The sequence below is a fragment of the Cyanistes caeruleus genome, chromosome 2 (genome assembly GCF_971803275.1).
Source record: "Cyanistes caeruleus chromosome 2, bCyaCae1.hap1.1, whole genome shotgun sequence".
Lineage (NCBI taxonomy): Eukaryota > Metazoa > Chordata > Aves > Passeriformes > Paridae > Cyanistes > Cyanistes caeruleus.
In genome coordinates, this window is record NC_141702.1 from 39,073,401 (window position 1) to 39,217,579 (window position 144,179).

At 37.0% G+C, this 144,179-nt stretch overlaps 1 protein-coding gene across 4 annotated transcripts; it reads left to right on the top strand.

Annotated features, from left to right (window-relative positions):
* The first annotated feature begins 5,141 nt into the window (after positions 1 to 5,141).
* On the top strand, positions 5,142 to 111,083 carry FUT9 (fucosyltransferase 9). 4 transcript variants are annotated; one of them, XM_086876564.1, is made up of 4 exons: positions 6,541 to 6,713; positions 78,398 to 78,491; positions 80,781 to 80,938; positions 101,904 to 111,083. In XM_086876564.1, the coding sequence occupies exons 3-4, from the start codon at positions 80,923 to 80,925 to the stop codon at positions 102,989 to 102,991; spliced, it is 1,104 nt and encodes a 367-aa protein (XP_086732690.1). In that variant the 5' UTR covers positions 6,541 to 6,713; positions 78,398 to 78,491; positions 80,781 to 80,922; the 3' UTR covers positions 102,992 to 111,083. The 4 variants fall into 4 exon arrangements, with proteins under 4 accessions (XP_086732689.1, XP_086732687.1, XP_086732690.1 ...); XM_086876563.1 differs by lacking the exons at positions 6,541 to 6,713; positions 80,781 to 80,938 and adding an exon at positions 5,142 to 5,433; XM_086876562.1 differs by lacking the exon at positions 80,781 to 80,938 and having other exon boundaries at positions 6,571 to 6,713.
* The last annotated feature ends 33,096 nt before the right edge of the window (positions 111,084 to 144,179 follow it).

Sequence of the window (144,179 nt, forward strand, 5' to 3'; positions counted from 1 at the left end):
TCTGGAGTTTGTCAATGATCAAAATACATTAATTACTGTATAGATTTTATTGGAATGGATATTGGTGGAAAAAAATCACTGTCCAACTTGTTCTTCAATCTTACACACTCAAAAAAAGTGGGAACTTTTCCAAATGTACTTTTTTGTAAGTTTCAATCTGTTATATGCAAGTAGATTTTGTCTCTATTGTTTCTCTAATGATTCATAAAGTATACAATTGATTTTATGTACTTAGCTTCAACCAACATAAACAATTCAAGATATTTTCCTACTTTCTCTGCAGATTGGCAAACAATATTTAAACAATAATTTATCATTATCTGTTATGAAAATCTTTGACCTTATATACTTGAAGTGGAGGTTTCCTAAGCTCCAAGTATTCTTTTTCACCACATCTCCTGCATCTCCTGTGGTCAGCACAAAGGCAGCCTTTCAAATCCCTCTGTGGGCTACTAACTTCGGCTTGTCTACATGCACAAACTTTTCACAGCTGCTTCCCACTCCATTGCATATTTTGCCAACATCAAAGGAATCAGAGGCTTTCCATATGTCCCAGCTGTCTAGCCCACATGATTATAGGATTTGGAGCTGATGCATTGTTATTACTAGCTACTAGCTGGAGCCATACTGGTGGACCATGATCCTATTGTCCTACATACTGTAAAACGTAAGAACAAATGATGGTTTGTGATTCCAAACACCTTGTAGTCCTTCCAGACAAATGAGAGAAACCAGGAATCTAAAAGAACAGTGCCAAAGAAAGAGTCGAGTCTATAATTAATCTTTAATATTTGTAACTGATACTGAAGGAAAACACTCTGAGAGAACAGAGGATTAGCCCTCACATAGGCATGAAGACTTTTAAAGTTTAATATGTCCCTTCAAGGACACTGTAAAACGAGTTACTACACAGGTAGATGTTTGTACTTCTCTCTGCCAGTCTGGTCTCTATATACGGATCAGCCTGTTCTAGTGGAAAATGGCCCTGCCCAGCACAGGGAGGACTGCAACTGATCTGTAAGGTCCCTCCAAGCCCAAATCATTATATAATTGACTTTATGTTTCAAATAGAAAACATGTCCATTTTTCTAAATGTAGGCTCTGCCCAACCAGGCTGGGCTCTCACATGAAAAGGCTGTATTTCTATTCCCCTCAGTGTTAGCAGTAAAGATGGCCAGACCAGCTGGGGCCTTATTTTCTTCCAGTAATGCACTTAGTAACAGTTTCTATATTCTGCTGCCAGTTCCAACTGGAAATTCAACTATGCCTGCATTGCAGACTTCTGTGGGCATAGCCCTATGAACCAGGGGTATGAAAATGTCTTACAGAAGCTCCTGTTACAAGCATGCTTGCATTTAAAAAAGAAAAGCTAAACAAAGCAACCCACAAAAAACCAGAGATTTTAGCTGTTTAAATTTTTTCAGCTGCTTAGCTTGTTTAATTCAGAGGTAATCAAATAAAGTATGCAATACTTTAACTTTCACAAGAGAAGCTGCATCCTTGTTTAGAAGAGTTACTGCTATGGCACACTGCTGTAGGAATAACTAGATGATTCCTAGTGAAGACATGGCCCTTAGTGAGCAATTCTGTTGAATTTGTTGATGACACACAGAACAGACAGAGTTTGCAGTGTAGTTGTATTGACTTGGTAGCACTGGGTAATTTTCAAAGAAATTGTTAGATTATTTGTTTCCAAAAACAACAGATTTAACACTGAACTAATATCGAAACAAATCTGTTGAAGTTTCTGTGCTCTCTTTTTCCTGTATTAAGCTTCCTTTTAGTGTACCACTACTGATATATATATATATATATATATATATATATATATATGAAGTATCAACAATATAATACTGGTGCACAAGATAAGAGTCGTAAGAGTCAAGGCAGGAAAGAGGCAGGAGAAATCTATAATTAGATTTTTCTCAGTGCATCCATCTTCATTTATCCAAGAGGCCAAAGTCATTATTATTTACTCAGGAATCTCCTTGGAGAGTAGAACTGTAAAGATTTACTGTGTATTATGAGAATCTCTAAGTATATTGAAGTTCCTTAGTTCAGTTATTTGTCCCTTTTACACTTGATTAAAATGGGAAGAAAGTTATACCAGTGTCTATATGTTTGGTTTCTGATTATATCTTCCCTCTCCTAAGTTGTTCCTGTAACAGGAAAGGGGTAACTATTTCATTTTTCTCTCACACTTTTCCACCAGGTGATATAAGCTTTCCTGTGAAGTTCTTTGTGTTTGGTAAGAGAAGATGACCAAATTTATTAAGAAATTCATAACAGAAAGTCCTGACTAGAATAGTTGCAGTTTTCACAGCCATTCTTTGAGCTCAGTGGAGTTTGAGGCTTAGATGCCCTGTAAAGATAGTGGTACCCCAGACCAGTCTGGATCCAAGAATTAAGTCCTTGCTTTGTCTTGGCCTGCTAGAGCAAAACAGTTTTACAGGATCAGTCCTATGAGTCATAGTGCAAAGGCATTTGATTTTAAATTTTAAATCTAGTTACCCTGTATAACTTGAAACTGCTGTTTAACAAACAACTTTATTTAACAAAAATGGCACTATACAAATTCACACAAAAAAACCCAAACCCAAACTCCAAAGTACCCTACTTCTCAACAGTTGCTTATTCTTACTCAATCTTTGTTTACCTTTGATAAAATATATAGGGCAAACAAAATTTTTTTGTGAATAAAAGAAAGCTATAATATAGCCTATTATCTACATTTCCATCTAGAAAATGTTTTAATAAGTGATTTATTTAATTTTCTCTAAAATAAGAACATTAACAGAGTATAAATTGCCTAAAAAGAGAGACCACTCAGATATCAGAGTGTTCTGAGAGTATACAATTCTTTCTCATATTCAAATATTAATATATTTTGTGTTGTTTAGCTTAATCAAACCCAAAGCCTCAGCCTGGGTTCATTCAGTTCTCTGTACAACACAGTTGTAGTGTACAACACAGTTCTTGTCCCAGTCTAGAATCCTACACCTTGTCCACAACTTTCCAAACTGCATCAAGTCCCTGTGCTCATCAGGGTCATTAAGGCTGATTGCATAGTCCCAGATACTGGCATTAGGCAGCCCAGCTGCAGACAGAGGACCAAGTCTATGGCAAGCCATAACTAATGAATGTCAAGAACAGCAAGCCAAAGGATGATAGATTTTTAAATGATGCACTTAACCCCCAAGCCAACAATCAATAACAAATAGTTAAATGCACATGGGACTCCTGCAAGCATGGGTTCTGGGTCCTTTGAAATAAATGTGGACAAAAAGAGGAGCCCTACCAATCCTTGCAAACACTGATGGGACTAACATGATGGAAGCAACATCAGTGGAAGAGCATACATTTAGGTACAGCACGTAAGAATTTCAGTAAGCTCTTAAATATGCTTTCTTTAAAAAATCTCTTGTAAATATTCAGATAATGTTAGATAAAAAAGAAATCTTTTTTTTCACATGATTTTGATAAATATCTGTTTTTGCAGTTGGGGAACTGATTGAGAATGGAACTGTTTCTTTTGTTTTATTTTTGTAATATTGTTCTGGGGTTTTTTTGACCCTGACAGTATCATGCTTTTTTACGATTAAAAGATCTATTAATATCCACATTTTCCATTATGTGGATAAAACCTATTACTGCACTCTCAGAAAATATTTTGGAACCTTCAGACAGAAGACAGCACGAGCGTATTTCCAGTCTAAGGTGGCAAGCTCAGCAGCCAACATCTGCAAAGGCAATTTATATAGCAACAGTATAATCACAAAGGGCTTACATTTTATCTTCAGTGAGAAAAAAAAAGTATTTACTGCAATTACAAAGGTTTTATAGAAGAGATGAAACCTCATATCTAAGAATAAACCAGTTCACTACAATGACTTTGAAATGTAAAGGTTAACATTTGTATTCTTCATAAACAAAATTCTGCTGTAATTTAAAAACAGCTAAATCCTTGTACATAAACATAAATCCTTGCACAAATATATAAAGAGAATGCAAGAATCTGAAACAAGCCCTGTAATTTCCTGAAGAACTGACCAATTTTCAACAAAATCATTCGGGTGAAAAAAAAAATCTGTGGGCATATACAAGCTTGCTTTAATGCAAACTAAATTTGTAGTCAAAGATTGGAGAGCTAAAGCCATTCATCTGAAGAAAACGGTTCATTTCCTATTCTGAATCTCAGTGAAAAAAATGTTTACATTCAGTCTCTCATTTCTCAGGAATGACTCTAACTACCAGGCTACTATTACATTGTCCCCACTGAAGTCATTCATCAGCAACTAGAGAGCAAGTGAGAAACAAACAAAAAAAAATTAACTGTATTAAAAACTACATGAAATATACTAAACTCTTATATTAACTATGTTTTAAAAAAAAAGCAAATTTCTTTGCCACTCATGCTAGATAAGATGATGTCATTATCTATACTGAGCCCAAATCTTTCCCACTGCCCAATTTCCCTTCTCTGACTACATCTATTTCTCTTAATAGCCTAGATCCTGTGTTGGAGAAGGCAAAGAGGAGGGGGGGAGGGACAAACGAAGGCAAAACAGCAAAAATCTGCAAGTTAGAGGGGTTCTTAGATCTAACCCCAGGACTGAGACCAGAGAAGAAAAAATCACTGAAAGATTAATTTGTTAAGTTTCTTTGCAGGCAGCAATGGTTCAAAATGAAACATTAAGTTCTTCTCCTACTGACATTAGTGATGCCCAGAGCTGGACCTGTAATTTCCCTCCCCTTTCTTTTTGTATTTGGTAGCTTGGTTGAGCCTACAGTGACACAAGACATCTTTTACCCAGGGGCTGTAACCTGCCTTCTAGTACATCTGTTTTTTTACCAACAGCTACAGGGAAAAAGACACAGGTCCCTAACCTTCTCTCAATAATCTTATTGAAAAGATGCATATTTTAGTACCTTTTCCTGTTCCCTGGTAGTAATTTTTCTTGTTCCCAGGGAGTTCTCACTAGAATAGCTGCACCCAGAAATACCGTCACGCCAACAGCAAGCTCACAGCGGTTTAAACCAATTCCCATCGTGGCTATAGAAATATTTGTATTGTCTACAGTGAATTTTGGGTCAGGCCTCTCTTTCTGAATAAACCTGCCAGAAGACCAGACCTACTCTATGGAGTGACTCTAGCCCTTACAGCAAATCAGCAGTTTGTGGAGCTACGTGGAAATCTACCCAATCTCTCTCTTTCCCGGCTTCACAAGTGGGAGCTGTTGATACCTGCACGGCTCCTGGTACGAGGCAGAGCAGAAGAGCGCAGTAAGTTAATCCACAAGCCATTCAGAAACGTCTAGGACAGAGACAGTGGCACCGGGGAATCATATGTCTGCACTGAACGTCTAGTAAATTGTTTACTTGGAGGGTTGATGAGAAACGTGCAAATGAACCTCTGAAGCAACTGCTTGTCAGGTAAGGATACTAATGTGCTCTAATAAAAAGCAGTATGTTCTCATCATTGCAGCATCTTTTCCCCAAACGTACTTGCAGCAGTTTATCAACATTATATAATGCAGGGACAGCACAGGGCAAGGATAAAGAGTTGATAGCCAGCTTTTGGTGTGCTTGTTTATTTGACTCACTTGATTCATAGGTCTCCTCTTTACACAATGTACTTTGAGCTGTATTTTCTTTTATTTTTAATGATCAGTATTACTCTTGATCCTAAATAAACATCCAAGAAACCCTGTAGGTTTCAGGAGCAGGCTTGAAAGACTGCTTTTAAGAACTAATCCAGTGTATGGTTTGTTCCTCATACACTCAGTAATTATTGTATTCTATGTTTTCCTCTTGTTTACCCCCTTTTCTCCCTACCACAGAACCGTTTTTATCCCTCCTGCCGTGTGGGGATAAAAAAAAAAAAAAACCCCACAAAAAAAACACCCCAAAAAAACAAACAAACAAAAATAATAAAAGAAAGAGCAGCATAGGGAAGCTCTAGCAGTGCGTTTTCTTCACGAATTGTGGGGGGAGTGAGGGAACGGGACTGGGGACCTCCTGCCCTTCAGAGGAGCAGGTCGCCCTTCCCGGGGGCAGGGGGAGGGGGGAGAAGAGGGAAGGGAGAATGGTGTGAATGCCCCGCGGGGGCAGCATGACGCCTGCCGTGGCCCCGGGTAGCTCCGGGGACACCCTGTGGCGGGGAGCGCGGGGATGGGAACCGCGGGGGGACTGCGCCTCCGCGGCCGGGGGAGCGGAGGGGCTGAGGAATGGCGGGATGGATGGATGAGGGATGAAGGATAACGGGAAGAGGGATGGAGGGCTGAGGGACGGATGGATGGAAGAATGCGGGATGCAAGGTTGAGGGATGGAGGGAGAACGGGTAGAAGGATGAGAAAATAAAGGATGAGGGACGGAGGGATGGAAGCGCCGAAGGACAGAGGGCTGCCAGAGCGAGCGCCCGTGCTTCCCAGCTGCTCCCCCTGCGCTGCGCGCCCCCGCGCCGCTCCCGGTCCCCCCCCTCCCTGCTCCGCCGCTGCGCGTGCCCGCGCCCGGGGCTGACTCTCCCTCGCATCCTCCTCCGGCGGCGGCGACGGCGGCAGCGCCGGGGATGGGCAGCGAGAGCGCGCCCAGGAGCAGCCCGGGCCCCGCCGCTCGCCACTGCTCCCGCGCCCGCTGCTGCTCCTGCCCCGCAGCCCCCCGCGCACCGGGGGCAGCGCCGCCGCCGCGCCATCCGCAGCCCCCGCCTCGGACGGGTGAGTCACCGGGCCCTGCGCCCTCGCCCCGAAAAGCACCTGCCCTGCGTCTCCCCCCATTCCCGCTCCCGCGCCTGCCATCCCGGAGCGGCCCCGGGGACGAGCGCTAGGAGAGCGGGGGGCCGCGGGGGAGGCTCCGCGCCGCCCCCCTGCCCCCGCCCGGGGGAACGGAGGGGAACGGGGGGTCCTGGCCCGCTCTCCCGCCCCTCCGCCCCCGAGGAAGGTCCGCGGGGCAGCAGGGATGTCCCCGCGGCTCCGCCGGGGTGCGAGGGAAGGGGCTCCCGCCCTGCTGCCCCTCCCGGGCACCGCTGCCCGTTCCCACGGGGATCTCGCACAAGCGCTCACGGACACCCCGACAGCGCCGCTCCCCCCCTGGCCCAGGAGACCCCCGAGTCCCCCGCGCAGCACCCCCGGGCGCCCGGGGCGGCTCGGTGAGGGGGCAGCGCTTTAACTTTTGCAAGGGACCATTTGGAGGTGGGGAGGAAGGACCCAGCCCGGCAGAGCTGGCGGCTTCCCCGGAGCAGCCCCGGAAGGAGGCGGCGGAGGGTCCCGGTGCCCTCCCGGAGCCGCCGGGTGACGCGGAGCGCGGCCCTTCCCGCGGGGATCGGGGGCGGCTTCGGGCAGGGCTCGGCGCTCAAATGGACTTTTCTAATACTCCCTCCACCGACATAATTAAATAAATAAAGTGGCTGGGGGGCGGGGGCTAGAAGTCTGTGCTTGCTCTGCTTTCGCTGTCCAGAGCCGCGAGTGCAAACGACGGGATGCTGTCTCTGAAAAGGGTTTTCTGGTTTTTATGTGTCATGATGCACACGGCTGGTGGTAGCTAGTATAGTAACTATCTGTATCCCAATAGTTCCCTGTAGAAGGGTTGTTATGGCAGCAGCGCTCCCTTGCTCCTTTTATTTTTTTATCCCTGGCACAGGGCAATGTTAAAGACCTGGAAACTGCCTTAATTTAAAAGGAAAAAAAAAAAAGAAAAAAAAGAAAAGAAAAAATAATATAAATATAAATAAAGCAGCCTCTTGCCTCTTTGCCAAATAGACAAGTACAAATATAAGATTCACACTCAGTCTTCACTCCCTTCTCCAGAAGCTGGTGCTGTGATAACGCTAATGACTGGAGGAGGATGGGGAAAAATGTCTTTTCCCCCACACCTACTTCCTGCTTTTTGCTAAATTTTGTTGGAATTTTTCCTTGATTGTGGCTTGTGCTTTTTCATGTGTTTCACTGATACTTTTTCATAGTGATGTTTCTTACTTCCAGAGGATTTCTTAGTCCTGTGTTACACTGGGTAAAGGGATTCAAGTGATCTTACATATAAGTCAAGCACATCATTTGCAAAATCTCGTGATTCTGTATATTTTGCTTTTCTGTACAAGTCACAGGATGATATTTTTCTCCTTGTAATACTGAGAGGAATCTCTATGAGACTCATTTGACTGGTTTCAGTACATCTTACCTGCCACAGCTGGTGGCAGTTTGAAATAATAAGATTTAAAGGTTATTATGGAAGTTTCTCTATCACCTCTAATGGTCAGCCTATTTTCAGTCAAAACACATATAGTTCTAAGGGAAACACTCTGATTCTGATTTCAGTTTAGTCAGTTTTTTGAACACGGTGTTTAAACCCTGAAACCATCGAGGAGGATGGATGTTAAAAAAACACATAAAATTGGTAGTGGGCTATACTACTCTGACATTTTTACTCTGCACTTTTGTAGACACCATTTGTTGTCTTCGACCAGAGTTTGTTTGGGTAGAGATTGAGCAGTAAATGATAAGGACAGAGGATTTTGTCCTGGCAGCTCCTGCATTTTTATTTCTGCCAGAATATTTGAAGACTGATGTTGATATTGTAGAATGAACTGTTATTGAATTGTGATACCTTGTTTCCAATTGTACATTTTTAAATGTTTGGCTTATCAGCAGGAAAGCAACAGAAAAGTGTAAATGTTTATTTAAGGATGAAAAAAAACGCTGTCCCAGGGTGATTCATGTGTAGAAACAGGCTAGATTCAGGTTAAATAAGTGAACTAAAATAATGTAGTGTAAGTGATCCGTAACTAATTTTCACTGCTTATAATGGAAACAGGCACTCTTATCTTCGAGTTGGAATTTAGAGATGCTGGAAGATAGATGAAGAACAGCAAAATACATATATTTAATGACATATAAAACTCTTGAATAAACATCAGGTATTTCTGAGGGAATGCAAGCACATTTCTTAGTATAACTTTGGCCATGATTCTGATCCCAGCTAAATCAGTATGAGATTCTCCTCAGGCACTGCTGTGAGCAGAATCAAAGACAACCCTGCTATCTGTTTTTGAGGAATGGGGGCATGAAAAGATCATTTGTATTTTCCCCCTTTATTATAGCTGGAAGGGTTTATTTTGTATCTCGTATGGAATTTTCCACACTTTACCCTTCTAAGCAGTAGTCAGGCCTACAATTCTTACCTGCCCAGATAGCTGAGCTGAGATAATTCTTCTGAGAAAGAATAATACATGTTTTTCCTAGGGGCAGCTTTATTGTCACCAAATAATTGTCGTGTTTTTTGGAAAAAGGTTTGACTTTGAATGATATTTTCATATCTGGTACCACTAAAATTTCATATTAGGGAGTGGGAATAACATGTTTCTTGAAATGGCGTTATTTGTTATAAGGGTCTGATATGAAAGGACTAGATTAATTTAATCAAGATGGAAGGTAGATGTTTCTATCTTTAGTGATTAAAAATATCATTAGTGATTTAAAAATAACCTTAAGTCGTTATGAAGAAAAGATAAATTTGGACACTCTGAAAAAGGTTACAAATAAAGTTATTTGATGCAAATGAACCAACAGATTGCACATATTTAACACCAGACAGAGGTAAAAACAAAAAGAAACAAAAAAAGGAACCTGGAAAAAACAAGTCATCATGGGAAAAAAGCACAGTATAAATCCTGAAAGACTTGCAAAAATTGCCCAAGAGACTCCAACATTAACTGTTTGACTCCCTTATGGGAGTAATCATTCCGTAAACATTAATAGCATGAGTGTATGCTAAGACAGGAGATGGATAATTCAACTAAGTACCACAAGAATTCAGAGTGATTGTTACTGAAATCAGATTAGAAATGTATGGGCTTTCTTCAGTTAGAAGGAAGTCCTGACTTCACCAAAAATGTGTTGGAGGCTTGCTATCTATTTTTCAGGGCCAAAATGTCAACCTGAGAATAATGTTTCAAGTGACTTTTGAAAAACGTGGTATGTTATAGTTAGTCTGGTTTTAATGTGTGTGATATTCTATTAAAGCGGTGTTACCTTTGCCAAGCTCAAGTTATTAATTAGTTATTAGTAACCATTTTCCCTTTCTTTTCACATTTTTTTTAAATGTCAGCTTTACAGTAATGGCAAGAAATACAAAACAGTCTTCCTGCAAGACTGCACTCATGAGCTGAATAATTCAAAGCCTGTACTGTCATAGTACAATCAAATTTTTAATATGATGCTGTCAAAGTCATAAGAAAAGAAAATCAAATGTGACATCATAGAAGACAATGTATACAGCTGACATGACATCCAAATGTTTTAATTTCCTCACTTTATATTTTAGTGGTTAATGAAGATAGACTTTTCTTTCTTTCCTCTGAGGAAACTCCTAATACAACATATTAAATCTTCAGAAAAAAACTACATTATTTTCATAAAAACATATGTACGCTTTGTGAAGATAATTCCTGAACATAAAGGAGATGCAATAGTTTAAGAGATAATGGAAAGCCTTCACTGGGAAACAGAATGGAGATAATTTGTGGCTGATGAGAAAAAAAATTATTGTCAGACAAATTTTCTAGAGTATGGTAGGTATTATCTCAACAAAGGACATTTTATTAACTGTTCCTAACTATGGATGAACTTCTGTCTAAAGAAAGAGACAAAGTCATCCTTGCCCTCAAAAAATATAACAATTTCTTTCCGCAGAAATAAACGTTTTTCTGCTGTTTTTCTTCCTAAATTAAGTATATTTAATTCCAATGAAGTACCAAAATTTGCAGAATTGGAAAATGAAACTGTTTTCATCCAGCCTTTGTGGAGCACAGGAAGCAACAATGCAGTGTGGTGACCCCAGAATGGTCTGCCATTTCAGCCTGGTTTGACTGGCTTCTTGACATGGAGAAAATGTTTGCCCACTGAGATCTTCCAGGTGGCTAAGGACCGATTTGCTTCAAGTGATCAGTGTACTGAGGAAATTTGTCTGGAATGGGATTTTAGTTGATAACCTAAATCTCTGAATCAGACAATCTCTGTCTTCTTCAAAGCAACCAGTCCTGGTTGTGACTCCCTGGGGACCTGAGTGGATCCTGCAAGGAGCTCAGCATCAGCTCAGCATCAGTGCTCTCAGAAGTGCCAAGTGCCTGCTCAGGATCCTCTAAGAAATGGAGTGAAATATCAGTTCATTTCACACAGGCCACAAACCAGCTTTCAAATCTCAATGATTTTCCGTCACTACTGCATGTTGGCTGTATTTGAATCAGTGAACTAGAGGTGAAAGGCTCCAAAAATGTGATTACCAGTCCCTTGAGACATTTAGTTCTTCAAGGATATCTTACTGGAAATACTTATTTGTATTTCAGAAACTGGGGCAGAGAGAAATGAATTAACAACACACAAATAATTTTATTTTGTTCTAAAAGGTGTTTTCAAAGATTTTTGCTTTGTTCTGTTTTGTTTTGTTTTTATTTTGTAGAGAGACTGTAAATTCCAGATATTTGATTCTGGAATACATATATAATCTGTGAGTGAACAACTTCATAGATATGTATTTATTTACCACATAATTCTGCATTTTTGATGTGTCAGTAGAAAATCATTTAACCAAACACTCCCATACCTAGCTAAATTCAAACATTCTAATACTAATGTTTGGAATGTTGGGTTTTTCCCCCATATCTGCCACTAAAAGATCAAATAAATACATAAATGTAAAAGCAAGTCTAGACTAAATAAACATCTGTTATTTATCATGGATTTTTATGTAAAGTGGCTTATTTTGTCTAATTTAAGCCTAGCACTCTTCTGGGAAAAAAAATCAGCTTAAAACTATTGTAATCATTTTATGCTACACTCCAAAACTACTATGTAAATAATGCTACTGAATTAAGGAAAGCCACCAACGCTGAAAATTAATATTTAAATAATAATCCATCTGTTCATAGGTCTATTGTCTTTTCTATGGATGTCTTCTTCCTCTTAGTTTATCCAGGACAGCTACTACAGGAATTTCAAACTGAAATAGTTTGTTAGAGCTGAAATTGCAGAAAAGCCTGTTTTCCCATTCCAGTGTTAGAATAGAGGTGAGAGGCAGGGATCCATAAAGTATAAACTTTGAAGGTCACAATAATATAAAATATATGCTTCCTTCAATTTTTTTTTTCTCATTGAGGTAATGAGTATGGACTTTTTAAAATATGGAATACTGGGGGAGAGGAGCAATTCGTAAAGAGTCTTTATTTTTAAAATTAAGCAGCATTAACTCCCTGTATATTCAAAGACTTTCTTCAAATGAATCACCACATCTTGTGAAGTCAGGTACCAGCAGCAGTACCCAGAGCAGATTACTAACCAAGGACAGATGGACGCAGGTGGCAAGGAGACCATGCCAGACACCACAGGGTGAGGCAGACTCACAAAGCAACAAAACCAGTTTTCTCTGTTCATCAGCACAACATTTCAAATTTCAAATATCTCCTTTTGAAATAAAAGACACAGAAGTCCTAAAGAAAACAGTTTCTTCACCAAAATGTTTTCGATAGAATAAAAGGTATGGTATGTGTATTATAATACACGTACTAGCATATCAAAAACAATTTAAATATTTCTTTTTTTGTGGTTTTTCTTTCAAACTAAACCCAGCAAAATTATTTCGATTTTGGGAAGCAAAATGAGTGGAACTCATATTCTATCAGGATAGGATTTTAATAAAGTTTCTTCTGTGGCTTAAAAGAGGGAAGGAACACCTTCCTTAAAATGAAGGTTATGGTGAATGAAGGCATCAACCCTAAAATGATTAGTGTAGATGCAGAGCACAGGGAGTGTGTGTAGTCCAATAAATAAACTGATTGTGTACATCAAGTTACTCATGTGACAAGTGCTTCGAATTTATTGAGTCCTTATTGAGAATTGAGTCCTTGCTGTTTGGCAAAGCAGTGAAAGTGTTGTCTTAGAGGGAGAGGGTAGAACTTTTGGTAGAAATTGATCTGGAATTCTCCATCAACATTATTTTTTCAGTGGAAATATTTGGAATGCTTTGAAATTAGAATTGGCATAAGTATGGGTCAGTAATAGAAGACCACTAATTTAAGATGAAAAACAGAAAAACATAAAGTTTTGCAATTTAGAATTTGAAATGGGAAATATTTTACAGCCACTACTGCCGAGTATTGCATTTAAATGGAATGAGAGGACACCCAACTACACTTCGAAAGCAATCAAATTATTGCCTATATGTTATGTTTGGAATAAAATTTATCAGCCAAGGCTATCAACCTAGGCAATACTGATTTTATGATTTATTTAAGCTGGCAATAGAAGATTTTAATAAACTAGCTGCTTAAGACTGTTATTCAGCAGTTCTAAATACCCGTAGTTTAAAGGCCAATGTTTAAGCATAATGAAATAAGATTGGTCTGACACAAATGCTAATTAGTTTCTTGCAACTACCAGACTTAAAAAAGAGTTTTTAAGCAACCTCATTTACAAGAATGGAGAAAGAAAATGCAGTAGTATCCAACAAATGGCTTTGGAGAACATAACAAGCTTGCTAATTCTAGAGCTTGCAATAATTAGGAGACTTTCCAGTGAGAATGTTTGCCACAAACAACATTCACCTCAACCAGCTATGCTGAGACAGCTGATGTCCTACATTCAGTATGAGGACTGGTATTAGAGTTGGAATGTGGGAGACCAGGGAAGGGATTGAACTTCACTGCTTGGATGGTGTCCATGGCTTCCTTACAGATGCTTACCAGCCACCCTTTCTGGGCAGCATGCCTGGTGAGCAAAGGAACGACCAGCTGCCTCCCCAGCAGAGCTTCCTGGGGAGCACAGACAGAATTCCCAATTGTTTGACCTCACTGGGCCTCAATACTGTGTACATATCTTCCTGACCTACTGGACCTCCACCACTGGCCTGCATGCCCACCTGCAGCAAGCTGGCAGTATCTGAGATTCAAACTGAAGAATATATACCAGAAAAGTGATGAGAAAATTTAAAATGGCATTTTAAATATTTTGGCAGTTAAAATGAGTATAGTTAGAAGTGTATTTCCTTAAGGCCCCATTGAGATGGAAAGTCTCCTTTCCACAGACATCCTAGGGAAGGCAAGTGCAAAGAGATGAGAGCATCAGTATTTTTAAAGCAATCATAAGCAAAAAAAAGAAATAACAACAATAATTACATCTGGTTTATAGATCTTTCCAGACAATAGACATTTAAGCCTTGCATGGCAAGTGGTACCAATATTCAATGGGAAGGAACCCCAAACTGCTTGCACTGGAGTGAAACACAGCAACACTGCTATGAAACTCAAGGCTGAGAATTTTTACACACTCGATAAAATCCAGCATGAGCTTGAAAATAATTTCATTTCCTGCAATCAATGAAATAAATAGGAAGATGGCTGCTATATGTGTGTAGGTGAAAACTACAGTATGAATGAATCAACTCAATTCAACAAAAGGACAGAAGTAGAGTCTGTTAAGTTATCAATGAAGCACTCAGCCATTTGAAAACATGATTTTATTTATGGAAATTTTGCAGTTTAACCAGTTCTCCAAAAGAACAAAAACATAAATTGAATGTTTAAGAAGTGGACCTTTTTTCAGTCAGTAATTCTGTTTTAGGTCAATTTAGTGGTAGATAAATTTAAAGATTGCTTATGATAAAACCAAACCAATTTGTTACTTCTTTATAATGGAAAAGACACTGCAGCGGAAAGGTATTACAGAAGTGAAATCTTACAAATATATCTCTTTTAAAACAATTTTTCTTGAAATTTGCATAATTCCAAGGGGTTTTTCTTGTGTGTGTGTGTAAAAATACCAAGTTGTCTTTCATTCTTCCCAGAAAAAAAAATTCATGCACCTGTAGATCTACAGGAATTATATCATGTCCTGCTAGAAGTAACTGGGAAAACCTGCAGCTTTCTGTCTTAAAGTGTATAACAGCTGTAGTTTAATCTGATGAATAGAATCACTGTGTCTTGATCATATAACTAGTCTGGAGATATATATATATATATATATATATATATATATATATATATATATATGTGTGTGTGTGTGTGTGTGTGTGTGTGTATGTACATACAAATATATGCATATATATAATTCTTTAGTGTATATATATGCACATATGTATATATATATATATATATATATACACACACTTAGAAAGGAATATGCAGATATATAAAAGTATATATATATATATATATATATATATATACATGAACACAAATATATACTTCTGTTCTTCCTGGTTTGCAATAGTTGATCTCCTCAGGTAACCTACCTGCTTAAAATCCTCTTCCCTGAAACTCATCAGTTTGGGGTTTTTTTGTGTTGTTTTTGGTTTTTTTTTCCCAATACAGCAATTTTCTGTGGTGGATTTATTAAGTGATTTATTTTTCTTGAACTTTTTTGGATTGGCCTTATTTGTAATTCTTTTTGTTGATGTTACTATGCAGATATTTGTTCCTTTCAGTGGGTTGTTATAGAATAAGCAATTTTGATGTTTGTACCCTGTCTTTGTCAGTGCTTAATGCTGTATAATAGTTATGGATTATATGTGGTTTTCAGGTAAGTAGAAAAAAGGAACTCCAGAATTATTCTTCTCCGGAGGTCAGAGAAGCACAGCTACAAATGGAAGCCAAGGCTCTAAATTTCCAATCCCCAGCTCCAGCCATGCCTCCTCGTATAGTAATGAATTAGTTTAGCACAGAGTTTCCACAAAATATGGGCAACAATTTTGATGCCATGAAGGGGAGATAATGTGTGGAAATCATAGGCTATTTCACCAGCAATGAGTAAAAGCTAGTATATACTTGAGAAGATAGTCTCTGATCAGTCCAAATAGCTATCTACTGGTATGTATACATTTGAATGTATACAAAATTATCTATGTATATATGTATATTTTTTTAAGCTTTCTACAAACAATTGTTTCAAAATAATATTTTCCTCCTAATTCATTACCACCTGTTTTCCTTTCTAGTTTGTTTCTTAGTCATTACTTAACATTTCCTTAACTTCTTTGGAACTTTCTTCCTGCAGTTTTTCCTCATATTTGTTTTATTTCACTTTTTAATTTCCATCTTGTCCTTTGTATCATTTCGCAAATTATTCCTTCTTACTTAATTATTGAAAAGCTATTTTATTTGCCCTAGGGAGAAAAAAAAATGGGAGAAATTTGAAGCTTTCACTAAAAATTATCTGTGATGAATGTGGGCAAAATCTACATAGAGATTTATATCTCTGTAAAGGTTTTTAGGCAGCAGAAAGTGTGACTTGGATGTTTTTGTTTGTATTAGCAACAAATTCAGCACAATACGAACAGAGCAGTAGATCAAAGCATCTGCTGTGGAGGTCCTTATATTAAAGCATGATCAATGTGTTTTTACTACAAACTAGATCCAGTTTGTTTTCCCAGACAAAATGTAATTACCCTGAAAGTAGTTTGAGGCTATTCGAAGGACTAATTAGTTCAGATCCTTTTGTCCCCACTGCAGGTTACAGTACATTTGGTACAGGCTGTAATCAGAGCTTCCCGTTTACTTTGCTTCCAGAGAAATCTAATCCATACACACCAAGGCTGCTTCCAAACCTAACCAAGGTATGGCAATTGGGATTCTCTGCAAACCAATGCCGTGTCCGAGTCAAACTGCAGTCTCCTTGGTTCCCAACAGCAAACCCCACCACCTTGTCCTGAAATTGCACATTCCTAACTCAGTCCTTAGCCTTGAAATTTTTATTTGCTTCCGTCCCCCGAAGAACCCTAAGTCTTCTGAAGAGTGAACAAGTCTGAGAATTGTAAATATGTCATTGTTCTGACTCATGGACCAAGTACTGCAATTAGTTACTCATTCCTTGGGCAGCTGTGTCAGACGCTAGGCTAAAGAGTCATTCACCACTATTGTATGGGCAAATAAATACTTATTTCTCTCATTCTGATCATGGTTCCTGCAGGTGTGGCCAATGTTTTATCTCAATACAATCTCTGGGAGTAGTAGGTTGCAGTGCCACAGCTACAGCAGGGAATCAGCAGAATTGAGCTCAGACAATCAATATTTTGGCTAGCAAATCTAATCACGATACTAGTAGGAGAACACCAGCACATCTCTTATCCTTTTATTTTTAAAGAAAAAATTATTCCATTTCTTTTCCCCACCCCCTTCCAGTTTCTAAAAATAAGTTTACTTTGCTAACAAAATCTGAAGTCTGAAGAGATAGATGCATCTCTTTTTAATCTTGTACAGGGTGCTTAACTTCTGTCTGGGTAAAATTTAAAACAGACTTTGTGATTAACACTCTCCTCTGTATCAAAGTTCCTTTTCAGTGCCATGACATTACATAGTTCTCTGGGTTTCCCCCTACCCAGTCTGTACTTCCTACCTTCCTGAAGGATGCCCATCCACCTCATACACTCCAACATGGGGAGAAGACGCCAAAAGTGAAGTAGTGAATTGGTCTGCTTTTAGCACCTTAACACTTTTTTGGATGCAACCATCTAGCGTTTCAATATCTGACAGATAGTTTGTTTATAAAGACTTTCTCTACCCTGAGTGAGGCTTCCTGCACAAAGCACAGGACATAGATGGCTAAGAGGGACAACCAGAGAAATCATCAAGCAGAAGAAAGAATGGCTTTGAGAAAACATAGCGGGACAGTAATACATATAAAACGCACACTTTTAAGGTATCTCCTTTCAGCACTGGGGTGGTCTCTAGTATCCCCTGAAAATAAACATAAGACCAATCCAAGGCCTTTTCTCCAAAATTATTAGAACATGCTGATAATTGATGCCCAAATATCCAGTAATTAGAGCACTTACCACTGAGGTGGATGACCTTTTAAACACAGAAACACACTCCTGAGTTAAGAAAAAATTTCACTCATAGGCACTTTCAGGTCAGAAATCTGCCCTAGCTACTCACTGAATGGTTATTTTGGGATGAAGTTAGTGACTTTCTCCCCTGGAAACCTTGCCAATTTGGATAATTGATTAAATAGCTAATGGAGCAGGAACTTAAACCTGACCCCCTTTCTTCACAGAAGAGCAGAGTAACATTGGTCTGTGGAGTGAATTACTTGCTATTTGGCTGAATAAATATTTAAAAGCAAACTGAGTAGTTCCAAGAGGGGAAAATTAAAAAGTTGTCTTGTCAAATAACAAATGCTTTCTGGTTAATGGGAACCTCCTGGGAGGCAGATAATCTTAAGTCTTATGCTCTCTGTAGATCAGATGAAGTGGGCTTGTCAGTTTCCCGAGAGGGAATTTAATTTTCTGCAGTTTCAGAAAGTCTTGCTTCTATTTATTTTTCTTTTTCATATTTTTTTTTCCCCATGCATGTGGCAAATGCTCTGGTAAGCGTGTTCTCAAGTAAACACAGTGGTTCTCTCTGTGGGGTGACACTGTGAGACTGCTACCTCTTGAAAACATGTTTGGGGTCCAAGAGCCTTGGCAGGGTCAGGGCTAGAGAGAGGTGGTGTGTGACCACCATGAGCTTGAACTGTGCTGCAGTTGTGTGGAGGCTGGGAAGTGGTGGTGGTGTCTGAATGAATGCTCAACTTGGTACCGTGCAAAGTGGCAGCTTGACAGAGTTGGTAGTCCATTTTAGGGCATCAAAAAACAATACTTAGAAATACAGGAAGGTGCTAATAAAGCAAACATTTCATAAATCTAACATTTTAGAGCAAGATCTTAGTATCCAATTTGGGGAACTAAAGCTCTTTCTCACCGAGGAGATGCAGTGTAGTGAGTGATAATACAGCTTTCTGTCATTACTTCACAACTTTGTCTCCATTTATTGGCAGAAGGTATTCAAGTTGCAAAAGCATAAAATAAATTAATGTTCAAAGGAGTAGAAAAATTTTTTAATTCAGGGAATTAGCCTTCAGATGAAAGATAATATCACTTCCCATAAATAGTCAATTTTGACAGACTATTTACTCAAAAAGATCTTTACTAGTCTTGTATTTCCAGTTGCTCTTCTTATTGAAGACTTTTAAGTCTTCATGGGTCTGTGTCCTTGAAAGCATCTCTGAATTAACTTGATCATTCAACTTAATCTAGTATAGCTTTTACATTTTATTTTACGCAGGTTTCTGTAGCATTAAACTAATTTGCAGATGTCTTTAAAAAAAATAATTTATTCAAGTTCAGCTAGGCATTCATACTTCCTAATGCTCCTTGAACAATGTTCAAATCATAGATATGATTCAAGAGAAAATTCTAATGTTTGTGGTAAATCTTCCCTCATATGGAAAATGGAAACTCTTGACATTTATTATTCCCTGTTTAGAATGAAACCTTTATGAAGCAGGATTAAGTTGACAAGAGCATTAGAATTTCCCAGATATTTATATTTTCAAGGTCTGAAAAAGTATCTGCAATCTGTTGGTGGTAGGCAGGCAGTAAGCTACCTTCACCTATTAGCCTTCTACAACCTCCTCTAACCAAAAGCAATGTGTTTTCATGCCAAAAGTAAAATAAAAATAAATAAATAAATAAAATCTGTTTAAGTTTTAACAGGTTGGAAAATGTTATTTTTCTGATTATAATGTGTAGCTTCATTGTTATGTGTGTAATTCTTTTTGGATGAGTATCGTGCAACTCTTGGATAGACCAATTTTGACTTGTGCTCTTCCTGGACTTACAGTCCAGTGACTAGAATATATCTATTCCACAATATATTAATATTTCAAATTATTCTTGGGTTTATGTCTGTCTGTGAGTTCTGCAAAGTCTATCTTTTCTTTCTGAAGCACACATATGCCAGAATGGTTTTTGTTTCCTGCTATAGCCAAATCCTCACCTATGGATTGGGTGCACATAATATGTGTGGGAAAGCCAACTTTAAATATTTGCATTTCGAAATCCTTGAGTTTTCTTTAAAGTCAATGAGTTGAGATAGAGGTGTGCCTCTGACAGCTAAGTATTTAATTAATTTGAAAGACAGCCTAACCTTCCATGTGAAGCCACCTAAATTTTAAGTTTATTTTAATTCCCATTTTTTTTCTCCTTTTTGTTGCAAGTAATCTGCACCCTTCTTTCTCATCTTCTGTACCTTCCCATCTTTTCTAGCAGTATTTTATCACTCAGAGTCACGATCTTACTTGTAATATTATATATAATTGACCCGAAGTTATGAGCCTGGAGGGGTTTAAAATGCACCCATGTGTTTTCCCTCCAGTAACTTTAGACCAAGAAGTCAGCTAACCTTCAAGAGTTCTTCTGTAGTTAGGAGAGAGAAAGCCATCCCAAGAGAGCAATTCACTGCACTTTCTGGATCTTTCTCTTAGAGCCTCTCCCTCTGTAAGGGAGAGATTCTATATAGCACTACAGAGGGGCTTCAGTGAGTACCATGGGGAATATGTACCATGGAGAATATGTACCATGGAGACTTCTCTTTAAAATATGACAGCATTATTTAAGACTGTCAATTATATTTCTACAAGACCTCCCATTTCCAGTGTGGCTGATGTGGGTTATGTGTAGAGGGTAGGAAGGGAGCCAGGTGAGCTTGCTGTGCTACCCCTGCAGTCGGGAAAGCGGATGACTGTGGCACACAGATATTTAAGCTGCCAGCTCAGAAGCCATTGTGGAGCAGCACAGCTGTGTTCATGCAGCCCTGCACACTGAGCAAAGAAACACTGCTGAAACCAGCCTAATTCACTGGCAGAATACAAAAATTCATATGAATTTTTTTACTAGCAAACAGATTAGAAAAGCCCACATATTTAGCAAGTTTCTTCCAGATTACCACATTCCTTCATTTTCTAACTTGGTTTTGGACAGACCATCACAAACCTTCAGAGACATCTTAGAGACCTCTCATAGAAGCCTTTTGCTGCTACTGAGTACACACTCTCCTGAGAAACATTGCAATCATTCCTTCTCCCTCCAATTTCTACATGTATGCACATCTATATCAAAGAACATGTTAAGCAGAAAAAAAGTGAGAACATCATGATATTCAGTTCTGGAGGAGTAATTCAACTTAACTAAATTACATAACATCCCTTAATTTTAATAATAATAATAAATTTAATAATAACCTTAATTCAAGCTGAATGCTAGTAGACAAGTGCATGTCACTAATTACTTCTAAACCAAAAGGATACACAACCTAAATTTTTCAATAAATGCTCACAGTGCCCTTCCAAATAAGATTTTGTAAAGCTTTTTATGATGTATCAATACTTCTTTTAGAACTGCAAGACTATGGAGGATAAAATTGCAATTTTTCTGAAAGCCTGAGAAGCAAATCTGGCTTTCTGTACAGTTATTATCATTTTACCAGCAGAATAGATGTCATTTAAGTTAGAACTAGTTAGAACTAGTATTAGTGCTACATAGGGTTTTGAAATAGTATTTTGACTGGATAAAATCAAATTTGTGTTTGCTGAGAAAAATATCTTTACATTAGAATAGAGACTGGTCTCCATTTTGGTTTATTACTCTTTGTCAGAAGTATAATTGTGTTGTTTCACCTAAAAGTATTTCTAGGTTGGGAAATCACAATCTCTGTGTAAGGAAATCCTAAACCAATAAACACAGGGCTCAGCTAATTTTCTGACTGTCATTCTCAGCAGAGATGAGCTGGGAGCTGACCTGCTCTGAGGGAATTACTGCTGCTCCTCCCTGAGAGCTGTCTCAGTATGAGCATTTGAACTTCTTCTACTTCCCTAAGCTTCCTTTGCACCAGGAGGAAAGGATGGAAGCAGCAGGTTTGAGATCCAGCTTTGTCTTCTTGGAACAGAAAGTTGACTTTAATTCTTTCACATACACATTGGTTTCTTATCAGGCTTCTGATTTAAGAGTAACAAAACTGGTTTTATAGCAGCAATATCTTTACATTTGGTCTACCCTAAAAATTCACTGCATAGTTTCCTACCACTCATGGGCACATGAAAGGGCTGATGATACTTTATCTCATTATTCTGTGATATATGCTATGATTTTTTTCCTCTTAATGCTCCAACTTAGAAAATTATAGCATTGCATGAAAATCTCAAATGCCATTAGATGGGGGGGGGGAAGAGAGAAAAAAAGAGAGAACACTAGAAATATACAGATAGTATACTTTTTATGCAAAATCCTTTCCAGCTGCTAAACATATTATTGTCTTCTCAGTTCTGTTAGCAAACAGATACTATTTAAAGTATTTAGGTTACACTAGATGTTTTAGCCTGAAACAAATTATGAGCATCTAGTAATGTGAGAAATTGAACATCTGAATCAGAGAAATTATAACTTTAAAGTGACAGGATGAGGATAGGTAGAAGTTAATCAAGGTAATCATCTCTGTAACCAGAGGATGATGAAGTATGATGTGTTTCTGAATCCTTACTTTCTAGATATCATGAATGTAGACAATATATTCAAAAGCCATGCCATAAGAAAAAAACCCAAACAAATGGAACCAAATCAAAAAAGTAAAGTATGTTTTAAAAGCATTAATGGGTCTTTCTTTTTGATTCACATAATTTTTGGGCACACCTCATAGTCTCATATGGTTTGAGCTACCATTTTTGAGCTCTTTTTTCAGTTCTGTAAAAGAAATCTATACTACTGGGGTAATTCAGGTGAAGCCTGGAGAGTGATAATGAGTTTGAGTGACTCCACTGAAGCTGGATAAAACCGTGCTTACAAAATGAGGTGTAATTTTTTTCTACTTTGCACATACTCTATGTAATTTGACAAATTTTTTAGTAATTTTATTTTTCTTGACCCTTTTCAGAACTATGAAATTGTGCAGAAATGAAGACAATTTTTAGGCTTATAGACATTTTACTTCTTTTAAGCAAAAGAAGGAGAGTAGGAATAAAATCAGTCCACTTCTACACGGACTAGTTTTCATAGGCAACATTTTAAGAAATTATATTTTTGATATATAATTTGAACTATCTTAACTTTGGTGAATCCTAATCCAAATTTATCTCCCATACTTGCATGATCATATACTTAAGCAGGTAGTACTATTGACATCAGTGTGCCTACTCGCCAATAGGAATTTAAATCAGGGTGAGTAATCCACATGGAAATATCTAATGCTATGATTATAGTCTTTCACAAAGTAGTAGTCCCTGTGACTCTTCGTTTTTCTTCGAAACTGAAGAGAAGCCTTATACTTGAACCTTTGTTAGACTGTGTTTTTTGGTTATGGGGTAGGGCGTGGGGAATTGGTGATGATGACTCATTATGATTTGATGCCATGAGCTGCAGCTTTCCCAGAGCAGCTGCTTTTTCTGATAAACATAATGCTTTACATTAGGCCTTTGATTTTCTGCATATTTTACTTGCTCATTAGGTCTTGCTCTTTATATATTACTGCTTCATTCATCTCACCTATTCTACTGTATGTTCCAAGATGGTCAAGTATTTTCATCTGTGTTTTCTATTTTCTCTAGCAGAAATTGCTGAAGGTTTTATAAGCATGAGTGAATGCAGGTTTAAATAATACCTCAGGAAAACAGTGGGAGAAAGGTGTGACTGTAGCAAAAATATCTGGGTGGGGAGCAGAATACTAGGGGTGTACACTTTTCTACTGCAGTTTTGAGAGCTAAATCAGTTGTATGAAGAGCTGAAGGTCTGCTGCACCACAAGCACATGCCACATCTTGGAAACCATTCCTCTATCACTTTCCCTCAGAAAATACTCAGGTCCTTGGCTGTGTGCTGCCAACATTCATTCTGAGCCCTCCATATGGACAGAGAAGGCATTGTTTAATATCTTCTGTATCTGATGATTAACCACCTCCACACGAGAGGTTCTTGTTTGAGTTTTGCCAAAGAAAAAACGTAGTAGTAATTCTATCACTTACACTTCATGTTTGCTAAGTAATTTCTTTTATCATCAATCACAAAAGATTGTATCTGAATTTTAGCTTTATGTATTTTTTATGTTTTAGGAACTGGTAACTCCACAAGCATCTGGATTTTCTTCATGTATTATCAACATTGTTCTGTAACAGATTAAATATATTATTTACTTTATAGTTTTAGAAATTAATGCGTTTTCCTTGGTAATACTCACAAACAATAATAATTTTCATTTTGAATTTTAACTCCTGACTACATTCTAGACCATGGTATTCTAAAGAATTATAATATCAGTGATTTAATGGCCTTATGAAATACAGCATTTTGATTCTAAAATTTTCAGGAAAGATTTTGGCTTGCTTTAGGTTATTGAATTTTAGGTCACACTGTGTTTGATTTTGGTTGGCTGTTTGGTTTTTCTTTCTTACAGTCCCATTAAAAAGGGGTCTAGTTCACAGATGTTTTTCCTTTTTTTTTTGTTTTTGTTTTTGGCGAATGGATTTTGGAAATTGGAACCCTCAATTCAATTTATTTAATGGAATACTTAACTACTTTGTAGATCACAATGTATTTTCTACATGACTTAGGGATCAAAGTCCTCTTGTCCTATGTGGATAAATATTTATTTCTAGATAGATTTCTTTTGGTACAAGGCTGAGAAAGTCCTTTAAGAATTTTGAGCATTGGTTTGCCACCATTAAGAGGCAGCTCTTATGTCACTGGATGAGACTGAGAAGACTAATACTGGAGCACAGATTTCAGAGAACATTCAGTTTGGATGTATATTTTGGAAAGTTTTATCACCTGGATTGCTAGCTGAGGTTTGCAGTTAACATAATTTCCCTATAGACTCTGGCATGTAGTATTAAAGGAAATGTTATTTTGCTTCGTGCTCTTCCTGTTGTTTCAGATTAGTAGTCTTCCATTTAGGGAGCCTCACAAACCTAGAACAGGTACCAGGCCTCCAGGAACACCTTCACATCACCACTCCCACTGCTCTGTATGACCCAGTTGCCTTGTGAAAGGTCACAGCATCACAGATGTGTTGGAGCATCCAGAGAAATAAGCAATCCTTAAGTGTTCTAAGGATTTGCTACTCCCTGCTGCTGTGAAGCTGGAAATGCTGGGCTCCAGCAGCCAGCGCAGCTCCCTGGTACCCTCCAGGCTCTTCTGCAAACTCTCATCAGCTGGGGAACTGTCACAGGGAAATTACCACAAGGATAAAGGGAAACATTTTAACCTCACAGTACTACACTAACACCGTGGAAGTCTTCCAAAATAGTCTTGGAAGGTCTGGAAAAATAGATCTCCTTCTTCACAGAAACCGCAGAACAAACCCTGTTTTCAAAGGAAATTAAGGGAGTTCTGTGACACCTGTCCTCTGTGAAATCCTGAACATACACTGCTCACGCCTGCTGAATAAAATTGTTTTCGAAACTCTTTTCTTGTTAAGGAAGTCTAATTAAGGAAATTTTTCCCCCCAAATAAAAGAAACCTCATCCCAAAATATTCCACCATTGGCATTTTCCATACTCGTTTAGAAAAGATGTTTAAAAGACCTCAAGTGTTGTGTTCAATGTAATTTGATTTCTGTCTATTATGGCCCCTGTAGTGTATCAGTCCATTCTCCAGAACTTCCCAGTTCTTGGTAAAAGCAATAAATTTGAGTCCCTGGAAATGAACTTTATTTTTATGACTGTGTCAAGATGAATAATTTTTTATTTTTATGACTGTGTCAAGATGAGTAAATTGGATTTAAAAAAGTAGGTTTTCTTTATATAGATTCGTAGTGATGTTAAATGAAACTAAATTATGCTGATTATACACATATTTATTTTAAATAATGTGAAACTGCATGCATATCATTAGATTTTTAATGCTAATTTTAGAAAATTGCTTCAGTTTGGTCAGCATAATCTATTTTTTATTGGCACTTCAAATTTGTTCTGGTTTTGATTCTTACTATCTCTTTACAGCACCAATCATTTTTATTTATTTAAGAAAGTAATTAAACACAGTTCAGCCTATATTTTTGGAGGCAGTATAAAAAGCTCTTGCTGTGATACTAAATGTGAGACATCATCTTTCTGGGTGATTTCACTAATGATTAAGAATTTATTTTTTTGCTCCACATTTAGAACTTTATTATCTATACAAATGACGTTATTTAAAAAAACCCAAGCCAGTTTCTTAACGAGTTCCTTTGCAGTGGAGAAAACTTACTCTGCTGTTGACACGTGCTGTTTTCCTAAAGACATTTAACCTCCATTGATTGATACAGAAGAAGAGTAAATAGAGTTTCAGTGTTTAAAAGAATTAACATTTTCTTACTCTTTATCTGAGATTTGGGGGAGTAAATATATGTTAGCTTTGCTTTTTTTCAAGTCACAGGATTCAATATTCAAGTACTGAATAAAAGCTAATTTAAGATGTAACTTTTCAGATCTCTGTAGTTAACCCTGGACTCTTCAGCTCCTAGTTGAATGATTATGAACATGCCTGCATTGCAATTTCCTCAAGGAGGGAGCCTTTCCCTGTGAACCCAGCCTTATGAGGTTTTGGGTCAGATTTTGTAGTTTTTAACAAGATTGAAAGAAATCTTTGAAATTAACTTTGTTAATGAATGATAACTTTATGTCCATGAGGATTTGTCTCTTTATGATTAAATATTTTTATCTATAGAAAGAAATTACAGTGAACCTATCATTCAGAGTGGGTGATTTAATGATTTTCCCACGTTGTCTTAAGATGTAGCAAATAAAGCTTTCTTTAAAGATTAGAAATAACAGCAGCAGGTATCAAAGTGAAAATGTTCATGCAGAGGAGGGTCTTAAAGGATATAGTTAAAGACAGAAAAATTAAATAAAACCATTTTATGCTGAGCAAAGACAGAGAAGGAAAAAGAAATGTTGAAGACTGCAACAACCACTGCAGAAAAATTGTTCAAAACACAATGGTTGCATTACAAAAATATTTCTTAATGTATTTCCAGTTAGAGAAATAGAAATTTCCATTAAAATTAGCAAGAAAAGGAAGCATACCTGTAAAAATTAAAGATTTTAATATAAGTTCTGTGGGACTGGTGATTTACTAAGGCAGGTACAAAATGCATGGTTTGTGTAGCCTGGTGTTTGAATTATCGAGGTGAAAATTTCCCCCAAATTCCATCCAAAGCCTCCTTATGAAGATAGTCACATTAAATACTTGAAAAGACTGAGCTGAACTTTGCTAAAAACAAAAAAAGGACTGGTGTGACTGGCAGCAAAAGTGGTCATGTCCAAATCCATGACATTTATGGCAGCATCAATCAGGCTGCCTCAACCTACAAGGAAAATCACTTTCCCTATGCCCTTTCCACTTCTGAGAACAGGATCGTAACCTGGATGATAATCCCATTCTTTTCCCCCCAGACATGAATGAGATGACATTTATTTGAAATATTTAAAAATGAATGATTGCTAGCTGCCTTGCTTTGCATGTATTCCTTATTTCTCTTTTTCAAAGGGAGAACTTGAATTAGTTTTATGCTAAAAGTGGGTTGTTCATCTTTAAGAAAACATGGAAGTGGTCACTTTCAGGTGATAGGATTACATATGATTTCTGCTTAGATACCCCTCTTTCATATCTGTAGATATGGACTACAGACAGTTTAAAATTAAATCTGTTCTCTTGGTATGCGGAGAGTTTGGTTAGCTAAATACTCCACACCAAATCTGTGGGTACCTGCAGTGTATGGAGTCCAGTCATTGGCCTCAAAAGACCTTCCAAATTCAGGAATCCCAACTATTTTCATTGCTTCAGAAAATTTAATAAATATTGCCTCTTCAAATATTTTCAAAGAAATCTGTTTATGCTCTGGTATAGGGATTATCTTCTTCACGCAGCAGGTGTACTGAAAGTTGTAAATTCTTGTGTCCTGCTCATGAGCATGAGGAAAATGTTAGAGTGGCTGAAGAAAGCAGAGCCAGAGGGAAATGTCCAAATCAGGGATTGTATTTGACTCCATGAGTTTTTATCCTTGAGGTCCTTGCAACAGCACATAAATCTATATGACTAAAGGTGTTCAAAATTCATGAATTATAAAAACAATCTCCTCTTGCCCTATTTAAAGCCAAATGACAGGTGGAGAATTGTTTCTTTTAAATCCTAAATGAGCAGCCAAATTAGCTCGAGGTGGAGGGTATATTTGGCTATTGAATTAAGTAAAATAGTGATTTCTAACTTTTAAATTATTAGCAAAAGCACAAATCCTTTCATCCTCATTAAAGTCTTGGTGGTCTTCTTTCTATCAGAACTGCATAATGTATCTTCTGCAGTTATGACATTTTCAGTCTTCCTTGTTCTGTATATTTTTTAATGACATAATCTTAAAAACAGAGGAAATATCACATAATCTCTCTGGGCCCTCATCTTCATTATCTCCTACCTTTAAAGGGTCAATGCTGCAGCCTGTAACCGGTCTTTCAGCTTGGGAAATCTGAGGAGCTGTTACAGCATTCAGTTTTGTTCTGTTTTGCTGCCCTTAGTTGTCACTAGGTAAAGCTTTTCCCATTCCTGAGAAGCGCAGAGCCTCCTGTGAATCGTTCCCTTATAACAGCGCCCTTTGTCTAAGGTCTTCTCACTCAGCAGAATCAGCAGTATAATAAAAATGTCAGTTTAAGTTTTAGTAGGAAATGCTTGACTTTTTTAACAAAAGAGGAGCACTCAATGTTGAAGCAGTCAAGAAAGAAAATGTCTTTTCATGACCACTGGAATTAGAGGGCAGGGACAGTGAGGGAGAGCAAAGGGTGGGAAACTGGCTTTCTTCCAAAATGAGAAAAAGCTACATTTAAGGACATAATTGAATGATTTGGCAATACTTTGAAGAAGTAATACAGCATATCCTTTACAAATGAATAAAACCTAAGTGTATAATAATCCTATGTGAAAATTGCATAAATGTTTGAAGTATCAATGGATGAATTTACAAATATTTTTAATGGAGAAAACAAACGACAGTAAATCTGAGTTTAAAACTACAAGGCCAATTATCTTCAATGAAGTAGCATTAGAAAAAAGAAATGAGGAAACTTAAAAAAAAATTAACATCTTGTCAGCACACTGACTTCGCTGCTTGCTTAATAGAAAAGTCTGCTATCAGTTTTATTTCCTTTGAGGATAGTGAAGAAGCTATTACAGTGTAAAATCCCTCGTGCCTATGAGAAAAGAGCTGAAAATAGATTGAAAAATGTGGGGGAAAAGCAGGCATAATCAAAACTAGTTACTCTGCAGGAACATTTCATTTTTTTATGTCCCAGCTAATGATGCATTTTGCACATTTTTCTGTTTACCTAAAGAAGACGCTTATAGTATTTTATGTAAGCACAGAGAGGAAAGAAACTGAATTATAGGTGGTTTGAAGACAACATCAATAATTGTTGCATAAGGCATACTTAAGCAAAGATATCCAAACCCAATAAAAAGGGGCATTCTAATAAATATTAATAGTGTCTAATTAACAGAGAATCATTGTTGAATCTGTGACATAACGCAAAGGCTAAATATTGTTTTGTGTGCCTAGAAACGTGTGGGAGGCAAGAAAAATAAGAGCTGTTCATCACAGAGGCACAGTGAAACTTGTCAATAACAACCTCGCAAAGGGCACAACTTTCATCATCTTTGTATCCAATGGCTGCATAATGTGGGATGATTAATGTAAGCCTTGTCTCCTGGGGACAGGGGTTTGTGCTTACGATAGGTAGAAGTGACTGTCAAGTGACTGGTATTATTTATCTTGTTCTAAGACATGGTTTTTCTTTCCCTTTCCATAAGCAGGCCTGGCATGGCTGTGTGTTCCCAAATATTGAAAGCCTGCAAGATGACTGGATTGGAGAACAGCAAGATCAAAACACACATTTCAAGGGGTGGTCAGCACCAAAATAGGAGTTTGCCTCTGTGTTTCCCAGGAGGCAGAGATGCCTCTGTTACTGATTAGGGCTTTTTACAGTAAGAATAAGATTGGAGTGTTGAAGGGCTATTTAGGGAATTATCAGGGAATAATAAGGAATAATAATAAGGAATAATAATTAGGAATAATAAGTGGAAGGATTTGAGATGTCATGGAAAAACACATATGCCCAGAACCCCAAACTCATTGCTCCCAACTAAGCCTAAGTAAGGGCTTTCTACATGAGGAAGTCAAACATAACAGCTGGCTTAATATCGATTTTCTGTATTATTGCCTTGGCTGCTTCCTTTGGCTGCTTTCTCCATCTTTTGTATTATAATGTATTTTCACTGCATAGTTCACAATGCAGCAGAAAACAAAGCACAGAGGAATGTATGGCATAAAAATTGATTGAAGAGATGTTGGAAGTGAAAAATGGAACTAGTCAAACTAGCATAAATGCAAGAATAAGTAGGGAAATTTAGCCAGAGTTGATCTCTGTCTTATCAACTGCTATTGAATAAAAAACTTACTTTGATTGGAAGTGGCTAAGAAACCACCACAATCCCTCAGAGAAGTTCCACTTTGTTTGCTCTTTTCCAAAGAAGAAAGTACGAATATACCACAAATTATTTCCACTTTTTAACTTTTAATATTGCTTTGCAAGTGCTCATATGTTTCAAGTTAACACATGGTGGCGTTCTGCTTTAGTCTGCTGTAGCATTATGGCAGCACACTCTTTTGGTTACCAAGTACACTGTGAGCTGAATACGTCATCTTTGACCCAAATTACAGTTGCACAATTTCTCTGAGCAAATGGAAACACTCCTGTATGTAATAGATTCATAGAACTGTGTAGGTTGGAAAACCTCTAGGATCATCAAGTGCAGCCATGAACCCAGCACTGCCAAGTCCAACTCTAAATCGTGTCTCTAAATGCCACATTTGCATGTCTTTCAAATACCTCCAGAGACTGACTCTACCACTTCCCCAGGAAGCCTGTTCTAATGCATAACAACCCTCTCCATGAATAAATTTTTCATGATACCCAGTCTAAGCTTCCCCTGGCACAACGTGCTGGTTGGACCTGATTCCCTGGTCGTCCCCCAAATCCCACACGATGTCACTGAAGATCATCTTTTTGTGAAGAGAACCTCCTCAAATAAACCAAGAAAAGTACATAATTAGTCTAAAACATGTAAACAGATCAAAAAACTGTTTTACAAGCAAATACATACTCCAAAATGCCCAGAAGTTTTATTTTTCCATACTTTATAGAAGTCATCCCCAATTCACTTGAAATGGAAGCAATCATATCTTATACAGAATATTATAAGATATATCCCTACTCATAAATATCTCTGTCTACATTTTGGTGATTAGCACATCATTTTAAGTTAATAAGTTATACATTTGTTTTACTATAGTGTAAAGATCAACAAAAACTAACACAAAAAATGGCATCTTTATCACTTAATTTTCAGTATCTTCTCCAGCAGAATGTTCCCAAAGATCCAGTTTTGCTGCTGCAAGGACAGGGAAGCTTCCATGTATTTTAATAGCTTAAGATTTCACTTTTAGAAGAATCTGAATTCCATGTTCCGTAGGTGACAAGAGGAAGGATATGTACTCTTCAAAACCTGGAGAAGCTATTGTTTGAGATAAAATGAAAAATCCTAACACTTGCCAACAATCTTTTTCTCTTTCCTTTTGCAAGATGAATTTTCTGACAGATTCATCTGCACTGCTTGCCTAATAATAGCAATTGTCTGTGTAATTGGGAGCATAAAAAGAGGTGGGTAAGCCTTTGAGGAAAGCCAGCTAGGCATGCAAATACTGCTTGTAATTGGTACATAAATTTAGATGGTCTAGTTGCATATGTATTTCCTACTTAATGACAATATTTAGAAACTTCATACTTGTTTTGCTTCCTAACTTTCAAGGCCTTAATCAGTGATCCTTCATTGCATTTGTTTTTACATAACTTTTATAAGATCCTAGACCCAGAACTGGTTGTTAGAAATTATACATATTTAATCCATCTGCCTTTTGCACAAAAAATAATAATGAATAAGCAGAACAATATGTCTATATAGAGTGATACTTGGCAGGTAATTCACTGTTTTCCTTGTGTTGTTTCAAATTTAGGTTTGAGATGCTCAGATTGAGCTTTGTCTGAGCTGTCTTCTGCACAAAGTGGCTTTGAGGATAGACTTGACCACTTATAGACAAAGCATCATTATTATTTTTCAAAATACAGGTTCAAGGTTACTTCCTTTCATAGTTTTCCTTCACCCATAGCACAAAACAAGCCTAAGTGGTTCAAATACTCAGATTTCAAGTTTCTTCAAGATTTTCTTTCCATCAATATAATATATTTTATTAGTTTACATTGAACTCATCAGCATCTTCCAAAAACAGCTAATTTTTTATTCTGACGCTAACTTAACTTTATTCTTACTTCCTGGAATCCCACATCCTTCTGTTCCATCCTTCCATTTAATTAATTAATTAATTAATTAATTAATTCTTCCCTGTCCTTTTTATCTGTCTCTTCCCTGCTCTTTCATATTTCTTCTAATTTCTCAGATCATCTTCATATTGACTTCCTAATTCTGTCAGTACTATTTCCAGTTTATACAGGTCATTGAATTGGCAAGCCCCAGACCAGAAATGACAGTGAAACCTAAAATATTGATGACTGGTAACATCCTTACAAGGTAAAAGATGATAGCACTATTTCTGAGGCAGTGACTGCAGGTTCTGGCTCCATTTCTGGGCTGCACAGGTAAAGCACTTCCTGTAGTATTTTACAAGGAAAAGCAATGCTTTGGTGAAGCTGAACCCAAAAAAGATATACCTGTCTGCTAGCCATCAATCTAAATTTGTGTTCACACCTTTTCTTGTTGAAACCAAAGCCCATACATACGACAGAAGATTTGCAGAAACAATACTAAATGGGGATGATGATGTGCTGATGACCACCTTTATTACCATTCTTTACAGATAGCAGCAGTAATACATATTTAGTCCCCATTTTTATTACATATTTAGTCCCCATTGTTATAATTCTTGACAATGATTGTCCCACTCAGTTTGTGTGCAGGTTTTAAATTGAGACATTATCAGTTGATGAGTACATGTTCCACTAACATCCCAGTTATATTCACTGTCTCCACATGCAACCATGAATATAATTGTATGCATGAATACTGGCATCGACATTAAATTGTGTAGAAACTGGATAGCTTAGAAAAATAACAGACTGCCTGTTGTTTTATTTTACTACTTTTCACAGTTACTGTCATTCTAGGAGTTCGGACTCTGCTAGGGTTCACAGGAGGTTTTTTTTAAGCATACTGTGGCTGAGCCATTCTATGTGGTTACCACTTGACTTAAAAAATACTTCCATGATACTCAATTGTGGCACAGATTTTAATTTTCTGAATAAATAATATAAATCTATAATGCCTTTTAGGAAGACAGAATCTCATTTTAATATTGAGAAACGTATAGGAGAAAGTAAGAAGACATAAACAAGACTAGTAAGGCAACTCTTTACTCATAAACTTAATAACAAAATTTGTCATCATTAGTAATAGTTGACTGAGTTCTTGCAGGGGCTTTTATGCAGCAAGAGGTAATGAGTCAGGTCCAAAGTTAAAGCCCAGTTCTCAGCTGCACTGAGAAGAAACCTGGAACCTCAATTAACAGAAAAGTTTTTTTATGATCAAATTAAGTGTATGATAGCTTCTTAAAAGAATTTATTGATTGAATTACCAGTGGCTGTCACATTTCAATTTAAGTATTTTTTTTTATCTACCATTTTTACTATGATGTATTTGTAAAAATTCACCACAAGCCCTCTTATTCTCATCTTTATTATGCCTCTTAATGTTTCTTAAAAAAGAAATAACCTCCTTCAGATCATCAGGGCTTTTTACATAATTTTTCTGACTGAGTAAATTTTACCTAAATGGGAGGAATGAAAATTTCTGCTTATGAAAACTTATCATGGAGAATTTTATTTCCTGAGATATAAATATTTTCTGATAGAAACGGGAAAAAAGTCATTAATTGTTTTTTTTAACTGGGACAAATATGATAGCAAATTTTTGATGAAAGAATCTATCTCAAAATTGATAGACAAATAAACATGTGAAATTTAGATGGTGTCAGATGTTATATAAACATTACAAAGGATGCTATCACAGGAAGATTTTGAAGGTGCATGTTATAAAACACACCCAATGCAGATAGATTTTTCTGGGATTAGTCCTCTGAGACGCATGCTGTTACATGAGTCTATATAAATAAGCTGAGAAACAGGAGACAACTGAAACAAGCCTGTTTTCATTCATTCAACTGAGAATGCAGTTAAGCATAAAGGAAGATCAGAGAAGAGGATACCTGGGTAAGGAGAGGAACACCAATAGATTTCCTTTTTTTTTTTTTCTCTTTTTTGAAAGTAGAGTAGATTTGACTTTTCCTCTTATGTATTTTTCTAAGTAGCCATTTTTGCATTTGCTCCATGGCAGCAAATTCTGTAGCACTGAAGTTTTCAACACCTCTGTTCAATCATAGTGCCCGCAGCAACATTATTTAATTAAACCATGGGACCCATCTGCTATACTGTAGGAAATGATAGGTCCTTCACTGTCATCATTTGATTTACTTGTAACTTACTGATGAGATGAGAAAAACTTCAATCTTAGAGAAAAACATTTTCCAACATAAAAATGTATTTCATGGTACAAGAAGGTGTGCAAAGGAGTGTTAATTTGCCTTTATATATCTCATTGATTGTATTTTTTTAAACAGGGGACATAAAAAGAGAATACTTTTTTTTTCTGTAATATAACACAAAAAGGTTTGTTTTTATATCCTTTCAGAAGAGCAGATATTTCAGAGAGTTCTGACAAACTATAATAAATATCTGTTAAAATAAAGGGAGAACACAGAATAAAAAAAAAATAAATTAATCTCTTATGGTAGTCATAATTTTTTCCTGAAAAATAGTTGTAAAAACCTGATCGATCTATTACCTTCTTCTTTGCATTTTAAGGATAATTGCAAGTTGCAAAGAAAAAAAAATTCAAAACAAAACAAAACCATGAGAAGTTGTTTGCCATCTGAAAAAGAAGGCAAATTAGAGCAATATGTATTAATGAACACAGATCCACTCATTGCTGCATGTAGGTAGTCTTTTTGCTGAATTTGCTAACATCTGCTGGAAACTTTCATTTTCCATTTCACTAATATGCAAATGGTGATCCTTATGGCCATTCCAGATGTTTTAGCCTGGGTACACGGTCCTGACTGCTGTAAAGCTCCAGAAGTTATGCCATACCTTCAGGACTCTTTATGATACTGATTGTTACCAGGAAAGACATTGTTATTGCTATGAGAAACATTATATGGTCTGAAACACAAAATACATAGTAATGGCAGTAATACAACTTGAGCATAAAAATACCATAAAGCATGAAGTAAGAATTTTATGATGAAATTTTACAATTTATAGACTACAAATAAAATAAAAATAAAACTGAAATCAATATCTCTTTTATACTTCCCTTTTACAAATTTGCTTGCAGCTCACTACAGATATCATTAATTTTTAAGCAATTCTACACTGTGTTGAAAACTTAGAAAAGGTATTTCTTTTGAAAGTTTTCTGCAGTATATCAAAATAAACCAGATGGCAAATCCTTTCTTTTCCTTTCCACCAATTTTTTTCACCAGCTATCTGATTTTTTAGTCCCAAAACACAGGCCATCAGAAACCCCTTTTTGCTAAAAGTCGATCCTGGCCACCCTTGCAGGTCACAGCAAGAGTGATGTGGCAAAAGAAACAATCTTTGTGGTAGTAGCCAAGTGAGCTGTGGGGGAATTCAAACTCTTCCAGCTGACAAACAACTGCTGTAGTTTACAGAGGGTTATTTCCAGCCTCACCAGCTACTGAATTGGATTCTGAGTTGTACTGCGTGTTTTTGTGAGCAGGACCCAGGGTATCTAAACTGAAGTCCCAGAATGAAAAGAGTGATTGACAATTTTGTTCTTCTGGCAAAGGGAAACCTTTCCAAGGACGGTAAATCTTATTAAATAGAAAACAGCGTTTTTGCTGGGGCCAGTCTGAGATTGAGAAATCGACTCATCCAGGAGGCAAGGTCCAGAACAAGTTGAGTGCCATCCTCCTTTCCAAGTGCAAATTAGATTTTCTTAACCTTTCCTTCTGCAACATAAACATTTAGACAAACAGTCAGACAAGACATTATATGTTGTAAAACAAAACATTACACAGTAGACACATCTTCCCCTGGGGAGAAGAATGAAAGAATAAACATGTAACAAGCATTAGTCACATTGGTTAATGCACTACTGGAAAGCACTCAAATATTCATTGTGAGTATGCTATAAAGAGATATTTGAAGTATAATAAGTGTGCTATATAACTTGTCAGATAATTTACTGCACTCTGGATCAGACTGAGTTAGAATAAATTTTAGGAGTAGTTCCATGTTCAGTTGAGGAAAGCATCTAAATCTTGTCAAAAAATAATTTTGCATTTGTCTTCCTAACTGCCAGTATGAAAAGCATTCCTGTTTTTTTTTTTTTTAATGCAATTCTTTAGCAGCACCTATAATTGGTAAATTGTCAAAGGCCATCTAGATGGAGAAACTGTAGAGAAATATCCTGAATAAGAAGATACTGTCCTCCCCATCACCATCATCTGACTGTTTCCTAGCAACCTTTCAGTATCATCTCAGTTTATTTCCATTTCCACAGGGACTGAGACAGCAGCAGTTAACAACTACAGCATGTAGATACAGCCTAGGAACAGAGAGCAGACAGTGGAAGCTGAACAGAAGGAAATCAAAGTTGCTGCTGTGCTTAGCAGAAAGTTTTTAGAAATACTTGTCTGTCTTTTCTAACTTTGAATATTCCATGATTCCATTATTCTATACATAGTTGAAACTTCAATCTCTGGTTTAAAGTTTATATTTACCGTCAGTCACTTGCAGTCTATCATTTATAGGCACTATTTTTTAGAACAGAATAAACATTTCAGTTGGAAACACAAATTAGTTCTTCACACATATGAACTAGAGAGAGTAAAAAAAAAAAATAAAAATCCCACTATCCTGAGTTGTCCACACTAAGACAATTGATGGTCTCAGATATGGAATATTGAAGACAAGCATATTGAAAAGTCATCAGCAATCAGAGATACACTCTGTGGTCTATAACTGTGCTCTGCTGCCAGAATTCAATTTTCTGACATAATGATAAAGTTTGTGATGAAAATAACAGGTTTGCAGTAGATTCTAAATAGAAAAAGTTTGGAAAGTGTTTTGATTTTTTTTTTTTTGGGGGGGGGGAATGTAGAAATTGTTATTCATTTGTTTGCCTATTTATTTTGCTTACATGGAATATTTCTCTGTTTCTCATCACATCTTAGCCCTCGGCATGGGATTTTCAAACTAGAAATGGAGGTCAGTTCTGTCACAATTCCTTCTTTAGGCCAGTCAGTGGTGAAAGGTGAAGCATATCACATCTCACCAAGAGCGAATCCAAACTGTTTTCTTCTTTTCCTATCATTTGCTCATATTTTGTCATCTTGAATGGAACTTAACTTCTAACAGGTTCCACTGCAGTCAATGCAAGTTGTTCAGTATCCTACTGTCATGTTGTGCAGGAATAACTGAGACCATGAGCTGTGGCTAGAACAGGACAGCTGTTCTGTGTGGACAGGTCCTAAGCATGCAGCTAGGCGTGCTTTTCTGAGCATTCCTGCACGCTCTGCAGCGTGCTGGGAATACACAGCTACTCTTTTGACTTCAGAGTTTAGGGGCCCACCTCTGTTTCCTAGGTCAGAATTGCAGAATTGTACATGGGGTCTCCAATACCCATTAGATTCATTTAGTCTTTACTGAGTGTTTGAAGAGACCTGGCAGAGTTGCCATTGATGAGGAAGAATCTGGATGAATCATGCAGCTGCAGTGCTTCTTTTCACTTCTGAGTTCCATTAGCTGTGTGTTCAGTTAATTACTCTAAATTGTGGTGCTAATGGTGCTATAGTGGTGGCACAGGAGTTTGTACAGGCTAGGCCCTAACTTTTCCCAGGCAGTGGAAAAGAAAGAGTAGATAGCAAGCACAGTCAGCCAGGTAAGATGCACACATGAATAAGACAACTTGAAAGTGGAGGCGTATGGGAGGAATCGATTCATTAAAACATTTGCAAATGCATTATAGGAATTTCAACAGATATGTGTAATGACTCTTACAGAGTAAATTATTTACTCTTTTACAGAGAGTAAATTATGCAAAGCTCTGCCAGACTGTGTCTAACCTTACACAGACTTCAGTGGTTCCAGGATTTAATCAAGTCATCTCAAGCAGCACAAATTTAACGCTTCTCTTTGAAAAGCAGCAAATCAAACTTTGAGTAGGTAAAATGTTATACCTCTCACTTGAAATTAATGAATTGAGGCACAGATTTTAGACTTAATTTTACCTTTCCATTAGAGTTAAATCACTATTTATCTGTATATGTTATTTATATCAAAGATGCAATTCATAGAGTGAGGTTTTGTACAAAACTGTAGGCTAAAGTAAACAACCTTTGACTTCTCTTGCAACTTGGTCAATTCTGGTTTTATTTCTCACTTTGGCTTTGCAGCAAACTTTGAACAGCTTCTTGTACAGAGACACTGAATCCTTTAGATGGGAAAGGACCTCTTGAGAACACACAGTCCAATTCCCTTGCTCAGCTTCCCTTTACCATAGCTGTTATCACATTCTATCCACTGCTCCAAGCACTGCAAGTACATCATCCACGGGTGTCTCCTCTGAGCATTCTTCCATTGTAAAGGCTTGTGACTCAGTCACAGGCAGCCATTGACTCCATATAGAAGCTAATGCAGTACAGAGCCTTTCCAGAGAGCCAGGAGGGAATGGTGCTGGAACAGGCTGACAGCTGCTGTCCCCTGGGTAAAAGCAGGCAGCATTAACTGCATCGGATGGACAAACCACTGTACCATTTCTCAGTGGGTGTGCAAGGTGGTGTGAGGCAAGGAGAGCTCTGGGTACAGAGCTGAAGTCTGGGAGCCAGCAGGGGCTATAGGAACTTCTTGGTGCCCAGCTCAGGGCCCAGAAGGGTGGTGATGGCAACAGGCCCTGATGACAGATTGATGAACCAGTCAAAAACTGGGTAACAATTCATGGCCAAGGACAAGCCAGGAAATTGAAGTAATTGTTCAGAAACAGGGCTGGAGACCCTGCAGCACCTCTGGAGGGTGCTAAATTTGGATCCTGGGCTGTTGATAGTTTTAGGGCAAGGACAGTCAGGTCCACAATTTTTTCACAGCCCTGCGAAGGTTTCTTTTTAGTACCCAGTCTACTTTAGGATGTGTTGTGAATAAAAAATTATAAATGACTACTGAAAGTAAAAAAGCATTCACTCAAACTGAAAACAATTGAGCAATACTATTCCATTTTTGTTAACTAAAATAAACAGCTGAGAAAGCATAAGTTGTAAGAAAATGGTTTGTGCTGGCAAAGTAAGTGATGTCACTGAAACTACAAGGTGACCTCATTAGCAACATGATATTGTAGAAGCTTTGCACAATAATTGCTTAAACAGTCCCAATATTATTTAGAAAGTTCAAACATACCTCATTTGAAGTCCACTGGATTTTTCTCTGATCCTGTATTCCCTAGGAAGCTAAGTTATTTGTTGATTTGTTAAGGAGAACAAAGATCAAAATGCAAGAACTGAAGTGTATGTAATTGAGATTCAAATGGAGAGGCATTAACCCACTCACTAAATTTTAGTGCAGACACTTAAATTATACTAAAGATAAAACTTTTTCAGTTGGAGCTTTTCCCTGCCAAAAAGTACATTTTAATGAAAAAAACTTCCTTGTGATTTTTTGTTTTAATATCTCATTTTAAAAGAGCAATAAAAATTACTTTTAGAATAACCCAATGCTTGTTTACTTAAGATAATAATCTGAGACTGTATTTTAAGTACTACTGTAGACATTATGATACATTATTGCAGCTTTTCTAGCATGCCACATAAGAGCAGGAGCTTCAAAGGAGTAAAGGGATGGAGGAATTTCAAGACCAGGGAAAAAAATGAGAATCATTATGTTTTTTAGGCTGAGCATTGGGAAAGTTCAGCACATTCTGACTTTCAGCTAGAGTCAAGAAATTTATTGTAAGTGATATGCCATTAATCTTTGAAAGTAATTTCTCCTTTACTGGAGTTTTATTCTACCACCTCCTTTTTATACTATCAGTTCCTCTGAGTAATTGAGATTGTTAAACTGCCACTTAAAAATTAATTTCTCTTGCTAATAAAGGGAGCATCTCTGGTCTCCAAAAGAATAAACTGTACTTGAATTGATTCAGCCCAGAAGTATTGCCTTCTGGTGCTATATTCTTCCAGTGCTGTTTTGTTGGTTTTTTTGTGAGCAAATAATAAGAAAAGTATTTGAGCTTTTAAAAATAAAAGTGTTCTCATCTGTTTGATTTCTGCAATATATAATTAACTCAAATCCTATTTTGAGTAATTTCCTTTCTTCATTCTTCACTGTTTGCAGGTTGGTATCCCTTTAAATTGCTTGTGAGCCCCATAATGATGTCACTCCACAATAATAATTAATTGTCGGCTTAAGTATGCTGTGCCATATGTATCATTCATCTCTGTATTTTCATCTGCAATTCCATAGGTCATACTTTTAAATATCCCATGAGGAAAAAGAAAGAACAAATGCAAACTCATGGTATGGTGCAATCAAAAGCTTCCCTGTTTCTATCATGTATTCATTATCCTTCCATCCCCCTTCCTTTTCTGTTTCCATTTTCAAATCTACTCTTTGTGCTCTTATGTGTCCTTTTTCTCCCTTTTCTCTTCATATGTTCATATTCTTTGTTCATTTGCTTCCTCTCTCTCCAGAGTATCTAGTGGGAATATTTACTAGCAGTAGAATTCAGACTTCCCCAGCTAATTATTTTATTAATTTTTATTTAATTATTTTGCTATAAGCTTGGCAGACATACATGGAAATACTCTTGTCCATGATCACACAAGTGATCAGAACAAGTGGTCATGCTTCATTGTAGCAGATCTAGCTGGTGTTTTTAAAGTATCAATCTCCTGTTTATTTGAGGAAAACCAAATTGCACCTAAAGAGAAACTTAGGATTCTGACAGTTCAGACCCAACTTAAAGTACTCTTGTGTGTTAACAGAGATTTATTTTGAGTTTTTATTCTATTTATGGATTGATTGCATCTTGTAGGTCATTTCCTTATCTTTAGTAAAGGATAAAACAACTGTATATTCTGCAGGTTGCAACTGTGTTTGGCTGGTCAAAAAATCCTGTGGTCTCAAATCTGGCTATAAGGCTTCCATGAGAACCATATGGGTGTTGAGACAGGCACTAAACCAAGATAATATGCAGGATTTTAAGAAATGTATTTTTTTTAATTAAATAAACCAATATATTAGTCAACAATTTAAGTTGTAGGTATCTAGAGATGGGATATTTGCTTTATTTTACTTTATTTGTGACTCTTTAACACACTGATCCCAACATGAATTTTAAACACATGGATTACAAAGCCAGTGTTGGATAATGACATTCTTAATTTTAAAAGCCAGCGGTTAAAGGGTAATTAAAGCAAAAATGTTGTTGACCTTAATCTCCAGTGTATAGTACAGTATTTTCAATCTTGAGTAAGCACGAAATTCAGCCAAAGGAACTGTCCTGAAATAGCTTGCTATCTGCAATACTTTGACCTTCAAAATATTTAAGCCTATCTTAAAGATGATATGAGAGCCTAGAACCTGAACTGCAATCATTCTTCCTTCAGAGACTAAACTGTGTTATTTGATGTGATCACCTTTCAGAAAGCAAGCCCACTTCTCTTCTGTTATCCTCGATTCTCTACTCAGCTTCTGCAGTTCAAGTACAGTAACAGAAAAAGAAGACAAAAAGCCCAAGTCAGTAGTGACACCTCTATAGAGTAGCCCACTAACACCACCATTTACATTTTAGTGTGGGTAACAGGAGACATTGGGATTGCTGCCCTAAAGAAAAATATTTTGAAGATAAGAATACAAAACTGCAAAGCATATAAGCACACTGAGATTTTTTTTTTTTGTCATTTTTTGCCCTGTTTTATCTCCCTTATCAAGATTACAAATTGCAACATCCATGGCAGGTAAACAGGATTCAACAATAAGAATTATAATTTATTGGGAATGCATGAAAAACCATGACTTTCTGCAAAGATATGAAGAGCTTCCCCCAAACTACAGACAAGCTCTAATAAAAATACTTCTTTCCAGCTTTGCTTGCAAGCTGCTAGAGTTTCCTTGTCATTCGCCATTCTAGAAGAACCACTCCTAAAAAATTACTTCTTCTGGCCAAACCTATGGAAAATGGAATAGAATCAGAAGGAAAAAATTCAAGTGGGAGTGATTAGTGAGGTCTCCTGACTCTGGTGACATATTTCAAGAAATGGTAATCCTTTTTTATTTGCTCCAGAATTTTTCTGCCTTAGTAGCAGAAGCAAATGTGTATTATCTTCTTGGTCATGACACCCTGTGGCTTAGCATATCATTTGAAATTGAAATGTGTGGCTTCTATGTGAGTGTCATAGGTTGTGAACAGTGGCAAGTCAGAGGGCAATGCCCTTTCACTTTTGTTATCAGCTAGCAGTAGCCCAATACCTATAGGAAGAGAGCAACATCTTGAAAAGCCTCTGTTGATCAGTTAGAGCCTTGACTCCATACTGGTAAAATGAAATTAAAATAAGGCTCACCCACCTGTTGCAATGGCTCATTACTAATACAGAGAAGTCAGCAACAGCAGTAAATCAGTTCACCCTTCCCAGGAATGATAAGCAGAAGGTATTGGACATCTAAGACCAAAATTACCCAGAAAAGGAGAAGTGGTGTGTGTCTCACTTGTACAAAACTGTAAAACAGACAGCTCAAGTAGTAAGACTAACAGAGAAATGTGGAGAAAGAAGCAGCTTTCAGACAGACATCCTTTGTCACCAGTGGGTTTCCTGTATCCTTGAGCATCTCAGCTGAACTGCTATTTTGGAGAGTACTGTTGCCAACTGCTTCCATGAGCTATCATAACACATATGTATATTAATTGCCAAAGGTGTTAAATAAATCTTTCTTCATCTTGGTTTTCTTACACATGACAGCCTACACAGAATGCATTTTTCGTTTTGTTATAGCCTGCTATACTTCAAGTGAAATAATATACTGGATTTATGCCATTGACTTACACCCTGTGAATCCTACTTATGCCAGTAGATTTATGCGTTGCTGACAGTAGGGGCAGACCATAATCATATATTTTCCCTTTCCATTTTAGTGGAGAAAAATTAATGTATCTGATTAAAATATCTTCACAGACTGACAGGGAGAAGAGCAGTATCTGTATGAGGGAGATTCTCATTGTGTTTGAAAATTACCTGAGGGGTTTCAGATGGTCTTTTAATTAATTTATAATAACTTCTGAGTATAAATGACAATACAAAATCAAATCATTGAAACAAAATGACCGAATGACATTTGAATTTTATTCAGTAATTCAACAGGCCTACTGAACTGGGATTGCCTCATCATATGGCAAAGATTCAAGAAATTTCCAACATAAAATAAATGACAGGGTTGGCCCTTTGCACATTAGAGTACTCAAGAGATTTATCTATTGGACCATATGTATTACTACAGGCCTAATTCTAAAGAATGTGTTCTTGTACTTGTTTCATCATCGCCTGTACGTTTGAAAGATGATTCCCCAAATTACCATCTTGAATACATTTGCTGGCAGGGCTTTACACCCATTTTGGACACACTGAAGGTGTCTTCACAGTGGTACCAGTGTAATTATACTCTTAAAGCAAATAGCGAAACTGTTACATGTGCAAATTTATTTTAAAATTAGATTTCTGGCAAGTACATGAGAAAGGATTCAGAGTATGTTAAAATATCTGAAAATAATTGCCACTAAGTTTAATCAGTTATGTGAAATGTGAAGTCAACCCAAGGTCACCTTAAAAAGGAAAAGAACGATTTCAGCAGCCATTGCACAGAACCAGATGGCATGACTAGGAGGTTAAAAACAAGAAAGGACAGAGCTTCTTCAAAGCTGTGTAAATTTGTTAATGTATGAAACTATAATCATGTAAATGAAAGATTCACTGAGTATTTACAAATTAAACTCACTAATTTTATAATTGATGAAGAATTGAATGGAGATAAGAAGGTTAAGACACATACAATATTTTCCTATTCATATGAATAAAGGGTTCATATATTTTCTTTAAAGATTTTTATATTTTTCATAGACATCTCCTGCTCTTCAGGCTCCCCCTACTCATTTCGGAGTGTAAAGATCAGGCAGGCTGCATGTCTGCTCCTGACAGCCTCTATACAGAGATCTTCAAGGTTATTTCTATTTTATGTCTCTTTATCCTACATTTTAATAGAGATTGGAAAATAGTCATCTAATGATTAGGCATGTATAATTTATCCTAGTCTATCAAGTTCACCCTTCAGACTATCAGTTCCCCCTGAGTTCATCCCACCATCTCACATCTGTACTCGAGATGATAACTTTACATACCTTTAAACTATTTTTGACTTTGCTGTTGCTTAAGACCCTTATCTTTCATGTACCAAAGGCCATTGCATTTGTAATTTAGCTACTACTGTATTAATTAATGAATAGGTCATAGTTGTAAGCAGCTAAAAGCCAAATGCTCATCAGAGACCTCTAATATTGTACTGGACTTGAAGCCAAGTACTGCTTTGGAAGCAAGCATAGCGGTACTAGATAAATTGGCACTTCTTGAATAAAGCATGACCAGCAGAACCATGGTTCTTAACTATTTCATCTGTTTATAATCAGATGTAGGAGGACAATTTTCAAGGAAGACTCTATGATAAATGTGAAGTCCAATGTCAGTAAAAAGCAGGACAGCATGGTCCTTCTGGACCTCACATCCCCAAGCATAAACGGGGACTTGGAGTAACCTTCTGCTCCTTAAGATAAGTAAAATTGGCATAAATAGAGCTCAGAAACTAGTTGGAATGCGGCTGCATGGTTAGTGTGTGTGTGAATGTGTGGGTGAAGGAGGAAAATATCTAAATACCTACAACAGGAATTTACAGAAAATGGCTTCTCCAGGGGAAAAGGCTTGGTCACTATTACAGGGATGAGATTAAAGTGGCTTGTCATTTAAGAGTCCTGTGCTATGATTAGCATTGTTACTCTGTTTATTAGCACCATTTACATTCCCTGATAGGGTGATATTCCTTTTTAATACTGGCATCTTAAAAAACAGGCATCTTAACCCAAGAAAGGCTCCTTCCATAACAGTTTAGGTACCCTGTGAGCAATTAGCTATTATAAAGATTTAAAATCACAGGATCAAGGATAGAAGAGTCCTCAGAACATTTGTCATCCAACTCACTGTTTCCCAGAGCTTTACCCAGCTGGACCTGGAAAACCTCCAAGGATGGAGACAGCACAACTTCTCCACACAACCCATTCCAGAATATTTCATATAGAAATGTTTCTATTTCTATTTAGTCTGAACATTTAGTGTTTCAGGCTATGCCCACTGTCTCTCACCCTTCCCTTGTTCACAACAGTGTGGGCCAGCTCCACTTTCTCAATGACCACTAGAAGGTAATACTGGGCTGCTGTTCAGTATCCCCTAAGCTGCCTCTTCTGCTGAACTCCCTCAACCTCTCCTCAGAGGACAATTGCTCCTGCTCACTGAGCATCTTGGTTGCTCTTGCTTTGCTTTCTCCAAGTTATTTATGCCTTCCCTGGACTTCAGAGGTTGGGGGATGAGGATTGGCTCCTCCAGGTCACAGACAAAATTGTTGAAGAGAAGGGGTCCCCATTCAGACTTTGTGATGATTACTTGTTGCTATCCTTCATTCAGTGTGGCTGCCAGGCCCTCAGTCTAACCCTCCAGTCACCTTTCTATCTTTAAATTTTCCACTCAGTCATAATGTCCTTGTTTGCATACAATAACATTGTGAGAGAGTCAAAAGCCTTGCTAAACCCCATGCATTAGCATGGACGTCCACTGCTCTATCCTTGCCCACAGATCCTTCCACTTTACTGTAGAAGGCATTAAGGTCAGTCACATGGTTTACTACCTGCCTCCATGGGCTAGAAGTTTACAAGCATTAGTGACCAGATTAGATGTTTTTATACTGCAAAAATAAGATTTAAAAATCCTACAGTTAGTCTTTCATAGTGCTAGGAATTTTTTATTTATTGTGTCCATTGTAAACACAGAACTTTTTCCATCACCAACTGTTTGAACACTGTCTGTGAGTTCTTACAGCAAATTAAAGAGGTCTCAAGTGACAAAATCATGGTATTGCTGTCAAAAAAGAAGGGCTTCTGACAGACAGGATGATAACTGCAGTATCAGGTATCCTGCTGTTTTAGGTTGGCTCCTCAGTACAGCTCAACTTGGCAGAGCTAACACTGATGCAAAAGCTGATCAGTTATGGTTAGATTTTTTTCTCAAGTTTACTATTTATCTCCCATTAGAACAATTGATAAATCTTTCATTGCCTTTTGTGGCAATAGGTTATGCCATGAGAACAATCCATAAAATCCAGCTTGTCTCATTTGGTTTTCAAATGCCGGAGTGGCTTACACTGGGAATTGGGTTGCTCTGAAAGAAGAGAGAAAAATTTGCTTAGGAAAAAAATGTTCAGAATCTAGAAACTAATTTCCAGATCTAGAATACTTCATTTGCCCTAGTCAAATAGGACTTTCACAATACTTTTGAGGAACATAAAAGTACAGAAAATTAGATAGTGCATTTATCTGAGGAGTTTGTAAGAATATTTCAAGCTCAGACTTGATTTGTAGCACTTAATAATAAAAAAAAAAATCCCAACAAAAAAAAAACCAACCAACCAACCAACCACACTTTTAAATGTAAAGTGTATCCCAAATAAAAAAAAAATAGATCAATTTTTCATTTCTAACAATGTTACATACAGATATTGCCACTGCAGTAGGTATTATGGTCAAGAAAACATTGTGTGTTTTGGGACTCTTCTTTCCTCCTGGGTACCTCTCTTTCAGCAGCCCATTAGATAGCTCAGCTGGAAAGGAAGCCCCTCCAGACTATACAACTTTAATATAGTTTATTTTCTTCATATCCAGCCACCTTTAAGTGCTGTCCCATTTGCCAATCTGCAGGGGCTGCTTTCCATATTAGGACATATAATTGCAAGATCCACCATCATCTTTATAAGATTGTTTGAGATTCTTTTAAGTCATTTGCACATACACAGCTAAGTGGTTAGTAAGACTCAAAACCTTATACTGTCTTCTCTATACATGAACGGCTTGTAGTTGCCAGTTTCAAGAAGGAGTCTGAAAACCCAACTTCTAGCTTTTTCTCAGAATGAATCACGGAACTCAAAGCCCCCCTCAGAGGCAAATACTCAAGAAGGCAATCTATCCATGGGGAGGAAGTAGAGAGACTGACCTATAACATAATAATAAGCTCAGAGTATGCACTAGGAGAGCGCTAATGGATGCCATGTTATTTATAGCTACAACAAAGCTCACTGCCTACATTTTATAGATAGGCACATTCCAAGTGGAAATGGGAGACCTGTGTCTACTAGCGAGAGAAAATAGCCATTGGGTCACTTTGTGAAGGAAAGTAGTAGATTTTCTGTCCATCATGCAACATTTTAAAATCAATAATGGGTTTCTTTCCAGAGATGTACTGTATTAAACCATAAATTATTGGATTGCATGTGGATGTCTTTGGGTGGGGTGTTACCTCCTGCGTCACATTATGGATCAGACTAAATGAATGCAGTGTTCTCTTCTGGCCTGAAAAACCATGAAGTGATCAATGGCTGTTTCAGGGCTACATCCATAGGAAAAATGCAATTATTACTCATGGCTGAAAGGAAAAGGAGGCACCATGTGACCTGATAGGCCTAATCAGTCAATATCAACCTATGGAGATTCCTGATACTCCTAAGGCAAAAAAGTAATCAAATATATCTCAGCTGTGCTTTCTGCTTTTTAAAAACTCAGTTATTTATCATTTTTGCTCTCCTGCATAGAACATAATGGGTTCTGTTGAGATGTCATTTCATTTCATGAAAAGATGCAAGTACTCAAATGAGAGTGATGTTCTAATGTATATAAACAATGGGTGTCCTTCCTTCCTGTAATTTTCATCACTGCTCTATTTTAGCTCTTTTCTGACCTGAATACCTACTTTCCATCTGAATACCATTTCTCATGTTTTCTCCCTGCTTCCCCCGCCCAGCTTTGGACTAATGAATCATTTACACCTCTGCATTTATTTATGATTAAGGAAAGGGTGGCTGAAAAAATAGAAAAAAAAAAAGACTGATGATTGAATGACATAGCTCAGCAAGAATGAAAGTGCATTAGAAATTCATTATTCTTTGTTTCCTAAATATTTTGTATATATTGTGACACCGATAAGTACTTTTTTTTGTAAAGAATTAAATTAAGAACTAGTGCCTTGTTCAGACAGAAAAAATCTGGAAACACCATAATCTGACATTGTATATTATCACAGAGTCATAGAATTGCAGAATGGTTAGGGCTGGAAGGCACTTTTGGAGATCATCCGGTCCAAACCATCTGCTAAAGTAGGTTGCACAGAATCCTGTCCAGACAGGTTTTCAATAACTCTAGAGAAGGAGACTTTACAACTTCTTTCAGCAACTCCGTCAACCTCAAAATAAAGAAGTTTTTTGTCATATTCAGATGGAAGTTCCTGTGTCTCAATTTGTGTCTATTGTCCCTTGACCTGTCACTGTCATGAAAATGTGCTATCTTAATTCTTTTGTGCTATTCATTATGTGCTATCTTAATTAATTTAGCTCTAAATTAACCTTAGGATTTCTGTGCAGTCTACCTAGAAGGTCACTAGAATACTAATGATATCTTTTTTCTTCTTTAGCTATTCTCTGTACAGTAGGCTATGCAGTGAGAAATGATTGAACTTTTCTTGAGACATTTACTACAAAACATTTTTTCTTGTCAGAAATATGTATTACATGGGGTTCAAGGAAAGTACGTGTTTTAAAAATATGAATAAATTCTGGATACTACTTCTGAGAAACCTTCATTTTGTTTTCATGATGAAAATCAATTTCTCCTATTGACTGCAGAGCACTGTGACAGGATGCTAGTGGAAGATGGATTATGAATAGATAGGTACAGATATATAGATATGGATATATAAATAGTTCCATGATCCTGAGATAAAAGGAGACAGGAGGCTGGAAGGAATATCTCAGAGCTTTCAGTGACATCATGTTGTTGAATGGGGAAGAATCTTCCTGTCCCAATCTCATTCAAATATTTTGTTTCAAAAATTGAGTGCCTGGGCTAAGTCTCTAAGTTGATGCCTTTTCATGTTTTGTACCTTACCTTCTCAAACAGCTGAGTAAAAGGATCTTGTACCTGCATGGGAATTATGTGAAAGGGATTAGTTTCTTATCATGATGTAAAGTTATAGCAATCCCACTATCTTAAAAGAACTGACAATTCAGCCACGATTTATAGAAGTGCAGGTAAAATGCTGCAGCCTTATTTTGTGTCATCATATAAGCAATATGTAGATTAAATGATTCTTAATAGTATGCTTTGCTATAGTACAAGATGACAGGTTTTCTTCTAAGGATTACAAAGCATTGTATCACTCTGTGCTGCTACTGTCTATGTAGAGTGATATGCCTTTAAACTGCCATAGGAAGATGTAGCTCATCTTTTTTACACCAAAAGAATTGATAAAACTCCATGAAAACTTGAACAGCATCATTTTGCCTTCATTTAATTGTAAATTCCACAATATGTACTGAAAAAAAAAAAAGCTACATAAAATTGTTGTCTTTGTTCTGGTTGATTATGAACCCGGATAGTTCAAATTCTGAAGGACTAAATTAAAATAAATAAGCTCAAAAATATTATATGATGAATTATTCTGAATTTCCTCTTAGTTTTGTTGGCAATTGTAAAGATATTTAGCATCTGTAATAATGATTTGGGAAGAAAAATAGAATCAAAGAGATGTCTTCTGCAAGTTGTTGCTATCAAGTATATCAAGAAATTTTCAACCTGAAATTTGTGCAACTTGATGAATGTGTAATAAAAATAAAAAAAATTCCTCTTGGAAGAAAGAAAAATTAAGAAAACATCTTCACAGATAAGAATAATTAGTAGTAGGGAAATATTTTAAAAGTTGTGCAACCAAAACGCACACATGGTTCAATAATTTGAATTTATTTTGATACCCAGTTTTAAAAAGCACTTCAGATGTGTTCATATCTCTAGAAGTAGTACCTAAAGCCTAATTAAAAAACACTGTCTCACTAGGAGCAAGAGCACTAACATCAGCAGGGGCATCAGCTTAAACCTTATAATTTATTATATCTAAAATGTTTATTATACATAAAAGCTTAATAAAATATAGTTATATAATTTTATATATAGATGTAAAAGCTTAAAACTTACAACTCAAGCATCATTTTAAACCTTAAAAGCCTTATAAGCTTAAAGTGCTTTCAGTCCTGAGTGCATGGTTGTGAAGACACTGGTACTCAAAGAAGAAAACGGCATATGCATCCTAGTGCTGTAGGGCAGCCATCTGCAGAGGCTCCCTGCTCCAACAAGCAAGCTCTGGAATGGGAAACATCAGAGAGGCAGCATCCATGTTAGCCAAGTGCCCGAGTAACCATCACTGCAAATCAGGAAAGGAAAAACACCTTGGGGTATTCTCTGCTATTTAAAGCGTCATAGTAAGGCCGTTAAATAAAGGAGAGGTGAGTCACATTGACGTTTGATGACTTGCCACAGATTTCTCTATAACTTCTGTCAAAAACTGAGCTGAGGCCTTTCTCAGTACTGACCTTACTTCAGTCAAAATGAGCATAACAATTCTTCTCACCTCATTCAGATGCTTTGTTGCCAGTGCCTTTGTACTCAGGGATTCAGAGTGATTGTACTGAAAGGTCGAGCTGGTCTTCTCATGCCCTTTTCTATTGAGCAGAAATATTTACATTTTGCTGAACTTCTGAAAATTATAGCCCTGAAAATGAAGGGAAGACTGGAATGTAGGACACTAAGGCTATATCAGCATTGGTAAAACAAGCAAGTTATCATCATCTTACACAGGTTAGTTTTTAGCATGTTCCCTGCCTTCATTTTCCCTGGAGCTAAGAAATCTTGAAACATAGCTTGGAGTCTGGCAAAACACACAGAGTTAATTCAGCCAGCAGTATTGATAAATCTGCCCTACTTCAGGAGAAGTAGGTTTGTCCATGGCCATGTGGCATAAGTCATCCTCGGGGTCTGGCTTGGGTTTTGATCTCTAAGTGTGACTTTAAATTTGTTACCATCAGCCGTCTTTATTTTTGTTGTTTTGATTTTTCAATCACCAATTAGAAAATTCTAAGCATTACTGATCAGTCATGGCTCATAATTTTGAAAAATGAGACAAAATACATGAAGTCTTGACTAATGTTATTTTAGGACTTCACATTTACACCCAACAGTCAGAAGCTGGCTTTCAAAGTTGTTGCAAGACTACCATATCCTAATGTAAGACTTTGGTAAAGCCACAGATGTATGCTTACATGTGCACTGCCAAATATTATTGTAACAAAAGAAATACTAGTCCAGTCCATAAGCTGCTTTCATTAATCTTCTATACTAAATTTAAAGTTCATTCCTCTAGACATCCCTGGTGCAAGTAGTGTGCAAGGACAGTATATTTATCTACCAGTACTAGCAACAGACAGCATCCAAAACAAAGTAGTCCATTCAGCACAGCTCAGCATAGCAGAACACAGCACAGAAACAGAATCTTATGAACCTTCACGAACCTTCATGAACCTTTATCTCTGATACTTCCCAACCCAAATATTGTGGAATTTATATAGGGCTCAAGACCTCAGAAAATATCCCAAAATGGAGAATTCTGGACCCTATCACATTCAAACTCAAATCACATCCTCATATTAAAATGTCCTGCTACCTACCAGGACACATACTTTGGTTTCATATTTATGTCTTTTATCAGTACACACATTTAGACAGAGTATATCTTGAGCATAAAAGACTTCAGTTCAGCAATTGAAATTCTTAAACAAATTTATTATTTTAACACTGCTAGAAATTTACCATGTCTACTAAAGCAAATGAAGATTTGCCCTAGAGTATCCTAAAAGCAATTCTGTAGGCTGTATCAGTTAGCAATTGGGGAAAATGAGAATTCAACTTACACATCAGAAAAAGCCAAAGATTTCAATGAGACTGAGATGAAATAATAAATAATGCATTTTAATGCATCAATCATGGCAGTACCTTAATTCACATCATATTCATACAACTAGAGCATTCCACAGCCTCAGAAGTATTAAGCTCAAAGTTTTACAGATGTTGAACTTATATTATACTTATTTAAAACTTAAATTCTATTTCTTTCTCAGGCAGCTAGTTTATTTGAAATTTACTGGTAGTATTTCAGGAGAAAGTTGTGGCTGATAATTATATGCTGAAATGGATTATTTTAATAAGATAATTATTTGTCAAAATAAATATTACAAAATGCAGCGTCAATTAATCCAGATCAGTTACCCTTATAGCTATTGGCTCTGAACTGGAAAAGAACTTCAATAACAGTAAAAAGAACAGCACTGAATATAGAATACACAGCACACACACACACACACACACACACACACTGCGATTTAATTTTAAAGGATGAGTGGTTTCTCTCTGTTGGTTACCCCTTGGCATGTTCAACTAATGCACTTCCCTCTCCACCTGACCCTTTCACTGTTCAAGCTTTTTCTCCTGATGCAGGATGAAAACTGAAAGGCTTTTTGAATAGTTAAGTGAGCCTATTTGAAAACAAGTCTAAAATAATTCCCAATAATACGCATTACAAAGGAACTCTATTTCTTTTAAGTTAGAAACATATTTTGTATTCTAAGCCAAATAGAAATAATTTTTGATATTTCATCCAACACAGAGAATTTAGTAGGCATTTAGCTTAGTGGGTATTAGGCACTTAACCCAAAGAACTTTAATTTTATCCAAAATCAAACTGTCTAAAGGGAAGGTCTTCCTCTCCCCTCACCTTTGCTACCATGTGTATACCAGTGCAAAGTGGAAAAAAAAGGACATAAACCAGCACGGTTTTGATGTTTTTATACCACCTTAGCAGACTTGTGACTGGTTACATGAGGTATAGTGAGAACGATCCTGAGATAACGAGACTGGCATTATATCTTGTGTCATACAATAAAAAGGGAATAAAAAACATGACCTGCCATCATTACTACCATTGCCACTTAGAAATATTATGAAAAGTCTTGTGGTTTTATGTTTTTGTGTTTTGAGGTTTAAACAAGTCTCTGTGAGATCTGGAGAAAATACCTGAGAAAATCACATATATAATTACAAAAAAAAAAAATTTAAAAAAAAAAGAGTTCCTAGAATCTTTCCCTAAGCCCTACAGCACTGCTTAAAAAGAGGCAAGAGATTGCCTAGCAGAGCTTCTAGAAATCTGCTATAGAACATTAATTCCTGCTTCATCTGAGAGTGCTTTAAATTACAAAGGTTTTTTTTGCAACTTTGCTCTTACAAATGAGTAACCTGAATAAGTAAGGACCACAAATGTGAATAAAGTAAAAGTACAGATGTGAATTGAAGATGAAGGATTGGCCCCTTATTTAATGAACACTAAGTTAGATGGAGCCACAAAAAATAAAAGATCTTTTAGGAGTCAATGCAGCAACAGATCGATGACACACAGCAGCAAAATAGAGATGTTAAAAGGTGAAAACGTATCTTTTGCAGTTGTATTGCAAAAGCAATATAGACAGGAATTACCCACATGCAAATTGGCCAAGAGGCTGATATTAAATTCATAAACCAGCTTAAATTGAACCTCTTTCTGGATATACCTTTACTTGTTTTTACTATACTCATTATCGAGACACTTGAGAAAATTTACACCCAATAATTAAGTGCTCAGTAAATTGCTCAGTCCCTGTGCCATGTTATGGTCCAGAATTTGACTTAAAGAGGAAATAGAATTTTGGAGCATTTAAAAAAATGAAAATTTGCTCTTGAATTATTTAACAGTGTTATTTCAGTTAATAGGTCTTACTTGCTGGAGCCAAAGTTTTGGGGAAGGTGCACAGAAGGGCTGGGACAGAGACCAGGCATTCCCTCCACACCTGGGATTCGCTGAGCAGGTGAATAAATTCATCCTCATTAAAGCAGAGTTGATTGCAGAGTCTGGATGGGTATGAAAATTCTTGTTTGCCTTTACAAACTCAGGTTTTTGACCTGAAAGAACACAGGACTGTGACCTTTATTCTTTTAGGCAATAGAATTGGCCTAGATAGTCTTTTCTTTGTGTACTTTTTAGGTTACCATCCTCCTGTAGGAAAAAGAAAGAAACTAAACTATTTGAAATTAAATATTACAATTGTAAAGAATCCATACACTGAAAACTACCCATACATGCCAGAATAACCACACTGCAATATTTGTGTATTCTTGTAATGCTTTGCTTTTGAATAAGAGTGCTCAAATCAAACATTATTTCAGGCACTATTTCGTCTTCTTTCTATAGGCAGTCACTTGTCCCTGTTCTTAGGGGACAATTTTATTCCATTGCCAGTAAACTATTTCTGTGAAAAACCTCAATAATCGGTCTGCTAGTGAAGCACAGCTCCAAGTCACTACATAGGGCTGTAGAGAGTATCTATATGACAGCACACTTTAACTACAGAGAGCAATATGTTTGGAAGTAAACTGTATATTCTCCAGGAGCTATTTTCCTTGACACAGCTTTCTTCTTAAAACATGAAAATTAAATAATGCTGTGTCTTTGAACTGTTTCTTTCTGATTTTGTCATACAGATTAAAAATCTACAAGTGCTTGTCACTGTATTTATTGTTACTCCTTCAATTCTAATTCCTCTTTGTCATTCCCAAGGTTTGGGCTCTTTTTCACTGCCGTTAGGATTATGCTTATGTGTACACTGTCCACTTTAATAGCCAATCCTTCAGGTGCAGATTGTACTGGTATTTCTGTTGGCACACTCTGCAGGCTCCTCAACTACTTTGAGGTGGTTATTTTACCCTCAAGTTCTTCTCATTTCTTTCATGACCCTTTCTTTCCTTTATGATCTCCTTTTACATCATTCTAAAACACCTACAGGGCTCCCACTCTTTCCTTGGAATCCCTTTTGATAAGCTTATTTTTCTGTAATGTCTGCAAGAATCTCATCAGTCATTTATCTACTTAAATATGTGTATCTGTTTTTCTAGATAGCATAATAAATAATCTTGACTTGGATGTATCCTTCCAAACATTAACATAGTTGTGATAAAAAATGATCCTGTTATCCAGGGAACTTCTCTACTTTTACTGTAATGTTCTTCTGCGTTCATTCCTCAGTCTTATATTCCTTATGTTATATGTAGCATAATTTGGTATATTTTCTTTGGGTAAAGATCTTTGTGGCTGAGCACAAATATTTGATCATTATTGATAATCAAATTACAATGCTAATGAAGTTTTTGCAATTGGAAACAAACATATTTTAGCTTGCAAAGGCAAAAGCACATTTTCACTTATTTGAGTCCCTCTAACTATAAATATCATGCTAAGGATATATTTCAAAATACTTTTCACTCATTAAATAGTTTAATTTTTTAAAATATAATTTATAATGATAATATATAATATATTTATAATATATTATATATAATTTATAATGTATAATATATAACATCTAATAATTTAATTTTAAACATATAAAAAATTAAATAATTTAATTTAAAAAAAGGTATTGAGTACTTGGAGAAAGTCTAGAGAATAGATAGCAAAGAAAAAAAAGCAGCTATGTTCAGGTTTTGAACTATACACAAAAGAATTCTCAAATACTATATTAATAGATTGATAATCAGATAGGGATTTACTCCTAAAGAAAAATGTTTTCTTCTAATGGTGTAATAAATGTACACACTGACAGTCACTGAAACACAGGCATGATAACAAAGGGAGGATTGCTTGAAAGTGTGATCAATATAAATCACAAAAATGTTGTTCAATATCAAATGTACTTTGAAAAGTGAAAGATAGCACCATTCTAAACAGTGGGGAAAAAAAGGAACTAAGAAAAATACATGACATAATTACAAGGTAACCTAGAAGAATTGCAGGTATAGTAGCATTTTATCTGGGAAATGGCATGTGATCTTACAAATGAAGACATAAATTATGGCACTTCAGAGGCCACAAGGAGAATGTTAGCATCTAACTCCAAGAAGACAATTCTAAATCTAAAAGCGCTTTTGAAGTACTGCTTCATCTCATGGAGAATTTTCCCTTTTGGGATCACAAAATTCTAATCAAAATGTCTATGCCTGCACAAACTCCAAAATGTGTCAGGAATACAATTTCAAGGAGTAATTTTCATTTTAGTAAAGTATGTGTTGGGTCACACAATAAATGTGTTGTTCCTTACTCTTTGCCTACTTTCTGTTAGCGTGGATCATCACTAGGGAGTCTCTACCAAAATCTCTTATTTGGAAAGGCAGGACGTGCCCCCTCCTCCCCTGCATTGCCAAAAGTCCATGTTATCCCTAGTGACTTTGAGGCAAGAAACCTATGGAAAGAAAGGGGAACTGAGATGTTTTGGACTGTCACATCAGCAGCAGCCCCTGTCAGAATATCAGAAGCCCGTGCACAAACTGAAAGTGAAGAATCTATTGAGAGCCTGGGATAATTTGTGTATGACAGTACACACTGATGTCTCATCTTCCTCTTCTTTAAAGATGTTCATAGAATATTAATGAATGAAAAAAGGAAAAGATGACAGTTAGAGATCTTAAAAACAAGAGCTGAACAGCATATATGATTAAGGTCTTCTGTGCAGGGCAGTTGTTTGCAAATGTCTCTGTGGAGCTGTATTGTGTTTCTCCACCCTGAGCTGTAAATTTCTCATTATTCTGAGAATTTTATGTTTAAAAAGGCTCATGGCATATTATCCCGCACCCTCTCATGTTCTTTTTTAAAACAAAACTATATTTCTGTTGTCTCATGCTGTTCTTTTTTAAGACCAAATTATATTCCTGTTGTGAAATTTCAGTATCAAATGGCCCAAACAGAGTACCTGTATTGGGCAGTATTTCTTTCAGATATGTCACTTTATTTTTGTTGAAGAATGATCCCAAATTCTCCTGAGGAGCAGGGCTAATACAAGACCATCAGACATAAGTGTTTATGTTACACCCATGGCAGTAGGGCATGACCACCTGTTCTAGGAAACTGGCACAAAGATTCAAATCTTTTTGCCTTAACATCAAACGTGGAAGAAGAGACATCCCATTTTAAAATTACATCAGGTCACTATTCTAGAAACCACCAGTCTGAGACAAATCACACATGGTGACTTATGCAGACCAATAAAATCTGTGTTTCTCTAACTTGGTTTATTTCAATGTTTTCAACAGAAAGCATACAGTATTTCTGTAATATTTTATATGTGACACACAAGTACTTAAAGTCCTCATAAAAAGTATATTTTTCTTTACACTCCCTAGAAAAAAAATAAGTTCTTCCTATACTGATTAAATCTTATTAAATTTTTATATTTTGCTGTCAAAATATCTTCATTATTTGTGATATTTATGCACATTATCCTTAATTGCTTAATGGATTTTTTTTTTTTAAATCCCAAGGTATATAGTTGGGAAATTTCTCAACTTTAAAAAAATAGATGTCAGCATCTTTAATTCTTTAATGTGATACAAAAGTAATTTCAGTCTCAGAGAAGTGATACCTTTTGTCATTTTACAGTCCAGGAGATTACTCTTCTGCTATAATTTTATATTTATATTTATATTTATATTTATATTTATATTTATATTTATATTTATATTTATATTTATATTTATATTTATATTTATATCTCCTGATAAAACATATATACCCTTGTATTTGAATATAATTCCAGAATCACAGTTTTAGTGTGGCATCTGAAGATAGTTTGATATCTGGCTTTTTGTGTAACTTTCAAAGAATTAGCTTGTTCTTTGAATGAAACTAAGTAGTGCTCTGATTTGTGTACTTTTATGATTCCAAGGGGATGCATTCCCCAATTAGAAATTTTTAACATCTTCCACAGACAATTTAATTTGCACGTTTCTCATTACTTTAGGATAGTCACAGTAGTTTCTTAATTATGCACACTGTGGTTAAAGCATGCAGTTGTTAATGGAGACAGTGTTTAAAAAGAGATCAGTTCTGATATCAAAATAGATTGAAGGGAATAGTGGAGATTTTCCAGCTCTGAAAGCAAAAACAGAAAGAAGGAAAATACAACAGCAATGATAGTGTATGTATATATATATATATGTAACATTTATTTTTATGGTATAACATTGCCTTTCTCCTCCTTGTCTTGAACGTGGCCACCACAACAGCTGCTCTTTGCTGATGATGTTTAAGTGCACAGCTCTTTCATCTATTTACACTCCTGATATCTAAGGGACAGTGAGGACTGCCACCCTCCCATACTGAATTTTTTGCCATCCTTCTTTCAATAGATTGTGTGCTTCTGCCCCATGCTATTAAGTCTCATGAGATGTTACAGATTCCATGAGGTCCACTTTTAAGAGTAACAAATGGAAAGTCATGGATTGGAATAAAAAGGGAGACAAAGATGTTACAAGGAAGGGGAAGGAAGAAGGGAGTTAGAGAATAATTAGGGAAGAAATATGTGGTTCAAACATAGAAACAACTTGGAGAACTTCCAAAAGGTAGAAGAAGGAAGGAAGACAGAAAGAAAATGTTCACAATGTAAAAGGAAAATTTATAGACAAAAAAAATAATTTTAAACCTTGTTTATTAGTGGTACGGATACTTGTGACCCAGCACAAACATAAATGGAAACATGCATCCACTCCAAGTTAACACAGTTCATAAAAAATTTATAAGCTTTGTTATAATAATAATGTATGTTAATATAGACAATGTGCACAGATTTTAAAAGTAAATTTTCCAGGTATAACATAAGTGCCTTTCATATGAAATATAATATTTTTTCAACAGAGAATATAACCAGGAAAAAGAATCCGTAGTCTAGGTATAAAATTGGTAACTTTGACAAAGGTAATTATAGGACAAATTTGATCTCTTTCTATTATAAATAATTTTTGAATGGAAAATCAAGCAAGAAAAAGTTAACATTTATAATTTCTGTAGTATGTAGTTTCTTTATCTCCAAATCTTTACTTAAACTGGAAAAGACTACCTTGCTTGCTGCAGCGCTGGGCTTTTTGTATTAAATAAATTAGATTCAAAAGGAAGCCCAAGGATAGTGTTGTTGTATTGTCAGTCACTTGAGCATTATTAGCTTGCTTTTTAAAATGTTTTGGTAGCACATCCAGAATTCTGCATTCCTTGATTAAATAATAAATTAAATTAATGGAATTAATCTTGTTCTGGGGTTCAATCCACTAAAAAATTTTTGTGTTTTTCTTTTTTCTTTCTGCTAAGACTTTCTGTTTGGGGATTTTTATAGATCTTATAAATTATACAGATAAACAAAAAGAGCTCTACATGAACACAATGTGTAGTTCATTTTTCCTTGGTTGAGCACTGAATCACTATATTTTATTTGTTAGTGTTATGGGACATTGGTGAATATACTCATCTTTATACATGGAGAATGTGAAGAAGCAAACACTTAAGTCACTGTAACTGTGAGCAGAAACTGACTTATTCTTTTTCTTTTCCTTTAAGTAGATGATACTGAAGTATTTATGAAGTCTGTGGCACATTTAAACTGATTTGGGTATTAAACCTAGCGCTCCAGTAAATTTGTTAGCTCCAGTCCTCTCTGATTTCAGTTCAATGTAGTACTCTCATTTAAAGCCTTCAGTAGATTACAGTTGCCTAGACCATCCAAGATCACCCAACTGAGCTGGCAGTGTCATTCAGTAAGAATCCAAGAGAAATTCAGGTAGGAATGGACCTTGTGACACTTCTAGTCCAATGTCCTGCTCAAAGCAGTCTTAGATCTAAGGTCAGACCAGGTGCTCAGGTTTGTGTGCAGCTGAGTCTTGTAAACTTCCAAGGACAGAGACTATTTGACACATCTGAGCAGCTTGGCTGTCTTCAGAATGAAAAATTTTCTCTATTTTTTTTATATCCACCATGTCTTGTTCTCTCTCCATGCACCATTAGAGAGGATCACGGCTTAGTTTTCTCAGGGACCACCTTGTAGGTTTGAAGAGCTGGTAAGTGTCCCCAAAATCACCTCTTCTCCAAGCTCAAAAGGACCAGTCCCTCAGCTCCTCCCCGCAGGGCATGCTCCAGCCCCCCCAAGATGCTTGCTGGTTCTTCACTGAATTGACTCCAGTTTATCAGTCTTGTACTGGGGCACCCAGTACCTTGTCACAGGGTCTAGGTGTCATCTGAGCACTGAAGAGTGGGGGTTAATAATTCCCCTTGATCCATCTGGATCCCCAGATGCTGCTAGCCTTTCCTGCCAGGGCACAGTGATGGCTCACATTCTGCTTCCTGTCTGCCAAGATCTTCAGTTCCTTTTCAGCAGACCTGTTCCCCAGTCATGAGAAGGGGTCTTCTTCCCATGTACAGAACTTTACATTTGTTGTTGAATTTTGCAACCTTTCTTCTGGCCCATTCCTCCAGCCTGCTTAAATCACTGAATCATGGCCCTGGCCATTAGCCCTTACCTACTTACTTGGTCACCAAGGTAAAAAAAATTCCTACCAAAAACACTTGTCACCAAGAAACATCTTATTAATCTAAAGAAAAAAGCCTATGCAAGATGGTCATTCACAAGTCAACCTAGCAGTGAGGACTGGAGAGCTCATGAAAGCTAAGCCATTCTTAGTCCAAATTAACATAATTTTTTTGTTGAAATGGTCATTTTTGGTGCCCTCATATGATCTTCACTGCTTATTTAGTGCAACTTTAGCTTTTTTTTTCATCTGAATAGGGCTTCTTTAGAAGAATCTAAACCACATTCCTTGAAAGCAGTATCAAGTTTGTTTAAATCTTCAAGTAATACCTTTTTAACTCTTTCCTGGTATACTAAATCCCACTCAGAGTTTTTTAAGTGGCAGAAGTCCTGGAGCCAAGATTATCTTTACAAGACAGGTACATTCATAGACATGCTGTGCTTTGTTTCTTCACTAGAGTATACAGGTATTTTTGTGTCATCAAAAAGAAAAAAACAGTAAACACATCCCTCCTGGTTTTCTTCCCCTCCAGATGTACCAATCAAACTCTGTAATTTCTGTGATAAACTCAGGAGTGCCCTTTTGGAGGGTGGGATTAAAACCTTTCCATCAATTCACACACCAGATAATTTCTTCAGTATTTCATTTATATATTTATTATCTATTATATATATATATTATTTATATATATATATAAAGAAGAATATATTTAATTTTAGGTCAGCAAAAGGGCTTCTTTCCAACTGGATGGCAGTGTGTCTGTAGTCACTAGGGTGAGAGGTCATTCATCTGTCCTCATACAATGGCAGATGAGTCAGTCACAACTAAGAGTGAGAGAGGTTCAATACTTTCCACAGCCCTGTGCACTAAATTTATGCTGAATGAATATCTTGAATATATCCTGACCAACAAGCTACTTAGCACAATAGGCATGCATGATTCTTACATTTTCTTTGCCCAGTGTGATAGAGACAACCACAGAAAAAGTGAAAAGAGATTTAGGCTGAGAACAGTCACTATAGCAGTCAGCACAGCCAATTCTTTCTCCCAGCTCTGACTTAACCTTAATATGCTACTGAATTTGAAAGTAAAAATCTAGTTGTGTTTTCTCTATCACCTGAATTCAATTACTATTTTGTCTATTTTTATTGTTTTCAAATGTTAGTCAGCCTACTGAGCTCTTTTACCAGATCATCTTGGAATGAGATCACTAGGCTACCAATCCCCAAAACCCCCTATTATTCCAGTAACATTTCCCTGTGTGACTATAAAGCATGCCCACATCCATTGCTGTCTTTCATCCTCAGTCACTGATTAGCTATAGATTTCTTTTACCTTTTTGATCATTCTCATAAATCAATGCCTCCAGGACTCTTCATCACTTTGTTTCCATTTCACGGTCTCACTCTCTTCTCATCAATGCCCTGAAGCCTTCCTGTCCAGGACTGTGGCCTCCCATAACTGTTACAGACAGATATTGTATTTTTTTTTTTTTCTCTATGATGATGTCTTTACAGAAACAGTCTATGTTTTTTTACTTTAGATAAGTTTATTATTGTCTTAGTATGAAAAGAGAAAACTCTAAAGAAATACCAAGTTGGCACATATTTCCTTAGTCCTCTAGAAACCCTGGTAGCTTGTATTCTCTTCGCTATGGATCACAACCTTGTTGTTTTCTTTTCAAAGTAAACACTTTATTTGCTTTATTTGTTTGTTGGCTGATCAAACATGTTAATAGCAACAGGAGCACATTGCAACAGTAAGCAAAGTTACACAGACTGAGAGCTGAGAGAGCAGAGTTGACTTTGCTATGAGCATTCTAACCTGAATCTCGCAATAGCTCTAAACCAGACTCCAGAGGCCCAAGATAAACATCTAATGCTAGCTCACAAAACTCAAACGAACTGAAAAAGGAACCTGAGACTTCTTTCCATTAAGGTTTGGAGGAGTTACTGGATTTTTCCATATTCTTTCATTTCATAGATTTGCAATTAATTTTTTTTATTAAATTGAATTAAAAAAATAAAAGTTCAAGTGAAAAATTTCAAGGATGTCCATCATCTTTAGATGATCCAACTTCATGTAAATCTTCTCTGTGATCAAAAAAAGACTGTCAAGGATCTGAATAGAAATCAAAACAGCTAGTTCCTTATTTTGTTCAGAACACCATTCCTCTCAAGATGAATCTCCTGATCCTCACCACAATGTATTTCAAAATCTACTTGCACTTTGTTAACTTTTTCTTTATGTTTAGAAGATCCTGAATAGGAAAGTCTGAGACTGTTCCTGCTGCAACTTTGAGCAGATGACAGAAAGTGTACCTCATTAGTTCATAGTGTCAACAGGACATTCTCAGGTGTTCAAATGAATACAGTAAGGCTAAATTTTATGCAGTACCTCACAAAATGAAATAGAAATTCCATGTGTTATCTTTGGGACAAGCTCCACACCTCGCAGTCACCCGAGTTCCTCTCAGGCAGGACAGTTTCTCACAAAGCCACAAGGGACCTCTATGCAGTTTATGGGGAGTTCAACTGCATATGCTTTTAATTGTTTGAAATCACAGCCTTAACATTGCTCTTTTTTTAATTCATAGAATTAAATTTTAGTGAATTAATTTTAGTGAAAAATTTTAAAAATATTAAATATCCTTTACATCAGTTAACATTTTTTTTCCTTATGCTTGGTGCTCTATTTTTATCTTGTCCTTTTTTTTCCTCACTGCTTCATGTTTTATAGCACATCAGACAATAATGGTCATATGCCTCATACCTGACTATTTCTATGCTCAAATTTGCTGGAATATTTACTGGAAACTTTCCAAAATCACAGGGGCAACAAATAATCTTCATAAAACAGAACAGATGGCAGGCACCTTTGTCTTCATTATGGCATTGTTGCTTCAGAAATTTACAGGTCCAGATGCTAGAAAAAAGATGGGGCTTTGTTCACTGAGACCAATATCTGCTGCTTGTTTCACACTGTGTTAAAATTATGGTAAATATGTCATCTTTTTATGACCCAGTACCTTGGGTTTATATGTGCAATTGCCTGTGGGCCTTTGTTTTCCTACTTCCTTTTAATAAGAAAATTGTGGGCTCAAATGTAATCTCAGAATTTTAGCAGTCAAAAAAAATCCCATCCTGTTCATTCTGTTGTTAGCTGATGAACTGGTACTGAGTTCATATCCATCAAGCTGGGCTAAGTGGTGAGAACTGAGCAGGAGTTGTCACCAGTCAGTCACCTTGAGGTCTCAGCTCCCTCAAGGCAGGATAGATACAATGGTGGAACTGAAAAAGAATGGAAGATTATATGATTCCTGGGATCTAGTTTACACAGTTTACATAGTTACAGTTGTTTACTGTAAACAGTTACACTAGTTTACATATTTTTAGGAACATATATTTTACTTCAGAAAAGTTGCGTCAAAGAGTCCCTGTCTACAAAAAACTAGAGTAGCCGAGTGAAAGCATATAAGAATCCCTCCAAAGTTGCTATTGCCCTGTTCTTAAAATACAACGTTCAAATACTGACCTACTGTAGAGAGACTTGGAAATCCGATGAAGTCACTTCTTTAACCTTCTGACTGAAGATATAGATAGCTGTAGATAAACTTACCAGGAGGAAGATAAATAATTACAGGCGATGATAAAGAGCAGAGGAGTTGCCTCAGAGGCTCAAAAAGATATAAAGTAACACGATGATGTCAAGTCAATGTTATCTGAAAGCAAAATAGGAAAAGTTCCTTAGTCTACTTGGTGCACAATGAATGCACATTCTTTGGAAAGTTATGCAACACTTGAATTTAGTTCAGCCTATTCCTTTATTTGAATCACACTTCCCTACAAATTTTAATTCATATAAATCAATTCTTCACACACAAAAAATTGATTGAAAAAATAAGAAATTGTTACTTGGATTGGAAAGCCAGAACACTGAGCTGGAAAGTGTCAGAGTCAAGGTTTGTCACTATCAGTCTACCCTGGTGTGAATGTGTGTTTTGTATCTTTAATTGCATGATCCCATACTGGTTTTCCCAAAGCACCTTGCCTCACTGATGAAAAAAGTTTGAAAATTCTCAGTGAATGGCAAAAATAAAGGCTCAGCTATTCAAAAGGCACTGTTATACCAAGGGACAGATGAAGACATTTTGGCCAATAGAATAAAACTGATAAAAAGGGAGCTTATTTTCACTTTAGAGAGGTGAAGCAGGTGAACATATAGGGTTGGCATGAAAGTGTCTAAATACTGGTAATTTTTTGACACGGAAGTTGATTGGAGGTATCCTGTTTTCTTACACATTTTTTGGGATATTTAAGTATTTAAATGCCAACAAACTTTAAAAGCATCGAGCTGTTTGACTTCTACTTATGTTAATAGTAGCTGCCCAGCTGAATTCTTCAGCAACAGCATGTTTTCCTCCATATCATACTTTGTAATAGAGATTGTAATGCACAGTTGGAAACAAATGATAACACAGCCCAGTTCCACAGATAAATTATAAAGTAAGTAAGTGTCTTTAGTTGTATTTAATTGCTAGTCTGTAGAGCTACTGGAGTTATGCTAATTTCAGTACCAGGAAGATAGCAACAGAAGGATAAGAATATTGTGGATGATCAGGTAGTTCCAATGTGTAGAGCATAGCTGGAAGATCGTCAGGGACAGGAAACCACACTTCTCCCACTCAGCCTCAGTCTACAGTATTTCTCTCTGATTATAATTTAGTCCTTACAATTATTCACCATCTGGAAGACTCGTTAGTTGACCAAAACCAGGAGAAAAGAGGCAAGACCTGAGGAAGAATGTCAAGTACTTAGCTCACATACTCCAGAAGAAAAATCACATAAATCAAAAGCAATCAGTACCATTACTCAGGATTTTTGACCATGTTCTGAAGACAAAAAAAGAGAAGTAAAACAGTGGCCTAAAAGTCAACCCAAATGCTCAAGGCCATGTTATTTATGATAGCCAGAGTAAAATGCATGAAGACCATCTCTCTTTCTAGGTAAATAAACAAGTTGAGAATAAACAAAGACAAGATTAATCCACCTTCGATTGTTATAGGCATTCCATAAACTAGTGACTTCTAAGCTATTATATGCCATGCCATCCAATAAAGCTCACTTCTATCTGTAGCTAATCTGCATCTTAAATTCCACTATAGACAGGCCTGGTCAAATTGATTAATGAATACTTGACATAAAATACTTCGCCTTCTTTCTACAAAGCAAAACTCCCAATCAGGAAGTCAGTTTTAAAGGTATTTACATTACTTTTCCACCTAGCAAACCATTATGGTATGAATGCAAAAAGTAGATCTAAATGAAAGGAAGAAAAATCTTCAGAGGAAAGACAGTCGTGTGATAAGGTTCATTCAAATAATTTTAAATATAAAGTGCATAAGTCTCATTGGGTTGCCTGAGCCTTAAAACTCTGTCAGAGAAACAGAAACTTTTTCTCTGCATGTCACTCCATTACTTATTTTATGTCCAGTTATTTCAGCTCTTTCAGGCTTTGAAAAATAGCTATTTTATGCTTTAAATTAAATTATCTGGGCAAATTTTTTGTGCAGTTCATAGGCACCTAATCTGCAAGAAGACAATTTTATTTCTGCCTTTCTAGTCTCATTCTAAGATTTCTTATGTTTATGTGTTTAAATAAGTCTCACTTGTTATGAATTTCTACCTGACCTGTTGGTTTGGCATTATTTTCCTGAAAAAAGTTTTACCTGATTTATTCATTCTGTGGGGGTTTTTTTCCCCAAAAGCAACATAGCTAACTTCAGTTTTATTTTGATAAATTGATAAATAAGCTTGAACAAAAAATTTAATTATAGAAGTATGAAGAACAGAGCACTTAACAAAAGCAATTACAGAAAAATTACTAAAACAGAAAAGAAATTTGACCTAGGTATGTCATGTTTTTATAGAAGCTTGAAGTTCAAAGCAGCTGAGCTTTGATCTTGCAAAGGCATGCTCAGAGGTTTGTTTTAACTCACTAAAATCAAGGGGTCTCTTTGCAATGCAAAAGAGCAAGCAGGTGCATCCATCATTCTAGTACCATAGCATAAATGTGCCAATAATCAAAAGTGTGCATGAAAGCCCACAGTCTCACTGCTTAACAGGTTTTAGAGACAGCAATGGAAATTATGTTAATCTGAGCTCCATATTGTTCTTGACTTATATTGTATTTGTTAAAGATTAAAAACAAACAACAAAAAAGAGCCTGAGGAAAAAGAAAGATTATGGTACTAAAGAGAAGGAATATGGTACTGGGGAGACAATCACCTTCGTGATGTGCTTCCACACAAGATTTGCTCACCACAATATGGATTTTGATTTTTTTCATTTTTTGAACCATTGTCATTACACAGAAGTTTATGCAAAACTAATTTAAATCAGGCAAAACTTTTACTCTTGCAAGCTTTGCATCACTGAGAAAAAATTAACAGATCCACTTCCAAGAAAAGGAGCCTTTTATATTAATATTTATATTTTATATTAAGAACTTTGGGGAAAATAGGGTTGTCACAGGGTTGATTGCCACCATGCTTAGTCTCTGCAGTGATTTTTTTCCATCTGATCAATTCTCAGTAGCATATTTGTAGCAGTTAATTTAGTAGGCAAGACAAAATATTTTCTCACTCAAGTCTGTGGGAAAATACACACTGATGTTAGTGAAATTAGGCTTTGTTTTGGTTTTTAACTTTCCCTTAACTTCTGGCCCAAGTGTAAAGGGATAATCTTGGTTTATGAAGATAATGAGACTCGAGTAGTGTGACTACAAAGCGGTCCAAACTAGCATTCCATGCATCTGCCACACACTTTAGATGGTTAATTTGCAGTTTAAGAGTATACCATGAAGACTGGTGAGTTTATGAAGACTGGTGAGTTTAAAGCTCACTACAACTAACTATAAACTAACATATTAACTATAAACAACTGAAGATAGTATCTATAACAAACTACATTTTTTTAAAATGTATTTCATTATTATGTTTAAAACCAAACATTCTGTCTCTGAAAGAGTTGGTAGACACAGAGAAGTGCTGTTTATTGGTGGAATTGCAATCCTGAATCACAGAGATGTTTACTTCTAGTTCTTGTAACTGATGTCTTCTTAATTTTGCAATTTTAAAAGTGAGTTGATGACTTTTTAAAAACATTTTAACTTAAATGTAAAGTGGTTTAAATATTTATTTGATTCTTTTCACTATTCCTTTTCCCATCCTCTATTATCAGATGAAAATAAAATACCAATGCAGTTATTAGCCCAAAAGATTGGGCAAAGAGCTCTCTGGTGTGGGATTCTTTTGATGGTTTAGTTTTTGTTTTAATTGTGGATAATCTCCCTTACCCATTCTATTCCTGTATTTGAATTTGGCTTCCTGTATAAGGCAATAGTGTCTTTGGCAATGCAGTAGTGTCAGAAGGACAGCTTCACAGGTTCTTTTTCAGTTTTCATAGGAGTTGTATATTCTAATTCCTGTGCAGAGAAAAAAATACCATTTTTGCAATGCAACTATTTGATTAGATAAATGTTCAATTCTGCACCAGCTGTAATGCTCTTTTGGTGGCATAAATCACTCCTATGTGAAGGACACACCAACAAAAGGACAAAAATGAGCTGGTTAGAATTGCCCATTTGCAACATTAAGGACATTTCACTTCAGAGAAAAATTCTATACAAATGGATTTAAATAGTTTATAATTCTCTGGAAGAGAAGTCTTCTGCATATAAAATCTATGCTACATCACTTAATCTTCTTAAGTGGATAAGGGGGAAATGCAGCAAAAAGTCACTTATCTTGTGCTAGTTCTAGTATTGCAAACTCATGTGTGTCAGTTTTAGGAATAGTGACTGGAAAGAATGAGCAGGGAATAGCTCCAAGGTATTTAGCTTGCCCTAATACATATAGATGGAAATTCTAGGGTCAACACAGGTCAGGCTTGTACTAACTAACTAGAACTGCAGAAATACAGTAAAAATATGAAGTTCAGATATATTCCCAAGACAGGAGTTCTCAGATAGTAAAATATTTTTACCCTGAATCTCAGCTTGTCTTCACTCTGTGTATTCTTTCCCACTAAGGACCTGTAACCTTGGATACTTGCCAGCCTGCTAGTAAAAAACTTGATCATGCAATCCTTATTCAAACAAATCTGTTGTTGGTTTTTATTAAGCCTGTTCTGCTCTCTCATATTTACCTACACATAGCTACAATGTCTCCAAAGGACACTGGATACAGACATATATTCTAGGGAAAATATAAGTCTCGATTTGGGAATTGATCATGAACTTTTCAATCAAGCAGAACTTTTTTTTTTTTTTTTTTTTTTTTAAGCTATTGGCCAAGCATATTAAAGTTGTCGAAGGTAATGTTCACTTTTTTTAGACTGACGTACCAAAAATTTTGTTCTCAGATTTAGGTGTGAGGAATCATGTGCATGTGTCTTAGTCTTGTCTCTTTCAAATCAAAAATGGGGCATTTGAATCCAAATTGCTTCAGTACCATATTCTCTAAATAAATACCCAAAGAAGATCATTATCTTAAAATTATTCCTGTGAAATGCTTTTGCATGTACTTAAGTCTTTACATGTGAGTAACAGCTCAGTAGAATTATCAACACACATTAATGTAAATTACATTTATAGCTCCTTTAGAAAGTTGGTACAATAAGGAATACTAACATTGTTAGAATATTTTCAATTTTGGAGAAACAGAGAGTGATTCTAGTTTAATGCAAAATGTTAGGCTTATATTACAAATTATATTAAATTATATTAAATTGTATTAAAGACTACTTTGTGTCTTGAAGTAGGTCAACAAAGAAAGTATAAAATGCCCTTTTGTGAGTCGAATAGATTTATATCTTAGCTAGTTAGATAAGAGCGTAAGAAATAGTTCAAGAAAATTATATTCTCAACCAAGAGAAATATCAAAAAATCACTTCTAGGGAAAAAAAAAACTTCACTAGGATCAGATTAAATTAGGACAATGAAAAAGAGGCAGAAAATTGACAAAAAAAGTAAAATTAAGATAACCCATGGATAACAAGCATCCCCCCCCTCCCCCCAAGGTACAGTGAATGCCATTTCATCTAGAAAGATAAAGGAAGTTATCTGATGTTTTTAAAGTAACAGAGAAGAACTTGTGGTGGAAATGGCTTTCTCAACTCTTTTGATGAACAAAGTGGATTGACTGTCAATCAACTTAACGATGCAGGAAGAGAAACTACTTGAGCCTGAAGCAGCAGATTTGTATTATAAAAAGACTAGATGTTCGCTTTAATAATTTTTTTAATTACTTAATTTTATATATGAGCTGAATTTATAGTGAGGAAAAGGAGGTAAAATGTTAAATAGTTGGGAAACATTTTCATTTTTAATAAAGACAATTATGTAGTATTTTGTACCTTTTTTATAATAGAACACCAGTAAATCTTAATCCATTTTTCAGTTATATTTAGATACTTACTGGTATTTTTGTGCATATGTGAAGCAAGAAATGATCAACAAGCAGCACTTTAATGCAGGAAGGCTTTGAGGTCTCAAGGGAAGTTCTGCTCTAGAAAGTATCATGCTGCCTGATTCCCATGAGGATGACTTACCTAGTAATCAATAACAAATAGGCTTTCTTGGATGAAGTTGGAGAAAGTTTAAAAAGGCTTGCAAGATTTGCAAAGATGTCTACCAAAGAGAAGAGGGCTTTCCCATCAGATCAGAAGCAGCTTGTTATTTGGAACCAAAATAGCCATGCTGGTTGTATATATGAGTTGGCAGATAAGGGGAAAAAGGTTGTACTAATCCAGAGAGGAACTCTGGAAAATCGCACTTCAATTATTAAGCATCATATATCTTTGTGTCCATGACCATCCAAACAGTGTGTCTGTGCTCAGTGCTAAGGGCAGGAGTAATTCTTCTTAGCTGAAGTGTGAGCATTCAGAAAGTTCAAATGGAAAAAATAATAATTTCTGAGCCTAAATTCAAGGTAGCATCCAAGCCTCACAGCTGAAGCTTCTGTTTCGAAGATGAGTTTTTTAAGGCAACTATAACTGTAACTATAACTGTTCTGGCTTTATGCCTCCTCAACACAGGAAGAATTTGCTTCTTATCTTTTCAATTATCTCCAGCTCAAACATATTTACTGAGTACCTACAACTGAGCATATTGGCAAGATACCTCTAGAAGACTCTTCCTTAGGTGAGTTTTGTAACAACAAAGCTCTGCACTGCTGAAATGTGGAAAAAACACAAGCCTTTTGGCCTCCATTTCTTTCATATTCTTGACTAACAAAATGCAACAGGAGCAAAAATAGAAGTTGTTTCACCATCTTTCCACAATGAGTCTGTTGGTTTGTTGGCTAGGTCACTCTTCTTAAAATACTTGCTCATACTTGGATTTGATATTCTCGAAGGTCTTTTCCAACCTTTAACAATTCTGAGTCCTGTACTCTACAGTCATGTATCCTTTACATCCTAGGAAGGAGAGGTCACTTTATTGGGTATCCAAAGTCAGGGGCTGGGCTTCAGGACCTATATTCCAGTTTAAGACAGTGTCACACTATCTGAAGATGCCTAGTTGTAAGAAAAAAAATGAATTATAGATTGACTCTGCTCTGGACTGGTTTAAACATCAAATTGCCTCAGCTGCTGATGTGTGCAAATCCCTCTTGTACACATTTAGATGTCCCATTCATTTGAGGAAACAGGGGCACCTGATTTTATATTTCAAACCCAACTCCAAGTGCTCCCCTTCTCAGTAGCACAGTGCACTCTTCAGTGCAAGCATTACACTTGGCTCCAAGTGTGGAAGTTTTAGGCATTGTAGCATTAAACTGTATCTGCCTGAATACTTTTCCAGTTCTTAAGACAAGTGACTCTGAGCACTGTATTCTCCCATTCTCCAATTTCCTTTCACTAGAAAAAAGTTACAAAAATTGCCACAAGATTTGGATTATCAGAAAAGCCATAAAAAAAGTGGCCACTCTGCTGCCTGCATAAATGAATAGAAGATGCATATGAGTTCAGAGAAGAGGAAATTACTCCTAACACCTGTGCAAGATGTATTTCAAAGAGTTTTTAGGATGATTTCACCTTGGAGATTAATGTTAAAAGTGAAATGAGTGGTTGAAGGATGGAAATATGATTTGTGAGTGTTATGCAGGATGGAATCTTTCAGCTCAGGAAAGAATTGTAGTATGCCAGGGTAATCTTAGAGCTATTTTGCACTCAGGTATAACACTTGTAATTTGATGGAGAAAAAATGATGGAAAAATGGGTAAGGAAATTATTTAACTTAGGAGCGATGCAATTATTGAGACATAATTCAAACAAACAGCATCACTGTTATTGGCTATGCCTTTTGCCTTCTACTTGTGGAGTATAAATGAATTTCATAAACCTCCCTCCTCACCTGTGTTTTAAGAGCTGAGACCTGTAGAAAAGGTCTCTTCTTTAAAAGGTTCAAAGGTACAGCACCTTCATTGTGATAGCCACACTGCAAAAGGAGAAAGAGAAAAAAGTGTTGGCTTCTATGGCAGACATCCATTTGAGTTTCAGCATCTCAAAGGCTAAGTGCAGAGTTAGTTGTCTACTCAGAAAGACAATAAATAATGCAATTAGATTTAAAGATTTCAGATTATTCATTCAGAGTATTCAGCAAGCACCAAGCAAACAGGAATCAGCCTGGAAAGACTGAAGACCATGCTGAAAAATATTTGCTATATGGAATAATTGTAAAGTACACTGAAAAGAAAGGGAATAAAATGATCAGCAATAAGAACACTGACTCAGTGTGTGGACTTAGGAATACTCTGTTTTTCTTACCCAGGTGTTCCATCCCTTCTCACCATTAGACTGGACTGCCATGAGGGAGTGCTTGCAGATTTTTCAGATAATCCAAACACTTAAAAAACAGTGATGCCCTACCTTGCAAGAGAAAATTTTCAGTACCTCCTTTTCCATTGCCTTTATTGCCATGATAAGGCCATGTGGTTCCTTCAGATGAGCTTACATGTGTTTTCTTTTATTGTTGCTAAAGCCCTCATCTGCTCTCAGGTTTTTAACCAGGCTCCCTGCCGCACTCCTCTGCTCATATAAAATACAGCTGCCAAAATAGCCATGTCAGTTGATGTGACAGGCTTGCTTCTGTTCTGAAGCTCTGCCTCCTTCTCCTGTTTCTTACTACATCAGAGTCAGCCTTTATGTTTTTGCCATTGTACTCACCTTGGAACATGTCCATCTTTATTCCAGCTGCTGTGGTAGCAAACACCTTTCAAGTTCCCTCTAGGTTGCCCTTTAATGCTACAGTAGTTGATCTTGACATTAACAAGAAAAGAAAACTTTAAAAAGACCAGAGAAAGAGAGAGCACTCTGGTATGAATTCACTAGCAAATAGTATGGCTGATATAGATCAGACACTTTAAGTTTTCTGAAGCCATTGAGACCTGCATACGTAAATGCATGATCTTCCTTCCTCTATTTTTTTCTTATCATTCTTCTCCTCTTTTGTTGCCATCATTTATCGTATCTTGGCTCAGGCAGAACATTTCTTGGGGCAAGTTTTCCACCCACAAGGGAATGCTCATAATGCAAACACAATGAAATTTTTGTTTTGATGGAGCCCTCCAGGAGCTTGACAAAGGATATGTTAATTCTATAATATTTTATAAACTACAACTAAGTATTACATCAACCAATTAAACTGCATTTTATAAAAAAGTGGGTTCTGTGGTCATATAGTTTTGCAAAATATCAAAAAAGTTTGAGCTACCTGATGACCCAAATCAACACAGTCTGAGATAGGCTCTGCCCATCATCTATTAAGCAAGACATCACTCCTAACACAAACATGCAAGTCAAATTCAACTGAATAATAAAATGTATTGTATACAAGAAAAGTACTTCAGATTTTCAGTTTGAGCAAAAATGACAATTTTCTCTTTATATATATATATATATATATATATATATATATATATATATATCATAGTTTAGAGCCATCAGGAAATAACAACTTCCATTTCCAGTCTTAACTTTACTATCTTCCACGTGTTTTATAGTACAGCTATCATTTACATCCATTTAAATATTTCTCAGATAATGTAATGCACTCTAATACTATCTTTTCTATTCATAGTAGCTAACATTTTTTTAAAAAGTATTTAAAACAGCAAAAAAAAATTTAAAGCTGAAAACCCAGTCTTGTAGATGCAGGAACCTTACATCTAATTATTCCATCTATGATCTCTAAGCACATTGAGCTTGCTCACTCAGTCCCCAAGCTCACATTTGCAGGAGGAAATTCAAAAACAGCTGAACAAATGCATATGTTAAGCAACCTGACCTTGACTCTGTACTGTGTACATTATGCTAGTGATGTCTTTGTAAACTGTTGTTTCAGCTGAGTTAATGAGTACAATTCCTAGACAAGATCAGACTGAGAGCTCAGGAGAATGCAGGTGACTCAGAGCTAATGCAATATCAGATGGAGCAAAAAAAAAAAAGAACAATGACACAACTCACTTTTGATTTCCCTGAGGGGCTAAACAGAAATACTGAAAAAAATAGTCTATTGAAGAGAGGGAGTGGGAAAAAACGCCTTTAGTAAGTGTAGGGAGTTAAGAGGTTTTGCGCTGCAATTAATTTTCAATATTTTGTGTAAAAAAACTTCTCAGAACATCCAGGAGAGTCTCTCTCTGGGAAATCTCACTGTAGCAAGTAGCTGTTAATTCAATTTTAAATGAGTATGCGTTCCTGAAGTACAACTTTGGCCTTTTAAGAACACATCTAGTGAATGCTTTAAGCCAAGTGCTCCTCAGCTGCTTGAAGGTAAGGGTGTGTGGCATGGTGTTTATCCCTGGAGCTGTACAACAAGGCCTGCTGTGTGTTTGGAGCAGGCCTAGCTGTATCCTCAGCACACCAGACAGTTTCAGTGCAAGCTACAACACTTGGCTGAAATCCTTACCCTACACACCAGCAAGGTGGGAATATTCAAAAGGCTTTGACCCAGCTTTGAAGAAGAATTTTGCATACCCCAGAGAAAACCAGAGGCTGATGAAGAGGCATTTTACTGAGCAAGTCAGTGATAGTGAACTAAGAAAAATCTTTTAGTGTATGAACCAAAATAAAAATCAAATTCTTTTCACATTTATTAGATTTAAAAAGCAAGAAAATCTTTTATTTAGGTCTGGAAATACTCAAACTACAACTGAAATATTTAATGGAGTTGAGATAGCTAGGAGAGGTGCAGGGGAAAGCTATGATTACAAAATAAGAAACTTCATGTTTTGTGTGTTTGGGTGGTTACCCTGAAGGTCAGACTGTAGAGTTGTGACAAACACGTGGGATAGCTAGACAGAAGGACTTCAAAGAAGAATAAACATATTGTGCCTTTTTGATATTCTAATTGCATTTCTTCCTTCTGCTTCTTCAAATCACATCTGACACTTATATAGTTATATTAATCTGATAAATTGCAAATGCATTTCAGGGTTGTAAATGCATTTGGCACATTAAAAATATAATCATATTAGTCAAAAATATCTGCATCTTGTCCTTCTAAGGGCATTCAAAATTTTTTTACCAGTAAGTCATAAATGGGGGGGGGGGGGGGGGGGAAGTATTAGTTTGCACTCTTACTTTGCTCAAAACATTATTTAACATACTTGCTACATGGCTTAGCTCTGTTGTTTTCACTTGTCATGCCCAGTGGCTGTGATGACCATAGCTGTCATTCAATAACATGAAACTGTACTTTTTGCATCCCTCTATTATTTTCTGTGAATTTAAGACCAGTCATACTGACAAATGTTTAATTCTCCTCAAGCCTGATAGAAGAGATTACAATTCTGTCCTGAAAAGGCAGTTTTCCTTCATCACAGTACAACTTACATATTTTTGCATGGTACTAATACAATTTTAAGTTACAAAGATTAAATTATTGTTTAAAATAATAAATACAATAAATAAGCAAATAACTAAACAGCAATCTTTATTTCATATTTTCTAATTATTTTATTGTGTTGTTTCCTTTACCACAACAGTTTCACAAACCATTTTTGGATCTATGTTTATTGTGGACAGATTTTGTTTTCCTGGGTTTTTTGTTTTGTTTTGTTTTATTTGTTTGATTCATTTCATGTTTGTAAAGGCATGATGGAAAATATATCTTGAGCTGGCACTTGCAGTATTCAAATAAAAAGCTCTTCACTGTCTGCAACATCCTAGGTAGTGACACTGCCCTTTAGATTTTTATTTTGAAAGAAGGTAAAGAAGACATGTACACACAAGAGTTCTATATACACTCTTTTGCACCCTGTTTATAACAGTTCAGGATCTATAATTCAACTTAGTATATAGTCAAGGTATAGAATGTTTCTGATATCATTGCATTTTATGCTACTCTTCATGAGAGTACCTCTATGCAAACACCACAGAGCAGGATTAAATGTAGATGGGAAAGTGTACTAATCCCCTAGTTTTGTTGTGGTGTTACATATTTTGTGTGAATTTTATCCACACAAAATAAAATCATCTTTTATAACCAGAAAAGATACATGGGCCCTCTCCTAGTTTATGATGACAAATAAATCAGGTGGGAAGTTCCACTTGCTTAGCTGAATCACATATTTAAAGAAATTTAAGAGCTTTGTCAGCACACCCCAATAAAAAGTAACAATGTACAATGTAAAGCCAATAATTACAAGAAAAAGTTTTCATTAAAAAGACCATTAACCTCTTTCTGTTGGAAATTATGTAGGAAATTTTTGAAGATATTTGTTGGCAATTACTTGTTGATTCAAAATTGCAGTATTTGTTCATCATAAGTATTACTCTGTAATTTCTCTGAACAATTCATCAGCATCAATTAGAGTGCATTTGGTATCTATATAGCCTTTTTCTTGTAACTACTGCTCGAGAGGTTTGCTTAATATTCTCTCTGGGGTACCCAGATCCAGCAGCTGTGTGGGCCAGACCTGTGCTTCAGGAAGTCATCAGCTGCAAAACAAATCTTGTCTGCTGCTCAAGAGTGTATTCACCAGCTCATTCAGAAGCAGAAAGTTGTGGGGTTTTTCCATTCTCCAGGACCTGCATGCTAAGCCTGAAGACAATGAGTTCCATGCTGATTTGGGGGAGTTTTAAACCATTAATTTGAAGGAAATATATTTTACCCAGAACACACTCTTTACTCATCTTTCTGTTGAACTGGCAGGTACAAGCGATGGAGACAGAGTTGAAGATCATTGTTCTCTACTGCTTTTGAGAGTAACTTGAGCATTAATTACATTTAGAAGACCTGAGAAGGACTTTACATTTGTTGCTCAATACATTTCAGTCAGGGTAGTTGTTAGATACAGGGCTATAAAAAGTAAAGATTTTTGTACGATAAAGTAGCTGGGTAAAAATATCAGAGCTTGGTAATAGCTAAAGAATGTTAATCATTCATCACACTCTGCAATCCTATCTGTATTCTCTCAGAAGATATAAATACTAAACTATTAAGGCCCACAATTTCTCAGTAAGTTGACTCTCATTATTTCCATTTTATAGAAAAACTGCAGGGCACAAAAATTAAATACTTTGGTTAAGGTCACAGAGTAAGTCTGCTGAAGACGTGCAAATAGATTCAAACTGCTGATTCCCATTTTGTCATTTTAACTGAATAACAGGTTTTTTTCTGCAACATTTCTCTCACTCATTAAACATCTCTTGCATAGTTTAAATTAGGAGCATCATTAAATAGTGAAGTTAATTACCTTCTCTCCTTTTTAAAACTATTTGCTGATTTCTATATTGATAGATTCAAGCAGGTTTTCTCATATGTTTATAATGGTAAAATATCTAAACACAAATATGAAAATAATCTTGCTGCTTTTCCATGTTTTCATGCCAATAACACCCACAGCAACTTTATTAAGACAAAGATTATCAAATATAGAGGTTTAATTGGATTCTGTTTTCAAATATATCAAAGCCCTAAAAGACTAGTATTTACACTCTCCTTTATTTCTTCTTTATAGGTAAGCTTGATGTTATGAAAATTAAGTCAGTGTTTGAACCAACAAAATTTCTGCATTTTTTTCTGGTGAAATGGGAGGGTAGTTTTTCACAGTATGTTATAAAATTCTTTCTAAAATCTCATTTTCAAAAGCAAGTACAAGGCATGGAGAGGGCAGAATTTGAAGTTAGGAATGTTATTTGTTTGATATAATACCCAGAATCTTTAGTAAATTCCTCCTGGTGTATTATTTGAATTTTTAGGTCCTGACATAAAAGTAAAACATTTGACCTACAGGCATTTATGGAAATATTTCATATCTAGCCTAGAGAGCCAAAGTCTCATTGAAGAGGACTTAGGCAACGGCTTCATATTAAGTTCAAATGTTTAGGCACCTGTGGGAAATTCCACCCTCTCAGCTGCTGTGTAGGCTTTCTGTCTCTGGAGACCTCTTCATCCAAATTGTTGGTGAAGTCTCCAGCATAAAAATCCACACATTGGCTCCTTGGCTCTGAGGAAACCATAGACCTTGCTACTGTGACTGAGATACCAAAAGCCTGGGGACATCTCATTACTCTCCTACGATTCTCAAATCAAAACGTGTTCTCCCTATAGTATGTCTCACCCCTTCATGATTTTTTGGAACATTACTGAACTTCAGTTAATTTTATAAGTCAGCATGGAGAGTGGGAGAGGAAGGATAGCTAACTGATGTGTAGCTGAAAGCTCTGACTTATGATGTCACAAGATATCCTTAAAATGTGTTTTGTCTCATTTTAAAACAGATATTTACCCATTCTGCAATCTGTCACATGAAGCTGCTGTATTCTAGGATGCATCACAGATGGAAGATTTTGTCTCCACAGCCACAATGCTCTGGTGAGAATCACATTCTATTACAGTAGTCAAGTATTTAAGTCTCACCTGTGATGCACAAATACCTTAATTTCTGAATTCCTCCTTACAGCTTAGCTGTTTCTTTCCTGGAAGATAATAACCCAAATCAAACACAGAAGGTATTTGGATTTGATTCTCCTATTTCCTTGAACAGCATTTAAGACATGCTCCTTATATTCCCCCACCTGCCAATCCAGAAAGAACTGTCCCTACTTCATCCACTTGACTCCAAAAGAGGATTTATAACTCTACATCCCTAGAGGAAATAAGAAAAAAGCATCTACTCTCCATAAAAGACAGCTATTTTGTGAATTACTTACTGAGTAGTCTCCCTCCTTTACTATGAAAATAGATTATGCAACCAATTTAGAAAATATGCCTAACTTTTAGAAGATGAAGTCCCAATTAAAATGTCTAGGTTAGTTTTGAAAATATTGATGGATTTTTAATGCATATAGATGTCAGGTGATTTTAAAAAGCATGACCTTATTCCTTTCACTAAGTTGCCAGTGCATTTCACCAAGCTTACCATTTTGACTTGGCACTTTGTAGAATTCTGAAACATATAGCTGAAGCTTAAATTACACTTGTTCTCAAAACCATTAGAATGTACTAAGCAAGGAATTTAATGTGGCCATTATTATTAGACTCGCATAGTAAGAGTTAACTTTTTTTTTTTTGTGTAGAAGAATTAATTTCATTTAGATTCTTTATATTTATTAAATTGCTAGTCCAAAGTTAAGTGATTTTTTTATGCTAAATGTAAAACAGTTATAAAATACTTTGTGAGAAGCTTTAAAAAGCTAATTTTGTATATGTCTTTGCAGAGAAATGGAAACACTTGCTGGCACTTAATATTTAATCTTCTCATTGTCATAACACCTTTTTTTAGCTCTTTTTTTTCTTAGCTCCAGCAGAGAATGGATTATGAAAGAAAATAGAAATAAGAGTCTTCATTCATCCTTATTATTCTTATACCTAAGTTTATAAAACAATATTGTGAGCTTACTGAAAGCATATTAAAGTTATAATAGAGAAAAAAAATATGCGATCACTTTGGTAATTCATATGTCATTAAAAAGATAGCTCTTAATTTGAAACCATGTTTTGGGGAAATAATTCAAATATTTAGTTTGAATTTAGTAGTTGAGAGAAGAAAACAGAAGAAGGAATTTGGGATAACTTTTGCCTCAGAGACAATGGAGTCCACCACAACCAAAAACTTTTAAACTTTTAAACCTGAAAAATAACCTTTGTGAATGAGTTTTAATAGCAACATGCTACAATGGCATAACTACGCTAATAATGCAGTAAGAAAGAAATTAACATGGGACAGAATTCCATAAATACTTTTTTTTCTTTTTTCTGTTGTGTAACTGCTGAACTCTAGTGTTCTTACTGATTTCTTTGGGTTTACATCCATGCCAGCTTAAAAAGCATTTGAAATCTCTGAAAGTAATGAATAGATGAACAGAGATTGCTAATTCTACTCTACTATCAAGTCTCTAAACATACAGTATACAAAGGGAGAGAAAATGTAATAATAATAATAGCTCTATTGCATATCAGCTTGGGGTATATTTGCCTAGTTTGCTTTTCCTCTGTGCCCATCACTTTTATCCTTCTTCATATCACCTTGAGACTAAAAACTGCTTTTTCCATGCTTTGAAGTCATACTAGAATAGGAACTGTATTTTCTCAACTTAAAAAAACTTGGTGTCAGTAAAAGAAAGTGCATTACAATCTTTCAAACAGGAAATCCTTTGCACACAAGACCCATGCAGTGTATTACTATTACCTGTACATGCCTCCTGTGAGCAAAGTTCTGATCCCATTGCCCTTTTGTGTAAAGTAGTAGAAGTGCTAACGAATTGTGATTCATGAGGATTGCCACAAGCTCTATGCTGTGTAAGATCTTCGCTGCATAGTGGATCTGGCCATACTCAAGTGAGCCACCTCTGCTCCATGTTTCTTTTCAGGGCATCAGTGCAGTCCAGCCCCTCCACCCCACCCCAAAACGATGCTGAAAGGTTGGATACATCAGCTCAGGAAAATCACAGCTGGTGCTCCCATGATATCTGAACAAAAATTATTTGTTTTGGTCTTATTTGGAAAGCAAACACATTGAGGCTATGACCTGGTGATCTGGACCTACTAGAGATGCAAATCAGAGTTTCTTCTGCAATTACGACACCCTACTTTGTGCACTTGGCATGATGCTGAGATTAGGAAGCAATCTGATAGATCACTTTTTGATTTTTGCTTTTCCAGTCTGCTGAATCTCATCTGCGCTGATTTGCAAGCCCAAAGCTGTCACAGATCCCAATTACTCACTTAAAAGAGGATTCAGTCAGTACAAGAGAAACAGTTACATGACATTAGTTACACGATAATTTCTGTATCTACTTTCAGAATGCTGTACAAAGAAGGTGAGTCTCTTTAACTCCATTTTCTGTTTGAGGAAACTAAATCAAGGCATAAGATTTGACTTGCCAGTGTGACCATCAGCTCTTTCAACATTCAAGCAGACCAGGTAAAATGTCATCAACACTCAAGCTTATAGTAGGTTGCTCTCATTTCTATTTTCTGTCAGAAGCGCCAAAACAGCTTCTCTTTTATGGCAGTCTAAAGTATAGTTGTATATCTAAAAGAATTAAATGATATATTTAAAGTGTAAAGAAGTTTACAGTGAAATAAACCTCTTCCTTTTGGTGTAGAGGGAGATTTTATTTATGTAACAAAAATTTTTCATTTATAGCAAGATTTAATACCAGACCAGTCATTATGCTTTCCGCAGTTTTTTAAAAAAACAGGTGTGTTTACAGGTAACATATCAGGATTTCCAAACCCAGGCAATTGCTGTAACAGTCAGCAATCCTTTGAGAGCACTCCAGAAAAGTGATACCTTGATTAAGTAGTAAGATTGACAATCTGAGGAAAAAACTGTGGAAGGGACTAGAATGTGAATGGGAGCTCCATGTGCATTTGGGAAGACTTGTTGCAGACCAGTGTCCTTTTCAGAACAGACAGCTTTGAAGGTCCAGGATGAAGTTTTCACCCAAGAACAGATTCTAGATCTGAGAGCTATGTAAGGATCCTAATTTTATTTTTCTTTTTTTATAATAACAGAATAAGGGGACACTTTTTGCTATTTATAGCATAAGTAGCTCTGAAACCTTTTTTTAGACTTCTATATATATTTCCACAGCAGAAAAAATGTTTTGTGTATTTTTTGCACAAAATAAGTGTATTCTTCATATTTCACATTTCAGGAGTGAGGACAGTGCTGGAAAACCACAGTCATTGTTTTCTTCACCAAATGTGCAGACAGCAATGTGTATACCATTCCCAAGTTTTTGTTTCACTAGTGTTCTCACTGGTAGAGAAGTCAAGAGAGGATAGGAGTGTAAAATTAATGAATCATTTAGGAGAAAAACATAAAAAATAAAACAAAATCTGCACAAAATACTTCTCCACACATGAAAACTGACATAGCCCTAACATGCAGTAAAAGAAGACACGAGCATCTAATAATTGGCAAATTTCTCTGAATTAGAGCAGTCATTCTGTAACAGTAATAGAGTTAGAGCTGTTCAGACCATATTCATTCCACATCTCTGATGAGTTCCAAATCACAGAGAGTATCACTCAAATATTTTTCTGCTCTGGGTCTACTCAATTTCTAAAACAGTTTCTAATGAAGCATTGCAGCCAAGTGTATCCAGCCCAACTTTTGCTCCTGACACAAAATAGTCTACAGTCATGGTTCAGACCCATGTGACATCAAAAGAAGAAAAAAAATTAGAAAAGGTAAAAAAGAGCATTTGTTCAAGACTATTTCAAATCTTGAGCTCTCTGCCTTGAAAGACCCAGCAGCAAGTCCATTATACTCTATTGGAAATAGCAGTGAAATTTAGGAGCTGTTTTCCTACAATGTCCTAATAGGGTTTTTTGCAAACATTACTGTATTTTTGTTCTTGGGGTAGAGCACATTACTTTTTCAAGCCTTGCAGTACAATTGTGATTCCTAGAAATGTATCTCCTTGGGAAAATGGAAGCTCCCCGAGCTCCTGAAGAACTCAGGAACCTCAGGCTTCCTGGATTTAGGTTTACCATGAAATTGAATCAAAAAACAACGGTGAAAAAATGTTTAATGACTTTATGGTGTGGGATTTTTTTGTGTGTGTGTGATTTCCTATGCATCTATGCAAGCATACAGGAAAGATACTAAAAGGCAGAAATTACATCGGTTATGTTCTTTCTTTAGCATCCTACAATATTATAGGGTCCCAAGAGTGAGGTGCACTGAAGTCTGGCAGTTCTCATCCATGTTTAGCTCAGCTCCTCAGCAGCTGTCTAATCCAGAGCAGTTCACAGCATAGGTGTACTTTCCTGCCATGTTTAGGTGTTCGGATCTATGTTCTATATTGTGTCTGGGAAGCTGAACAAGCTAGGATTATTCAGAGATGTTGTTCAGCTGTTTGATTGCAGTAATACTACTTCCCTCATCACAGACATTTTGATTGGAAATCTGCAATGAGAGTCACAAAGGACAATGTTGATGTAATTAGGATGCTAAAATGACAGTGACAGAATGTTAGTTCTGTCTAGAGCTGTGGGAATGACATTCAAATAGTGGGTTTCATACTCTGTATTTACCATGGAAATACACCTTCAGACTTATGATGCATGATAGCAAACATCTGCCAACCTTATTACAGAGGAAGCAGGGCTTATTATTCAGTGAGTAACAACAGCTTTCAAAGCAAAAGGCAAAGTGCTGATCATTGAAGACCAAGAAAGTCCATATTTGTGCTTCCTCTATCTTTTTGTCCTTAGAAAAAAGTCTATCTGTCTATCTATCTATCTATCTATCTATCTATCTATCTATCTATCTATCTATCTATCCTCTCCTCTCCTCTCCGCTCCTATCCTATCCTATCCTATCCTATCCTATCCTATCCTATCCTATCCTATCCTATGAGATTTTTTTCATTAAAGTTAAAGGGGGAGGGCTAAGAATTGCCTTCACTGTATCATTTATTTATTAAGCTTCTCTTGCTTTGCTTTATCTAAGTGATTTTATTTCCTGGCAGCTACAGAAGGAATTACTTTAGTGTGTTGTACTCATTTTGATAGTAGCTATATTCTATATCATTCTGTGTTTTGGTTTTTTTTTTTTATTACGCTGCTTTTTGTGGCACCACAACTTGACCAGTTTGGAGTATAGATATCTTGATAGCTTAGTGGTCATATTTGTACTGTGGCAAATCAAAAGGGAAAGTTTGAGAACAGTGATTCCCAATTACATACACATCAAAAGCTTACAAATATGTATATAAAAATATTAAAAGTGAGGTCCAGTATGGAACCTCACTAAAGATCAGAACAGGACTAGGTAGATGTTGGGCCAGATGCAGGGTCTGGATCAGGCATGATGAGGAACATGGGAAAAAGCAGCTTGGTTCAGAGCATCATCACTGGTCACACTGCTGTCACCTGCAGCCAGAGTCTTTCAGATCTGAGAAGCAGGACAGTGAGGAAACTGGGTTTGGGAGCAGACAGAGCTGAACACAGACAGAAGAACATAATGCCTCTTATTTCAAATGAGGTATTTGCATGGCAATCTACACAAAGCCTTCAATCACAGGTCCAGAAAGTGTGTGCAAAATAAGGTGTTATAACCAAATTAATGAGATTTTTAATTCATGGTCATTTACTGGGTAACAATTACATCTGAAAGTGTCAGTGATTAGATCCTGCAGTAATTTTTAATTTGGAGTGTCTGGTGCTGGGGTAATGTTGGGGGTTAGGTGTCCTTTTTTTTAGTTCTGTCTTGCCCGTGGAATTTTTATCCATTAGTTGCAGGGACAACCTAAATATGGATACTTGGTGAGTGCTTGAGAGAAGACAGAGTTTGGCCGGGCCCAGAGGGGGAAGTGGGCAGGAAAAAGGAGGGTGGGGACAGTTTTGGCTGGCTTTCTTCAGCTTCGGAGAAGGACACTTTGGGTGCAGAGCTGCTGCGGTGGGGAGAAGGGAATTTTGCCATCACCCAGACGGAGCTGCTGCTTCTTCTCCTTCTCCCCTCTTCGTTGGTGGCCTCGCACCCCCTGTCCTGCCGGGATGTGTGGCAGTGCCAGGCACCTCCATGGAGCTGCTGATCCACCTCAGCCACCAGCCCAGGATCTCAGCTCATCCCTGCTGATACACCTCAGCCACCAGCCCAGGATCTCAGCTCATCCCTGCTGATCCACCTCAGCCACCAGCCCAGGATCTCAGCTCATCCCTGCTGATCCACCTCAGCCACCAGCCCAGGATCTCAGCTCATCCCTGCTGATACACCTTATCCACCAGCCCAGGATCTCATCTCATTCCTCTGCTGATCCACCTCAGCCACCAGCCCAGGATCTCAGCTCATCCCTGCTGTTCCAAGTGTTCCTCAGAGCCCTGCAGGAGCACCGGGACTGACTGCCTGAGGGGTTTGTGAAAACAAAGCCTCTCCCCCATCCCGTCTCAGCCGAGAAAGCTGTCCTGGGGTCCCTGGTTCTGTGTTCTTGTTATTGCTGTAGTTATTGTTTGTTTGTTTACCTGGCTATACTAGTAAAGAACTGTTATTCCTATCCCCAGATCTTTACCTGAAAACCCCTTGATTTCAGAATTATAATAATTTGGAGGGAGGGGGGTCTACATTTTTTCATTCCAAGGGAGGCTCCTGCCATCCCTAGCAGACACCTGTCTTCTAAACCGAAACAGGTAACAAGGTCTAACTCTAGAAATGAATGAGTAGAGTGAGGCTGGTATGAAATGCAGGTAAGATTAAGAGACTACATCAAATGTCAGGGATGTAAGGCACCCTGCACCTTGTCTCCATGAAAGTAACTTTAGCACCCTTAGCATAAGCACTTGTAGGCATGAAAATTAATTCTGCGTAATAAAAACATAGCAAAGCTACAATTCTTTAATTCTGTTCAATAATACAGAATAAGTAGCACAGTAAGACACATATCAATTATGTCTTTAATGGAAAAATAACTATCAAGAAACTGCCTCTGTTCTGCCATGTTTACTCTGGATGAATTTGGAGATCCTGTCTCTTCTGCATATTCTCGAAGTCTTAATGTTTCCAGCTCTTTAATATTCCTTGTCTGACCACTGAAAATGTCCCCCCTTTCTTAGAGGAACAATACACAAAGGAAAGAAAATGAAATGCTTCCAAGTCTTTTTCTCCCTTTTCTCATAGATCTTTATTCCACCGATTTCCATGTATGAAATAATTGTTGTTGGATTAATGTGCTGGGCCCTATCAAGAGCACTCAGAGTTCTGCTAAAGTGTCTTAAAATATGGAAATGCACAGTAAATAAGAAAACTCTAACTGATGACAAAGGATAGGAAAAGAGGAATTGGCAGTGTTATTTGGATACTTCAGTGAAGTGGTTTGTATGTTGCTGGAGCTGACAGATTTCCCTAGCTGTTCTAGCTCTGAGAAATTGAAAGGTTCTGACATTGCTCCAAAAAGGAATAAAGATGAAAACAGGGTCAGAAGAATTATGAAAAGGGAACAGTAGAAAAAAAATAAAGGAGAGGCAGTTAAGAGAGCAGGTCAATCTATTAGTAGGACCATGACAGCTGAGGTTACAGCCATAAGGAGACTCAGAAGCATCGCACATGTGCGAGTTCAGGTACAAACTCTTTAAGGCCGGTCCTCTGAGGTGCCCTTACCTGAAATCTTAGGGGACACTGGGAAGCTTGGGGGATGCTGAAACTCCTGCAGGCACTTTCTGCTAGAGCAACAGTTGTTGGATTGTCTCTTGCTAGGAAATACTAATTACTCATGCTATGTCTGTATCAAGGTGAGATACATTTCTTCCCCTCTTACTTTCTTTTAGAACGTAATTCAGTCCTACAGCTCATGAGAAGGATGTGATGTTGTTGTCATATCCCATCCTGGCAGCATGTGATGATGTGTATCTCTCCACCAGGCTTGACAGCAGAAGAAATCTTCCAGCCATTTAGTGAACCTTAGTGATAGCTGGGATGATTTTTTTTTTTGTCATCTGCTAATTTTTGTGATATTGAAATATTACCTTTTTGTTCGGAGAAAAATTGAAATCTTTCAAACTAATCTCTCCCTAATGAGTTACTACTGACATTAAAGCATCTTTGGGCTTCCCTGAAAATTTGTTTCAAAAAAGACAAAAAACATCCCTGAGAAAATGTTAGCAAACTCAACTTTCCCAAGGTAGATTTTTGTGCTGACAAACTGATAGAGGGGAAAAAAAAAATTAAACATTTTGTGGTCGAGTTCTTTGAATTTTCATAGATCAAAATATATTTTTATGCGCATAAAAAAAATAATTTGAGACGCAGTTTATGAAGAGAGAATAGGGAACAAAGGACACAATTTATCTTGTCCAATGAAAATAAGAAAGTGATTTCCACCATAGCTTATACCTTCTGTCCAGTAAATCTGAGTTTGTCTCCCACTGGGAGAGAATAGGTTATACTCTGCAGGATTTTGGAAAATAAGTTTTAAAAATTTACTCTTCTGTTCAAATAATTATAGCATTGGAAAGATTTCTATTGTTCTTAAATTTTGTGAATCAATATATTCCAAAGGTAAATTCTGATCCACATTTTTCTGCACACTGTTATTTTTATAGTTTTTTATATATTTTTTATATATTTTTTATATATTTTATAGTTTTCCTCATATGTGGCAGGAAAATAAAACAGTGATGTAAAATCTAAAAGAGAAAATAAATCTAGCTAGAATAATCATATTATCAACACATCAGCACTGCAAAACTCTGTCGTGCTTCCTTGCATAAAATGACAATTTAAAGTATCTTTCCAGAAGTGTCATGGAGATTATTGCATTTTATTCTCTATTTAGGATTAAAAAAAAATCTTAGACAACCTATTTGAAGACTCCTAGTGAAGTACTTACAGTTCAGTTCAACATTATATGCCAGTTTCAGAGAGGTTGAAGTGTAATTTATTTCATTTTACTTTCATCAGCAAGTCAAGTTCATCCATCCAAAACCAGCTTTTCTGGATGCACACATTTCATTTGTTATCATTTTAAGTAGCACGGAGTGCAGTCAAATTCCAATCTGTCAATCACACACAAGTACTTTTAAGCAACCTTTTACTTTCTATTTAAATGCTTACACCATAAACATTGAATAAATGCTTGCTTGGCATTCAAACAAGCAGCTTCAAACAGAAAAACTGCCTTTAAACTGTACAGAATTTTCTAACTATTTGACGGGTATCTGAAAATTCTATTTTCCAGTTAATATTAAATTATTTGGAATCTATAAAAAAGTATTCTGCACATGTAGTTACACCTCTAAAAATCCAAAGTAACTCAGTTCTTAAAAATACTTCTCTGATCTTTGTAGCCTCCCTCTTCATTTGTTGTACCAAATTCTACTTACATTTAAGTCTTCCCTTTTGGCATTGCAGAGCATAATTTCAGAACAATAAATAACAAAACCAGATGCTAAGGTGTTGAACATGACATAGGAACCTGAATAACTCAAAAAATAAACAGAAGATATATAGAAAACCCCTGTAAAAGGCTTTATTTTAACATTTTCTTAGAATTTATTATTTTTTTAAACATGCTCATAAATATTAGACATCTGTATTGACAACTAAAATGAATCCACTAGAAACAGCTGTTTGAAAACAATTATGTTTGTCTTATTCATAACTCAAAACCTTAAAGAACAGAAGACTTGATAGAAACTGGCTGGTCATAAAAAAGAAGTTGATAACAATTACTGATGCTGAAAATGCAAAAAGAGACAGAATACAAATGAAACTTAAATTGAAATTTAAGAATAGTTTCTCTTTAAAGCTGTCTATTCATATCAGCTGTATCAATAAACATGCTTTTTTGCTTAATGGTGAGCAAATTCATTTGATTCCCCCATGACATATTTAATCAGAATTCTAGTCTGAGCAACTGCCTTCTCTTCCTTGCTATACTTTTTCCAGAAATCTACAGGCAGATTTCCCATCTCCAGTAATTTATATAGAGGTTTCATGCATCTCATGCTGTAAATTATGCTCAGGATTGTGGGATTCAGCCTGCTGCTGTGTTTCTTGCTGAAATAATTGTTTCAGACCAATATGTTCTTTCATATCCTCTGTGACAAAAGAGTTAAGGCACATAAGAAAGAAAAATATTTTATTTCTCACATAATAATATTACCTGTCCCTACTTTCTGTTTCCTTTTCCCATTCACACCTCCCTGGCTCAGTGCCCCAGTGAATCCAATGCTCCCTCCTTCTATTTGCCAGCATTTCCCTCCTTTCTAGTGCCAGGATGGCAGTACTAGTGAGTCTGTTGCCTTCTGCACCCACTGTCTGTCACACTGTGTGTCATAAGGACAATACAACAGTAGCACTTCCCATTGGGACACAGCTTCCACCCAGGGCCAGCAGCTTGGGCAGTGGTGCCTAAATTAAATTCATAAATTTGTTGTGCAGGTGTGTGAGGGTGTGTGTTTGCATACTACATATGTAGAGAGGTGAGGGTATGGATACAAAGAAATAGAAAGCATAATTGATAAATTACATTTCAGGGAATCTAAGGAATTCAGTGTGCTACGAATGCCACATAAATAGTGTGAGCGTGTATATATATGTATAAAAGTATACATAGAAGTATGTATTTATAAAATGTTGCAGGTGTGAAAACTGAGAAACAGTTCAAAAAGGTGATTAAATCTTTCCTGAAGTTAAAGAATGTGTGTGGCACTATATGTGTCTGTATAAGGGAGGGTGTTTATTATTTGCACCTTGTTCCGACTTTTAGATTCCCTGTGTTCTGACTTACATCTGTCCTGCTGTCTCCTGAGATGCCTTAGGATTTTTATTTCTAAGTTAACTTTAAGAAACACAAAGTAATAGCTTTTGAGCTCTCTTTTTTCTCTTCTTACATGTTGCTGCAATCCACTAAAAGAACAAAACCCAAACCATACTGAAATTAATAGGTTTTCCAGTGTTTCTGTGAGCAAGATTTCATCTCTGATACTTTTGTCTTTCATCAAATCCAGCTTTGCTGGCAGAATTTCAACTGTAGTTCTGCAAAAGGGTTGTGTTTTTTCTTATTTTAAAGAGGAAGAGGTCATTGACTTTAATTGATTAAATCTTCCATTTCCTGTACTAATTTGCCTCACTCAAGAAGATATGGATATGTTTTCATAGATTTGAAACAAAGATACTTAAAAAAGATATCTGATCTGAATGAATGTGATATGACTACCTTCTGGTGAAGTTTGTTTGAAGTAAAATATTCTATCCCACAGATTAAACTGTTTTGATGCAAATAGTTGTCAAATACTTGTTCAGATTTTCATGATATTGTGAAATTTGCTTATATTTCCTGGACTTGATTTCCACCCCTCTTTTACTTCGCATAAAGCAATTTCAGTAATAATTTTTCTGCCTGTGCTGTGATTAAAACTTTATGCTTACAAAAGTCCAAGAGATTCTTTAGGGAAAGGCATTTCAAAATTGAACGTATTGTTATTACTAGGGCAGCATTTATTTTGTTTCTGTGATACTCTTGATTGGTAGATTTGAAAGTATTTTATTAAAGGAAAGTAGTCTCAGACTATAGGTATCTATGAGAAAGAAAGTGATTAGTGCCCAACTCAAATTAATTTCTATTCAACTAAACTCAGGTTAAACTGATAAAAGAGCCAGGAAGTTCTCTACCACTTTGTTCTATGTCCTGTGTATGAGACTTGTCAGGGCATCTGCAGGCTCTCATTGCCCTGGTAAAACAATGCTGTCCAGCAGACCAATGTGCTTGTCAGTGAAATAAAGATTTCCTAACATTATTATTATTTCTTTTGATTAGATTTCCTTTAGGAGGACTTACAATAGACATATATTCTAGCAGAAATTCTATTCAATTTGACTGGGAAGAAATCTTGTGGTACTTTAACAATTGTTTTGTGTGACATTTGACCACAACTGACCACAGAGATCAAAAGCTGCCCTCAACAACCAGCACGTGCTGGCCATTAGAAAGTCTGGTTGCTATCCCAAAAGCTTCATTAGGGTTCCTGGAGCACCTACCTAATGCAGGCAATCTTTTGGGCACCTACAAGTTCAAGACACCACAAACAGTGAAGGAGGCTGCACAGGACAGAACTGGGATGTGTCTTCCTCTATCCCTCACCAAGATACATCCAGTGCTCTAAAGGACTGGGTCCTTCTTGGGATTCAGAGAGTCCTCCCTTGAGAGCAGGGATCTAGTCCCTTCCTTTTATGAAGAAGTTAGGAAATTACACCTTTTGAAACACAGACAGAAAATTATTCACCCAAAATAAAGACCAGCTTTTGTGGTCTTTCCAGCAATGGAGATTTAACCCCCCTCTTTCATCTTCTCTTTACAGGGTTGTAAAGTGCATGGGAAGGGAAGCTGACTACCTTCCACTGCTGCAGATGTGCCCCTGGGGCACAATAGACAGGAGAAAGGAAGAGGTCAAGAGAAAATAGTATTGTCTTGATTAGCAACTAGGCTTCCAATGAGGAGAAAAAAATTGCTCACCTCTATTCCTAAAGCTCTTCACACATTGCAAAATCAACAGACATCTTCTAGGAGCTAGAAAACCTTTAAGGAAATTGAAATATCGAGGTCTGAATCACTTCAGGCTGAAGAAAGACTCATATCTAATAGGTCATAGCTTCGCTTTCTGCATAAAGAGACTTCATCCTATGCCTGTTTCCTTTAAATTCAAGCAAACAAAACACAGCTGTTACCAGTGCATTTAAGATGGAGCCTGCTCTTGTAGGCACATCTATATCCTTAGGGCTGAGAGCTGGGGTAATAGCTAGTTTATCGATTTTGAGTGGCCCTTCCTCGTGAAGAATGAGCCCCTTCTGGGGATGTGCTGGCACCAGGCAGCTAAGAGCACAGGAGTCTGAAAAGTAGAGGGTCAGAGAGAGTTTAAGCATGACCAGCACTAAATGACAAATGAACAAAGGTTTTCAGGGTTGCAGCAGCCTTGATTCCTACCACCAGAACCTGTTTCTGGTTTGGGGCTTCTTAGGGCTTGGAATAGCCTAATCAACTAGGGATTTAGGTTCCTCTTAACATTTCATCAAATTAGTCCTACCCACATTTGCTAAAGGGAATTAACTGCATGGATTCTCAGTCTATTTGAAAAGGCAACTGCTTGACATCACTTTTTTTTTACACCAATGTCCTTAAAGCAAAGGAATGCAGAATTAAGTGCTGCTGACCTCATATCTAGACCCCTTTTTAAGTCTTTAGCAGTTTATTTCCCTTGCTCTTTTTCTTTCTGCCTGTGTTTCCTCCTACCTATCTCTTCAGACTATCTTTGGAAAGTTACTTTCTGAGTAAGATTGCTATATAAAGACTTTCTTGCATTGTAGGAGCAAAGGAAATCTCCTTCTTTCCACTTTTTAAGTGCCTAGTTTTAATAGGCAGTTGTTCCAGAGAAAGACTATGGGCTGCAGACCTTAAGATGGGAAACAGAGTATTTGGAAAATTGTATTTCTAGGATACAGTAAATAATTGTACATTGAATTGTTACTGTAGTGGCAAAAAATTAATTCATTATGGAATTTTTTTCTCTATTAAGAGTAGAATAATGCATGACATTAAAATCCAGTAACTGAACATTAGAATCAAGTGCAAATTGAATATTAGAATTAAACTTAGACTGCAAAAATTTAACTTCTCTTTTTAAGATGCTTAAAGAGAAGACAATAAGCTAAGAAACAGCAAATAGCTTGAGCCTTTTCAAACGAAATATGATCTCTGGACTAACGGCTGGTCTGCTTTGTACAATGTTTTGTCAACAGCCTGTGCAGAATATTCTTCATTGCCATGTTCTAACCTTGGGTTGCTCTCAGAGACATCAGTGTCTATGTTAACCTGGACAGTAAGTAGTGAAAAGAAAACATCACCTTAAAACATGTCAGTGTTTGCAACTACTGGAGGATTTTTTCAGACAATTGTTCCTTCAACCCATTCCTCTTGTGTATTTGCTATTTCTTCACTGAAGGACTTCAGTTTTTTCAGAAAAAGCCTCTTCAGTGACTTTGTTAAGCTTTGTATTTCTCAGCTTCTCAGCTGTTCCAGCTGTCTGCTCTTCCTTTTGTTATGCATACAAAGAGACACTCCACGAAATTAATGACTGCTTTCTCTCAACTGCAATTTTGTTTTCTCAGAAGAGTGTACAGTTTGAGAGGTTGAGGAATTGTTAGTTTTGCAGGTTTTTGTACTATACACTATCTAAAATATATATTGTTTTTAAAATATTCTTGTTTTATCACACTTTAGTTTTTAGGTAATTAAGCTTTTGTTTCTGTTTGCGTGCATGCATACATTTAAACTTATTAGAAAAGTTTCTGAATTTACTTTTTGTGAATTTCCTTTTTGCTCTTTCTCCCTGTGTTTGAGTAAAAAGGCACTTGTATCAGACCTTAAGTCTTCTGTTCTTGTTTTCAGTGTCCAAATTTTGCAGCATAGTATAATCTTTATAGTGAATTACTAATCCTGCTCCAGCAAGACAAGTTTTTTATTCAAGAGCATTTTTTAATAATCACCTTCTATCCTATACTTAACAGCTTATTCTTTTGAAATATTTTGGTACTACCAACACAAGTAATCTTGAGAACATAGCTGTTGGTGCAATGAAAATGATTGGTGCTGTTTTTCCATGCTTCCAATTAGTGCTGGTGTCCTTACAGACACAAGTGTGTACAATCCATCACTTACTTGAATTGCACTTTTCCCAGATGGAAAATAAGCAGCCATTGTTTTTGGCACTCAGTATATTAGAATATGAAGGATTTATATTCTCTATGCACAGAAGCTAACCTGAAGCTTTTGATGGGCTTTTAAGAAAGCTGGATCAGTGAGGAGTTCTGCTCAAGGCATTAAGACAACTAGAAGAACCTGGATGAGGACTCTTGGCTATCCTGAATCCTCTTGACCAACACTTCGTTTCTTCTTGGCTCAAAAAAGGCAAGAAACCCAATTCTGTTGATTGTATTTGTAAAACAAATGCCCATCCTTCCATTCTGTGATGGGAAAAAAGTCTAATTTGCAAAGAATATGGACATAGTTTTAAAACATAACCCTATAAATTATCACCTCTCTTCTCTGTTAATGTAGTAGTAAATGGCATTCTCCAATTCAGCCACAGAGTAGATTGCAATTGATTTGAGCATTTCTGTAGCTTTCTTTTCTCTCTAGGACAGTTGTCTCACTGGCAACTAGTATCCGTAGCACAGAATATTTTTCAAATTAAAAGAAGAACATTGACCTGCATCCTAAAAAAAACCAGTTATATCAGGACAGATCACATACCTAGAGGTATAACAAGTCTCTTAAGGAAAAGGTGCTAAGGCAAGCAGAGAAGTGATATGTTAAGCAGAGATCAGATTATGGGGAATTTATGGTATTTCTTAAAGGCCTCTCAGGCTTTCTTTCCTGGCTGCAGAGCTATCTCACAAGTTGTGTTGCCACTGGCAAAATCCTCAGATCTATGAAGCTGCATCTGCAGAAAAAGGCAGCATTAAATCTCAATTAAATTTTTCAAGCTTGCTTATGCAGCAAGATACAGCAGCGTAACTACTGCACCTAGCCTCTAATCATATCTGCACAAACAGCTGCTGCTTAGAGCTCCAGAAGTCTTGCTTTGCCATAGAACTAATATGCCCTAGAGTAAGTGTTCAATATTATAAGTAGGCATCCTATGCTTTTTCCTGATTCTGATTAATCTTCTTCGCAGGAGGAGGTGTTTCTTCACTATGCAAGGAAAATACACGTTAGGAAATCAGTCAGAAGCAACTGTGATTTTTTGATGGGGAGTTAAACTTATGTGCACAGGAATGCCTATGGCTATTCTCCTGCCACTTCGTGCTCCCTCTCTGTTTGGCTTCGCTCACGTCATTTTCAGAGCCCCTGTGTGTTAATCAGGGCTTTCAGGTGGGCGGGTGGCCATCAGAAATACACAGCTTGTGCAGGTACGTTATTCATATTTCAGCTGGCTGGCTGCAGTTTCACAAGCTGGTCACAAAGCTGCTGAAGAGCTCTTTCTGCAATCCTGGCAGAATCAGAGAGAACAGCAGTTTGCTGTTCCCAAACCACATGGAAAGAAGGGAGGAAGAGACCACTTGCTTTGGGAGCACTTTTCTTTGATCAGCTTCATTTTGTGCAGAGCCTTTTCAGGGCTTTTGAAAGAGGCATGGACTGGCTTGTGCTGCATAACTAGGATGAGCTTTATACTCAAGAAGATAAAAAGCTCTTTCCTGACAAGGCAGATAAAATTTGCTACTAAGCTACAGTGTTGAAGAACTCCATTTTCTATACCTAGCACAGTATGGAAAGCCACCACCCCTTTTGCAGATTGCTGTCGGTCATAAGCTAGCTGTGATGTGGACAAGCAAACGTGGAAGTTAAGGTAAAAAAAGGTTCTGTCTGCATGTTACCAAGGCTGGCAAATCTGCTGAGGTTCTGATCACTTTGCATGCCATTTGTTTTCCAGTTGTACCAAGGGAAGGAAAGGGTACCTCCTGTACCCTCTGAGACAAACTTAAAAGCTCATGATTAGAAAGTAACGCTGCTGCCATGTGGAGCGTCCTGAAACTAACTCCAGATTGTCTGGAAAAGTTTCTTGCCAATAGGACTGTATTTTTTTTTTCATATGTGGCAGTGCTGGTGAATACAGGGTCACTCCAGTATGGACAGCAGTGCTTTAGCCATTTTCCCCTGCTGTTCTGAGAGACTCTGTGTCCCTGGCTAATGTCTTTTGCTGTACAGTTGGATCACAGTAAGAAACCACTGAGCTGTTGCATAAGCAGCAGGAGAGTGACAGTGTGTGACTGCTATGGAGAGAAGGAGAGGATAGATGACAATCAGGGGGAAGGCTCGGGGCTGCTGAGCCGTAGCAGGATGCTGTGCATTGCACAGCAATTTGGAGAAGGAAGCTGAGAACAGGGTTTTTTTTAAATTCAGATATTCACAAAAAAAGCAGCAGTATCCCATCTAGCAACTGACAGGAAGGTTTAGGTTTAGCCTTTGAAAATGAGGACTTTGTAGTTGCTGTTGTCCACATAATTTTTCACTTTTTTCACATTTTCACTCTGTACCATCTGACTATTTCATAGTTTGCAAGATAACTTTGAAGATGGGAAATGTTATTACTCATTCTGCAATTCTTTGCAGTTTTAGACTGCCAGCTTGTGTTCTTATTAGGTGCATTTTATAAGAATCTGTGTTTAATGTTACGAGCATAAGGGAGGAAGGAATCAAGTGAGGTCATTCTAGCCCAGCCCTAGGACCTGGGGGCACAATCTGATCTCTCATTGCTTAGTGGTGCTTGTCTAACCTTGCTCTTACCAGTCTCCAGTGATAGGTTCTGCACCATCCCTAAGCAATCTGTCTTAATGGCTACTTGTCCTTGGGGTGCTTTTAGGTAATTTTTCTAAAACTGTTCAAAGTAACATTTACCACCACTGAATGAAATGATTCTATACTGTTCTCAGAGTGCAAATACACAAAACTGGAATCTGTGGAATTAACAAATAACTCAAAAACAAAGGAGGTGGAGAGGGGAAGAAAGAATGTTGTAAACAGTAGAATAAAAATATGCAGTCTGAGATCAGCAGCTCATTCAGTTTTCAGTCTTTTAACTCTGTGCAGCTCTGTTGAGCCTTTTCATGCTGGGCTGTTTTCAGAAATCTGTGGACAGGCATGGAAATGTGTGGAAGCAAGCCTGTGTTTGGATGTTGGGGGGGAAAAATCCACTGTTCTGGTTGCAAGAGAGGAAGCTTAACTGGGAGCAGTGAGAACTAATTCAAATAAAAGGGAGCATTCCAGTTTCAGAGAGCTAAAGCAAAAGCACTTGGGGGCATGCCCATGCAGCAGTGACTTGGAGATAAGAAGTTACACACTGGCTATCCTGAGGTAATCAGGTTTTCTTTAATACTGCAGGTGAAAAAGCTCCAGCTAATTGGAAGTGTGCTTTAAGAAAATCCAGCTGTTAGCATAAATGCAGATATGCCATGGCCAAGGCTGGTAATACATGCCAGAGGACACAGATAGCAATCTCAAATAAGCCTTCTTTCAAACAAAAACAATTGTTTGCTTGTGATTCCTATCAGTACCCACTGCATTCCACTGTACTTTTATAGCCCAGAAGTATCTACCTTGACTCTGTTTCTGGAGGTACCTACCTCTGACACTTCTGTTAACCTCAAAATCCTACTGCTCTTCACCCACTCTGATGGCAGGAGTGATCCTCAGAGATCATCTTGAGGTTAAGTATTTCTGCCTGAGGAATCCCGAGACCAGCTAGTGGTGAACACAAGAATTAGCCCCAAATGCTTAAGAATTCTAAGGTGTGAAAAGTAAAGTGATCTATTGTTCACTATTCGGTGTCCATGCTTTTAAGAATCTTTGCTTCATTTTTATTTTAAAATACTGTCCTTTTCCTTTGGACAATCTCAGTACTAGACTAGTAATGAAAGTAATACTTCTGCAAGTAGTGATATATTTTGGGATACTGGCAAAACCTTGAGAAACTGGAGAAATTGATGCTAAAAATGCCAGAGAAATAGGCATCATTATTATTGATGAGAAAGGTTATATTTTCTCCCCACTGCACTATTGCATAATCAGAAAAAAAATCCAAAACATATCTGTACCTTCTGGAATGACTGAGAGTCCAAATTGCAATGAAAATATGATAAAATTGTTTCCATAAAATTCATTTTTTTCTTAATAAACATAATGCATTCAAAAAATAGACATATTTTTGCAAGCCTTGCCTGGCTAACTTGGGGTTAACAGGGCTGATACCCCATTACTATCTCCCTGTTTGTGTTGCTGCTAAATGCAGTTGCTTGCTGATAGAATGCCAAGATTTGCACTTTAAAAGAAGTCTTGCTAAGTTTTATACTGAGAAAAACAGTCTTGCACTGATGAAATACTATGCTTTCAACTTGAGAACAAAAGCACCTAGAAAATACTTGCTACGCCACAACACTCTGAAATGTACTTTATAACAAAACTATCAAAAGTACAGAATTCTTCCAGCTGGCAAAAATCTCAGTAAACACATCTCTTTGACAAAGTTTTCCTTTCAGACTCCGACATGCATGGGGGAGGGAATCAACAGAAAGGAAATTTGTGATTCTGTGGTGGAAGGAAAGCCATGAAAGAGGAAGGGTGAACTAAGGTGACTTGCCTGGATGGCTTGTAACAAATGTCTCCTTAGTGTCACCTTTATAGTGAGAATTACAGTGGGATGTTAATGGTTATCTTGGGCACAGAAAAGAAGGACATAAATAAGTATGGAAAATACTACCCATTTTGGAGATTATTATGGAAAAAATAATCTATGAATTCTAGTGCACCATTTCTTTTATGTCCTAGTGGTATACACAAGCTACTTCTCAAGAAAATCCCTTCCAACCCAAACCATTTTATGATGCTATGCAAATAATATTTGTCAACAAGTGCTTAACACATGCCTGCACTGTACATACTGCTGCCTGCCTGTGCACAGGACTCAGTCCCAAAAGCCATGAAAGCCGAGTTTTCTGGCCCATTCCATAGGTTCCTCAATCTGCCTTGTGAAGTACAGAAATTATTGATTCCGTTAGCACTTTGTCAGGAAAAATTGCTGCTATTCCTAGTATGCATCTTAATAGTTATTACTGTATTCCACAAAATGGAATACAAAAATAGAACTCCATGAAAAAATTGTGTCCAGCTCCTCAGGGTATAGCTAAGTGGTATTTTTAGGAGTCTGCTCAGGTCCTCTGCTTCCTTGCAAGACTCTAATTCAATTTTTTAATGGGCCTTGCTATTAGAACCCTTTTCCACCCTCCCATTAATATTAGTTTCAGAGCAAAGCACACCAGTGATGCCAGTGCATCTGATGGATCTGTGGGTCTGCATAATGAATGGTTAGTTCTCCTAATCCAAAGGATGCAGGACTATAAAAGACTATACGGCCTGGATGCAGATCAGTGTTTTGGTAAAAGGCAAAATCTAAGAACCATGATCCCAGATCAGGAAAAGGGACATGCGTTCACAGGGCAGCAAAGCCAGGAGAGGAAATCAACCCAGAAGAGCCAAAAATAGGTAAACTCATCTGTTTAACATGGTCGGATGTTAATATTGGCACAAACCACAAGTGATAATCTTCACATTGGTTCTACAGTTCAAAACCTTCCCACACAAATACAACAGCCTGGACAAACTAGAATTTCAAGCAGAGAACAGAATACATAATATCTGTTCATTTCCTATGTAGTAAGAATTGTCATGTGATGATGCAGGGGTTTGTTATTAGTTAGCAGAAGAGCTTAGTGTAAAATAATCCCTGTCAGAGACTTGAGTCAAAGAGCTTTTAACTGGAGTGTGACTATGTTACAAGGCACAATGTTAAAATCCTTTTCTGATTTTTCATCATCCTTTTCAATCCCTAGAAAATGATCAGCTCCTGTGAATAAACATGTTTTGCAATCTATTGTCCAAACTCAGCTCACACTATCTGTTCAGTGATAAGTTATACCTGTTCTGTGTATCGCTTTCAATAGCACAGAAACAGAACAGCTTTACATGAATATCAGCTCAGCCTCTTATTTTTCTCTTGAGCTGCATCTCCTAGAGCTGTTCAACCTAAATCCCTTCTTCCTTAGAGGTCCCATTCCCCATAGGAAAGGAAGCAGTCTTAGGCACTCATAGGTCATAACCTTCCTTCTAGACATTTTTTCCAGCAGCAATCAACATAGGCTGTAAAAAGCCAATGTAATGTTGCTAGAAAGCATTGTTTTTATTTCAGAGGGATTGAAACTGATGAGGATAAGTGGAAAAGCCATTGATACGCAGTTTCCCTCCTTTACTCCCCTCAGGATCATTTTGCTGAAAGCAGAGAGGGCCTGCTAAACTATGTCCTTCAGAAAAAGGGCCTAGACAAAAGCAGCAGATTCAGTACACCATATATTCTTTATAATTGTAGGAGGTGTTTGTGCCCAGGCACTGGCACCTGGGGCTGGCAGAGAGCCTCTCCCAAGAGCAGCCAGGGCCACCCCATGCCAATTCCAGCATAACACACCCACTGCAGGGCATGGCTAAACCACAAGGGGGTGGCACCTCTGGGAAAGGGCATTTAAGAAAAGCACAAACAGTGGAGAATTAGGGAGGAAACGTGAGAAACAACCTTGTGAGCAACGAGGATAGGAGGACATACTTCAGGCACTAGAGCAAATATTCCCCTGCAGCCCACAGTGTCCTGGGGAGGACCCCATGTCACAGCAGGAGGATGTGTCCTGAAGGAACAGCATCCCGTGGACAGCCCACTCAGTAGCTAAGTTGTTTTTTTTCCCTGAAGGAACTGTATCTCGTAGGAAGGACTCATTTTGGAGGAAGGGAAATGTATGAGGAGGAAGGAGCAGCCAAGAGGAATAGTTGTGGACTGAGCACAAACCTCCATTCCCTATCCCACTGCACTGCTCAGGGGTGGGTAGGAGGTATAAGAGTTGGGAATGAAGGAGGAAGCTGAGCCTGGGAAAAAGGTGAGGGGAAATTTTAGTATTTGTCTTGGTTTCTCACTATATACATCTATTTTAAATGGCAATAAATTACATTATTTTGCCCCAAGATGACTCTGTTTAATCTATGACTGGTAAGTGACTTTTCTGTCCTTACTTCAACTCATGAGACTTTCATCTTGTTTTCTTCCCATATTTTGTTGAGGAGAGATAATGAGAGAGTGGCTGGGTGGGTCTGACAGCCAGACAAGGTTTAACCCACCTCTCTAACTAAAACCAGAATTAACATCAACCATCTTCCCAAACCCAGGGGAGATATTGTGGCAAACTCCCTTTTCTTCAAGATACAGTGTTAGAGTAAAGCTAAGCATGATGTTGCCTCCTTTTTCCTTTCCTCAACAATGAATGTGAAAACATTCCTGTTGAACTGTAGTGCTACACTCACACATCAGTTTTTGCTCTCACAAAGGCAGCAATGTGCTATTAGTGGACTTCTGAATCACATTCTACCTTGTCTTCATTCTGAATTTATTGACTTATTTCAGAGGTAGGAAGAGATGAGCTATGAAAGCAGTTTAAAAGGCCTGAAATTCACTTTCTGCTTTGACTTTAATTATACATACATATATATATATACATATTTAATTTTTTTTTAATATATATTTTTTCTATTTATAAGGGTGGGGATTCTAATAATTTTTGGTGGGGCTATCTAGCCAAGATAACAAAACACAAATAATTGAAAAATATGGAGAAAAATAAAGACAAATTTTACAGTAATTGTAATGCATGGTAGAAACTACAGTGTGCCAGTAAATTCAGAGCACTTTTTTCTGGTAACTGATTTCCCCTCCTTCTCCCTTGTGTGCCATGGTGCTGCATGGTTAACTTTTTCTAGTTTTAGAACATCTGTGAGTTCTAGGGCTACATTCAGGATCAAGGGTTAGCAATTAACAACCCCTAACTTTGTTAGGTTTTGCAAGAACCACATGGAAGAGTAGTTCTGGAAAGAGATTGATCACTTCTCAGGAGGAAACAACTAGAGCAAGGATAAAGGAGGCTATGTGAGCTCCTCAGACCTATCTCCCCATGGGATAAAAAATAATATCTCACAACAATGCAGAATATCTTGACTCTTTTAAATTTTAGTATATAAACCCAAAATGAAATATACAAGGACATCTTTTTAATTCATTTCTGTTTATTTTTCTTTATGTGGGAAATATATATGTGGCTGCATAGGAAAATCCTCTACTGGTGCTTCCTCCCCTAGGTATTTTAGGAGTCCCCTGGAGAAGGCATGAATATTCATCGCTATGTAGCCACCAGACATGAACTAGTTTTCTAATAAGAGTCTTATTGATTACACAATTAAAGTTCTAGTCCCTTCCTTTTTCAGTCCTCTAATCCTGTGTCCTCCACATTCACACAAATACAAAAGCAACAAATCTACAGCATGTTACCCTTTATGCAGACACAAGGATAGAATTAAAGGGCAGTTTTGTCTGTCTTCTGTGTTCCAAATGCTTGGCCTAGGTTCTAAGCAAAAAAAAAATTCTCAATATATACTGATTCACCAAGTATGAGACATATTAAAATCCTGCTTTTAATTTGTCAGTGAGCTTTTAATGTGAAGAACAGAAATATTGTCACTTTGTCATGGTGTGCAAGAACCTATGCCCTCTCCACTCAAAGGAAATTTCTGAGGTGGCAATTCAGTTTTATTGAAGTACTTTCTAATGTGATATCTGACGGTTTTAACAGGACATATATATGTAATTTAATATCTGATATTATTTTCTCTCTTTCTCTTGTTTTTTTTTTCTCAGAGCAAATTATGACATCGACATCTAAAGGAATTTTCCGGCCATTTTTTATTATCTTCATTATCCTTGGTTGTTTCATGGCATTTATATTAATTTATATCAAACCAACAAATAGCTGGATTTCTGGTCCTATAGAATCAGCCAGTTCAGTCTTGAAAATGAAGAACTTCTTTTCTTCCAAAACTGATAATCTCAATGAAACTACTGTTTTGATCTGGGTGTGGCCATTTGGTCAGACATTCGATCTAACATCCTGCCAAACCATGTTCAATATCCCTGGGTGCCATCTGACTATTGACCGCTCGCTATATAACAGATCCCATGCTGTTCTCATTCATCACAGAGACATTAGCTGGGATCTGGCTAATTTACCTCAGCAAGCCAGGCCACCATTCCAGAAGTGGATTTGGATGAACTTGGAGTCTCCAACTCACACTCCACAAAAGAGTGGCATTGAACACCTTTTTAACCTGACCCTGACTTACCGGCGTGACTCAGATATCCAGGTGCCTTACGGCTTCATGATGGTTGGTACGAGTTCCTTCACGTTTGAAGTACCAAGTAAGGAGAACTTGGTCTGCTGGGTTGTGAGTAACTGGAACCCTGAGCACGCTCGAGTCAAGTATTACAACGAGCTTAGCAAATACATTGAAATCCACACCTATGGACAAGCCTTCGGAGACTACGTCAACGATAAAAACTTGATTCCAACTATCTCCTCCTGCAAATTCTACCTTTCCTTTGAAAATTCAATCCACAAAGATTACATTACTGAGAAACTTTACAATGCTCTTCTGGCTGGATCAGTACCAGTTGTACTGGGCCCTTCCAGAGAAAATTATGAGAATTACATTCCAGCAGACTCTTTCATACATGTGGAAGATTTTCTCTCCCCCAGAGAGCTGGCAGAATATCTTCTGATGCTTGACAAAAATAACAAGATGTATCTTAGTTATTTCAACTGGAAGAAGGATTTTTCAGTGCACCTTCCTAGGTTCTGGGAATCACATGCATGTCTTGCCTGTGATCATGTGAAAAGACACCAGGAATACAAGTCCATTGGAAATTTAGAAAAATGGTTTTGGAATTAATTTTTGGGGGCTGTGTGTGGGTGTGGGGGTGTGTGTGGGGCTGTGTGCATGTGCGTGCACTTTTTTGAAGAAGACAGAAAGGACTTCAGTCCAAGTGGAGGGAAGGAAAAGAGAAAAAAAGGAAGGAAAAGAGAATCTCATGTCATGGTTTATCAGTTATTTTCTCTTGGCTATCCTATTTATATTTTGTAAGAGATTTAAAAGATCAGCAGCAGCAGTCATCAGCACTCAGTTTCAAATTATAATAGACATAATAATGTGCACTGAAGAGTATTTGATTGCTTATTATAAATTTAAAACAAAATTTTTCACATTTTCTGTGAAACATGTCCCAGTCTGACACTTGAAATAGTAATTTTTAAGATTTTTTATTTTTAACATTATATTTGTTGTTTAACCTATTGTGAAAATTAAAAAAACATTTTTAAATGTCAGAGAAAATTTTAAGAACATAATTTGCTGTTCCAGACAGAAATGTGTGTAATACTTCAAAAGACAGTAAAGTTTCATATGTTCATCTTGCATTTTAAGAGCACAGTAGTGTAAAATACCTAACTCTATGGAGGCGTGATTAATTGCCCCCTTTTTAAGGGTAATGAACCTAGAATTATAGTTTTTTAAATGTATTAGAATAGTAGACAGTCTTTGTGTCTAAAAAATGTTTCCTAACAAATGGTCCCATTATGTTGCTTTAGGAATATATTTCTTCCTGCCCTCTGAAGAAAAAAGAAGTCAGATTTAGAGAAAATTACCAATCCTGGTGACCCAAGCCCAGATTCACCCAATTTTTCAGTGTATTCAAATGCAGCACACCCTTGTCCCTCAAGTATCAATATATCTCAAGTATTTTTAACCTGAACCAGGGCTTTAAGTAGTGTTACACTGAAAGAAACAGATTTTAACAAAGGTGTTCAATTACATCAGTTTCATGCACTGAATTCAGCTGGTAATAATGGATTTTTGGAAGCAGTTTCCTGAGAAATTTTAGAAAGCTCTCTCATATAATTTCTTGAATAATAGTGAATTTTCACCCAATTCTGTAAAGATCTGTTGAATTTTAACTGCAGCTAAACAACCTGATGTTATGACATATAAATGTGGGGAAAAAAATTACTAAGCAGTCAATTTTCTGAAAGAAATTTGCTGAAATTCAGTAAATAAGCTATCAGGCTGACATATAACCTCTCAACTTATTAAGTTAATGAATTTGGAGGGTTGAAAATGTTTTATATGAGAGGTATTAAAAATGCACTCTTTAGAGCAATAACTGCTATCAATATTTTATAATATAAGTAGATTTTTAAGTATTAAATTTGCTCTAATAGAAAATGCAAAGTTGTGATGATTGTCATAACTGTTTAAAATGTCTGCTTTAAACATGAGTCATTTAACTACTTTCTTTCACCTAAGACAAATTTCTGATTGCCAATATGTGCATATGTAGAAAGTTGGTTTAATGCCAAAAATGTATGAGTATGTTTTGGTATCAAATGAAAGCAAATCAGTTTGGATTTTCAGACCAAAGTGCTGCAAATCACACTTGCTACTGGAAAAAAAGAAAAAAAAACCAGAAAGACTTCTGCTTATGAGATGTATAAGACCCTGGTCAAACAAAGCAGTCAATCAAGTAACTGAAATTAAATTTGAAGACAAAAATGTTGCTGCAGTAAGTAAATGAGAGATAAATTATACATATTTAGCATGTCAGATTTTTATTTTGTTTTTATTCCAGGGTGGAAGAGAAACACAGAAGGTTAAAAGAATAATTAGTTAAATTTCTAGAACTCAAAACCCCACTGAAAAGTTATAGAATCACTTCTTCTCTCCCTATGATTTCAAAAGCTGTACCTTGATCCAGCTAGTTTTCAATATACTGTGAATCACCTAAACTCACCAGCATTCTAGTATGCAGCAAGATGAGCTTACCTTGAAAATTAATGCAATACAAGGAAACTGAGTCTTCTAAAAACAAACCTCTGACATGCGTGTAATACAAGTAGTAGTTTATCATTTTGAAGGCAAGTGGCTGTAGCTTATCATCTGTCCTACAGGACATCATAACATTTTGTTTTCAGGAGGACTGTAAAATTCTCAGTGACTGAACATGCCACTGGTTTGGCTCAATAACCTGATTCCCTCAGTGCTGGAATTTGGAAGTTTTTTGCATTGACCTCAGTGAAAGGTGAATGTGTGCAATCCTTTATTTCATTCCTCACTTCAGATCACAAGAGCTGTTCTGTGTGTTAGGAGGCCTTAGGTAGAATCAGACTGGTTTCTTGGCAGCAAGTTCATCTAAGACCTTATAGTAATAACAAGTAAGCATATATAAGATATATGAATTGCTACTACAAATATTGGTCAGTGTATACACAGGAAAGTTTTGAAACAGATGCTGAATTTTAATCTTGTAAGTAATATCTTTACCTCTGTAAGCATGGGACCCAGTCAGCATGGCTAATCTTAGGCTGAGTTTTAAGAAGAGTTTTAAAAACGGTGAAAGTATTTTGATGGAACTGGAAAGAGTGTTGTTCTCTTCACAAGAAGAGAAGCTCCACAGAAGGCTTGTATACATTTCATTCCAGAGACATTGCTAGAATTGCTTCAAGGATTAATAAAACAGGAGAGAAATCTAATCCAGAATTATGCATAACAATCATTACCAATTCATAAAAAATATACATTATGCCTAATGCCTCACTGGCATTCTTGAAGAGTAAGGGCTGGAACAAAATTGAGACAATTTTTTAGGATGTTAAGGTGATCTGCAGGTATCAGGCCTTAAGCAGTTCTGGCTATAAGGATCTTTGTTGACAGAAGATGAAGCATTTTTGGGCATGTCCAGCCTATGTAGAAGCAATGGAAATAAAACATCTGTGCACCATGCATACATAGACTGCCTACCTAGACCTAGACACCTAACTCACCTAAGGCTGCTTTCAGTCTGTGTATGACATTCAGCTTTGTGAGGTCTGTGCTTCCTTTGTAATCTATTCTACTTGAACAGCAAGCGTAAACAGACTCAAATAACAAATCACTGTGAAAGAGAATGAGCAAACTCAACCAAGGGTGAAGGGTAAATTACGTGGGACTAGATAAAATAGGTATTTTGCTTTGGTACCACTGGCAAAACAAGATAATTGTACCAAAAAAGGGAACTAGAAGTTGATAGATCACACCAGTTCTAACTATTTTCTCAACAAATTTCTTTCAGACATTCAGTTTATTTTGTTTGTCAATCCACAGCAGTTTTGAGTTGCACTCATCACAAGCTAACTAAGCAGTCAGCAAAGACAGGGAGTAACCACCATTCTTTCTTCTACAATGGCTTGCTTTGGATGTTTTTAGGCTCTCTGTCATGCACTGGGCTATGAACATTGCTGCCTTTCTCAGTGTGGAAAATAAGACCCAAACCAGATAAAATACTAACTGCACATGCACTGCTACCCCACTGAATGTGAACAGGTGTAAGACAAAACTGGCAGCAGATCCTTCTAAAGCAGTTTTCCTTTCATTTCATAGGCAATACCCATAGGATATCTTGCTTAGTATGAGATTCCCAATCCTTAGTGAATCCTGTTGCCAGTTTCTTTGAATGCCTCTTTCCATATGTCAATACCTACAGTGAGCAAGCAGACTGAGGCCCACAGAAAGTGTGAGACATCCAGCAAATATTTGTCTTTTAAGAAACAGATCAAGTAAAATGAAAGTTGCACTAAGAGAGCATGAATGTGGGGATTTGTAGAGTTCATGCAGACTGAGCAAGATATGGGGAATTGACACCAATGAACACAATAAAGAACAACCTGCTCTCTCTAGATACTCATGTTTGTTTCTCAAAATAGGCTTAAAAAAAACCAACACATAATTTTCTCTCATCTCTAAACAAGCAGTTAAATAACCAATAACTGTTCCTGTTTATTCAAGAATGGGACTCCTGTTGGCCTTGTGTTACCATTTTTATTAGATGCAGAATAACATTCAGGAGGAGAGAGAAGCCTGTCAGTAAGATAATTATATTTCTTATCTAGATACAAAGATCTTTATTCTTATTTTCTTTTTTGATTTATAAGTCCTCATGCAGCAACACTTTCTGGACACAGTTCAAAAAGACCTTAAGAGTATACAGATGACCATGAGACTTAAGCATGTGATAATTTTAAGAACATCTTAAATGCTTTAATGTACTGGGGCTCCAGAGAATATGTTTTCATTGCCTTTAGGAATTGCACCAGAGTGCAATCTATAGACATCAGAGACCAATTTGTGTGGCCTCTTTTGCATCATGTACATAGTGAGCAAAGACTGGCTTAGTACTAAGTGAGTAGTCCACGGAAAACCTTGGATTAATTTGGTTTTGCGGTCTAACCAATAAATCTTGGCCCAACTGTTCTGCTTCAGCATACTAAATGTGCCTACACCAGCTCAGGCCATCTCCTCAACACAGCACCTCAGCTAACAGCCTGCCCTGTGCAGGGTCACTGAACTTATATATGACATAAAGAAGCCAGAGTGGCTGAGGATGCTGAGATAGTATTTCAAGGACTCTCCGAGTATGAAAGCATAAAACCTGGTCATGTCCTAAAATCTGGACTCAGTGTGCCCTACAGAGACTCAGTCTCAGCCAAACCTGATTTTCCTCCGAGGAAAGTATTTGGTTCATTCTAGGTGAGACTGTGAGTAATCACTGTGTGTGCAAAGTGGGAACAAGAGGTGTCTCTGTGTAGGCTGACAAGGAAGCTTCTGACCTATTTAAACCAAGCAGTAAAAATTAAACAAATACTCAAGTGTTTCCTTGGTCAAAACTAGTATGTTATTGAGAGGAGAGTCCAGGGGAAGTACTTGTATACCTACCTATCAGCTGGTGGGCTTTTTCATTAATTTTGCCTGACTTCTGTTTTGGCTTTTTTTTTTTTAAATAAAAGTGATTTTAAAATATTAGAAATCATTCAATATGATTCATACAAGATAGTTATTTCACCTTTATCTTTTGCTTCTTGCTTGGGCGAATCTTCTACCAGAGTTAGCAGGTGATTTGGGATATTCCTATTCTAGTAACAAAGGACTAAGCCAAGGGTGAAGTGGCTTGAGTAAAAAATCCCTGTCATATTCATGGATATCTCCCTTCTAATATTTGAATATCTAGTTAGTGCTATGGCCAGTTCTATGTTTAGAGAATCAATGTAAAAAGCATACTGGTTAGATAGCTCATAAAAGGTACAGAAATACCAATAAATTGATTTAAAAAAAACATGCAGTGGTAATTTTAATTCATAGAACTATTGCTACGGGGTGATACAGATGATAAAACCACCAACTCATGAGAAAGAACTTGGCCTAGAGACATCAACCAGTAGTTTTCCTACTGGAACAAGTCACTTCATTACTCTATTGCAAATGCAATTAATTGGCAATCTTTTGTGTCACCATATTCTGTACACAATTGACTGAAAACAGTCTCTGTGCAGCAAATAGTTCAGATATTCGCTCATGTGGCAGAGGGCCTTTCACCCCCCAGGTTAACAGCCTGAATCATGAGTTAATTTCTACAGACCACTGTTGGGCACCCTCTAGTAGATGATTCTGTGTTCTCAGGTTTTGCACTGCTGCTTTCAGCCAAGGAAGGCAAAGAAGATGAGCTGAGACTCATCTGACACACTGTGCTTATCATGGCACACTCACAGGGTAGCTGAAGACACTCTCACTCCTGTAGCCTATTCCCTGTAGCCTGTTTATGAGAATGCAGAAGACTTTGCTATTCCAAGGAATAAGAGAATTAGCATTTTTTTCAGGTGTGGTGCCAGTCTGTACAAATTTTGTACAAATGAATTACTGATACTTGGGGGAGCTCCTCATTAACATTCTTAAGTAAATAATTAGCAGGAAAATCATTTAATCACTGCAAATTGGCAGCAAAAGCAACTGTTTGCTATTCTTTATTATGAATTAGTCCAGTGGAAAAGAGGATTTTGATGAAACTTTATCCCCCTGGCTTGATATAGCCTGGTTGGATCCAGATATAGAAACATGTTTGACAGCAAAATTTGAAAATTATATGGTAAACCAACATATATATATATATATGTTGGGACAAATTTCCTATGGAACCTTGAGACGGTAAATAAGCAGTTTAAAAGTCACCAGATGGCAAATTGTCCCATCAACCCTTTTCTTTATAACATCATAAGAAAAGCCAGCCTGATATATGTTGTTCAGCAAATAATTACAAAATGTACATTTTCTTTGCAGCTTTGTGATACACATAAGAGCTGAGATAAAAAAGTTTGGAAAGGTAACTCCCTTGGTGCAATTTAATGTTTAAAAGAATTCGTGGATACACTGAGAAGAAGCAAGTGAGAAGCTTTTCCATCTATACAAAATCCTAATGTGCCAAACTGTTTCCAGTGAATGAACAAAACAGTCAAATATACTTTTTATTAGGATTTGCAAAATCTTCTATTAACGCACTGTAATTTTGCACTATTTTGTAAGAAAATTTTAAAAAAAGGAAAAAGAAAAAAGGAACTGAAAAAGAAACTGAAGAAAAATCTAAAAATAGATGCCAAATGTATAGTTTGTAAAATACTATTTTTCTGATATAAGGTGTCATTACATTGTGAATCTAACTGTGTTATTGTAAACTGTGAAAAATGTGATGTTCTGTTGTGACACAGCCTATGAAGGGCCATTTCTAACACAGATTATTCACCTGGACTTGTTTATATGAAACATATTCATAAATCTGAGATCACTTTTATACTTATTTTTTGTAGACTATTTTTCCACATTTGCAACACAACTGTTATTTTATATCAAACATTAATTTTGCTTTAAAATATTATTTGAATAGGTGGGTGAGTGTCTTAAATGTGCCAGAGATTCAAATCTGTAACAGGGATAATTCAGAAACTATTCTTTGCCAAACTGTAATGCTACTAAAATCAATGATGTTTTGTTGAAAAATAGGCTCACTGTCAATAAACATAAGTTTCTAGTTCAATAATGATGACAATGTCACATTTTCTAGGATAAATGCCTGGTAGTTACGAGCTGCATTTCCCTGCTGTCTTTGTGTGTGTTTAGGAAACAAAACTGTGTGCCATAGTTGAACAACTTAGATATTCAGTCATATAAATAACGTGCCATGGATTTGACCTCAGAGGTACATTAATGAGGATTAGGGAAAAAAAACAGAACAAGGTGTTTGTCCTGATTCAATGTGATGGGCCACATGAAAATGGGCTGGTTGTCAAGGCAGGACTGGGAGAGTAAGTTCTGTACATAGAAGCATGGGGACTACATTTATTGTGTTAGTGCAAGATCAGGACCAAAGTCCCTTTCTAGTACATTTGAACTTACACACATAACACCGAGTGAGATTTGATAGGAACCCTTTCTTCATGTTCCCAGCTAATGATATTCCTTGTACTGACAACTTTTATGTGTTTTATAGAGTATATATATATATATAATGCATAAATTCATGCATAAGAAAGAGTAACCATGGCAAACTAAATCTTAATAAAAATAATATAAATCATTCTTACCTGCAGGCACATTTTAAGATGCCATGCTGAAAGATCTTGTAAAAAGCTGTATTTTTTATTTATTAGTGATTGTATATTTTGCCCCATGATCTAGATATTTTATATCAGGGAGTCTACCAAAAACCAGTTTTTTGTTCCCTTTGAACACTACCCTCACCCTGAGATGCATCTGGAAAATGTAGAGGTCAACCACTGATGCTTTGTGGTATTTTTTTTAATATGATGTTGTTGTTGAACTTTCTTCTGATCACCTATAGCTATATTCAGAGTTTTCAACATCATTTACCTGCAGACTGAAGATACCTACTGAATGAAACTACAGGTTACCATAATTATTTCAGAGACTTTCACTCTTTATGTGAAATTAATATTTCAGAACACTGATTCCAAGATGGTTAACGAGCAGCTCATTGACTCTTATTTATTGAGCACTGGAATTCTCCCTAAAGGATAAACACTGAATCATGTAAATAATAGTGCTCTATTATAAGCCTAACAAAATATTGTAATAGGTATATTTAAAATAAAAAGAGAACATTCCAAGTGTACTATAGTCTTTGATCATTATTTTATAGGTCTGATGTCACCCTTTTTCTTCCTGTGATATTTCTCATCAAGAGCCTGATCTGAAGATTGTTGCTACTCATAACCATGACTTCTGGCAAAGATCTCACAAGGAGAATTTTGGTTCTTTTAAAGCTGTTGCAGATGAAATTCCTGTGAGTGCTCAGGGTCAGACTGAATTCATACAGACTGTCATATGAGTTTACTATGTGCAGCCACCAGCATAGATGAATTAAGATGATACTATAATTGAAGTTCAATGATCTTTATTTTTTTTCTGAGGAGTGGAATAGTAATTTACATTTCATTGCTTTATCTACTATTTGCAGAGGTTAACTGTATCTAAAATCAAAAATGGTTAAAACAATGGTGTCAGTTTTATTTCTAAATATATATGCAAACAATGGAAATAGCTGCCATTGAAATAAATGTAATAAATAATGCAGTATTTGCAGTAGAAAAGATCATCTGGTCACAGCAATTTCAGTTTATCCAAGACATAATGTTATATCTGACTGCTGTGCAGTTTGAAGAATAGGTTAGAGTTCTTAAAAAATCATTTTCCTTTCTATCAGACAGGCAAATTTACTTTACTCCTGAGATGAAAAAAACTTTGTTAATTTAGATCCATTTTTTTAAAATTTTATTTAACTCTTTCCATTTAATTAGAGGAAAGTTATCATCATCTTGAGCTCATCTTTGACAAGTACAGAGACAGACTGACTTTTCAATAGTACATGTGACAGAAGTCCCTGCCACATTTCACACAGACACACACACACACACACCTCTTTCATATTCTTACATTCAAATTCCACTTTGAAAATTCAATCTAGGGCAGAACATACAATTTTCTGTCTTTAAAACAGGCCTTTTTCCTTAAATTATCCATTTCTACTTCCTCTCACAAACTTCCTCTGGATATGCCAACAAAACCTTGTGTGTTTGGAAAGCCAGGTCTCTGCCCTGAATGCCTGAAGCAGTCAGCTTAATGATATGCTTCTGCAAGCACAGCACTGAAGTGAAAGCTGAGAGAGAAAAGGGTCAGGCACAGAAGGTGTGCAGGTTTCTACCCCTGCCAGCAATAGCGTGCTATTACAGACTCGGAAACTACATCTCTGGGTGATAAGGCTGCTGTTGGCACAACTTCTTCATGCAGTGAAACAAGCAGCAAGCTTTTCATAAGCTCTACACAGGCTGATACTTCAGCACAAAACACTTCATTGAAACAAGTGTGCTGCTGGTGAGCCTGAGACTAGGCTAGCACCACTCTAAATACAAGATACTCCATGACAGCTCTCACACAGACTAAAACAGAAGCCTCCTTTCAAGAAATAGATCCTCTCAACATATATTTTAGTTCTGATAAATCCTTTGCATAGAATAACAAGTCTTTAGACCAAAGACCTGGGGGTAGCTTAATATACCTCAGAACAGGTTTCTACAGGTAAGTGTAAAGAGGAGCATTGAATTCCTAAATTTCTAGTGTATAAAAGGTAGTCACAAGTTTGAAAAACCATGGAGTCTGAGAGTAACTCAGCTCACCTACTCAATATTTTCATCTTTAATCCCATCTAAGATCACATTAACAAAACACATAATGGCTTGCAGCTCAATAACAATTGTTATTACAATTGATTTTGATACATAATGAATCAGAAGAAGGATGGAAAATAAAACTGCCTGTATTGAAATGTGAAGAATTATCAGGTTTCATTTTCCAGACAAAAGCAGTTGTTTGTGATGTTTTAATTGATGGTTTTATGAAAGATCAAAATTACTCTCAAAATTCCAGTCTTTAATCAAAAATTTAAGATTTCAGTAATTGCTAAATAAAATTAATTTGAGAAATCTCATACTAATTTTAACACTTTTCCCTGAAACACTTCTTTTTCCTAATAGAGTTTGTTTTTCTATGACAGGATGCTTGAATAAAGAAAATACCATCAACTGCATTTTTATTATTCTCTTGGCTTCTGTCATCTAAATTCTCTCATGTGTGAAGAACACATACTCAGTGGGATATAGTTAATCAGTATGGAAGGGTTGAAAATGGTTTCAAAATAATTTCAGTATAGTCACAGACTGTTCCTATACCACTATTATGTTATTCTTGCAATAGGAGCAATCATTTAATGACTGATTTCCAGCTTTCAGACATACACACTGCCAAGTTATGAACTTCACTCTGCTTTTTAAGCTGCCCAGTCCTGTTACAACAATTTCTGATACTTGTTGACATTCTGTTCCACTTATATCTATGTGGTTTCCTCAGACATATCATGCCCCGTCCTTCGACACCGACTGTGTATCTTTACATTCTCTGTCTGCATTTTGGCATTAAAAAAAAATAAATCTATTTCCAGCTACAAATACAAGGCTCTGTAACCTTGAAGTAGTGAGCCCTACACCCTCATGCCAATGCCCCTTCCTTGTCACTGAATTAGATTTAATTCACATTAAGTTTAACACACTGGAATGAAATGCAACAAAGTACATGGGCAATCGGGTGATTTTTAATCAGTTCTGCTAGTCAAAAAAAACCATATTGCACTGCAATCAGGTGGATGTAACAATTACATCCAGAGTGGTGCCTTTACCCTTGAAACCTTTTATTCAAACGTAGATCCAAGGTGTCATGTGGTTATACCGTACCAGGCTGAGTCCTGAGCTCAAAGACAGCAAGTGATGCTGAAGGGACAGACCAATAGCACAGGATAATCATTCAGGCAGTTATCCAATACTCCCTGATTGAGAGGAGTATAAAACAACCAAAATACACGTAGGCATACCATATAATTTACTACAGTGATATCTGCCTGCACAGATAGGCTCTGTTTTTGTAGAGCAGAGTTTATCAGCTCTGTCTCAGCACAGCTCTTGAGTCTCAGTCTAGGATCTGTCTGGCACTTCTGGCTTCTTTAAATCCTTGGAACTCTCCAGCACCCTGGACAAACTCCCCAGAAATAATGAAGTGCAGATGCTTCTCTGAGCATTCCTGAGAGCTGGACAGCACTGCCTGGTGTACAGGATTAATCCTGTAGGTCACCTATTAGCCATATGAGAGCTAGATCAACAGGAGAATGTGTTCAAAAAGTGCATATTTCTTTGTTTCCATTATTTTTCATTATCTTTCATGTTGAATGTCTGAAAAAATCTTTTATCTTACTTTTTTTTTATATTAAAAAGCTCTGTAAGCAATAGCACTTAATATGATCACTCAAAACCTCTTACAAAAACTACAGAATTGAAACCTTAATCTTTGCAGTGATTTTACATATCTCTGATGCATTAAATTTTAGTTTGCATGCAAGATGAATGTATTTGCAGATAAACATATTGTATAGCAAGGCAGAGCTCATTTACCTTTTTTGTAAGACTCAGATATGTATTTGTAAATCAAAATATAGTTTATGAGCTCTATCTTATCAGCAAAAATATGCAGGAATGTGCACCAAAATAATTCTCACAGCCACCAGTCCCATTCAACCAAAGAGATCAAAGAGCTGGTGAAATAGATCTGACCCTTCAGCATCTATAAAAATGTTTTTCTTTGATGTTGCAAATTGTAGGCTTAAATGGTTTTGAGACTCTTTCCACACTTATGTAAAGCATCTGGACAAGTGTTTTCAGAATTATGGCTTTTACTTTCCAGAAAAACTGGTGCCTTGCATAAATATTTTATTTTATAAATATATTTTCTTTTTATATAAAATTTATTATATAAATATCATGTTTTCATCCTTGCATTGAAGAACGGAGGCAGAGTTGATGAGTGACATTACACTTGAGCTGTCTGGGTTGTCTGCACAGCCCACTGCAGTCATGAGCACAGTGAAGGAGCTCAGCTGTTGTACAGCATGGCTGTACAAAAATACAAACCCCTGTCTGCACTGGCCCAGCCAAGCAACCTCCCTTCAAACCATTGCACTTTTGCAAGGGATCTGTTAAACCTTTCAACTCTTAAAGATCTCTAGAATCATCCATGAAAGTTAGTCAGAAAACAGGCTTTAGGCACTATTCTAAATTTCTTAATCCATAACGAAAGGTGTGACTAAGTCACTTGGGAGCACCTCCCTGGGGTGGATATTAATGCATACTTTTACAGTTCACCACTGTAACATTAATAAAGTTGTCTCAAAATTCTTCTCTTAAACTCTCAGCACAATCCTTTTAAGACAACTATAACGTGTCATCAGTGCAACATTTAAGGTTTTGGAAAACCCTTAGTGAAGAGAGCTGTCTTCTTCCTACCAATTGGTTTCCTATTAGACTTCTGTCTTTTTTATACAGTTGCTGGCAACATCATACGGAAGTTTTAAGACTTGACTGGAAAGGACACATTCTATGCCAGGACACCCAGAACTAGCAATTCTCAGCAAATCTGAGTGTAAAATTCATAGTTACACTTAAAATTACTTTTGAAAGCGTTTTGCTGCTCTAATCTCAGCTTCTTAAGTCAGAACATTCCTTCTCATGAAAGCCCATCTCATCTTGTGAAAGAACTGCTCTTCATCTTAGGAGGGAAAATACTTTACTGCTCCCTTAAGTTTAGGCTCATGATGTGCTTCCATAGTGTTGCATCCCATCTCCATTTTTAGTTTATTCTTCCATTTGCTTTCCACATCATGGGTTTGTCATCTCCTGATATTCTTAGCTGCTAGGAGGAATTTATCCTTCCTGAATCTGAGTGACTGGACACCTACACAGTGCTTAAGATGCTTGGTAATACTAGCTTCTATATTTCAAAAATAGTTGATAACTTTACCATCTTCCTCCTCAAGGGAGACCCTTATTGGTGGTGTCTTGGGTCCTGTAGTAGTTTCTTATTGTTCTCCCAATGGCTGATTGCTTAGTTTGAGGACATTTCCCAATTACATTCCTTTAAGAGTTTCTCAGTCACTTATTCCCACTACAGGAGAATTCCCTTCATTCATTTACCAGCTCAGCACCCTAATGTTATCTAAAACTATTAGATAGCTTTTGTTTTCCCAATTTAACATATTAGCATAATATAATTGCAATTACTTGTGAAGTCCAGAAACATTAATTTCAAGACATTGTTGATTTCGTTGTTCTAATATCTTCATTGAATGACGCTACACCCCATGGACAGAAGAATACATGGCTAATAACTTTGTTATCTCCTCTGAAGCTAATTGCTTCTGTGGGTTTTCATTCATAATGTGCTCTGGTTCTGAAAAGTTTCTCAAAATATCCCACTTCACCATTATTTTTTTAAGCCAGAAAATATGGTTCTCTTCCTCACTCTGTTTACCAAAAATAACAATGTCCCTCCACATGAGTCTTTCAGCAAAGCTTATCAGCAGCCTCATCCTCTTAACATATATTCCTTTTAAGATGCTCTAGCAGAAGAAGCAATGAAGCCTAGTTTATGAATTCAGGTCTTGTAGTTGGATTCTCTAGCATATAATTAGGCATGATGTCTGATTAAAGCTTTACTCACAATTAGGGCACTCATAATAGTTCTCTACTGTGGATTCCCTCATGTCTCTGGGGGGTTGCATTCATAAATCAGGTTCTCTTTCAGAAAGGAGACTTTAGAGGTCTGCTTGGAGTATTCCATTGTCCATTTTGATGAACATAATGTGAACATATTATCTTTCCGTCTACTAACACCACAAAATCATCTAATATGCTGATAAGTTATGAAGTGTGAAACAGGGTGGAATAAAGGGAAACACAGGCATACACAAGCAGAGAAGGAGAGAAAGTAATCACTCAAGCCTCATATCCTTAGGGAATATCTAATATGTCTAATTCTGATACATATCTCCTTCTACCATACATCAGTATAAATATGTGCCATTTTTACACATTTAGAGAAATGCACGTTCAACCATTCACCCTCCATGTAACATGAAAGACAAAGCCAGGCTCTGTGCTGAAACAACTGCTGCTTCACTTGTAACCCAATTTCAAACCTTTCCCTTCTTCAGACTGTCTTGATTTTGCAAATTTCACATAAAGCTCTTTTCACACAATATTTTTCTTGTCTCACATACAAAAGCTCTGTTTCTCAAATGTCCAGATAAAATGTTTTAAACATGAGAATGACAGCTAAGAATTTTTGCTAAAGGACAACCATTTCCCAACTGTTCACTCAAACACAAGCTGCTCACAAATAAGCATTCAGCCAAACAGCCATTTAAAAATGATTCTTCGGCAGCCTACGATATTGTACATTTGGACATCTGCTTGTGTCTGTTCCTGGAGACAGCCCACCCGGCTGGAGAGAGTCCTAGTCCACCCAGTTTGATCCTTATGTTGTCACACAAAAGGCCCATGGTGAGCTTTCCATGACAGCATCTTAAAACTGCCCCACAGGTAGCCAGTGCTTTTCATTCTGGAGACCAATGTCAGCACCACGCACACTGGCCAACTTCTAAAATCCCTGCTTTAGATATTCAGCAGTGTGCACTCCTCAGGCATCCCCAGCAACATGCACCTCTTTTGGTCAGCCTCAGACATGGAAGCAGGTGGCAGAGCTGAGTAACAGCATGGTTTATCTCAAAGGAAGACTCTTGAGTGAGTCAATTGAAAGCTTACCTGCCTGCACCTGCAGAAGTGCTAAATAACTTGCTGCCAGGAACAAGCCAACTGCACATCTTAGAGACAGCAGTGTGTGGATAGGGCTGCCTCACTACTACTGTCAGCATCGTGACATTGTTGATGGAATCATCAGTAGAATTCTTGGTCCTTTTCTGTAAAATATGGGCCTGTTTCTGTTAACAAATTCCAGAGCCAGCATTAGCCTCCTGGAGCCATAGATGAGTGAAAGATACTGTTCTCTCAGTCCTCTCATAATTGCCAGAAGACTCATCCTTGCTTGGCTCTATGGACTGCCACAACTTTTGACCCCACAGAAATTCTTTCTCAGCCTGCACCTAAGGCAACTGAGGAATGCACAAATCTCTCTTAAATCTGTTTTTGGTGAAACTATGGGCCAAATATTCAAATGTAGATACAGACAGTGAGAATCAGATACTCAAGGTCACTTTTTCCATCACATCCCAGGCCTTGTAGTATGTCATAAAATCCAGGTTGATGTATATGTTACATTGCTAGAGAGATCTAGATAACTACATTATTGTAGTGAACCCTGCCCCCACTTATGCTTCAGACTACCTGCTGCCCTCCCATAGCATATTTCAGGAGTCATCTCATGCCAAGAGGCACTTAATGTGTGACTATTCTCTTCTGAAGGATAGGTTTGATTGGTGTGGACACACATATGGCTGCTGTAGTTAGTCCAAGAGAATAGTCATGGAGATATTTCTCTAGTAAAATGCAGATAAATTGAAAGTTACACTTTAGATTTAAGCATTTAATACTTTGTACCTATTTAAATTCGTGAACAGTCATTCTCATGAACTAAAACAGTATCACATCCCACCACCTGCAAAAGGCATTGTCATACTCTCTAGGAATGGTAATCATGTTATGCTAAAGGAGCCATAAACTCAATTTAGGAAAAATCTTTTTCCGTTACAGTTCAACGCATGATCAGTTTGGCAGAGTTCTAACAATTTACCTTCCTGTATTTAACTTGAATTTCCTCCTTTTTAGTGGCAATTCCTCCTTAATGAGACCAAAATTTTTTACAACTGGCATGACATAAAATGTGAACTTAATCTATGTCTAAATTTTGTGCTGTTTGATGACCTCACTCACCTTGATTACTATGAAAGCCCTCCTGCAGAGTTCAAATGTGCAAGAGTGAACTCAATCTTTTTCAGGTATTTTGAGAATTCATAGCTCTTGATTAAATAGTTCATTCATTAAACCACAGCACACAATATCTATTCAGGCAAAAAGGATAGCTTCCATATAACTGAAATAGAAGGCAAGATTCTGTACATATTTCCAAATACAAGCTGCATAGAACAGGAACTGGTAGTCAAGAGAAATATCAAAGCAAGCAGAAGAAATTTGGCTTTTCTTATAAGTAAAATTGTGCTAAAATTCCTTGAACTTTGGGACACATTTTTACCAAACTGGGACTGAATATATTTGTAGAAGCATAAGAGAAATGCACCATGGCAGATCAAATGACTGGCATGGAAGAATTTTAATGAACCAAATGAATATTTGCATGTTTGCAAACACAACTAAACAGATGTTCCAAGTTCACCTATTTCACACATATTGCATTTCACTTTTCAAAAAGAAGCTAAGATATTAATTCATTATTTAGGTCAATATGTTTCAAAAATTCCATACCATTCAGATAAAAATCACAAAACAGAATAATTTGATATACATTAGTTTGGTTTGAATTTTTTGAGGTTTTGAGTAAGGAATGTGGAACCTAGTAGATCTAAAATTTAAGATCTAAAAGTCACACAGACAGATAAAGCAGTTCTAGCATATTTACAGCCTCACCACTTTTTGATTGTGTTCTAATTTTCACCACAATAAAAGAAAATAAGATTCTTCATCCAAAACTCTTGACTGGCACAGCATTTTTCTCTAAAGTAATGGGTTATGACCTCATCATCAAAACTCACTAAAACAAATTTGCATAACAACACAGCTTACACATAAACATGAGATGGTAAGAACTAGCTAAATGAATGTTTCTTACCAAAAAAAAAACAGGTTATGCTGAGCTGAATTTATATCCAATATCCCAAGCTATTCTGAATCAACTTCATGGCAGCAGGATGATACTATCAGATATCTTGGCTGAGTGTGAATGAAAGTTGTATATTTTGAAATGTTATTTATTCTTTTTGTTTCTGCCTCAGATCCTGTCTTTCTTCCTCCTGTTTCTGGCAGAAACCTCAATAAGCTGACAAGACCCTTCTATTTCATTCTTGGGATGGCAACACTCAATTGTTCCTATGCTACTCATAAACTTTGACTGCAGGGATAGGTTCACTCACCTTTTTCCCTGAATGGACATTATTGACTGCAACAGGATCATACCTCTGCACAATTTTAAACCCTCATGCAACTGCAAGCAAGACTGATTATTGTAATAAAGCTTGCTTACTTTTTAATATCTCTTGTATTATCAAGGAAAATACTCTACCCCTCTTTTGTATTTTGCCATGTCCAGTTTCCAAGTGCAGTTTGCATCTGAACTCACTGGTAATATCTACAAACAGAATTCCTTATCAAAATATTGTGACACAGTAGCCTTTTTAGGTGAATGTCTGGTTTGTTCACTGAGGAACATCACTATTCTAGCACACTATTAGCACAGACTAGATTATTCTGCAACAACACTACATCCATGAGGCTCAACAAAGAGTCTGCTGGAGAAAAATCATTTTAGTTCCAAAATTCCATAAAGCTAATTCCACTGGAATTTGTTCTACAAATATGTCAGCATATCTTTTGATTTTACTCTGTTTTCTAAGTTCTTTTGTGTTGATTTTCAACTGATACCCACTGATTTACCTACAAAGCATATAATCTATTAGTAGAACTGGCTCTGAATATGTTTGGCTTCCCAGCTGGACAAAGCCCATAGTCTGGTAGGCATAAATTATAATTTCATAGACACATTGCAAGAAAAAATCCCTTCCCATCTGTTTCATCCTTCAACTAAATATTTTGGAAGGAAGTAATTCACCTTGGCAAGATTCCACAGCAAATTAGGAATAGAATAAATAAGCTTCCATGTATTTCTGTTTGCACTTGCATTGTCTCTCAACAATTTATATTCATCTCTTTTAAAACATTTTCACAGTGAGTGAATAAAGCAGCCACTGTTCTCAAGGGCTGACTGGTTTCAGAGATTACGTTATAGAACAAAAAAGCATTTTTGTCAGGGAGAGAACTTAAGAGCTGAACATGGTATCTGGAGGTAAACTGGTTTTAACTACAATTTCTCTGGGCAATGAGGTGCCAGAAACCACCCGGGAAGGACCTTCTCATTCTACAAAGGAGGGATAAAAGTGTTTTTCCTCTGAGTAGTAGCATCTTCCTTGCTGCAAAGTAAGCTTTCTCTTACCTCTGATCACTATGGAGAATATCCTTATACTTGCATTTTGGTAGACACTGCCTGCTGCCATCTTCCCATCTGTTCTGTTTCTAGATCAAACAAACTCAACTGCTTCCCAAGTCCTTTTTCTTTAATTTCAGTGGTCTTTCTCTAGGTTTTTATAGATTTTCCTTTAAATCTCTTGCCCCAGTTCCAATTTCTCACCAGCCCTTAACAGAGGAGCTAATTTGTTTCTTTATACACCATTCTTGCTAATACAACACAGAATGAGAGATACTTTTTCTTTCATTATAACATCTCAGCAGGGAATCATGTTTCATTTGTGGTCTGCTACAACTCTCACAGCCTTCACTGCAGTATCTCTGACAATTCAGTTATTACTCATTTTGTACTTACACCTTTGATTTTGCCTTCCTGATTGCTGAACTTCTATTTAGTGAATTTTGCCTTTTCAATTTTAGATTATTTCTTCCGTTTATCAAGAACCATTGTATTTTCATCTTTCCAATTTCTTGTTGGAGTTATTTGGCTGATAATACACTGAGCTGGACCGGATTGCTGTACATCACATACATTCATCAAAGGATCCGTCCTGTGAGGTGATCAATATAAGGTGGTGGGAGGAGAGAAACAGAATTGTCACCCACCACTATCAGTTTGCTCATGGGCCCAAACTCAAAGCCCAGGAACTTAACAAAAAATGTACTGGTAGCAGAAACATGAATAAGGTGGAATGGCTACAACTATATAAGGTACACAGGATTTTCTCTCCTAATGCCCCACCAAGTGGCGAGGGAACAATTCTACCTGCCACATCCTTCCCCACACGTGTGGGGTTGTGATGCATGGCTGTAGCTAAAGACACCTTTTCCTGCAGCACCCCTGCTCAGCACCAGATCCCTGCTGCTTGCACGGCAATGAAAGGCATTGCTTTGGGCTGGAAACACAACAATTTCAGTGTTGTAACAGCAAAGCAGGAAATGGGACAGAATTTCACTGCTGTTCTAGAAAAACTCTAAGCAGAAGGAAAGCAACCCTGGGAAACTGGGTTTTATTACATAAAAAATGGGGATGAAAATGATTGCAAGCCTGAGAGGTTCAAAAAGAAGCATCTGTGAGGGAAGCGTAAAGCAAATAAAATGTTTCTTAGAAATTACAATTCCCAATTCACAAAATTTGCTATGGTCAATTTATGGATTCAGCTAGAAAAAAAAAAACAACAAGTAAATGAAAGAAATACTTCAAGAGAGGGGAACAAAAACCAAATACTTTTGCTGGTTTATATTGTGCTGTCCAGACTCTTGCATTTTTATTAATCTGTTTCCATTTATCTTCAAGGAAAAAATAATAGAGGGCCAATGCCTGTTATGATACTCCACACCTTTCTTCTGCACACAAAATTTCTAGGGGTATTGAGACATTGAGTATTATTAAAATCAAAGATCTCAAAAATAAAAAATCTAGTTCATAAGCAATGTGAAACAGCTGGGTAGATCTAAGCAACCCTGCAGAAATCACATTTTCTAAAATCATTACTACTTTTTCCTGTTGTTTCACAGCAAGTTAACTATACTAGCGCATCCTCAGTTACATCATCTGATGAGAATTTGGCTGCTTCTCACCTCAATATCCAGCAAAAGATTGGCTGGAAATATGTTTACACAAACTGTTTTGGCTTGGAAGAAAAGAAAAATAAAAATCAGGAATTAATTTGATAATGTAGAGGGACCAGTGGCCTCACAGCTGGAATAAGCACAAAGGAACCAATTAGACTTTTGGTAAAGCTGTTTTGTGTCACCTAAGTTCAACTGTCCTGAGGCTGGGCATATAGTTTAACATCTAAGTCTTGACACCTAGGCTTTCTCCTTTCAAATATCTCCATGGAATGACTAATAAGATATGTCTTTTAGATATTTAAGATCAATATATACTTGAAGATGCCTGTCTCTCTCCACTAACTGTAAATGAACTTTAGGTAAATGGCTGAAAGTATATAATATAAATATATAAATCCTGGGAAGATAGATTAAATGAAGCTTATACTACCTCAGAAGTCCAGCATGAAATAACATCATTTTGATTTGCACAGACTTTTCAGTCTTGAATGATCAAAGAACTGTTGTAGTGTGCAGAGAGCATTAATGAGTGTAAAGGGAGGGGAAGGGATTATGGTGTGTGTAAAACATAGAGCAAATTGAAGAGGAGATTTTCTGTGGGAATGTTAATTTTCTGGAGCAAGGGCTAGAATCAAGATACTTTCTGCTTGTTAGTTTTGAAGGGTAAACATGAAACGGCTAGTTATACCTGAGAGCTATTTAGAAACTAGGAGAATCCACAATTACAATTATAAAATTTAAGATGAAGCCAAAAGAAGTTATTACAAAATGAAACATTTTTTGTGCTTCACCTTGACACTAAATCACATACTCTGAATAAATGAGGTTGGAGTTAAGCTTTGAATCTCAAACAAACGCATGTGGGATTTGAAAGTCAATGTGTAGTATTACTAGAGATACTAGAAAAGCTGCAGGGAGGCATTGTGATAAACAAAACACTTTTTCTGGTGGCTGAAATCATTTAAGTATCTCTTCCAGGACCTGCACTGAGTTTTAGAGAACTGACTTCTGTCATTGCTATATAATGAGTGATAAAATGTCACCTACATTATTATCCAGGTTCTGTGTTTAAATTCAAAATTATCAAAAACCACTAATTTTCAGAACTTACATTCAAATAAATGAATGGTGATGAAAAGGAAACCTAGCTGACTTGCTGTACCATTTCTGTAAGGCAAAGTCAAGTCTTTCCAAGTTTATTCTTCCTAGCTGCTTTTTTTTTTTTTTTTTTTTTTTTTTTACATTGGCTTGATCTCTAAAACATCTTTGAGATACAAAGCTGAATGGGTGCAAATCTGTCCATAATTTGTACATTTCCTCCAGACTTATAAAACTGCAAACAGCTGCAAGCTATACAGAACAATCCCATTTTGAAGAGCTATTTAAAAAGTTTGAGTGGCAATATCCTTCATATGGCATATGAAGCAATAAACACAGAGCAGTTGATTTTTGTGTACTTCACTCTTAAATTATAAAGCACTTTTCTTGCAGAGATGGGCTTCTATTTCATTCTTTGCTTAGCATAAGTCTATGCAAAGCAAAGCTGCCTGATGGACACTTGACTTTTATTTTTCTTCTTGTTCTTCTTTAACTTAAAATAAAGGTAACCAGTGGGGAAAGACTGTATGTGGGGAAAGATAATTCCAAGTACATTAAAATAAATAGTACTATAATCCCTATTTAATTCTTTTGGTTGAAAGGAAGTTCTTATAGCTGCTTCTAACTTGAATAATTTTTGCTTTAGCAGCATTTAAAATTTATTGTTGCTTTAAAAGTGCATTTATGAATAAAACATTGGAGTTCTAAAAACAGCCTGGCTTTGCCGTGTTGTGAATTGAGAGGAAAAAAATAACAATTAATCGGTATGATAGAATTTCAACTGATAAATTTCTGATGGGCAGAGATATCACATCTGATTTAATAAATGAATCATCTTAACTGCAGGGGTAGCCTTTAGAACACCATCAATAGTTTTGAATGGGTCTGATTTAATTCCTAGCTTTCAGTTTAATGTAGAAAGATTTTTCATGGCCCCACTTCAAAATTCTACACTGTTAGCAGGAGTATTTACAAATGGATTGCAAGGAGGGCAAGAGATATTTGATACGAATTAAATATTACAAAAAAACTGCACCAGTGTTTTTTTGAAATAATTGCTAAGTCTGGAAACAAGCTAATGTTAAGGCTAATATGGAGTTTCTTTTCCCTTTGTGGAAGATATTATGCTCTATTTATTCAGTCTTAGATTAGCCCGAGTTTCTTCAACTTTGATTGACTTTGAGATGAGATATAGACATCCAGCATATCACGAGATGAAATCCTTGCTAGCATGTGGAAGTAAATCTCTCCCTCAGTCTGCTATACGTGTGCCTGTGGGTTTAGGGAAAGGTGCAGGTTGCAATTAACTTCACTGAATGCTCAGGATTTCTGAACTCTACAGAAAAGATATGAAATCACTATGAGATAGAAAATCCCACTCCAAAGGGGTCCCTTGTATAGCCATATTAGGTCTGCACCAACACTCCTACAGCTCATGGCCAGGTCCTAAGAGTAAAAAGGAAAGGTTAATTCAAACAGCAAACTTAACAAGGACTCATTTCACATTATTTTCTGTCTCAGTCTGAACTACTGTCATTACCAGTTGTTGCTTCTCATTTCACTTTCAGTACCCACACATCAGCAACCTAAGTAACTGCTTCCTGCTTTCAAAAACAGAGCTTGTAATGAATACTATCCACCCTCAAGCACATGATATTGGCCAGCCATTGCATATATTACAAGAAGTGTGGTCTAAACAACATCCCAAGATACAGTTCCCCAGTTTATATGTACTAAAGTGTTATGGACATGGTGGGTAATTCTAAACAGATCTTCTGTCTACGCAGAGTTTCACTTAAGAGATTAGTCCTTGTATGTTGGAGTCTGTGATGGAAGTTAAGTTTCACAAAATATTTAGGTCTCCTTTGCAAGTCTTCCTTTTAAGAACTGGCATGAAATTCAAGGGAGACGCAGAGTGAAATAGCTCCCAATTCTGCGAACACCAGCACGGTTAATTGGAAAGTTGTGTACCAGAAAATCCAGGGGCTGCCCAACAGAAGAAATTCATTTCTGTTTAACACAGCAGTTTCCTTTTCAGGTGAAGTCACCATGGAGACAAGCACACCTACCAAAGCTGCCCTGAGGCACCTCCTATTCTGCAGCTGGAGATCACTGGGCAGGCTCTGCTCTGAATTAGAACCAGCATAAGATTGGACCTCCAAACTTCAAGGTCTGGGGTCCAGGTATGCTGTGAGTCCTTGTGCCTGGACACCATGGGCACTGAGATGCGACTGGATCCTATCTCTAAAGCACATATTCTCACATAACCTTTCTGCTAGCCAAAAAAAACATATTACTCTTGCTCACTCCTCCCATCAAGTAATATCTTCATTCCCTGGCAAAAAGCTTATTCCTTTGTGATCAAAAATGCCATTGTTTTCTTTTCTGAAATGTTGTGGACTTTGTCCTGTGTGGCAGGGGTTTCTGTCTGATTTTCATGCACTTTGCTCTGTGAGCGGTTTCTGGGAAGGAGAATTTCAAGACTGAACAGTGGGGAGAAGGAAAAGGAGGAGGAACTGCTAGGCAGCAAGAGTTCTTGCCACAGTTTTGTTTACTGCTTTATTGACTGTCAGTGTCAAATGGTTAAGCAGACAACCTGTGGCTCATTTTCTTTTTCATTCTTTGTGATGCTTTAATATGGGAACATCCCTGTGGAGCTTCCTCAGCTTGACCTCAGCTTCTCCAAGCTCAAAGGTAAGGTCTCTTCAAGAATTAAATGTCCTCTTACACAGAGGTATTGTAGGATGTCCTAATCTCCATACCTTCCACTTTTGTAGATGCAAATGTGGCATTTCCCCCAAGACATGGTCCAATGTGCAGGAATACAAATGAATAGGAAAATTTTCATTTAATTATATAAGAAAAAGCAATAGTCAAAAGCAGCTGTTTACAGTCTCTGCTGTGGTGGTGATTTAGCAAATCCAAAAAAAACTTTACAATCAATGTTGAATATGCAAACAGTTAGTTCATTTAATCTGGGACTATTTAATGTTTCAAAGTTAAGCAGATGCCTAATTGCAACATTCACAGAGCAGTAACAATGCCTGAAGTTAATGGTCCCTGACAGTTTTTATTAGAATACTTATTTAATATAAGTTTTTTCTTTCCCATACATGATTTATACCTGGTGGCTTCTTATAAACCCAGTGATTTATAGATTATAAAGTCAAATTATTCTAGCCCATTTCTTCAGGTGATGAGTGGACGAGGTCAAGCAAGTGTTAGGTACATACAGCAAAGAATTTAATTGGACCTAAATTTTTTTTGTTTCCCTGGCCACCTAGCTCACAGTGCAGGTATGTTTGTGGCACCTCTCTCAGTCCTGATCCCTCATTGTCCAAACTGGGGAATGTAGGAATGGGTCTTCACCTCGGTAATACAAACCTCCTTTTAATGGAAACCAGGGTCAGGCAAATGTATAAATGTGGTCCATGCCCATCTCCTTTGCCAACGGAGAGTGAGGTTGTGGCTTGGATGTCATCTCCTCTGAGGAGCTGTGAACCTGTCCCAGATCCCACAATATTCATATAATGAAGTGTGAACTATTTTGGTGAGAACAGAGGAGATTCTCTGGCACAGCCTATCTCTTATCCCCCAACCATATTTCATGCTATTTCAGTTTGTAAAAGGTTCTGTGAAACCTCAGTGTATTGCATAATTGTGTTAACAATAATGCAAAACTTAAAGCACACAAATTCTCAATTCAGAATCAAACAGCCTAATACTTAGTGGTTTATAAGCTTTGACATTTCATAGGTCTTCTGGGACACTTATGAAATATCCATCTTCTTTTGTGAAACTCAGCTGAATATTTTACTGCTATTCTGTATTAGCATTTGGTACTATTTGAAGGTTTCCTCAAAGGATTTCAAAGGATTTCTGGTAGGCTGCACATATAATACTTCCTCCTTCATCCTTGTGTTTTATAGCTGTAGTATAGACAGGCTGCTTACAACCAGTGAAAGGTTTACACTAAAGGACATAGTCATCATAAAAAGTAATGAGCCAAATTCAGAATTCCTCCCTATGTAGAATCAAGTGCCTGTAGCCTAGTAATTATTCCAGTGCAAGACATTAAGTCAAAGCTTCTAAGAGCTCCTTCTTGTAGCAGCTGCTAAATGATTAATATCACGTTGGTAGATTTCACAGGAGAATCTGTTAAATAAAGGAAAGTTCAGTGTATATGCAAAGTTTCAATTCCGCACAATTTGGTTTAGAGTCAACATACAATATTGCATATTTCATGGTTTCAAGAGGAGTGCAGCATTCATTAAGAAAATACAGATGGTCTTCAGATAGCTAACAAGATTTCACAGACATTTCATTTCCCCCTGCTGTGAAACCTGGAGAGAAAATAACAGTTACAATGAACTCACTGTGGCTGAACCTCAAGGCTCATTTCTGCCAAAATATCGAAGTCCTGAACTGATGTTAGCAGTCAAGTTCCACCAAGTTTAACAGAGCTAAGCTATTTACAGGTCTTTGAAATGCATCCCTCTTTTCTTCAGCAGTACTTTTCTCACCTTGAGAAAATTCAGCATTTCTAAGGGTGAGACTGTCAATTTATTGTGAGACCAAATTGCTGGCAGCGTGCAGTTGTGCTGCCCCAGGAGCACAGCAGCCTGAATCTTCAGATTTGGGGAATAAGAATTCAATTCTTGGGAGATGTCTTGCTTTAGAAGAAAACAACCAAATCACCACCACAGTCACAGAAACTCCACCTTGCCCTGCTATGCACTGCCCTGCATTAATGTGGGGTGGAAGGGAGGGAGGAGTGAAGAGATGAGGGTCAAACCCCCTCAGCTGTGCTTCTCAGCACAGCAGGACCCAATCGTGCCTGCAATCTGCGTTCAGCAGGCTGGTATCCTGTGGAATTTGGGGAAAGCAACAGATAACAAGCATGCTTTGCTGGTCTGAATCCACTTGGGAATAACTGATTTCTCTCACAGTTTTCTTGGCTAAAAAAATAAGGATTTCAGGATTTTTTCCCACAGGATTTCTGCCTGCAGTAAGAGAATATTTGATGAGTGATGCAAGCATGAACACCGAAAGACAAACAATAGACTATTAGAATTTAGATCAGGAAGTTAGTTTTACCTTCACCTTACACTCTTTAAAATATTATGCCTTCTGCCTCTAGTGTCTGTGTTTGACTTCCCCTCTGTTATTCTAATGCATTCACTATTTTTCTCCTGGAGCATCTAAGGATATGAAAAAATACATACCTTGAACATGCGCACAAAGACAGATATTCTTACTGCCCCAAAAGACTTTGCACACTAAAATAAAATTGGGATATAGAAAAACTTGAAAATATTTGAAAAATGATGCTTCTTAAACCAGTGTCTCTTTACTACTGTGGTGAGCTGGTTTTGTCTGGAATGGGGTTGATTTTCCTCACAGCAGCTAGTATGGTCCTATATTTTGAATTTGTGCTGGAAACAGTGTTGATAACACAGGAATGCTTCCATTATTGCTGAGCAGTGCTTGCACAGTCACAGCTTTTTCTGACAGCTTTCTCACCCCACCCCACCAGTGAGGGGGCTGGGGGTACACAAGAGGTCGGGAGTGGACGCAGCTGAGACAGCTGACCACAACTGACCACAGGCATATCCATTGCCATACAGTGTCCTGCTCAGTTTATAAATCTGGAGGGAAAAGGAAGGGGTAGGGGACATTTGGAATGATGGGGTTTGTCTTTCCAAAGCACTGTTATGCTTGATGGAAGCATCCCCTGCTTCCCTGGGGATGGCTGAACACCTGCCTGTCAATGGAAAATATTGAATTAATTCCTTGTTTTGCTTTGCTTTTGTGCATGGCTTTTGCTTTACCTGTAGACTGTCTTTATCTCAGCTCATGATTTTTCTCACTTTTACCCTCCCAGTTCTCTCCCCTGTTTCATCGCAGGGAGTGAGGAAGCAGCTGCATGGGGCTGAGACCAAACCATGACAAGCACCCTCGAGTGCATCTATGCTGTATTCACACTCTAGGATCCAGCACTGGACTTACATACAAGCACTCCTCATTTAGGTGAAAATACTAACTTAGGGCTACTGTTGCTCAAATACAGTTTGGGGTGCTCTCAAAATAGGGAATTAGCCATTATTTAAGTTTTTAGTGTAGAGCTTGTAATCTGTTTAATTTCAGATCTGCCAGATCTTTTGCAGACAGCCCTTGAGTTTGTTCTGCTTGTACTTGGAGCTGGCTGGATGCAAGCAAGGTCTCATCCAGAATTCCCATAGCTTCCTTAGGCAGCACTGTGCTCTAAGCAAGGCTTACTGTCTTACTCCAGGCATGGTGCTTTCAGTTTAAAGCTGGCAAGTACGTTGTTGACTTACAGTACAGGTGAAACAAATGCCTGTAAGAGTACAAAAACATCTCTGCAAAAGTAAATGTTTATAAATATTTATTGTCTTACACTATTAGCCAGGATGTCAGGCTGCAGGCTCTTAAAATCTTGCTTGGAGCTCAAGCTTAGGGCAACAAAGCTGTTATTCTTAGCTGTCGTGCAGAATCTCACACATGAAAATACAGAACATGTACTGCAGACAAGCTTTTCTACAAAATCAAAATCATTGTCTACTTTGTGTTTATTCTATCTGAGTACAATGGCTGTCTCTACATTACCGGGCTGATGTCCACATCTGCATTTATCCATATTGCTTACCTAGGGTAACATTCGTGCAGTGGTTTTTCAGGAATTATCACAAGAGGTAGTATAATTTTTGAACTATGAAACCGATTTATTTAGTGTCTGAAGGGACCTTGAAGCACTGGACCCCATTGACTTAGGCCAGTGGATTGGGTAGAGAGAGTGTCACATGATCTTCCCAGCTATGTCAGTTTCTGTGTTCTACTGTGGGTTAACATGCAAAGCCTATATTCTTATCAAGTATTTCTGTTTTGTTATGATATCTCCAGACTGAAAGAATAAAGGGGTACTGCAGACTCTCTTACAATTGCCTATACATTAGTTATGGTTCTAGTGAAGTCTCTACAGAGATGAAAACCTGTCTTGCAAGACTTCTGCTGCAGTATTAATGGAATATTTAATATTTAATATTAATTATATATATAATACTAATGGGATATTTTATAGGCAGCATATATATAGCATATACTTGTGATACATTTCAAGATTTTAGTGGAATTTTATCACATAACTTTACCTTTAAAGCCTTCTACTTGAAAGCAACTGTATTATACTGGCAGAAAAAAAAAAAAAAAAACAAAAAAAAAGAACGAAAAAAAAACCCAACAAACACCCAAACAAAAAATCAAAACTTACCATAATGCTTAAATCTAAATATTCAGTGAATTTGTCATTGGCTACAGTGAATCACATTTCCTGTCTCTCTAACATACGCATGCAAGGTTACTTTGGTTAAAACCTCATTGATGAAACATCCAAGATTATTTTATGTCTGAGAGTATAAGTACTTCTTTTGGACATTTTCCCTTTTATTTCTCATTTTTGACTTCTTATATTTCTTTTTGAATTATTAGTTTGTATGGCTTGAATGTGAAGATAGCTATACAAGTGGCAACCACAGGTCCTCTTAGAACTCCTAAAAATCTTTGAAGCTTTCGTTTCTCTGTCTGGTGTATTTTAACTCAGTGTGACCTGAGTGATTGACTTTTTGTCTGAATACCCATGGGGGATTCAAACACTAAAGTTGCTAAAACCTTTAAACCTCATCATGTCATCCTTATGCAATCTCCTTACACAATTTGTTCTGATCTAGATGTAAGAAAAACCCTTCCAAGGAATAAAAATCCTATCATTTGTTGCCATGTCAAGCAGTCATGTTGTTAAAACTTTTCTCATCAAGCCATGACAGGAGTTGTGCCTTTGTAAAAAGGAATTTGGGACCCAGAATGAATGCTTTGAAGCCAAAACAGAGATCTGCTGTTTTAAAGGGAACCTGTCAAGAATTCTAAATATGCTGAATGAAATCACCCTCAGTCTCTCTTGCTTATGAAGCACTCGACTTACCTAGAAAAATACTTAACTATGCTCAACAGGTATGCCAGTCTTATTCATCCATTTGTCTTTGCACTCAAAATACACAAGTCATCTCGATATTGCAGTAAAAATTATTCTCAAATAGACACAAATTCTTAAAAAATAAAAGTTTGATCTTAGTATATCTAAATAAAGACAAATAACTCCAACTCAATTTTTGGAAATTACCCAGTGAATAATAGCCTGGAATAAAGCAAGTAAAGTCACAGATTTTTTTCAAGAGCAACTTTGTGTTACTGTAATTTTTACTGATATGAAAAAAAAAAAAAACAAAAAAAAACCCAAACAACTAAAACCACTCACAAACAAACAAACTAAACCCCAAACCAAAAACAAAACAGTAATAGATGTTGTATTATATCAAACATTTTAATTTAGCTCTTACATTTTTGGCTAGCTCAATGAGTTCATCTGGTATTAGATTTCCTAATATTAAGTATTAGCACTATTAGTACTTTTATTACTAATATTTACTGTTCTACAAATTGTTCAAGCACAAGTCATCATCAGAAAACCTAAAATAATTATGATACAGAACAATTGCAAAAATATATTCCTTGGTTTTGTTTTCCAAATTTATAAGATAAGAACTCTATTGAACTCTATTGAAGGGCAAGATACATTGACTATGTTCTGGAAAGACAATGAGGTTAAAGAACCTGAGTATGTGTGTCAATAAGTAATAAAGAAAACTATTAACCTCTTTTGTATGGGTCATTTTTTCTGCAGTGATATCATCTGTGCAATTTTATTATGGCAGTTATGCTATTGCCACCAGATTTAAAATCCTGTATGCCTCATATCATTATTATTTTTAATGACAATTATATAAATATACACAGTTAAAATTATCAGTTTGTACAACCATAGCACTAACCATCTAGATTAAGTAACTAACATTGTGACTGTGAAAGTTTAAGCTCCCAACAAATAATTTATATATCTAAATAATTCTCCCTCAGATTCACATGTGCATGAATACCACATAATACATGTGCTGTCCTACCTTCACAGGTTTTTTGTATACACATACACATTGTCCAATGTAAATAGACTGTAGCTTGAAATAATTATGGACAAGAGGCTGTAATAGTAGTCTGCTCATCACTGTGTTATTTTTGTCAAGAGCAAAGAAATTGAAACTGAGCAGTCCTGAAATTGCTCAGAATGACTCATGACAGTGTGAAAGTAAATTATATTCTCCTCATCTATTGAAATGAGGGTAGTGATATTTTATAGTGTCTGGATTTTTTTACGAAGTGATTTGGAGATGAAAGGTTCAGTTTCACACTGACTCCTTCCGTTGTGCCAAAAACGTGTCTTACATTTCCTTTCTGTGGAGCATATGTCACACAAGGACAAAGCTTTCAGTGTCAAAGTGCTCTGCAGATACAGTCCTTAACATGATCTTTAGGTTAATAACTATGTGAAGCTGCTGTGACAAATTAGAGCACAATCTTTGGAAACAATATTATCCTGAGTGTCACTCTATATATACATATTTCCCTAGTATTAATATTACCTTCCTGTCTGATGTAATTCTGTTGCTTTGTTTTTATTTAAAGTTTTAGGAAGCATCAGAATAGGATTTCATAAAACCAGTGTCAGGAACGTATCATGAATGTATATGAATTCTGACGTCTTTCAGCTCCAGAAACAGAAGTCTTCAAAACAATTTTAAGTGAAAAACTTTCTGTAATTGTAAGTGAAAGTTGTCTCTTATCCTTTCTGTGGAAAAAACGCCAGAAGGCTATATAGCATTTTCAACCACATATCCTTAATTGCAGCACATTACACAGTGGAAGTATTGGCAGCTGCACCACCTTCTCAGAAATTATGTAGTCTGTGTCTTTGTCTCAGCAGATGGTATTTTTATGACCCACAGTTCCTATCCTATGCTCAGCAAGTCTAGAGGAGAAAATAGAAACCCAGCAAAATTGGGAATATAATTCTCATTTTGCATTTCAAAAGACAGTAACCAAAGTTTTTCAATCTTAATAATAGCCTTAACATTAAGAATTATGTGACTAAATGTTTTGTTTTCAGAGATACACAGTAATAGTAATTGTCCTTTAAATACAGCTTTATGTGGAAATCCTGTCCATTTATGTAGGTGCCCTGCCAAGTATTAGTGACTTGGGCAGAAAAACTTCAAGGGAACAAGTGTTGTTTGCAAAGAAAGCCCGTATAAGATCCTGGAAAAACACACCACTTCCTGCTGCTCACTTTTTATAAGGCTGAGTTCCAGCAAGGGCTTTCAGCATCCCACATCAATTCTATATATTATGGTCATTTTAATGTATGAGTAACAGATCATATCAGATTGTTTCACCTCCCCAAGTATGGATTTAATCAATCAAGAATACCAAAATCCATGCCTCTTTTCATTTTTATCTTATCCCAACCCATATGCTTAATCTGGTTTCATTTCCTGCTAATTTTGCCCGGAGTGGAGTGAATTTCCTTCACAGTGGGTAGCATAGGGTACCATAGGGTGTCATCCTCAGCAAATAAAACTGAAAAAGGAAAAAGGAAGATGGATGTGACCTCTGGAGCGATGGCATTTGTCTTCCCAAGTAACTGTTGTAAGTGATGGAGTCTTGTTTTCCTGGGGATGGCTGAACAGCTGTCTGCCCATGCAAAGTGATGAATGAATTCCCTGTTTTGATTTGTTTGAATGTGCAGCTTTTGCTTTAGCTGTTAAACTCTCTGTATCTCATTCCCCAAGTTCTCTTGCTTTTACTCTTCTGATTCTGCCCTCATCCCACTGTCAGAGAAGTGAGAGAGGACTCAGAGAAGCTGTGTGGGACTTGGTTGTTGGCTGCATTAAACCATGAAGCATTTTTGAACTGATATTTTGAAAATGGGATAGATGATTCAAAATTATTCATTTTTTTGTATATTCAGAGATAAGCAACTGAGCTTAGCTGTGATAAACAGCAAAAAGACTTAAAACATCAAAAGACTTATAAGTAGCTCCATATATTTTAGTTCAATATAAGTATGTGAATGTTCTGGTTCATAATGTACACCATTTAATAAATGCCTTTCCCTAGACATACAAATACAGATGCACCACCATACACCCAGTTCTGGTCTTTGTACTGCTGTAAATCTACCATCACTACTCACTGGCAATCTCTTTGGATTTCTATCAGTATGACTAGAGGACAAATATGGCCACCCCAATTGAATATATTTCATATGGTCCTCTAAAACTTCACTCAGAAAACAAAACTGTGGACAGCTTCTACCCCTTGATCAGCTTGCAAGAAATTGAACAAAGCAAACAAATAATTTCCCAGCTGTAAGAACACCGAAAGAAACTGTCATTCTGATAAGTCCCAGAGTTCTTTTTGAGTAAACAAGTGTTTACACTTAAAAGCCACAATGTCATTCTAAAGAACTCTTTCAATCCCACTCATTGCTCATGGTTAGAGCTAATTGGAAGCCATTTTCTCAGTCTATTGATGATTAATGAGCAGCATTTTGGTTTTTTAAACACAGTATTTTTTTGTCCAATGTACAAAGGCAGAAGAAATTAGTAGCTTCTTAACTTAAAATTTCAGAGCAGAGAATAATTTAAATGGTGAGAAGGCAAAGGAGAGGACACACAAGCCTTATTTAAACAAATCCCCCACAGAGAGCTAGGAGAGTTTGGGACCACAAGTAGTAAGCAAAATCAATTCGTTTTGGACTAACTCAAGTAAAAGTATTGATTTTATTTAAGGATTTGATCTTCCATGCTTGTTAGTTGCCAGCATGAAAAATTAATCTCATTTGACAGGAGAGCATTGAATGCAGAGACTGCAAGACTCCGAGTTAAAAAAGTAGAGGGTAAAAGACACTGTATTTATATACCCAGAATTGCTTGGTGGTGTGTGGGATCTCTTTCTTTCTTTCTTTTTTAAAAAGTGTAAAACCATGAATATCCATACAAAGTTTAGCTTTCTTGCCAGCACTGTACCTCCTTTCATGCTGTCAGCACAAAAATTATGACCTATCCATGTGTTTGAATAGATGTCTTCATAAGCTCCTCAAAGAATGATGAATAATACCATTCACATTTCTATAATCTACAACCAAACTAGAAAATAATGGTCAAAAGATGTATTCAAGAAAAAGAGATGATCAAAAAAATATAAGTTAAAAAAGCAAAATGTTAAGTGAACTATATCCTGATGGAGCTTCAGGGATGATACTGCTTCTAGCTGGCTCTGGAAAAGGGAAGTCCACTCTAGCCTTTGATCTTAAGTTACTGAAAGTAGCAGATTTCAGATCAAAACCTGGAATTTCAGCTCCCAAATATCAATAGAGTTCAGGAGTACTAACCATATCATAGAAATCTTGGCCTGAATTTTCTGTACACCTTATACTTGACCTCCAGTAGCTCTGAATGATGTAGATCTTGAAGAGAGGTCAGCAACAACCTTGCCTTGAAGGAATAATCAATCAGAGATGAATCTTTGTATTTGTGCTTCAGGATTGTGAAAAAGCACTCTCTTCATTCTCTGATGCCTTGCGTTGTGTGAAGTCATCAGAATTTCACCTGTATGGAGCAATATACAAATGTTCATAAATGACAAGCATTGATGGAACCTGCCACTTGAACTAGGCATGAAAAAAGTGAGCAGGAGGAAGCCTTATAAAGTTTCAAAGATAATATTGTTACAGACTTTTCCACTTTAATTCATTAGTTTTTATTTGCTCCAAGTCAATTTTTTGCTCTCTACTGCTGTTGTACTAACTTCCAAGGCTTTTTTGAGGGCAGGCAAAGTCTTTGTCTTTTCACTTGAAGTGTAGATAAAAGATTATTTATTATCAACCTGAAAATATAAATGATAGTTGATGGTCTGAGAACTCACCATAAGGCAGATATTATTATAATAAACACATTCTCACAGCAACTAGGTTACAGTGAGACCAGAAAACAACAGAGCCTAGTTTTCCCTCTCAATCCCAACAGCAACCTCTGTTTTCCCATGCTAATTCAGGGTAACAGGCCACTTCCCAGGACCTCATATAGAAAGCAATTGTACTGTTCCAATGTGAAGCAAAATATCTCTCACTGCATGCAAACAGAGCAGACCCAAGACCCCAAGCAGGCAGATGTCCCAGGCAGCACGCTGCTGAGAGTGAGCTGGATATGGCTCACTGCACAGCATAGCTATTCCAGAGCCCGGGGAAAAAAAAACAGCTTTCCTTGCTGCTGCCATCCAGGAGAGGCTGAGAGGTGAAGGCCACTGCTTATGGTGCTCCGACCTGCATCAAATCTGCATAAAGAACCTGTGCTCTGCCATTGCCATCCCTCTTGTCTCAGTTGAAACAGCAAGCTGGTTCCCAGGATTTCTTCCTTGACACTTCATCCACCTCTGTCCCCTTTCTTCTGTTTCTTGTGCTGCTGTGGCAGGAGTAATCCGGGGTCAGTCAAAACCTGAACTGCCTTTTTATAGCAGCATATTAAATTTTGCCAATAATGCTGAAAATCACTGCACTACCTCTGAAAAAACATAAGCTCAGAGCCATGACTTACTTCTGTGCAACACAGCTCTGAATCCTGCCCTGACCTTAAAGTATGTTCTAAACCTCCTGTCTTCAAGCAGATTAGCTGGGTTTGAGCATACACTTAATTGCTGTCTTGAGCTAGGCTAGATTAAACCTCTAGGTCTGTCAAAACAGAAATATTTTAAAGTGCACATGAAAAAATAATCCAAAAGAGGGACACTGTGAAATTCCATCAGCCAGAATTATTTTTTTTCCTTCTGCATGTAAAAGTGAACTGGGTCATTCAGCATTCAGTGACTTTTTTTTCTTGCATGCTTTACCACACACAGCGATTACTTCTCTAGATTTAGATCACAGTTGCAGGAGGTTTAGTAATTTAATATTTTATAATGAAGTGGCACTTCAATTAAAGGGGCACAAATACTGTTTGAACATGGAAAATGCTGATCATATAATTACATGGCAATTAATTTTCATATGGTATCTGTGCGATTATGAGATAAATATATGGCTTTTCTGTCTTCCAAACAGCACAGCAGTTTACCAGTTAATTACTTTTAGATCTGCTTAGTGTAATTACACTGTAATCCACAAAAGTCTGTACATATTCTGTCATTACTTCTTGTTTACTAATAACAGCACACAACTGCATTAGGTCAAATCTTATCTTTTCCTCTTCAGTTTCCTGACACCTTGGCATGGGTGTACTTCTTCTACGGAGGAAAAGGAATGCAGGAATTTAGGCAGACTTCTTGGGTGCTCCACATCTTATATACTATGTGCAATGTACTCTGGTTCTGCTAGGATTTTTTGCTCTGCAATGTAATGAGATTTCCAAGATCATTTCTAGAATTTGAATTTTGTTTTTTTGGACATAAGATGAAGAGAGGGGCTGAATAGCTTTGCATCCATTCAACTACATTTTTTTCCCTGAGTTGCTTTATTTAAATACAACAATACTTAACGTTCTCTGTGCTTCTTCCAAACTTCACATATCACCAGTTCATGAAAGTAACTCAGTGTCTCAGACAAAGAAGTAATTCAGTTGAAGAAAAAGAATCCAAAACTCAACATCAAGCAACTTCTCCATGTCCAAGAGAAAGATCCTCCCACCTGCAGCTGGAAAAGAAGTGAGGGAAGGGCAAGAATGTGCAGTTGTTCTCTGTTCTCGCTGGCGTTCAAATTTAGCAGGCTGCTGTTCCAGCATGAGAGATTACAATGATGAGCATTATCCCACATGTGATATGAATGAAGAAAAGACATAATAAAACTATAGTAGCTCTATATAACTTGTGCCCTGTGGTTTGAATATCTGCTATGGGCTCAGTCTGTGTGTATTGTTCTTATTGTGCAAATGCAACTTTTTGTCAGGGGGAGAGAAAATGCTGCAAGGCATTTACATTTACATTTGCATTTACATTTATTTACTGGATCCCCTAATTCACACTCATGCTTAGACAGATATGTAACTTAAGCTCCCCTTGGTGATTGACATCTTACCTAGAGCATTGTGCATCACCATGTTTTGGTAATGTTGCTTGAACATGATATGGAAAAAAAAAAAAATGGGCTGAAAGACAACATAAATAACAATGGGACTATTTAAACTATTATTACGTCAAAGGGGTAGTGTTTAGGAGGTTCCAGATCAAAATTTTGAGAACTAGGAGATACCCTTCCTGATGAAAGCAAATGCCAAGAGAACTGGCTTTCAACAAGCTGTGTGAGAGAAATTTTCTCTAGTCATGATCCATAAATCATCTTCAAGGCAAACTATTGTGATTTCTCTGTGGTAGCACTTTCAGCATCACAAACTATACATCATTCTAAAACAAATGGCAGCTTGCAATGTCCTTGTTAATGGCATAGTAATTTTAGATTTTTACTCAGATAATGAATTTTCAATCTACCCAAATTTACAACATCAGACTTCAGAAAATCCTTGTTATTATGTTTCATTAGCTAAAGTCAACAGTGTTTTGAAAAGCCTTTTAAAATGTTAATTTATGCACTGGAAGTAAGACATGATTCACCATCTGTCACAGAAGGCCACTGGTTATATTTGGATCCATTAATAAACTCATAGGTTGCAGATGAGTAAAGGTGAGCCACCCCCCCAGTGGAAGAAGCTGGCCCAAATCTTTGCCTTGTTTCAGGGCCAAACTGTTAAAGTTCATTCTGACTCAGAGAAATTGTGTAGTATGGAAAAGATAAGTTAGTCACTTTGTCTGCAAAACAACCCACCCAGATGGATCCCTGTTGGATTGCAGGTCAGGCCATGCCAAGCAAGCAGGATAACACCTTACCTTCCTCTGCCTGTGGAGTTCAACATGAGCTTCAGGAGACTCACAGAATTTTAAATCTGAGGGTCTTTGTGAACAACTCTTCACTCTTTAAGTTTGAAGTCTGAGGTAGAATTTCTGACCTTTAGCAAGGAATTGACATCACTTGTGTCTCTCCCTGACTTTTCCTGATGCATCATTGTTAAGCACTTCTACTTCCCTCTGTGTTTCTAATTGTTTTGTCTGTTGGAGATATCTACACCAAAGGGAACTGCTTTTCAGCCTAGCATTGTCTGAGCAGCACAAGAGATCTCAGAGACTGCATTAGTGTTACTTAAGCATCAGTTCTCTGGGTGCATTTCAATAGCATTTCTGAAGTTTGAAGAGAGGTAATCTGAAGATAAGAGAAACTAGAGACTCTGCTCAAAACCTTATCCATTGTCCTTCATGAGGAAATTGACAGAGATAAAACTCCAGTGGGAGAAAGCTAAAGAGGGATTTGGGTGGTCTGCTTTAGCATTTTAGTTTAAATCAGGAGTGCATTTTTTTAAACGAATCTCCAGATTGTAGCCATTCACCATACTTTGATTCACAATGCAAAGCAGACTCAAAATACAAGAACAGTATTTCTTTTACTATATGTCCAAAACAGGGACTTCTAAGATTAAAGGCACAAACTGACATCAGTCTGAGAAGGACTCAATACACACCACAAAAGCACATGTATGCAAAAAAAAAAAAAAAGGTATTTAGGTGTATTTTAATTTTTTTTTTTTTCTCCTCATGGGAAAGAACATTAAAAATTTGCTGGAAGCAGGAATAGATCCTCCATTCCTCCATTAGTCCATTATTTTGGAGGAATTATGCTCCAAAATGAAGGAAACTGAAAGCTGGAGTCCATCAGGTAAGTAAACTGTAAAAATTCTGGCAAAATTCTAGCTGATGGCTATCTGTCAAGAATAGCTCAGGAGATCTCTCCCACAGTTTCATTACACCTTCAGAGAAGGCATGATATGGTGTCTCAGTAGTGCTTATGATTCCATATGAAGAATCATGCCTGTTAACCTTGTATTGAAGAAGTTAAGTGTATCTTTCTAGTTTATATTAAACTGTTACATTATGAAGCTTTAAAATTTGACTTTTATCTCCCTGGAGTTACAGATACTCATCTGTTTAAGTATCTGGAGACCTGTTTTTAAGAAAACTTAAAGAGAATCTAGATGAAGGCAATATGTTATGGAGATAAGGATTCATCTCACCCTTCAGTTTCCTGTGATCATAAATGACAAATCAAATTTGGTTTTTCAATGCTAATTTCACATGGTTGGGCATATCATAAGAAATAAGGATATGTAGTTCCATACCATGCCTGACACTACAGTGAGAATACCACAAGGATATCTCATTAAATATATACCTGAAAACTGTATTGAATTTAGTGTTATTACTAGGAAAAATTCAATAAAAAGGCAAACTGAAAATTTTCAAAACATCAAACACTTTATCTTAAAAGAGAGCCACAATATGAGCCAACATATTCTTTGTTGTTCTTCATCATCATTTTGCTTTGTCAATCTTTAATGGCAATCTGTCACTGACAATAGCTGGCATACAAAAACTTACCACACACTTATATGTAAGACTGACTGTGCATGTGCATATATTGACATGAGTGGGAAGGAATCTCTTACACTAAAAGCCACATAGACTCAGATATATAGGTAATCTGAAGTGATTTGACAAGACTGTAAATAAAGTGGCATTTTCACTTCCTTCACAGGAAAGAAAGAGTGGGAGAGATCTAGCCTCAGAAGTCGCTCTCACTACATTTTGTCTTCCTGTGAAACTCTACCAGAGAACGAAGGAAATAATTTCAGCCAGTTTCTCATTTGCTTTTTTCCCATAGAGTGTTTTGCAACATGGGCTAGCCCATCCTCAGATTTCTCCTATTTAAGTAGGTACTATGAATTCCTCCCTTCCAAAGCTCCCATGATACATATCACATTGCCATTAGGATTATTCCATTCTTAATGATCAGTATCTAAGAGTGGGCTTTTCTTTTGCATCAAGGTTCATCCGTTTCTCAGCTTCATTTTCAGAGGAAGAGGTTTCTGTGATCTTGTCTCTTTGTGGTCATCTGTGTACCTACACTTGAAAAAAACTCAACTCAGAGGCCAGTTTCTACCAAACTTAACAAAGAGGCAAAAGTTCAAAGATATTCACTTCTGACATGCTTGAGGGTTGGGATGAGGACAAGGTAAGTAGAGGAGACAGTTCTCATTTCCAGTGCAATGCAATTCATCCTGTATTAGATGTCAAAACAAAGAAAAAAATCCATAGGAAATCCTGACTCAGTTCTTATGAGGGAAACTTCTGTCACCAGCAAAATATAACTAATTTCCCTTACTGAGAAGTGGGGATTGTGATGATTTAGTTCTGAGTGCATAAAAAAGAGACAAGAGACTCTAGCCTTTTTCTTCATGGGAATAAAACCTTTGTTTATCTTGGCCTGCTTCTGCAGTGCAAATCTCAGAGCATGAATTCTGCAAAATCCAAGGACCCTACAGTAAAATTCAAGTTCATTCTGCTCTAGAGAAAGCGAGATTTTATTTTATGAAGATACAGAAGTTACAATATTAAAAATTGGCTGGAAGATATACATGTGAGATCACTGCTTCTTTTGAGAGTTAACATTTCCTCTCTATACTAATCAAACAATGCAAAAAAACCCTCAATATTTGTGAATAGTTTATCTTAGGGATTAGTAATAAAATTGTATATTGCATTGCATTTGTAGTTCATTTTTATATATAAGCAAGCATGGCTTAGCTTTGAAGTATATAGGTGCTGTGAGAGAACTAGAGATAGGAAAAGCCTCAGCAGAAAGACAGGGAGAGGTCAGAGGCAGCTGAAGGAAAACAAGACTAGGTTCATTCCTCATACCCACATGCAATGACAGTTTATAAGAAGGACTGTGACTAGCTTTACATCATGTGTCAGCTTTCCTGCCTGCTCAGTCTTTATTGCTGTCAAATTTTATTGTTCAGAATGACATACAACTGAACACGACTTTAAAGGGTTAGGGCATTGTATTCAAGTGCAGTTCTAGCTGATTTAAATCAGGAAGTTGCAGCCCCCCTGATTTCCCAACCTGTTGTCTCCTCAACCCTTACAGCTTCCCAAGCACCAGCAGCACCAGAGGCAAATATGGGAACTACAGGACTGCAGTCACAGGATGGGACCCTGACATCCCTACCATGGCCAGTTTAAATTCTGGTGGAGACACCGCCTGTGAGCATGATCAAATATGGCTAAGTGCAACAGAGGAGAAGGATGTCCAATGTGCAAGGGCAGTATTAAGTACCCAAGAAATTATGTTAAGCAGTATTCATGTCCACTGACCATGGTCATAGAATAATTGCTTTCCATCACAGATTTTTTTTTCAAGGATGTCTCATTCTTTTCCTGTACAACCAAAATCTTTCCCTAAGAAGTCCCTGCAATAACTAATAGTTCCTTTGTGCTCTATCTTTGTAGTCACAAGGTTGGGATGAAGGAATCGTACACTTTGATTGCCAGCCACACCCAGAAGTGATTCAGTTTGTGCCCCAGTGCCTCTGAGCACCACTGAGAATAATCTGGCTTTGCCTTCTAACTCTGTCCCATCATGTATTTACACACATTGCCCAGATACATCCCTTCCTTGGGGCTGACCAGCCCCATTGGGAAGATCTTGCAATGTCAATCATCTTAGCTACCTTTCTCTGGACTCTCTCCTGCCTGTCTCTTTCACTGTGGAGGAACACCTGGACACAGCACTCCAGATGTGTTTCACCAGCACTAAGTAGAGGGGAAGGATTGCCTCCCTCCTCCTGCTGGCAGTGCAGAGGCTGTTGGCCCTCCTCCATACAAGGACACATTCCTGTCTCATGTTCAAGCTGTTATGCAACAGGATTTTTATCCCTTCCCTGAAGAACTGATCTCCATCTGGTCAGCCACCAGTATACACTGGGGTGTTATGAGGTGCCTCAGGGAGGCAAAGATTTAGTTTCAGATAAGCATTGTTAACGTGAGAGGCATGGCTGTAAGCCAAGCAAGTGTGAATTTTGACCTCCTGCTTTGGAGGATGGGCAATGTGAGCCCTGGATGAAGTTACCCCATCCCAGACCTCTTGGGAGGAGTGGCCCAGGAGTTCTGATTGAGTTTGAATCCCTGGGGTTTTCTCCCTTGTTGTGTTTCTAGTAGCCCCAAACCCTAAACTCCACCTTCAAAGGTGGAGACCCTCAAGGGTTCTGTCCCTCAAAACCCCTCACCCTACCTTTGTTCGGGGCTCTCTGTCTCTGAAGGAGTTTGTTCCCATGCTGAATAAATGGTTTCATGAACAGGGGTCCATCTCGTTGGTATTACATGCTGGTTCCCAGAAACTGTAGCTTCCCTGGACATGATCCTGCAGTTTCGGACTGCAACACTGGGGCATGGAGTTATTCCTCCCCAGGTGCAGGACTTTACATATCCCATCTAAGGACTAGAATGTAAAAGAATTTAACACACAGAATCATTTATAAGACTGCTTTATG

Bases quoted from the DNA above. Each gene is read 5' to 3' on its own strand.
- FUT9 (XM_086876561.1), top strand. From the start codon at position 6,569: ATGGGCAGCGAGAGCGCGCCCAGGAGCAGCCCGGGCCCCGCCGCTCGC. The intron at 6,714-101,903 runs GTGAGTCACCGG...TTTTTTTCTCAG, and splicing joins GCAGCCCCCGCCTCGGACGG to AGCAAATTATGACATCGACA.